This window comes from Callithrix jacchus, chromosome X, assembly GCF_049354715.1.
Source record: "Callithrix jacchus isolate 240 chromosome X, calJac240_pri, whole genome shotgun sequence".
Lineage (NCBI taxonomy): Eukaryota > Metazoa > Chordata > Mammalia > Primates > Cebidae > Callithrix > Callithrix jacchus.
Window position 1 is genome coordinate 125,863,843 of NC_133524.1, and position 108,906 is coordinate 125,972,748.

At 39.3% G+C, this 108,906-nt stretch overlaps 1 protein-coding gene across 6 annotated transcripts; it reads right to left on the reverse strand.

The window, feature by feature from the left end:
- Nucleotides 1-1,982: 1,982 nt before the first annotated feature.
- ZNF280C (zinc finger protein 280C) lies at nt 1,983-65,903 on the reverse strand. Of its 6 annotated transcripts, XR_013531380.1 has the most exons (20): nt 65,791-65,903; nt 55,049-55,095; nt 54,788-54,912; nt 43,970-44,116; nt 41,013-41,078; nt 40,791-40,912; nt 37,022-37,133; nt 33,917-34,087; nt 33,661-33,767; nt 28,713-28,936; nt 27,217-27,374; nt 26,236-26,336; nt 25,310-25,456; nt 19,582-19,713; nt 14,378-14,688; nt 13,767-13,907; nt 8,402-8,453; nt 7,973-8,035; nt 4,177-4,295; nt 1,983-3,889 (listed from the first exon to the last, which is right to left on the reverse strand). XR_013531380.1 is itself a non-coding variant. In XM_078362294.1 (19 exons), the coding sequence occupies exons 3-19, from the start codon at nt 54,870-54,872 to the stop codon at nt 3,879-3,881; spliced, it is 2,217 nt and encodes a 738-aa protein (XP_078218420.1). In that variant the 5' UTR covers nt 54,873-54,912; nt 55,049-55,095; nt 65,791-65,903; the 3' UTR covers nt 1,983-3,878. The 6 variants fall into 6 exon arrangements, 5 of the variants coding, with proteins under 5 accessions (XP_078218420.1, XP_078218421.1, XP_078218422.1 ...); XM_078362294.1 differs by lacking the exon at nt 8,402-8,453; XM_078362295.1 differs by lacking the exons at nt 8,402-8,453; nt 65,791-65,903 and adding an exon at nt 65,683-65,762.
- Between the last annotated feature and the right edge of the window lie 43,003 nt (nt 65,904-108,906).

Sequence of the window (108,906 nt, forward strand, 5' to 3'; positions counted from 1 at the left end):
TAGCTTTTTTTTTTTTTTTTGACAGAGTCTCGCTCTGTCACCCAGGCTGGAGTGCAGTGGTGCAATCTCGGCTCACTGCAACCTCCACCTCCCGGGCTCAAGTGATTCTCCTGCCTCACGCTCCTAGGTAGCTGGGATTACAAGCATCTGCCACCATACTCGGTGAACTGTTGTATTTTTTAGTAGAGACGGGGTTTTGTCACGTTGGCCAGGCTGGTCTCAAACTCCTGGCCTCGTGATCCACCCACCTCAGCCACCCAAACTGCTGGGATTACAGGCGTGAGCTGCCACACCCAGCATGAAAATGATTATTGCCAGCCTCCAGTTACATATTGCACCTTACAAGTGATTCATGAACACCCTCAACAGTCTGTTGTTCCCTTCTGTATGTTCATGAGTCCTCATTTTTAGCTCCCACTAAGTGAGAACATGTGGTAACTGGTTTTCTGTTCCTGCGTGGATAGTTCATATAAATGGAATTATAAAACATATGACCTTTTGTGACTCATTTCTTAACATAATGTTTAAGAGGTCAAAACAAAGAGAACAAAAAGCTGTACCTCTACCTAAAATATTGCCATAACAAGAATGTGGTTTTTCATATATTTGAACTGTGAAAGAGACACAGAAAATACCTATAAATAAAAAGAGGACCAATGCTAAAAATGCAAAGAAGTTGTTATTCCTGGGAAAAAGTTTAAAACTTAAAGAAAAGTTGAGTGTCATTAATGCTGCTGAATTATACACTTGAAAATGATTTAAATAGCAAATGTTATGCTATATTTTACCACAATAAAAAAGTTAAAAAAAAACAGGTAGAAAAATAGTGTTTGATAAAACTTTCTAGAGACAGGTATGGAAAGAAAGAACAGAGTATTACCAAGTCCACGACTATGACATAAGCCACTTTTGGAGATTTTGGAAAAGCATTTACAACAGAAATCTGTTAGAAAAATTAAAATTAAAGGCTGCACTGTGGCTCAAGCCTGTAATCCCAGCACTTTGGGAGGCCGAGGTGGGTGAATCACAATGTCAAGAGATCGAGACCATCCTGGTCAACATGGTGAAACCCCGTCTCTACTAAAAATACCAAAAAAAAAAAAAAAAATTAGCTGGGCATGGTGGTGTGTGCCTGTAATCCCGGCTACTCAGGAGGCTGAGGCAGGAGAACTGCCTGAACCCAGGAGGCTGAGGTTGCGGTAAGCCGAGATCGCGCCATTGCACTCCAGCCTGGTTAACAAGAGCAAAACTTCATCTCGAAAAAAAAAAAAATTAATGGATTCCACTCCTGATTATGAATTGCAAGGAGTATACTACCTAGCAGTGGCCACTGACACTTTGTGTTTCAAAGTACATTAAAATAATTTTGATTTTTATAAAGCTTTTCTTAAAAAAAAAAAAGAGTCTTGCTCTGTGGCTTAGGCTGGAATACAGTGGCACGATCATAGCTTACTGCAGCCTCAAACTCCTGGGTTCAAGTGATCCTCCTCCCTTAGCCTGAGGTAGCCAGGACTACAGGCATATGCCACCACACCCAACTAATTTTTTTTTTTTTTTTGGTGGTTGAGACAGAGTGTTGCTGTGTTGCCCAGGCTGGTCTTAAACTCCTGGCTCCTTCTTCAGCTTTTCAAAGTATTGGGATTACCAACATGAGCCACTGTACCTGGTCCAGTTCTAATTTTAGAGTTAATAAACACCCATATTGAGTCAAACAACTTCAGAACCTGCCCACCTTCCTTCATGATTATTAAGATCACAGAGGGGTATTTTGCTAGTTGCTCAAGGAATTAGTAAAGTATAAATAGTCTGCTTTTAACTGTGCTGGAAGAAAAAGTGCAAGATGTGCTCAGTAGATAAAACTTTCAATGTGTGGGTCAAGCAATCAGGCTCCCTGGAAGTAAGAGCAAAGTAATGTTCCTATAGTTGTATGATACAACCTACAGCTTTTATATGAAGTTATTAGAAAATAATTTCCAAGGCACTTTAACAATACAAATTTTATTAAAAAAATAATAACATCAAAACTGTTCAGCAAATCTATATTCAATGTAACCAAAATAAACAAACACCAAAGTAAAAAATATACACATCTATATATATATGGGCAAGAAACAAGTGCATTTTTTGGTCCCAATATTTTCTGAATATATTATCTTTATCCAGAGAAATTACATTAATGGCTAAGAAGATATTATGTATTAGATGTATGGAAACATAACTTTAAAACTTATTTTAAGGTAAGAAGAATTTCGCCAATTTATTGTCTTTGAAATCACAATCCCTAAGTTAATGTTAATGATAGAGCATGTAATAATGTCTAGTGGTCTGAACAAGTACCAAATTAAGAAGCTACCAGTAAGTAGCTACATGAAATTTACAGACAATTCTAAGAAATGACTTGGAGTTTGTAATAAGAATGAAACAAACACAAAGAGAAGAGTTAAAAAGTAGACATAAAATGGACATCAGTAAATTTCATGAATCTGGGACAAGTAGGTGACAAAAAATAAAACAGTAAAATAAATCTGATTAAGAAAAATATAAAATCAAGCTACCAAAATAAAATAAAATTAAAAAAAATGTTTAAAAATGTGAATATCAGTATTGCTGAAAATTCCTAGAATACTGAATAAAAGTTTAAATGAAAACATGAATAACTGACTTTGGGAACTAAAATTGTAAAAATTTTGTTTTTCCAAGAACAAGAAAGTAACCTGGGTTCCCAATACAATCAGAATTTTTATATTCCTTGGACTGCATGCCTGCTAGAGGGAGATTAAAGAGCAGCAGTCGAAATGGTTAAACATCAACCAGGATATAGAAGCACAGATCTAAGAACAATGTAAAACCAAACTACCAAAACAAAATAAAATTTAAAAAATGCTTGAAAATGTGAATGCTAGTACTGCTGAAAATTCCTAGAATACTGGATAAAACTTCAAACAGGAACAACTATGACTTTGGGAACTGTAATTATAGAAATTTTGTTTTTCCAAGAACAAGAAAGTAACCTTGGTTCCCAATACAACCAGAATTTTTATATTCCTTGTACTGCATGCCTGCTAGAGGAACATTAGAGAACAGCAGCCAAAATGGTTAAACTTCAACCTGCATGTTGAAGCAGTGATCTCATAGACTTTTCTTGGTTGAAACTGACCCATAAGCTTAAGATCAAAAGCCAACGTCCTCAGTGGGAAGTTGTGCTCTATTTGGTGGGTCTTGAGGTCATTTCTGGCCAAATCAGCATCAGTCTTATGGGAGGTCAGTCAGGTAGGAAGGGACCCTCCCCAAGACCTGATTTCTTAAGGCCACAAACTAGAGGAGGTCTCACAGTCAAATAATTCACATTTCTTAGAAAGCAAGAACAGGTATCAGTTGTGTCCATCAAAAGGGGACCCTATCCAGGAGTCCCCTGCACATTTTTTTGAAACTTATGTGTTGCTTCTTCATTTGAAAAATATAAAAAATAGAATAGTAATGAACAAGGAATAAAGAAAAATTGGCTATCTGACCTAAACATGTAAGACTTAAATTAAGAAAGCAGAAAAAACAGACAGAAAAAGATAAACAGTTATATTATCTGGAATGTAATACTCTGAAGGCAAGGCAAAGACAGCAGAGAAAAACAAAAGGTATTTTTGGAGAGAGCCAACTGGAGAAAAAAACATGTTAAGGTCTGTTAACCTTACACAAAGATAAGGTGAAATAAGAGTCTAGTGCCATCTGAAATCTGAAAAGATCTGAATAATGAGAGCTAGTGTTATGAACTTGGCTGTTTAACTGCTGTTGTATGAGAAAACACTTCAGAACTTTGAACTTAGGAAATTCCAACTTGTCTTGCACCAGGTTGCACGAACTCCATAGAGCAGGAATCTATTTCAACGGGCAGCTTAAAAAAAAATTAACATTTTTCATTTCTATTAATGATACACTAAAAAAATGCAACAGTGCTAAAGTCCATCAAAGCAAAACGCATTGAAGGAAAATTAAATTTACTCAGAAGTGGGTTCAGAAGTTGAGGTACTTTTAAAAACTAAAATCAAAAGAGTTTTACATTTAAAATAGAATATATGACAAGTGAGACTATCAATTTAATACATGGGTCCATATGATGTCCGATCAAAAATACTGAAATAAGTATCAGAAACTCAAGGTAACACAATTACATATACGTACCATTCTCTATTATAACTTGGCAAGTGTGAGTTTTACGTTGACTTAAGTGTTTAGCCATACGATCTAAGCCAGAAGAATCAGCCAGGAAATCACATTTAAGGCACACTAGAGTAATGCCACTATGAAAAAAAGAAGACAGTAAAAAAGATTATCATTTACAGAAATCCACATGAGCTCAATAATTATTTTTCCACATACTTGATTTGCATTTTAGTCACCACAACAATCATTTTCCAATTTTGTTTATCATATAAACTTGATATATCTAAAGTGGTTCTTTAGAAAATGGCATCGTTGGCTGGGTGCGGTAGCTCACGCCTGTAATCCCAGCACTTTGGGAGGCCAAGGTGGTTGGATCACCTGAGGTCAGGAGTTCGAGACCAATATGGTGAAACTCCATCTCTACTAAAAATAGAAAAAATTAGTTGGGCATCATGGCATGTGCCTGTGGTCCCAGCTACTCAGGAGGCTGAGACAGAAAAATGCTTGAACCCGGGAGGTGGAGGTTGCAGTGAGCCGAGACTGTGCCACTGTACTCCAGTCTGGGCGACAGAGTGAGACTCCATCTCAAAAAATAAATAAAATAAAATAAAATAAAAAGAAAAGAAAATGGCATATCCAAATCCAAATTATGCTAATATTTAGTGCTTTATAATTGTCACCTCTCAACTTGTTGCTAAAAGCCAGGCATGAAGAGACTCAGCCCAGTCTTCCTTAACAACTTAAATAACGTGTACAAGTTACTACTTGCAAAGGAAGGATGTAATATTCATTCACTCAAATATGTAAATATACATTTGCTGAGAACCTTCTTCACCCACACTGTACTACTAGGTATTATAGATACAATAGTGACTAAATAAGGTACAGTCTGTGGACTCTGCAATCTAGTATCTTAGTCAAATGAGGATAAAATTAGAGAAGAAATCTGAAGCCTTTAAAATCATATAATGTAATTATTATTATCAGTTTATTAACAAAGGACACATATATGCTTGAAGTTCATCAGCTAAATATTTCACCTGTGTAGGAAACCAGTAGCATACCTCAGATTGACTTCTCTAGTTTTAACAACCTGTTGTGTATTTACACCTAGCCAGAACTCCTGCACATCAAAAATTCTCTTCATAAAACTGGAATCATGTGCTCTCCCCATGAAATTCAGGGGGACAGTCTCTCTTATGAGGCCATTTCCCTAATATTGAGGCTCAAATTTGTAGTTATATCTGACTCTCTTCCTACATAAAACATTCAATATTTCAAATGTTTTATGTTATTAACAATTTATTGAGCACTTCCTCTATGCCAGTCTGAGGGTTTTAGACATACTGTCTGATCTACATCTTATGGCAACCCAAAGAGATGGGTGCTATAATTACTTTTTTATAGAGGACAGGATCAGTTTCAGTAATCTACTGAGGCCAGGATCAGGTTGGAAATGGAGTCCTTTGATTCTGAAGCCCATGCTCTTAAACACGATGTGAACTCCACCACCTTACCCCAGGGCATTATTAAACAAATCTTAACCACTACAATAGCCTTAACCAGGCTGTGTGTCTTATAGCTACAAATCATCCTGTATAACCTTCCAAAGTGATCTTCCTTCAGTACCCTTAGTCAAGGGTACTGAATTACCCATGCCTGGCTAATTTTTTTTGTATTTTTAGTAGAGATAGGGTTTTGCCATGGTGGCTAGGCTGGTCTCGAACTACTCACCTCACCTGATCTCAGGTGATCCACTCACCTTGGCCTCCCAAAGTGCTGGGATTACAGATATGAGCCACTGCACCTGGTCAACTTTGATCTTAATACTACGTTATATGCATTTTGTGCTTCGTTCAAATTTTACTCCTAGTTATTTATTGTGATTCAGAAGAATGTGTATGGTTTCTGCTTTTTCCTTTCTGTACTTTTATTCATGTTATTTCTTCCAACTAGAATGCCCTTGTGCCTCTTCTTATAAGTAGAAACCTCTCTCCCTTTTGAAATCAGTATCTCACTGCACTTATTAGAAACCTCTTTGTATTACTGTAGTTATTTATGTTCACACCTTATATCCCTTCAATAAACTGTACATTCCTTGAAGGTTGGCACAAGCCACCTTCTTCATCACTGTCATCTGTATAGGAATTGCTACATTGTGTTACACACAATAGGTGCACTATAAATAGCTAAAGAGTGAACATTTCATTTCAGCAAAATAGTAATTATGAAAAAATTATTTATAGAAATATAAAATACTAAGTCCATACAAATTTTTTTATTTTTTGAGAATGAGTCTCACTCTGTTGCCCAGGCTAGAGTGTAGTCATCTTGGCTCACTGCAACCTCTGCCTTCTGGGTTCAAGTGATTCTAGTGCCTCAGCCTCCTGAGTAAGCTGGGATTACAGGTGTACACCACCACACCTGGTGAAATTTTGTATTTTTAGTAGAGACAGGATTTCACCATATTGGCCAGACTGGTCCCAAACTCTGGTCTCAAGTGATTTACCCGCCCTGGCCTCTCAAAGTGCTGGGATTACAGGTGTGAATCACTGTGCCCGACCCATACACAGAATTTGACCAATTTGATCTACATGTTAGATCCACTCAAGTTTAAAAAAAAAAAGCACCTCAGATCTTCTAAATCACAGTTAAAAATTTAAAAACCAAGCACACAATTGAGCTTGACAATAATGTGGTAAAAATCAAATCAAAGTCTCATATTTAGAACTAATAAATATCTTTTCATTCTTATCAACATTTTAGTAAAGGTAACACCTAATATATTTTACTATTTTCTAATTCCTTATATTCAGTAATGTTTTAAAAATAACATGAATATGTATTTGGTTTTTTGGGGGGGATGGAGTTTTGTTCTTTAGTACAGGCTGGAGTGAAGTGGTATGATCTCAGCTCACTGAAACCTCTGGCCCCCAGGTTCAAGCAATTCTCCTGCCTTAGCTTCCCAAGTAGCTGGAAATTATAGGTGCCTGCCACCACATCCAGCTAATTTTTGTATTTTTAGTAGAGACAGGGTTTTGCTATGTTGGTCACACTGGTCTCCAACTCCTGACCTCAGGTGATGCAACTGCCTTGGCCTCCCAAAGTGCTAGGATTACAGGCGTGAGCTACAGTGCCCAGCCTAACATGAATATGTTTTAAAAATACAATAAAAATTTCCTCTATGAGCTGTTGGTCCAACATTATCCACATAATTAATTTTCAACATATACACTAACTTATTCAACAAACATTTACCAAGTGCCTCCTATGTACCAGGTACTATGTGCCTGGCAAACATCTGTCAACATGAGCAAAATAATTAAAAAAGAAAGATGGAGTCAAAATATATCAAAATAGTGTAAAAAATAGATGTTTACTGGATTTTGAGCTAAGTGTGTGTGGTATAACCAATGTTAATTATCAATGCCTTTAGAAATATTTGTAAGTTTTCCTCTACAGTAAATAAGTTTAATTCTAAAAACATTAAAGATTATGAAGGCTATATATTGACTTCAAGTATTACAGTGTTTTCATAAACTTACTTCTATTCAAATATGGTTGGAGAACCTTATTTTAGTTGTTTTACAATGCAAATGCATGAAAGTTTCATCTTAATGCTTGGCACTACTGAGAGTTTAGTCAGAGATGATAGGCTATCCCTCCAACTTTGGTCTAAGGATACAATAAACAGAACTCTATCATGCTCAGTAGCAATCATTTAGATTTCCAAAGTAGGCACTTCAACATCAGGTTTAAAAGTTACCGCAATATTTCAATGAAAATAATTAAAAAAAAAAAAATCAATGATTACCTGAGAGTTCCTGAATGCTTCTTGAAAATACAAAACTGTTTACCTGGATGGTTGCTATGAGAGCTGGAGAAACACAAGACAAACAAGATTTTATTAATTTTATTATACAATGCCATATTAATTTTATGACATTTCAAGCCAATGCTTGATTTCTTAGTTTTGAATAAAAGATCACGATCTAAATAATAAAATTATGTTGGTTACTTCTATAATTCGAATTTTTGTGTCCCCCAGAATTCATATGTTAAAATCTTAACCCCCCAAGTGATGGTATTAGGAGGTGGGGCCTTTGGGAGGTGATTAGGTCAAGAGAGCAGAGCCCTTATGAGATTAGTGCACTTATAAAAGAGATCCTAGAGAGCCAGTGTGCCCCTTCCACCATGTGAGGACGCAGTGAGAAGGTGCTGTCTATGAGGAATGGGCCCTCACCCAGACACTGAATCTGCCGGCACCTTGATCGTAGATTTTCCAGCCTCCAGAACTGTGAGAAATAAATTTCTGTTGTTTATTAGCTATTCAGTCTATGGTATTTTGTTATAGCAGCCCGAATGGACGAAGACAGTCATCTCTGTTTAATTCAAGAATTTTACCTTACTTTCCACTTAGGAGAAATGACATATGTCCCTGAAAACTTTCTTAGATTATCACTACTTCACCATTACTAAAAAAATGCTTGAGTTAAAAATGCAAAGAGTGTCAAAGTTTTTTAACTATTAAGAGTAAGAACAATTTAAAAGGTATTTAATAATGTATTTTGCTATGATAGAAATTGTTATAATGATACTAATTATTATTTTTTGTTTCAGAGTCTTGCTCTGTCGCCCAGGCTGGAGAATAGTAATTATTTATTACATTTTAATCTTAATATGTTTGGGGAGGGGGGGAATAATATAAATGATCCTGGAAGTAAACACTACTTGAGCTAAATGCCATTGCTTAATTCAATAAAAACGAAGCATTTAAAGGGTCCTTTGCAATTACCAGGAGAACTTTCAAAGAGAGCAAATTAAAAGCAGAGCTCACAAGTTAAAACAATGCTGCTCCTACACACAGATCAGAAAACCACTAACCAAACTTTATAGTCAATAGTAATAGCTTTTATGCTTCCCTTTACATTGATAAGGGAAGCTTTCCTGTGTTAGAAAATCAGGCAAGATTAGCCAGGATTAGCCTAGTGGTCCATGGACCAGCATCATCAGCATCACCTAGGAGCTTTTTAGAAATGCAGTTTCAGTGGCTCATGCCTGTAATCCCAGCACTTTGGGAGGCAGAGGTGGGTGGATCACGAGGTCAAGAGATCGAGACCATCTTGGTCAACATGGTGAAACCCCGTCTCTACTAAAAATACAAAAAATTAGCTGGGCATGGTGGCGCACGCCTGTAATCCCAGCTACTCGAGAGGCTGAGGCAGGAGAATTGCCCGAACCCAGGAGGCGGAGGTTGTAGTGAGCCGAGATCACGCCATTGCACTCCAGCCTGGGTAACAAGAGCGAAACTCCGCCTTAAAAAAAAAAAAAAAAAGAAATACAGTTTCAGGCCTCACTGCAAACATAGTGAACTAATCTCTGACAGTGGGCCCAGAAATCTGTTTTCCCAAGTTTTCCAGCTGATTCTTATGCAAGCTAGTTTGAGAAGCACTAGCCCTATCTTGTACTGACAGACCCAACACAGCAGGTCAACAGTTACCCTGACACAAGGTAACCGTCACCAGCATACTATATATGCATGGGAAAATAAAGATTGTGGCCAGCTATAATTCCAAGAATATATTCTCAGAATAGGAACCATGGTGAATACAAAGAGCTTCTCTCTCAAAGAGGTAACAGAGACACATATGAGGCAGAAGAGGAGAATGTTACAGAACCTAAAGAAAGGAATGATTCCTCTGACTGGCTGTGCTGATCAGATACTTCACAGAGGGTGAAATGAGAGGAAAGGAGAGGGGCATTCCAGAGAATAATCAAGAATAAGAAAAAGCTACTTTAGATACTGAATATGAAGAATCTATACATTGGGGAAGATTGATCAATTCTGGGGGCCTGTCTTCTCACAATAGTTGATATAGGCTAAGAATAAAGGTACTCAACCTCTGAGAAAATGAAGCCTCTGAACATAGAGCTCAAATCTATGATAAAAGTCCACACCAGGTAGGACTGAGGGTGCACCATTCAGAGGGAGGTACCTGAAGCAACAAGGGGAACAATGTGCCGTTGAAATAGGGGAAAAGCAAAGGGACCTACGAGGCCATTAGGGGAGTAGAAGCGGAAGCTTTCAGTTCTCTATGAGGTTATGATGAGTAAGAGCTCAATGTGTGTGATGACAGTGCAGGGCTGGGAATCACCAGAAATTAGGAAAGGGTTAAGAAGGTAACTTTAGGCCAATTGGGAATGTTTGGGTATAGAATGGGGCTGAAGGTTCTACAAGACAGTTGATAAGCCTACAGAAAATGGGAGAGGTGAGGATGGAAGAACACATGGTTTAGGAAATGTCAAAAATATTTTCCAATTTAATCCTCTATAAATTAGGGGCAGAATTAAAGCCTCATTAGAACAGTCAAGTGTTTGGCACAGAATAAGAGAACAACATTACTCATAGCAGTGTATTGGGGGAAGGGCTGGCCAGGATCTGCTTTAGAGAAACTGGGGTATAGGTGCAGAACCACTGTAGTAGTGGAAGAGGCAGATTGGTAAACTGCAGAAGGTGGACCCTCAGGAAGCTAGGATGTATGGTGGCAGATCAAGAGAACTCCAGGGCTTCAGAAACTTGGGATAGTAAATCATTCCTAGCTGGTGCTTCATGTTTATGCAAATGATGCCTGAAACAGACTGAGCTTAAAGAGTACTGAAGTAAAAGTGGTTTGAATCCTAGTTAGAAACTAAGAATTGGGTCTCAGGGAAACTCGGCATTGAAATCGGAGGATTTACAGTTGAAAGGTAAAAGATAAAACTTTAAGAATGGTTATGGTACCAAGAAAGGGATTATAAAGGGGCAAGAACAGTTGAAGGGAGAAAAGATAATTATATAGAGGAGGAGTAGCCAAAAGGAAAGAAGAAAAATGGTGGTAACAGTTTAACAGAAGTTGAGAAGACTTCTACACATAAGTGATCAAAAATGTCAAATACTCTGAAGAAGTCTTAGAGGAGTAAGAATGAAAAATAATGAGTAGATTCAGTGGTTAGGATATGACTGATAACCTTTAAAGGAGCAGCTTTAGCTGTGTGTAGGTGGGAGGGGGCGACATTCAAATCACAAAGGGTCAAAAATGACAAACAGGCTAGTAAAGTATAATCTTTACAAATGTTGATAGTAAAAGGTAGACAAGAAAACATGCAAAGTAAAGGCAGATCTCCCTCATCCTCAAAGCATGCCTGAAAATATCAGCAGACACAATGAATGTGGTAGAAAGAAAGATGAACTGTAGGTCCAAAATAATGAAATAAGGATTTTGAGGAAATGCAAGAGATGAGGAACAGGGTTAACATAAAAAAAACCTTGAGGCAAGAAAAAGTTAATCTTGAGAAAAACAAAAAGGATGACCTCTGAGTAATTATTAGGCAAAGTTAACAACTGAGGGACTAGAATAAAAAATCTGACAGATATGGTAGATAGAAACAAAGTGGTATTTTTTTTTTTTTTTTTTGAGACGGAGTTTCGCTCTTGTTACCCAGGCTGGAGTGCAACGGCGCGATCTCAGCTTACCGCAACCTCCGCCTCCTGGGTTCAGGCAATTCTCCTGCCTCAGCCTCCTGAGTAGCTGGGATTACAGGCATGCGCCACCATGCCCAGCTAATTATTTGTATTTTTAGTAGAGACGGGGTTTCACCATGTTGACCAGGATGGTCTCGATCTCTTGACCTCGTGATCCACCCACCTCGGCCTCCCAAAGTGCTGGGATTACAGGTGTGAGCCACCGCGGTATTTTTAAAAGGGCTGGACCAAATTAAAGACCATGCGTTCAGAGCTGATTGAATCAAGCATGGTGTGGTGGTCTAGAAATGAGCACAGGGATATATTAAAAAGGATAAAAGATGCCCCACTAATAGGGAACGTGTGCTGGGATAAAAAAAAAAAAAAAAAAGGATAAAAGATACAAAGATAGCAAGACTAAGCTAAGCATGCCTGAAGATATAAAGGACTTTCGGACAGAAACAAAGCAGCATTCAAAACAGAAGACCTTGAGGGCGTGGTTGGTTACAAAATTCAATTGGTACTACTGGACTAGAAAAAAAGGTTCAAGACCCTGAAAGTCACGGGGTAATGAGAATTCAAAATAAGTATTGTCTACAATGAGGTAAAGTGGGATGGCGTTAAGAAAGGGGATACAACAAAGCAGAGGGAGATGTGAAGTGCTAGCACTAAAAAAATAAAGGTATCATAAGGTCAGGCTGACCAGCAAAGGGAAAAAAGAACCCTGCAAGCCAGGCTGAAGCCATCAAAAAATGTGTTGGATGAATCCTTCAAAGTGGTAGCTGATTATGAGCAGAAAAATAATATAGATGTCTTGTTATAATCTGCAAGAAAACCACTTTTATTGGTTATACCTATTTCTTTTTTAAAAATAGAGACAAGGTCTTGTTATGTTGCCCAGGCTGGTCTCGAACTCCTAGGCTCAAGCAATCCTCTCTCCTTGACCTCTTAAAATTTTGGGATTACAGGCATGAGCCATTGTGCCTGGCTAGTTATATCTTATTTATAACTAAAAATAAATGGAACTATCTTAATTAAAACAATCAACTTATATTTATATCTGAACACTTTTTGGTTATTTAAAATAAAATCCATTCTGAAGAAATAAAGCAAGCCCCTATGAACAAGGTTCAAATCAAAGTAATGGGGGCTCTGAAGTCTTTCCCTTGTATAGAGTACATCATAGGTGCTCAAATAATATAAGTTGAATGGATGCATGAAAAGGAATTCCAACAGTAGCATCATGATGGGAATATTCCTACAGTCTCATTTCATTGAATGGATGCAAAGATGGATGATCAGAAAGACAAATGGACAGACAGATGGGGGAGACAGAGACAGAATAATGTTCTTAGCATCATTAAAAAGCCTGGAGCCTCTCAAAATGATCGCTTTGAAGAGGATAACACTCATGAAATTACGTATACGGGGTCCTTTTATCCATGGGGGATGGTTCCATGACCTCCTGCAGATACCCAACTCTGCAGACTCAAGTCTCTGATATAAATGGCATAGTATTTGCATATAAACTATATATATATATCCTTCTATATACTTTAATCTCTAGATTATTTGTAAGCCTATGATACTTAATAAAATGTAACGGCTATTACATAGTTTTATACTGTATTGTTTAGAGAATAATGATGGGGGAAAAGGTTTGTACATGTTCAGTAAAGACTTAATTTTTTAAAACACTTTTGATCCACAGTTGTAAACTGTGTAAATCCAGAATTTACAGATGTGGAATGCAAGAGCTGACTGTATTTATTTGATAAATATACTGAAAACACTTAACATTTTATGTTGAAAAATAACCACTTTTTGAAAGACATAGAAAAGGAAAAAAAGTCCCAAAGAAAAAACAAATTTCCCTAACAAACTCATTTTAATTTCATCAGTCTAATTGTTCTCAGAGTTTTTGTCCCAGTAATTTTATGAGTTACTATGCTGGAAAATAGTACAAGAAACATCTTAGAAGTTCCCTATTGCTAGACTCTTTTAGTTCCTTGATGAGACAAACTTGCTTCCAATAGGACAACTCTGTTTTCAAAAAACAAATGACCTGAATGGCAATTCTGATTGGCAGTTTACATGTTTAACTTACCTCATCATATGATTTACAAAGGCTTTGTTACAGTTAGTATTATACTTGCAAAAACTGCAGTGGATGTATATAGAAAAGTGGCTTGCAAAATCTTTTATTTTGGAATGACACTCAATGCACTTGTGAATTCCCCGAAGACACCTTATGGAGATGGAAAAAAAATAAGATAAAAATAGATTATAAAACAAAAATAATAGGGGAAAATCTTAACATTTTATTAACTAAAGCCAAAATGTTTAAATTGATATCTTTAAATAGAAACTCATAATTTCAAAATATGCTCTGAAACAAGCTAGAATAAGTGTAAAAAATTTAACACCAGTTAACATTTCCCTGGAATAAAAAGGATCAAATAAACCAATTAATCTATCATAAGATAAAAGCATAAAATATTAGTATAAAAGATAAAAATTACAGAATAAACACAATGACTCAAGTTCTGCTCAGCAGCTGTAAAAAGTACCTTTTTCTTATTTGCTTGGTCTTTATGACAGACAAGTGATTACCATGTAAATGTGTAAAAGGGTTCTATGATATGATAAATTACAAAAAATAAACTTTCAATACTTAAGATTAAATTTGTATTGTATGTCAGGAGTAAAAGACATTACCTTAAGTTCTTCAAAGCTAAGGTCATTTTATTTTTTCTGTTGCGCTGTCGCTTTTGCTTGTAAGAGGGTTTTGTTTTGCATTTAGCTGTACGTCCCCTTGGCTTACTTGTATTAGCTTTACTTGCAGTGGATGTAGTTGCATGAGGCCTACTTGTCTTAGATTTACTGGCAGCAGATTTTCTAGGATTTTCAGCAGTTGAGTTTTGAGATGTCGGAGGTGTGACCTGAAGAAAAGAAGTGCCTGGAGTATAACCAGAAGGTGTAGTTGGTAATTTTGACTGGTGAGGTCCAAGTGAAGCTCGAATAGTAACCTATAAAAACAAAGGCAGTATATACTTTTAGAAAATAAACCACATTAGTATCAAAAATATCACTGTAAGCCCTCACATTTACAGTAAATTGGTTTTTGACAAGGGTGCCAAAACATTTCCAATGGGGCAAAGAATAGTCCTGATGAATGCTGCTACAAAAACTGATATCCAAGTGCAAAAGAATGAATTTGAATCCCTACCTATTATATACAAAAATTATCTCAAAATGTATCAAAGACTAAATTTTACAATGTAAAACTATAAAACTCTTAGAAGAAAATACAGTAGCAAATCCTTGTGAGCATGAGTTAGGCAATGGTTTCTTATATATGACACCAAAAGCAGAAGCAACCAAAGAGAAAATCGATGAATAGGCATTTCTTCAAAGAAGATATACAAACAGCCAATAAGCACATGAAAGGATGGTCCACATCAATAGTCATAAGGGAAATGCAAATCAAATCCCAAATGAGATGTCCCTTCACACCAACCAGCATGGCTATGATAAACAGACAATAACAAGTATTGGCTAGGATGTAGAGAAATGAGAACCCTCATACATTGCTGGTCAAAATGCACAACAGTGTAGTTAGATTGAAAAATAGTTTAGCAGGCCAGGCGCGATGGCTCACGTCTGTAATCCCTGAACTTTGGGAAGCTGAGATGGGTGGATCACTTGAGGTCAGGAGTTTGAGACCAGCCTGGCCAACATGGTGAAACCCCATTTCTAAAATACAACAAATATTTTAGAATATTAAAATATTAAATATTAAAAATTTAAAATATAAAACCCCATGCTAAAAGTACAACAAATTAGACAGGCATGGTGGCAGGCGCCTGTAATCCTAGCTATTCGGGAGGCTAAGGCAGGAGAATCGCTTGAACCCAGGAAGCGGAGGTTGCAGTGAGCCAAGATCATGTCACTGCACTCCAGCCTGGGCAACAGAGCAAGACTCCATCTCAACAAAACAACAAACAAAAGAAAACAGGAAGTTTCTCAAAATATTAAAGGTAAGAGTTATCATTTGACTCAGCAATCCTACTCACAGGCATATACTCAAGAGAAATGAAAACATACGTCCACACGAAAATCTGTACATGAATTTTTACAGCAACATTACAGCCAAAAAGAGGAAACAACCCATAAGCTCACTAATAGATGAAAGAATAAATAAAATGTAGATTTTCTATGCAATGGAGTATTACTTAGCCACAACAAAAGAATGAAGTACTCATGATATAGTATCGATGAACCTACAAAACATTATGCTAAGTGAAATAAACCAGTCCGTAAAGACGACATATTGTATGATTCCATTTATACAAAATGTCCAGAATAGGAAAACCCATAGAGACTAAAAGCAGATTAAAGTTTGCACAGGACTAGTGGAGGGGAAGCAGAGTGAATGCTAATGCATATGGGTTTCTTTTGAGAATGATAAAAATGTTCTAAAATTTATTGTAGTGATGTTTCCCCAAATCTGAATATGCTAAAAGCCACTGAACGGTGAATACTGTAAATGGGTGAATTGTATGATATGTGAATTATATCTCAATAAAACTGTTATCAAAACATCACTGCAATACAAAAAGTTAAACATCATTATTTTGAAAACGGCAAGTATAAACTACAATCAGATAAGCCTCCCACTTATTCTAAATGGCCATACCAATTAAATGAAATTTATCTTGGTATTTACTTACTACTGTAATATCAGTTTTATCTTGATAGCAGTTTTATGTCAACACAGATAATAATGAGTATTAGGAGTTAGTACATATTAGATGAATATCAAAAGAACACATCCCACAGCTATTTTATGCTTCAATGTGGTAGCTCATGTCTATAATCCCCGCACTTTGGGAGGCCAAGGTGGGTGGACTGCCTGAGTTCAGGAGTTCGAGACCAGCCTGGGCAACACAGCAAAACCTTGTCTCTATCAAAAATGCAAAAACATTAGCTGGGCAGGGTGATGTGCATCTATGGTCCCAAATACTCAGGAGGCTGAGGTGGGAAGATCGCTTGAACCTGGGAGGTGGAGGTTGCAGTGGCCTGAGATGGCACCACTGCACTTCAACCTGGGTGACAGAGTAAGACCCTGTCTCAAAAAAAAAAAAAAAAAACTAAAAAGCTTTCACAAATATAGAGGTCAAAATGTAATACAGAGGCCAGAAATAATAACTCTGCAAAGGCCTGCATTACCCTCTGATAAAATATTTTCAGTAAATGCGACTTCTTCCTGGGGGTCGGGGGCATGATTTCTGCTTCCAAGGTTATGGTGGAGCTTACAGCAATTCATCACACAGCCTGGTGATTACAATAATGCTCAGAATTTCCTTAATAATAACTAATATAAACTTTATCATTTACAATTTAGAGAAAGAAAATGTATCTATTGGTTAATAATAGAAAACAGTAACCCACTAACTTTCTCTTTAATTATTTGACTACACTTCCCCCATGTACTTGAAGAACACCTTCTGTGAAGTCCTATGAAGTACATGTGCTATCACACAAAAGCACTGGAGAAGTCAAAAGACCCGAGTTTAAGCATCTTAGTACTACCTCTTCCTAGCTACATGACCTTGAGTAAGGAATTTAGCCTCTCTGAGCCTCTTCATCTCTAATATGGGGATAATACCTGTCTTGTCTATCTCATCGGATCATCACATAAAAATAAAATGTACAGAAAGGTACACTGAATACTTAATTCTGAAGTGCTATAAGACACACAGCATTATTATCAATATTATTACTATTGGTATTTTATTAATAAGGAAAGATGTGAGAGAGGACTGTACTTCCTAAATTAATATTATGAATGTCTAATACAAATATGGAACAAATGGGTTGCAGGGAAGGATGCCAGATGGTTTATCTTACTCTAGATGTTCAGATAATTATTTTATATTATTTTTGTTAATTTAAATAGCAGACGTACTCGCATTCAAAAGTATATACTTAAAGTGACATACAAGGGTTTGAGGATTATTTCACCTTGGATTATCTAGCTCTTCACTGGAGAAAATATTCAAGAGCTAACTTTGTATAAAGAAGTCAGAGGGCCAGATATGGTGGCTCATGTCTGTAATCCCACACTTTGGGAGGCCGAGGCAGGCAAATCACTTGAGGCCAGAAGGTTGACACCAGCCTGGCCATGTTGGTGAAACCTGGTCTCTATTAAAAATACAGCTAGCTGGGCATCATGTTGCACACCTGTAATCCCAACTACTCAGGAGGCTGAGGCACAAAAACCATTTGAACCCAGGAGAGGCGGAGGTTGCAGTGAGCCAAGATCACACCACTGCATTCCAGCCTGCGGGACAGGGCGAGACTCTGTTTCCAAAAAAAAGAGTCAGAGAAAACATAAATATATAAGGCAAACAAGGAGAAGAAACTCTGTAGTCCAATGTGTGCTTGCTAATAAAAAATACCAATGCTATCCAGGAGCAAAACTTGCTTCTCTGAGAGATTAGTAATACCAACTTCAACAAGCCTATAGCATTCAAGGCACTATGACAGATGCTGGGGACACAAAGATAGATTAAATTCCTTATCTTAAACATCTTATAGTCTAGCAACTGAAACAGACATACACACTGACAACTGGAGTAGTCCGAAAACAGCCTACAGAATATTGAAACAACTTGCCAACTTAGTCTACAATCTCGTTGCACTAGAAATACCCGCCAACAAACCATGTCAATCAACTAAAAAAACAATGATTAGAAGTTTTTCTTTACAAGCATAAGAATGACAAAACCTAAATTAAAGTCTTAATAACAATCAGAGGTCAATTTTAATATTATATTCAATAGATAAAACCAGGCAGTAGTTTCTATTATCATACAAAATGTTAAAAATATAGCATATTTAAAACTCACTTTTGGGGTATACGTGATATTTTAATACAAGCATATAATATGTAATGATCAAATCAGGGTTAATTGGGGTATGCAGCACCTCAAGCATTTATCGTTTATTTGTGTTAGGAACATTCCAATTCCACTCTTTCAGTTATTTTGAAATATACAATAAATTATTGTTAACTATAGTTGCCCTAGTGAGCTACCTAACACTAGACCTTATTCCTTCTATCCATAATAATTAAAAATACACTGCTGGTGGGAGTGTAAATTAGTTCAACCATTGTGGAAGACAGTGTGTTGATTCCTCAAGGACCTAGAAATAGAAATTCCATTTGACCCAGCAATCCCATTACTGGGTATATAACCAAAGGATTAGAAATCATTCTATTATAAAGGCACATGCACATGTATGTTCACTGTGACACCGTCTACAATAGCAAAGACCTGGAACCCAACCCAAATGCCCACTGATGATAGACTGGACAAGGAAAATGTGGTACGTATACACCATGGAATACCATGCAGCCATAAAAAGTGATGAGTTCGTGTCCTTTGTAGGGACATGGATAAATCTGGAAACCTTCATTCTCAGCAACCTGACACAAGAACAGAAAATTAAATATCGCATGTTCTCACTCATAGGCGGGTGTTGAACAATGAGAACACATGGACACAGGGAGGGGAGCATCACACACTGGGGTCTGTTGCGGGGGGTATAGGGGAGGGACAGTGGAGGGTAGGGAGGTTGGGGAGGGATAACAAGGGGAGAAATGCCAGATACACGTGACGAGGGGACGGAAGCAGCAAACCACATAGCTATGTAGGTACCTATGCAACAATCCTGCATGATCTGCACATGCACCCCAGAACCTAAAGTACAATAATATATATATATATATATATATATATATATATATATATATATATATAATATATATATATATATATATATATATATAAATAAAACAAAAATAAAAAACTGATAGAATGTGCAAAAAACCACAAAACCCCCCATGAACTCACTTTTGTTCCAGGAGGCAATCCTTCTAGTTCCTTAGGCTTTACAAATGTACGATGCTGTGCCTGATGTTCAGCTTTCTCCTTACTGGTTAAAAATTGTAGTCTGCATTTTGGGCAACGGTGAACTCCTTTTTTCTGTTTACAGAAAATATTAGATATAATAACTTTTACCACCACAAATCCTAGGACCTGAAATTGCTCTTAATTTTAAAATCTAAATAAATTTACAACCAGAATTTTACCATCTCCCATCACAGAAAATCCAAAATTACCTATTATTTTACTTAAAAGTACTCCTTGCATTAGCTGAGTTTCAAAAGCATTAGTTTATAAACATAAAAAGTATATAATTAGGTTTTAATTAGAAAATGTCTATACTGATAGTAGAGGTAAATAAGAACGGATCCCAATCTGTTGTCTGAGAAACCCCTGACTAAGTCCCCACTCAAACCTAATCCCATTATTTTACCAATGGGAAATATTGGGATTTCCCATTGGTAAAAATAGGACCCAAGAGAAATTTAAGTCACTTGCCCATAGCTGGTTAGTGTTCTTTCTACTATACATTATCAATTGCAATCTTTATGCATATGCTCTTGTTGATTAAAATATATTTCATATTGATTATAAATTTAGAACAACATACAAATACAAAAGAATGCTTTCTTTAAAGATATATCTCCACCAGTTCATTATTTTCATATAAAATACAAACAGTCATTTAGGAAAACCAAATGAGGTAACGTGTATGAAAGTACCTAGTACAGTTACTGATGCACAGAAGACATTTGCTGAATAAAAGTTCTTTACAAAGTTCAAAGTAATATATAAAGATAAGATGTTTGCATTACTATTTCAGTATCATCTTCAGACTATTATAGAAATGTGGTGCACTGGATCATACCACAGGTACAATAAACATAAACAGATTTATTTGTAGGTGCTCAAGAGAGAGGGGGAAAAAAAACCCAGTGAAGTAACAGACAGCAAATTAAGATGATAGATAGAATATTCATTCCCCCAGAGTATAGTTCCCACAATTTTTTTCTCTACTTCTACCTACACCTCATCCAGTTTCATGTCTTTAAATAGCATCCACCCACTGCATACTTGGCACCTCTTGATGTCTAATAGGTATTTCAAATCAACATGGACAAAAAAATTGAACTCTAGATTCCCCCTCATTCATTCTGAGTGGGGAAGAGTGCAAAATTTGTTCCTTCCCTACTCCTCCCAGTCTCAGTATATGGGAAATAAGTTCTTACAGCTGCTCAGGACAGAAAATGCTTGGTCACTCTTAACTCTTCTCTTTCTCTTACATCCCACATTCAACAAATTAGTAAAACCTGTCAGCGATACCTTAAAAAAATTTATAATCTTTCCATTTCTCATCACCTCCAATCACTGATACCATACTTGTCTGAGCCACTTACGAGGACCCTTGCAATAGCCTTCTATCTTCTCCCTATTTCCACCCTTTCTCCCTCTACAGTCTATTCTTCCCATAGCTGTCACAGTGATCTTTTAAACCCTCCATTGGCTTTCCATAGCACTCCAGAATCCTGACTCTGGCTTGCAAGTCCTCATATGATCTGGCTTGCATTCTATTGCTACAACCTCATCTCTTACTACTTTTCCTCTCACTTGTTTATTGTACTCCAGCCACAGTGGCCTCCTTGTTTTGCCTTGAATATCCTAGGTATATGTTCATATCATTACCTACTTAATGTTCCCTCTACCCGGAACATTCTCTCCCAGATAGCCACATGACTTACTCTCTTATTCCCTTTGTAGAAGCCCTCTTTGACCACACCATTTAAAAAAAAAAAACAGAAATCCCTCCTTCACCTGAGCCCTGGAACTCCCTATCGACCTATATTTTCTTCCAATGGTACTTACCATCAGCTGGCATACATATATATTCTGACATCTCTCTCACAGAAACACACACACTCCTTCTCTATCATGATGTACATTTTAGAGAGTACAAACCTTGCTCTGCCTAATCCTGTATCCCCAATACCTAAAACAGTCCTTGGCATATATTAGGCACTCAAATATTCATTAAGAAATAAAATGAGGCAAACAGCAAGAGACTGACAGAGCACAAATGAGCAGCAGGCACAATTTAACTAGTTCAAAGTGTTTGCCATTTCATTCAATGAACATTTATTTGTTCAGAGCCCCAAGATGGGAGGCAATCTATTAGTCCTAAGATGGACTCGAGTCCTACATCTCTCTCTTATGCATGTATGCTTGCATTGTGGTAATAATCACAATGATGATACTTTTTTTTCTTTGAGAGAGAGTTTTGCTTTTGTTGCCCAGGCTGGAGTGCAAAGGCGTGACCTTGGCTCACTGCAACCTCTGCCTCCCAGGTCCAAGCAGTTCTTCTGCCTCAGCCTCCCAAGTAGCTGAGACCACAGGTGCCCACCATACCTGGCTAATTTTGTATTTTTAGTAGAGACAGGGTTTCACCATTTGGCCAGACTGGTCTCAAACTCCTGACCTCAAGTGATCTACCCGCCTTGGCCTCCCAAAATGCTGGAATTACAGGTGTGAGTCATAGTGCTCAGCGGATACATTTTTAAAATAAAAAAACGTTTAACCAAATAAACAGTAACTTGTTCCAAGGGTAGAGAAAAAGTTGTGAGTTGAAATTCTTGATATGCATATTATATGGTATTGGATGATTTGAGGGATTTTTGTTTTTTTTTTGAGACAGTCTTACTCTGTCACCTAGGCTGGAGAGCAGTGGCATGATCTCAGCTCACTGCAACCTCCGTCTCCCGGGTACGAGCGATTCACCTGCCTCAGCCTCCTGAGTAGCTGGGATTATAGGCATGCACCACCACATCCAGCTAATTTTTGTATTTTTAGTACAAACATGGTTTCATCATTCTGGCCAGGCTGATGTCGAACTCCTGACCTATGGTGATCTGCCTGCCTCGGCCTCCCAACGTGCTGGGATTACAGGCATGAGCCACTGCGCCTGGCCAATTGGAGGGATTTTCAAAGGTAACTGTAATTTCTGCTTTTAGACTTAATGTCAGTGTGGAATATGAGTCTGCAGTGAAAGCTTGAGCTATAAACCAATTTTTGGCTCCATCATTTATTAGGGAATGTGACATTGAGCAAATTTCTTACTTTCTATAAAGCTTTGTTTCCCATCTACAAAATGGAAACAATCATATACGTGCCTCATAGGGCGGCTGTAAAGATTAAACAAGATAATGCATGTAAAAGCACCAGTGGCTGTCAAATGGTAAGTGATGAGTATATGTTAACTGCTTATTGTTATTATTAAAGAGCTAATGAAGATATTTAACACATCTGGAGTCTTTCATCCTTTCTTAAAGACTGTATAAACTGCATTGCTAACTCCAAAATCACTCAAGACATAATAATATATTATTTTTAGGAAAAAGCAGCTCAAACAGACTAAGCCCCTGTGGCACCTCGGTGGTTCCAAAGACTACTCCCAGATTTGATGATTCAGCAGAAGGATCGATAGGACTTAGACACTGTTATACTCACAGCTATGTGTTATTATAGTGTAAGGGTACAGAGTAGGATTAATAAAGGAAAAGAGTATATTGGATAGCTTCTAGAGGATTACCAGGCACCAACTTCTAAGAGCTCTATTCTAATGGAGTCACATAGAACACACTTAATCCCTCACAACGTACTGCAGCAACACATATAAAGTGTTGCTTGACAGGAAAGCTCTCAAGTCTAAGAGCTTAGGTTTTTTTATGCGGTAAGTCACCAAATCTTCAGATGACTCCCCACCTACAAGAAAAACAAGTGGTCACCAAAAAACTGTATTGTTTGTGCAAATTTTCTTGACAAACTGGTACAACATGGCTCAAGGTTCCAGGCATGTAAAACACTCTTATCAGTTAATAACACAGAGAACATTCTAGGAGCTGAACATCCAAGATTTAGCCAAGGGCCAGTTATACTAGCAGGCACTTCTGAAATTGTGCAATATTTGAGCAACCCAGACCTGTTGGGTAACTCTTTCCAGTACATACGGCAAGTAAAGGCATACAACTTAGGGTATGAAGAATGACCACAAATCAGATAAACCACTTATGAGAAACAACTCACATAGTGGATTCACCTATGTCTTTCTTACCTTTCTAAGCATGTTATCACTCCCTCCAAATCTACATCAATATCACTATGGAGCTTAGTAAAGCATAGGGGAAATAATTATGTTAAAAGACCCATAATTAGATAGTCAGAGATAATGCTTTATGTTCCCTTCTTCTTTTCAAAATCAAAGGCCAAAAAATGAAATACAAGCATCAAGAACAGTGTTTCCTAAACTCTATAACTCAAGAAATGTTAGTAGGTATTATGCAAATAAAGGGCTCAAAGGTTAAAAATGTTTGAGGACCATCACTGTACTATGTCCCTTGCTTGGAGATTTACTATGTCCCTTGCTTGGAGATCTATTAGCATATTAAAACCTCTGAAAAGTCCTGTTGTTAAAAATAAACAAAAAACACCCCCATGAACTTCGTAAATCCAGTCATTCACTAAATTTCTTCTACCAGGAACAAGTTAAGAGGGGAACACTGTTGGGAATGGGAAAACCCTAGAAAGATATTGCCAAAGGTTTTCAAGGGTGAGGTGGCCTACCAGGATAAAAAAAAGAAAAAAGAGACACTAGTACCATCCAAGTCATAACACAGGTAATCTGAATGTATTTGAAAATTCTATTATTATTATTTTTTTCCCCAATTAACAAGTTGATTTCATGATCATCCAATGACTAGAACCAAGGGCCACGTTAGCGTCAGTACTGTATGAACTTGCTGAGACAATGCAATCAATACTACAAACTGTAATGAGGTGATCAGGAGGCAAAGCTTGATTATATGACCAGATTTAGTAAACCCATTGACTTCTGATTTTGGCAAAGGTATTATGGCTGTTTCAAACACTCAAGAATACGCCCACTGTTTCATCAAAGTTTTCAGCCTACAGGATGCTCTAATTGTTTGAGGAAAAGAATCAGTAAGCATAAAATCAGAATTCAAGGGAAAGATGCAAGTATCAATACCAGTATCCCAGAAATTATACAGCAGAACTGGCAAAAGTCACAAAGGAAATAAGTTACAACCTAAATATAGTTCTCTGGTATAGTTTGCATATCTGGTTTTAAGTGTTCTTGCTGTTTCCTTTTACTGGCTGCTACAAAAGTTAATTCTGGGTCACAGATGACAATGACATGTCTCATAACAAAAAGTGGGCTAGAAGGTGGAACTAAGATTTCTAGAGAAAGAGGAAAACACAAGATTATGAGTCCTTAATCTTATGTTCCTCCATTCAAACTTACTCTTTTTTCTGCTCTTGATAAGCACCTTCAAAATCATTCCCAGTTCCACCACCCTTAAGTCCCGAAATAACTAACCTAAATATTTCACGAATCTTCTGTTTTTTCCCCCCCACTTTGGGGTTCCTATTTCTAGCTATCTTTCAGAACTTTTACCGTTTATGATTCTCAGTGTCACCAGAAAGCGAACAAGGAAATGAAGTTTCACAAGTAATTCAGCATAAATTATAAATTGTGTCCTTCAGAACTTTGCTTTCTGTCCAGAATAAATCTAACCAATGTTCTAAGTTATAGATAGATATAGATGTAGCTACAGATTTATACATACAGATCTTTATCTTTTCACTAAGACAACATGAATAAATAAGAACTGCTTAATCTCACCTGATGCTTCATGTAATGATTCATGTAGGGGGTTGCCATTTTAATAACTTTGAGGCAAAATGGACATAGCAAGTTCTTAGTGTTTTCATGGGCTGCTCTAAAATGAGCTTCTACATCAGAAAATGTTGATGATCTAAACTGGCAAACCTAGAAATATAAAGAAGGCTTAGTTTAACTTAAAATTTTATAACGTCTTGTAATTACATCAAAGTAGCAATAACGGGTCGTTTGTTTGGAAGGACATTATGTACTACTACTAGTCCAGCTCTGCTGCCTATACAACCAAGAATCGTATTACTGCAAATAATAAAGATAACCTTTGAAAGATATCTTTCAAAGTTTAGGCATATATTCCAAAACATAGCAAGACTCTCTTCTTGTTTTCAAATCTACCATCCTCTATCTTGTGAATTTTCAAACTCTGCCAAGTCTTGTTCCAAAAAGCTTTTCCTGCTATATATAAAACAGTATTCTCTTCTTTAGATTTTAAATAGCATCCATGCCATGCCCGTGTCAATTTATCTTTATCTCATTTTCTTATTACCGGAAGCCACTTCAAATTCTGCAACACTGATCTCAAAGCGTTTAATCTGATTTTCTGTAACTAAGAGATTTTCCCATCTCTCTGGCATATCTATAATCTTCCCTATATGATACCCCACATATTTGTCTTTCTCTAGCAGGGCATTTCCTCATTTAGTTCAGGGGTCAGCAAACTACAACCTATAGGCAAAAAAAGCTAGTCCACCCCCTTAAAAATAATGCATAAATTAAACCCAAGAGGGGGTTCCCACTAATGAAAAGGGTCTTCAATTTTAGCATAGTAACTAATTTTATTTAAATGGTTTTAACAAATCAAAAGAACAATACTATTACATGGCACATGAAAATTAAACAAACACTTAACTACACAATAAAATGTGTACCTGGCAAACATATGGCATTTCACCAGGTTTATGAGTGTCCTTCATATGTTGTAAAAGAATATGCTCTGTTTCAAATGATAATTCACAGATTTTGCAAATAGCTGAAAGGGGGGAAAAAACACATTATACCACTTAAGGATGTATATAAAAAAAAGATTCATTTTGTACATCCATAACAACAACAAGTAATAATAACAGTAGAAGTAACAGTGATGTGGTTCTAACAATTCTATAGCTGTTGACTCTGTAATGTTGTTGCAAGGACATGACTTATATTAGCATATTTAATTCTTATAACATCATTGAAGAAGGTACTGTTATTTTTATTCCTATTTTTCAGATGAGGAACCAGAAGCACAGAAAAACTAAGTAACTTGCTTGAGATCTCACAGCTATAGTAAGAGGCAAAGCTGGAATCTGAACCAAATCTATCTGCTTCTCAGGCTCCAAATCTTAACTAACATTGTAGTTACTTTTTGTCTAAAGTGTATATCGAGACCATTGATTTCAAATTTGAAAACCATGGAATTTGGGTGTTCTAATTTAGTCCTCTACATACAATGCATGCATCATGCCAAGGAAATTTCCACTAATGAATTGTTTACAAGAGGGACTTCAATTTTAACTATTTTTTTTTCTTTTTTTAGAGCCAGGGTCTTGGCTATGTTGCCCAGGCTGAAGTGCAGTTGCTGTTCACAGGTGTAATTGATCATAGTATTCTACAGTGCTGAAGTCGTGGGCTCAAGTGATCCTCTTGCCTCAGCCTTCGCAGTAGCTGGGAGTATAGGCATGCACCATCATTGACCCTGGCTTTAGCAACACATTTCATCTAAATTAATAAAAATTGTTAACTTTTTTTTCCAACTTTGCCCTCAAATTACAAACTCTAATTCTTATTATTTTTTCTGTCAAAATTTTTAAGGTTTCCTCACAGTTTGGATGATCAGTAATATTCAGGACTCCAAAGAAACTTTCACTTACTCGAAAACTCATGGGGAGTGTGTGTACTCTCAATGTGGCACTGCAGTTGGAAGGGCGTGGGATATTGCCGGTAACAGCGCTGGCAGGTGGTGTGGTTTTCCCAGCTTTCACTGTTCTGCTTCTCAAGTTCCAAGTGATGTTTCATGTGGTTCATAAACCTATAAACGATTGCCAACAGGAGCAAAAATTCAGACTTATAGCCAAAGAAAAGCCTCACAAAAATAAGTCTCTGAACCTCAATTTTTAAAATGTAATTTTATGACTCAAAATAACACCTCCAAGGCTTGAAAGCCCTCTAGAAAAGTGTGTACTTTAAATAACTTACTTTCATTAAGTGGCTCAGTAAGGTGTTTTTCATCTGTTTTTAAAATAATCCATTAATGTATTAGTATGAAACATCACTAATTTGCTGTAATGTTTTATCATTATTTTAGATTAAAAGGTTTTTTATAGCAAAGAAAAATAGCAGGGTTCTTTTCCATATATGAAATACTCTTTATATTTTAAAATAAAATACTGAAAGGAAGGAAACCCTATCACTAAAAGCAGCTACAGTGAAGAGACAAATCTTTGAAAGCTTTGAAATCAGCTGCTCAAAACACAAACTGCTGGTATATTCTTATTTGTGTTTTGGTTTCTAAATGCATGCAATGGCAATTTCAATGCGTATAATTACGATAACCTTTTGTTTTATCTAATTATATTGGCTTACTGTTAGCACAAACTACTTTTTTTTAGCAGGCTGTGCCCTTTGTAGCACTATTTTTTCAGTTTTACATTCTGCTGTTTTAGCTTCTTTAAATGGCTTCTGAAGAGAAGGAACTATGATGTTCAATGGCAGAGAGTACAATACAAATGGGCATATCTTTTTCAAAGAGCTTACTAAAGCTTTTTGCTGAATTTCAAAGTAAAGTTATTCAATGCAAACAGCACTTTTAAGACTGTGTCAACTATTTACAATTATGAATCACTAAAGAAAATAATCTTGAAGTAATAATGTCATCACCTAGGTAGCAATCATTGTGAAGGTTTGGGCATTTATCTCTTTTTCACACCTCCAAAACTCTCTTTTGTTTTGGTAAATGTCTGCAATGTATTTTAAAATTGAAAAATTTGAGCTTTAAATAAAGTTAGTATGGAGGAGGTCATGCTGCATAGTGGTTCTTCTTATGACATGAAGAAAAGTAAGATTCAAAGTCAGCTAGAAAATCCCAGCTCAGTGATAAGTGTAGGGAAAAAAAGTAATTTCCCCCTAAATTAAAATACATTTTGTCTTTTCTTAAGCTATCTGAAAACAATACAACTAGGTGGATCCTGGAGTCAAACTCTTAAAATACAAGAAGGGACAAAAGCTTTTCAACATGATAATCTGCCTCTGTTCTTAGTAAAAAGTATTAGAATTACTTAACAAAGATGGCACAGCAAAGTAAAGATACTATATTCTTATCTGTTATATCCCAACTTTCAAACAGAAATAAAAATAAGCATTTACATACCTAATATTATTTTTAAGAACTTTCGAGCAACTGAAGCATTTAAAGGTTGTGTAAGTCTTTGGCTCTTTCTCAGTGACTCCTTCATGCCTTCCATAATAAAACTCATTGACTAACATGATCAACTTTCCTGTCTCTGGATCAGTCTCATTTTTGTCTTCAGCACGTGGACGTTCTGATTTAATGATTTCTCCCAAAAATGTAGTTATCATGTTTGGACAACAGTGCTGAAAGAGGAAAAAAACATGAGCCTCGTCTATATCTCTTTTAAGATTAGATACCTAAAAAATGATTGTGTTTACATCTAAGGTCCAATGATATAAAACTATGCTTGGCAAAATATCTGGAAAGATATTCACCAAAATTTTGGCTTCCATCTTTATATATTCTAAAAAATTCAAACAATAAACACCTGCTATCTTAATAAAGAATTAACTTCAAAAACAAATTGAAAACCTTAAGATCAGGGATGTTTATATATCTAATACATTTTCTTGCAATTTTTCTTTTTAGATGTAAATATTTAATAATAATTTGTTTTGTGGCCAAAAATCACCTGTTTCATATCTGTGTCAAGATACAGCTTACATGCTTATACACTGTTGGTACGAATGTAAATTAGTTCAGCCCCTGTGGAAATAGTTTGGCGATTTCTCAAAGAACTAAAAATGGAACTACCATTTGACCCAGCAATCTCATTACTGGGTATCTACCCAAAGGAAAATAAATCATTCTACCAAAAAGACACCTACACTTGTATGTTCATTGCAGCACTATTAATAATAGCAAAGACATGGAATCAACCTAGGTAACCATCAACAGTGGACTGGATAAAAAAAATGTGTACATATACACTATGGAATACTACACAGCCATAAAAAAGAGTGAAATAATGTCCTTTGCAGCAACATGGATGCAGCTGGAGGCTATTATCCCAAATAAATTAACCCAGAAATAGAAAACCAAACATCCTAGGTTCTCACTTACAAGTGGGAGCTAAATATTGGGTATACACATAAAGATGGAATGACAATGAGGTCTCCAAAAGTGGGGAGGAAGTGAGGAGGGCAGGGGCTGAAAAAATTCCTATCGGGTACTATGTTCACTATTTGCGTGACAGGATCAGTAGAAGTCCAAATCTCAGCATCATGCAATCAATATACCCTTGTAACGAACCTGCACAGGTACCCACAAATCTATAATGAAAAAAATACCTTAAAAGGTAGTTTTACATGCTATTATGTATGACCTTGATTATCAAATAACACAGGAATATTTAAGTGAGGCTTGGTTGGAACTAGACTTTGAGCACAGCTAACCTGTCATTCTCCAGACTTAACATGCTAGAAAATGTGTGGGGCACAAAAAAGAAGCATCAGTTACATTTTGAGTATCTCAACATATTCTATCTAGAATGCTTAAATATCTGAAGGGGAAATCTACCTCATGAATGAAATCAAGACATCATATAAACTGATCCTAATGTGGAATACTTTCATACATAAGCCTTTTTTATCCAATGAGATAAAATTTATTTATCGTATATACTTCACAGTTGTAAACTTTCTCTAGAAGAATTCTCCAAGAATAACTGGAGAAAAAAATAGGAGAAAGTATATCTGAGAAAGGGTTAAAATCCAAAATACATGAGAAACTCATACAACTCAATAGCAAAAAACCAAATAAACTAATTTAAAAATGGGCCACAGGACTCGAATAGACAAAAGAAGACACACGAGTAGCCAACAGGGATGTGCAAAGGTGCTCAACATCACTAATCATTAGCGAAATGCAGACCAAAACTACAATCAGCTATCACCTCACAGCTATATCAAAAAGACAAAAGATAAGTGTTGGTGAGAATGTGGGAAAATGGGAACACTTTTACACTGTTGGTGGGAATGTTATTGGTGCAGTCACTATGGAAAACATGGGAGGTTTCTCAAAAAGTTAAAAATAGAACTATCATATGATTCAGTAATCCTACTTCTGTGTATACACCCAAAGGAATTGAAATCTAAATCCCAAGACATCTGTACTCCCATGTTCATTGCAGCATTATTCATAATAGCCAAGACATGAAAGCAATCTAAATGTCTATTAATGTACAAATGGATTAGGAGGATGTGGTGTGCATACACACACACACACACACACACACACACACACACACACAAATGGAATATTACTCAGCCATAAAACAGAAGGAAATCCTATCATTTGTACCAACACGGATGGATTTGGAAAACACACAAGGAAAATACGCCAGTCACAGAAAGACAAATATTACATAATTTGTTATATGAGGAATCTAAAATAGTCAAATTCATAGATGTAGAGAGCAGAATTGTGATTGCCAGTGCTAGAGGGAGGGAAAAATGGGAAGGTATTAGTCAAAAGGTATGCAGGTTCAGTTATTCAAGATAAGTCCTAGAGATCTACTATATAGAATAGTGCATAGAGTTAACAATACTGTATTACACACTTAAACAATTTGCTAGAAAGTGTAGATTTTTCTATTGTGTTCATGTCACAAAAAGGTAATAATAAAGAGGGCAGGAGGAAACTTTTGGAGGTGATGGTTATGTTTATGACACAAACTGTGATGGTTTCATGGATGTATACTTAGCTCCAAGCTCATTGAGTTGTATGCATTAAATAAATACAGATTTTTACAGGTCAATCATACCTCAATAAAGTGTTTTTTTTTAAGACTACATACTAAAACAAGTTAGAGTGGAAAACAAAAGAAAAAACTTTCCTAAAATCACAAAGTGAAAGACTTTAAAAAAAGGACAAAGAAAGCATAACTAAACATTGTGATAAAACCAAGACCAATTAAACCTATCAGACCAATGAAATTTCTCCTACCAATGAATATAAAGTGTTTAACTCAACTTCTAAAAGAAAATAAGCTTTCATATAGGATTACAAAAGAAAAAACAACTCTGATGAAAGAAAGGAAGATGATTTGGGAGGGTTGAAAATAAAAGGATAAGCAAAGAATGTAACAGGCAGATGGAAACAAGAAAGCAAGGGTTGTGAGCCTGGTATCAAACAAAATGCACTAAACAGACAAAAAGGACAGTATAAAAATGCTAAAGGGTGCGCTCACAATGTGAGTGAATACATCTGTGTCTTGAAGAACAATACTATGAAACAGAATTGGAATATCAAGGGAATTAGTGGTAATGTGAGACTTGGGATTCCCCTTTCCCAAACACACTTAAGGAGGTGGAAATGGCGAAGGATCTAATACAGTTTTGCCTCAGAGTAAAGAAATTTGTATTTGGAATTTTAGAACTCCTTTTTAAATCCCACCTTTTTTGTAAAATGCTGAATTTTAATAAAAAATTGTTAATCTTTGAAATAGTGAACAATTCCTTTTCCTAAGTTGCTTCTTTGCTTTGTACTCTTCTCATCACTTCTTTCCCACATATAATCAACACTCACTTTTTTCTTGCCTCCTTTGCCTCTTCCTGTCATTTACAGGGCATGTATTCAGGGCATGCAAGGAGAATACAGACTATCTTTATACATACATAATACTGTAATATCTACTAACATATTTTAACTAGAGTGTTACCTTAATCATATACTCCATTAGTACTGTGAAAATTACCTAAAACCTAATTTCAAGAACGTCCTATGTTAATATAAAGCTAGAACTCACTTATAACAACATAAACTATATTATGAATTGAGTTAAAACCATCATTTTAAACGAAATGCTCCATCACTAAGAGTTTATTTCTGAGTACTGAAAATTAAAATGTAAGGAGTAAGGTTTGCATAGAGTAATGTTACATGCATATATCACCATGGGGAAAAAATAAGGTAAACAAAAGGAGCTTTTACTTTACACAAAAGATTAAGCACCTAATAAAACACCTGCTTTACAAGCAGTATGAAGAATGGTGTAATTTAGACAATAAAATATTCCAATTTATACATTATTTTCATTTAAAATTAAAATGCAGGCTGGCTGCAGTGGCGCACACCTATAATCCCAGCACTCTGGGAGGCTGAGGCCAGTGGATCACTTGAGGCCAGGAGTTCGAGACCAGCCTGGCCAACATGGCAAAACCCCATCTCTACTACAAATACAAAAATGGGCCAGGCATGGTGGCGCCACGTGTAATCCCAGCTACTCGGGAGGCTGAGGCAAGAGAATTGCTTGAACTGGAGAGGAAAAGGTTGTAGGGAGCCAAGATTGTGCCAATGCACTCCAGGCTGGACAACGGAGCAAGAGTCTGTCTCAAATAAATAAATAATTAAATTAAAATGCAATATGCATACACTGTAGTGCATATTAACTTAATTTCGAATTTTAAATTGATACATGTTTATGGGATACATGTGATATTTTCTTAAGTGCACACAATATATAATGATCAAATCAAAGTGTCTGAGGTATCCATCACCTCAAGTATTTATCATGTCTCTGCATTATCAACATTTTAAGTGCTCTCTCCTAGCTATTTTGCACTCTACTCTGTGCCATACATTAGAACTTATTCATTTTATCGAACTGTTTATTTGTACATAATAACCAACCTCTCTTCATGTTCCCCTACCCATCCACACACACCCTTCCCAGCCTCTGGGAACTATCGTTCTACTCTCTACCTCTATGAGATCAACTTTTTAGCTCTCACATATGAGTGACAACATGTGATATTTGTCTTTCTATGCTCGGCTTATTTCATTTAACACAATCGCCTCCAGTTCTATCTATAACAAACTTAATTTAAAAAAATCTCATCATTGGAAAGGATTTCAAAATCTTTTATAAAAATAATCATTGTGAATATCAAGTTACATGGAAATCAGTATGAGAAGGTTTCTTATCTAAATATCTAGATAAACCAGGATTTGCTGTATATCAATTTTTAATATTTTCAAGAATCTATAAACATTTTTAAAAACTTAATTCTGAAAACAGTTTTACCTTCATGTGGTGTTTCAAGGGATCCAAAAGATTGAACTGAACCTTGCACTTTGGACAAGCTCTTAGGTAAAGTGCTTCAGCATCATATGGAGGTGAGGTATTTGTGCCTAAAATAAATTAAGGTCTTTTAAGACTCAAATTCATCTTTTTAAAACCTTAAACGACCACTAATAATGGTTTTAAAATTCGCTACAATTTCTTAAACGCATGTATAAGTAATACAATTTTGTTTTTACATGCCAGATTTCATGCTTACCTTTTGCTAGCCTAAGATGGGAGGGTGTCGCTGGAGGAGAGTCAGTTAAAGGCAATGAAGTGGAGGGATTTATTTCAGGAACATCTTCACTGGTCTTTGGTTTTTTTGGAGTAACACTGTTTACTTTAGAAGTAGAAGGATGTTTTAATACATATGAAGCATTTTTCATACCTACAAAGATTTAAATATTGAGAAAGATATTTGTAAATGTTTCAGTATGGAATATTGCTTATGTAAAACTGCTACTAAAATGGCCTTATATTTAAAATTGAGCAAAAATACTTTGGAACTAAAGGTAATGTAATTTAATTAGCATATCATACAAATGACAAAGAATGATTAAAATTTATATGAGGAAGTAGAAATTACACAACAGCTAACTACTATGAACTACATATCTTTACTTCCCAAAATAATCTTTATATAAAGAAAATTCTAAAAATGCTTTCAACTAAAGAAATCATAAACAGGTATCATGAAAAAAGTTAGAACAAAAAATTCCAAGCAAAATAAAAGAAATAAAAGTTATAGCCCAGAGAATACTCTTAGTTAGGTTTCTACACATCAACTTATATTTAGATGCTTAAATGCATTTGAGTTTGTAAAATATTTAAAAAATTTTTCTAAACATTAAAAGAAACACTTTTAAATGGTTTTTTAAAAAACTTAAGCTGTGTAATGGAAAATTCAAGTTGGTTCTTTTTCTACCTAACAACCTAACAGGTGGTTCAGATTAAATTATCTTGTTTATTCCCTATATACAACTAATCTTGAATGATAATACCTCACTCATTCATGTGAAAAGGTTTAAAGTTAGTATAATTACGTTCAAAGTATGTTCCCCTAAGTCCAGTGGGTCTTAGAAAATATAATGGGCATGTCAGATAAAGACACTCTCCTTTTACATTTTATTAGCTTTCTGCATAAATTTTGTTTGAATAAGAATTTCACTGCTAAAGAGAGTTCTGAGTTTGAGAACCACAATCTTAAAGACCAAAGGATTATGTAATTCACGATATTTCCATAACAAATGGAGTATTTAGGCTATAACCAGACCCAGCACAAGTGATTTTTGAAAATAATACACAGTTGTACTTTGTGATAAGGGTTCTAAAACGGCACATCGTGTTTTAAAAGCTCATAACTGTACAACAGGAGAAGCAGTAGAGTAGATATTTGCCAGGAAAATAAGAGTATTACATTAGTGTGCTCCTCTGTTAAATCTGTGTTTCATTCTTTGAGATATAGAAGTAATTTTTTTCTTTAAACACAAATGATTTTTTCCATCCTCAAAGAACATGATTACTGCCAGCTATACTGAAGGCACCTAACAGTAATTTTTGTGTCATCACTTTAACATTTTTCTGAGATGCTTAGGTTACTTAAACAACCAATGAGTGCGCTAGTACTTTGGACTAGGTAACTGATTATATAACCAGCTGGATAATAAAAATAGACTGTTTTAATATATACTTATTTTAAGCATGATAAATCTAAGTTAAATAAAATCAACCTGAGCTCAATAGTTTTAAATTCTGACCCTTTAGCTTATTTAGTTCTGTTGTGTTTTGCTCGTGCTGTTCCCCACCTCAACTATTCTTATCTGTGCTGATAAAAACCCTATTTTCATTCTTCAAAATCAAGGTCAAATCCAGCTTTCCCTAAGAACTTCCCATGATCATCTTAGACAGAAGTCCATTAATCATGCTTCTGAACATACAGCACATATTACCATTCATGATTATCATTCTAACAACTGTTTATTGTCAAGTCCTTTAAAACTGATAATGCATTTTTCACTTTCCACTTATCTTATTTGGGCCTCAAAAAAGCCCTGAGATAAACAGAGCAAGAATTAAAATTTAATATCCAATGGCTCATTTCAGGTATGGAGAATAAATGCTTTGTGAGTTAAATGAAAGTATCTATTTTAATAATGTGACAAAATTGAGGTATCAAGAAGTTAGATGACTTGATAAAGGCCACAGAAATGTTTAGAATAAAGGCTTAAACCTGTATCTTCCCAATCAACTACAACCCTATTTACTATTCAGGACAAAGTTCCACTCTCTTCTGTATTAATCTTAGCAAGAGAGGAGGAGTCACTGTCTTTACCCTTTAGAGGCTTCAAGAACTCACACTTTTTCTATGAATAAAGATCATGTGCTCTGCAAAACCCAAGTTAAAACAACTATTTTATCTCTGTTTATTTTGGTTCTTGGCTATTTTACTAATTAGATAAGTGACACTTAGGTGAATATCAAACCAAGTAATATCAAAATGGGAAAATATTTTTGGCACTCCTATTACTATAATTCTTTTGTTTTGGTTTGTGTAATGGTTATGTACCAATTTATGAGTAAATAATTATATATTCAAAAAATCATTGTGTGCCTCTTTCCATTTAGTGAAATATATCAAACTAGCTAATACAAAGAACAGTAATTGCTTTGATTATAGGGAATTTTTCAACAATACAAAATTCCTTTATTGGCATACTAACCTATTTTAGGTTAATAAAGAACTTTGTCAAGGTAGACATCAAAGAACTATAACACTTCAAGTAGAAAATTTCCACTATTACTTCAATGTATATTTACTGAACACTTACCATGTAGAAATCACTATTTCTTTATTCTTTCATTTTATAATACTACTCTATAATCATATTTAACTATCATATCTACATCATTTATTTGAATAGAAAGACATTAGGCTATTGAGAATAAACTATAACCATGCACCTTTTCTCATACTAAGTGTCTTCCAAATAATTAATACTTGTTTTCAGAGTATTTAAGGCATCAGGGGTCTTCCTTGACTCACAGAAATTATACTTTTTCAGTCCATGGCTGGTTCCAAGTGAGAAAGAGTGCAAAGAATATGTGCTAGCCAACTTAACAGAAAGAAATAAAATATTCTATTACTAAATACAATTTTATATATCACCCAAGAAAGGCATTCAGGAATGATTAGCTCTATTCCATGTTATAATATATGAAAAACTTAACATGAAGATATAGGCTTTAAAACAGAAATTTAATTCCATATGTATATTCACCAAGTCTCTTTTTACAATTTTTATGAAAGAGTGCTAAACCAAACCTTCTCTAAAAATTGCTGGTATGTCTTGGGATGCTGAAAGTGATTCCTGGGTCGAGTCAAACAGTAACGGTGAAGAATTATTCAATTCAACTTGTGAATGCTCTGTAACATCCTGTAAAAAGTTATAATTATTTTGTTTTATAAACTTATACAGAGGTAAATTTAAAGGTATGTCAATACTATAAAGACCTTTAATAACCCAATTACTAATATGGTATGAAACACAAAGGTAATGACTAGCTTCTGCCAAAATTAGCATCTACTGGGTGAGGGATATATGGGAACTACGCATTATTTTTCTAATTTTTCTATAAATCTAAAATTAGTTTGAAATAAAACACTAAAATTTAAAAATAATATTATTGGCAAAGTAGAGGTTATATTTTGAATCAACTTTTCTGCAAGGAAATTTTAGCAGTATCTATCAAGGGCTTTAAAAAGTTCATATTCTTTGGTCCAATTATTCCAATTACTCTAAGAATCTATGCTAAAGAAATGAAAACGTTTAATGATGATTTATGATAGCAAAAACTGAAAACCTATATGCCTAATAAAGAAATGACTAAATGATACTATCATATAACATTTTTTGAGAAATATCCAATGACAAAGGACAATGTTCCCAGTACAATGTTCTGTGAATAATGAGGAACAGACATGAAATATGTGTTAATATGGTCCTGATTGATATACTCCAATGTCACCCTAACCATCTAAGAAAACAAAAATCAAAATACAGTATGTATTCTTCCCTGTCTCTTTTCTAACCTGCCCCTCCTTACATATTACTTTTATAATGAGGATATAAAGATTTTGCTTGCTCGTTTTGTGCTTACAATTTGAGATGATTAGGTTTTAGACTATGACTTAATTGTAACCAAGCACAATCTTACCACAAAGTAAATACTTTCTCTAAATATTTGCACTTAAAAGTGGAAAATATCCATTTGCAATATCCAAAAATAGTTAACAGAAGTTCCTCTGAATAAAGGTAGCACTTCCTCTGAATAAAGATAGCACTTTCAACTTTTTCTGAGGTGACATCTCAGATAAATTAAGTACCACAATTTCAGAAAGCAGACACATTATTCAACAAATAACCTGTTAAATAATTCTCCAATTGGGAATTTCTTATGTCTCATAAAATAGTTCAGAAAGATAAATCTATAACAGTAAGGTAGACTAGGCAATAGGCTGAGATTCAGAAGACCTGTCCATTTATTTAACTATGTAACCTTGGGCAAGTTACTTCTGAGCTTCAAGTTATTTACCTTTCCAACTGAAGTAACAGCCACCAGTAATTATGTATTTAAAACGTACTTGCCTTCACAGTACGTGTATTATATTAAGTAGTTGTCATAATAGTACTAATAAAGACCTAATATTATCTCACATTTTATACATAGGTAAACTAAAATTTCTTGTAGTTAAGGTTTCCAGTACAACCCAGCCTGTTACTGATGATGAAGCTGGAATCAGAACTAAGGTCTGCCTGATTACAAAGCCTGTGTCCTTAAGCTATATCAAACAGACTTTAAGAGAGATAATACTCTCCTTCCCTGCCTGAAAGAGTTGAGATAGAGAGAATGAAATAGACTTAAGTTTTAAAATAAAATTTCCTTATGTAGGATTCTCAATTCAATCAAGAATATTTGTCCATCATTTTGAACCCTGGTTGCACATTACCATCACCTGGAGAGTTTTACAATGTCAACACAGTGAAAAGTGCAAATGTTTATGACAATCGTTTCAATGTCACAGACCCCTGAAAGAGACTTAGGGAACCTTAAGGGTCTGTGAATTACACCACTGCTCTAAGGCAGTGCTTCCATTTAAAAAGTACATACTTAATGGGGCTGGGTACAGTGGCTCACGTCTGGAATCCCAACACTTTGGGAGGCTGAGGCGGAGCATAGCTTAAGGTCAGGAGTTCAAAATACAGTGAGATCCCCCCCATCTCTAAAAAAATTAAAAGCCAAATTTGCTGGATGTGATGGTGCATGCCTGTAGTCCTAGCTACTTGGGAAGCTGACGTGGAATGATCGCTTGAGCCCAGGAGTTGGAGGCTGCAGTAAGCTATGATCATGCTACTGCATTCCAGACTGGGTGACAGAACAAAAGCCTGTCTCTAAATAAGTAAATAGAAGTATATGCTTAAATGTATAAACGGATGTGTATACGCATATTTTTAAAACTCCGGGTTAACCTGGATTGAAATCCCAGATCCATCATTTACCAGCTGTGTATCCTTGAGTGAGTCATTTATCTTCTCTGAGACTCAGTTTCCTTAACTATACAATGGGAATAATAATAATGCCTACCTCGGCCAGGCACAGTGGCTCACGCCTATAATCCTGCACTTAGGGAGGTCAAGACAGGTGGATCACTTGAAGTCAGGAGTTCGAAACCAGCCTGACCACCATGCCGAAACCCTGTCTCTACTAAAAATACCAAAATTACCTGGGTATGGTGGTACATGCCTGTAATCCCAGCTACTCGGGAGGCTAAGGTAGGAGAATCACCTGAACCCGGGAGGCAGAGGTTGCAGTGAGCTGAGATCGTGCCACTGCACTCCCACCTGGGGAGACAGAGCAAGTAAAACTCTGTCTCAAAAAAACCCCAAAAAACAAAAAAGTGCCTACCTCATAAAGGTGCCATAAGAATTAAACACGATTAACTTATATCTAGCATTTAGCACAAAGATGTGTACATATTAATAGCCCAGTAAATGTTAAGTATTACCATTATCTATTACTTTTACTAGAAGTTTTAAAGCTAACCTATGAAAGTATGTTTTCAGAATAAGCAGTAATAATGACTTCAGAACACTCTTTCCAATTTAAGAACACCTGTTTCAGTTTATTAAACTTAAAAATGTTAATTACTGATCATACTTTTTAAAATTTTTGTATTTTGAGACAGAGTCTCACTCTGTCACTCAGGCTGGAGTGCAGTGGTGCGATCTTGGCTCACTGTAACCTCTGCCTCCCAGGTTCAAGCGATTCTCCTGCCTCAGCATCCCAAGTAGCTGGGACTCCAGGTGTATGCCACCATGCCTGGCTAATTTTTTTTTGTATTTTTAGTAGAGACAGGGTTTTACCATGTTGGCCAGACCAGTCTTGAACTACTGTGATCAAGCAATCCACCTGCCTCAGCCTCCCAAAGTTCTGGGATTACCAGAGTAAGCCACTATGCCCAGTCTGATCATACTTTTTAACTCATATTTACATAGTATAGTTTTCAAAATCATATCTACTTAAGCATATTAGCTGGTTTATTAATACATTAGATAATTCCTACAGTTATTATTTTGGGTTTTGGTTGAGCTATATCATAAAGATGTGGATTACTCTTCTACTGAAATGGTAACTATGATCACAATTTTGGGGTTTGTGCTGGCTTTTGTTTTTTTTCTTAAATCAGGATCTCACCCTGTCACCCAGGCTGGAAAGCAGTGGTACGATCTTGGCTCACTGCAGCCCTGACCTCCCGAGCTCAAGCAATCCTTCCATCTCAGCCTCCTGAGTAGCTGGGACTACAGGTAGTACAACACTATGCCCAGCTTATTTTTGTAGAGATGTGGTCTTGCCATGTTGCCCAGGCTGGTCTCAAACTCCTGGGTTCAATCGATCTACCTGCCCTGGCCTCCAAAAGTGCCAACAATAACAGGCATGAGCCACTGTGCCCGGCTGATAGATCACAATTTTAACTCAGTATTATAACAGCCAATGTGCCCCTGAGTTAATTGTTTAATTTTATAAACACTTACAGATTTATTAGACTCATTCTCAACAGTAACAGAGCTTTGTGAAGACTTAGATTCAGGATGAAATACAGACAAGGCTGCCACTGCATTTGATGGTGGGTCTCTGTAGCGCTGTTCAGGAATACCTGTATTTTAAAATTATACAGTATATTGAATATATTTCTATACAACCAATTATGTCAAAATATTTCAATTTAAAATTGAAATACTATAGTAATACTGTACCTGGACTGACTGGCTCATTCTTTATTCTTTTGGAAGATGAGCTGGAGTGGCTTCTGTTCAAAATATCTATAAAATTATATTTAAAATTTTTTATGTGAATGAAATATATACTAAGATAGTATCTCTTTATATAACCTATAATTGAAGTATATTTCTTTCCATTGATGATGACAGGGTTGTGTACAGATTCGGATCCCCATGATTTGAAATTGAATCCTTCCCCAACCGTGTGCCACATTCACACCTCTAAAAATCTGGAAGTTGCATGATGGGAGGGCTGACTGGATTATCTTTTTGTACCATTACTCTTGAGTTCTGAATAGGAAATTAACAGAGACTACAGACTAAATTGAACTTCGAGTTCCAGAGTAGCTGATTAATGTAAGGGGTTTCAAATCTATTACTACATCAGAAGTCAGCTTGAGCCTCACAAAACCCTCTGCATCAGTTTAAGATTGCACACCCATGGACCCATATGAAACTCCATAACTTCTACGTTACTGAGGAGTCAAATTGCAATTTGGAAGAATAGTGATTTGCCTAAAATTGCTTAACAGGAAAAGGTCCGAAGCATTAACAAACCCATAGAACGTCAACATTTTTCCTTTTTTCTCTCCTAGTAGAAAAGAACCAGATCCCATAAAACATTTCTATCAAGTGAAGGGTCACACAAAAGTAGAGTTGTTTTCTGATTACAGAAATGCAGTAGTCTATGAGTAAACACTACAAAAGTCTTCTAGAAGAAAAATCTCCTCAAACAAATTGATAATGTTTTAATTCAGAAATTTAAGATAAGTATTACTCAATCCACTCACTAAGAGTTATTTATGGCCAGGCACAGTGGCTCAAGCCTGTAATCCCAGCACTTTGGGAGGTCGAGGCGGGTGGATCACGAGGTCAACAGATTGAGACCATCCTGGTCAACATGGTGAAACCCCGTCTCTACTAAAGATACAAAAAGAAAATTAGCTGGGCATGGTAGCGCATGCCTGTAATCCCAGCTGCTCAGGAGGCTGAGGCAGGAGAATTGCCTGAACCCAGGAGGCGGAGATTGTGGTGAGCCAAGATCGCGCCATTGCACTCCAGCCTGGGTAACAAGAGCGAAACTCCACCTCAAAAAAAAAAAGAGTTATTTCTACTTTTTGGTGATTACAGCCTACCAAACACAAGTGTTTTCTCCTCCTCCTCTGCCTTCATGGTAGTTCTACATAAACATTTAGATGATATTCCATATGCTAAAATATCTTATGGCTTACACATAAAACATCAATAAAATCACTTAAGTTCTGAGTTATCAATATAGGAAAATTCTAGTGGGGTCAATACCCTTTTTCATACAATCTCTTAAAACTAATACATGTTGTTTTAGTTGAGTACTGTTAACAGACATCTATAATCAATATAAATCCAACTTGAATCTTAATTGTCATGTTTCAATAAAATGGTTTGAGTAATAATTTTGAAATGTATTATTTTAGCATAAAAATTGTTACAGTGACTAGAAATAAGAGAATAAATATCCTATTCTACTATCAACAATAAATATGCCAAATGTATTTAGTTCATTTAATAATTTAAGTGGCTCTCCCCTTAGAACCTCCCAATTTACCACAGGAAATGATATTGAGAATTCAACTGGCTAAATTATTCTGCCTCTGATAAAACTGAGTAGAAATGCTATTCCAAGTTTAGAGTCAAGAGAAGAACTAGGCTTTCAGAAAATTTAAAACTCATCTCTGAATCACACTATCAGTCACTGCCATGCTAAGTAAGAAAACTGGTATGTTGGCTACATTCCTTGACTTCTCCAGGTCTAAATCAAGTAAACAAAATGAAAAAGGATCTGCTTCCTCTTACTCTCCTGAAATTCAGTTATGCTGGTTTTCCCTTGCCCTTTATACATTTTTGAGGACTTTTTTTTTTTGAGAAATCTTGGTCTGCCACCCAGGCTGGAATGCAGTGGCGTGATCTTGGCTCACTGCAACCTCTGCCTCCAGGTTCAGGCAATTCTCGTGCCTCAGCCTCCTGAGTAGCTGGGACTACAGGCACACACCACCACGCCTGGTTAACTTTTTTATCTTTAGGAGTGTTTCACCATATTGGCCAGGCTGGTCTCAAACTCCTGGCCTCAAGTGATCCACCCACTTTGGCCTCCCAAAGTGCTAGAATTACAAGAAGACATTTTAATAAGCATTACCAATATCTTCACTTTAACAGTATTCTAATGCCAAGTCTAATTAGTCTAACAGAAATCTAACAATCCACAAAGGTACTACTGGACATGTTTTGCTAGAAAACCATAAAGATTGTGTGCTGACTGCCTGCGTTGTCCAAGTATAGTGTTGGAAAACCAGGCCCTCCCTCCCTCATGAATATAAACAGTTGCTGGGAGATGGGTATAGCCAGAGGCTACAGCACATGCTGGTAGACAGACCAGAGACTCTATAATCATGCAGCACCTATTCATTTTATAGTCATATATCAAGATGACAGTTTGATGAGGCAGTTGCTTAGACATTAGAACTCCCATCAGACACTAACACAAACATATTAAGCATATTATGATATTTTCAGAAAAGCATTCCAAACACTTCCTTTTCTGTACTGAGTTTAAGGGAGAAAAAAGTAATAAAGAGAAAGTCTACTTGGCTCCATTAAAAATTATGATTTTCAATCTCAGAAAGCTCACATTGCTGTTCAGGTCATCTTAACCCTCAATTAACTTAGCTATTTCCTTTTGATCACACCTGTTATTTTATCCTCTCACCTACTTAGTCCAGTCTTCAACTACATTCCTGCCTTGATTCTCACAAGTTCTTACTGACCCTTACTCTCCCTCTTACCTCTAATTCCTTACAAAAGAACAACAACATCAAGGATGGATAAGATATCCCATATATCTTCCATTAGAAACAACCATCTTAAGAAATGTTACTTCATGGAAAGTAAATGCTTACTTGAAATGGCTGGTTTTGAACTTGATATCTCTCTAACAAAGATCAGTTCATCATCATCCTCATCCTGAGTTTTTTCTACTTTCTTCTGCCATGGCTCCAGCTCTTCTTCTTCACATTCCATAAAGAGTTCTGTCATTTTTGGAATGTCTAATTTTCAAAAGGAGAGAAGCAAGCTTTATTTTCAAAGGGAAAAATACTTTTTGTGCAATTCACAGTATAAGATGCACTTTAATAATCCTAATAGCAATTACTGACATGATATTTGGTTGTTTTTTCTTTTTTGAAATGGAGTTTTGCTCTTGTCGCCCAGGCTGGAGTAAGTGGTGTGATCTTGGCTTACTGTAACCTCCGTCTCCTGGGTTCAAATGATTCTCCTGCCTCAGCCTCCCGAGTAGCTGGGATTACAGGTGCCCACCACCATGCCTGGTTAATTTTTATATTTTAACCAATTTTTATAAAATTAACCAAGATGGGGTTTCACCATGTTGACCAGGCTAGTCTCAAACTCCTGACCTCAAGTGATCCATCTGCCTTGCCTTCCAAAGTGCTGGGATTACAGAACCAGCCTACTGACTTTTTATTTGTAATCAGTACATGGTAGCAAAAGAAACTCAGAACTAAATCTCTAAGATCTAAACTAGTCAAACTTGGCTAGACAGATAGCTAATGAAGGACAGTAGTCATTTACAGTGGCCAATACATTTTAGGATCAAATCCAAACAAAGTGAGTTTTAGTTATATGACTAGAACGATTATACGTACAAAAAAGATTGTACCTATTATCTGGAAAAAAAAAACTCCACTTGTATTAACAAAAGAGAGATAAACCAAGAATAAGAGACAATAGGTAGGATATATACTAGGAAAACAGAACCAGACTCAGGTATATTAGGCACAGAGCAAAGCAGGGATGAGGTACTAGATTGAAAATGGGGAAATTAGGTGAAACTTAATTCCATTCCAGGAGAGAGTAGACATTTCTCATTTGAAGAAACTAAGTAAAAAACAAACTTTGAATATCACCAGCCTACAATTTCTGACCAAACGCAGATCTCCTGGGAAGCATTTTAGTGCCTCACTCTTAAATATGGTTTAATATTTAAACATGAATGGATAACCAATGAGTACCAGAAAACCTTCAATGTGAAAGCCCAAAGCAATAAAACAGATAAAAGGATTTTAAAGAAAACCAAGAGTTAGGCAGGATGGTGGACTAGATGCAGCCAGGTGGAACAGCTGCCACCCAGGGAATGGGATGATTGACGCAATCCTAACAGATCTTCAAAGGGAAGGCACTGAGTGGGCTGAGAGAAGACACAGAAGCTGGACTGAAGCAGGAGGAAACTGAGAAGCCTGCATGGGGCTACTGTGAACTGGGACTGGTTCCTGGCCCCCAGTGACTCTGGAGGAATGAGTGAGTTAAACTGGCAAGGAGTAACTTGCTCTTGCCAAGGACCTCTGGGAATCCCGGCAAGAGGAGATCCCTCGATTACCACGCACACTTTAGTTGGCAGAGAGAGCTGATTAGAGAAGTGGAAGAGGCAGCACTCTAGCCAGTGTGGAGCCCAGAGGATTTGTTGCCGTAGCATCTGTACTGGAACACAGCCCGGGATGCCCATCCCCCTAGGCTCTGCTTGCTCCCATAGGAGACTCTGGCACTAGAGGGACTGTCAGACCTGAACTCTGTAGGGTGGTCTTGCCCATCAGACAGGGCTGGTCTGACTTGAGCACTCTTTGGTCTGCTGTCCTTCTCTGGGACCCCAGCCTGGCCATTCTTGCTTGCAGTACAGCCTAGGTTGCCCTGATGGCCTGCATCACAGCTCCTGAGTGGGCCAACCAGGCTTGACCAGCGGAGAGCTCCAGCAGAGTTGCCCCTGTGGCCATGCACTGGGCCACCTGCTCATTCTCCCCACTCTAACTTACCCTGGGCCCACGGCCACCCTCCACATCACTTTACTAGTGTGTATATGCACAGGTGGGTCTTGCCTTCCCTGCCTTGGAAGCACACATGTGTATGTGCACCTTGCCCTGCCTGCTGCCAGTGGGAGTGCACTCCGCCCACTGTCCTCTGCCATACTGCCATTGTAGTTGAAGCCCTGTGCCTACCAGCACCAGTACCCCGACCCTGAGCCAGCACAGCCACTAGAATGCAACCAGGCACGGAGAACAGTGGACCCTCCCTTACCCTGAGCAGCCATCTCTGCTTGTATCAACATGTACAAAGGGTGCATATGTCCTGCATCGGCCAGTGCCGATCCCCATGCTAACACAACCACCAGCATGACTATATGCAGAGTTGCCAGCTGGGGCCCCTGCACTCCTGAGCCAAGCTGCCTCCGCTGTTTCTGCGAAAGGCCACGTGGAAGCCGTCAGCACCCTGCAGTAGCTGATGAGCATGCACCCCGCAGTGCTGCCACTGGCATGTGTGAACAAGGACAGACCCTGCTGTCACTGCCCTACGAAGCAGTTTGGCTGGTACCACCAACTGGCACACTAGGACAAGAGGTCCAGAAACACCTCAGTCCCCACAGCATAGTGGGTTCCTAATCTCGAGAAGCCAGAGAAAAAAGTAAAGGATCAGTATCAGTCCTGCAAAATTAAAGCATGCACTCCAGGAGTTGCATGCTGAAACTTGGCCCCCTAAAATCTTCTAGAAATGAAGCCAGTTGACTGAATCTACCTTATACCACAATCAAATCCTTAAGGTCATCAAATAGGACAAAAGAAAAAAAAAATCAAAAGTCAGCAACTTCAAAGACTGAAGGAACATTAGCCCACAAAGATGAGACAGAACCGGTAAAATAACTCTGACAACTCAAAAAGCTAGAATGCTTTCTTTCCTCCAAACAACTGTACTAGCTCTCCAGCAAGGGTTCTGAAGGGGCTGAGATAGCTGAAAGGACAGAAAAAGAATTCAGAATATGAATAGGAATAAAGGTCATCAAGATGCAGGGGTACACTGAAACCCAATCTAAGGAAGCTAAGAATCATAATAAAACAATACAGGAGCTGGCAGACAAAATAGCCAGTACAGAAAAGAATATAACTGACCTGATAGAGCTGAAAAACATACAAGAATTTCATAATGCAATCACAAATATTAATAGCAGAACAGAAAAAGTGGAGGAAAGAATCTCGGAGCTTGAAGACTGGCATTCTGAAATAAGACAGCCAGAAAAATATAGAGAAAAAAGAATGAAAAGTAACAAACAAGACTTCTGAAAAATATGGGATTATGTAAAGAGACCACTAAATACCCACATCAAAAAGACAGGAAGATCTCAATTTAACAACCTAACATAACAAAAAGAATGAGAATTAGAGAACCAAGAGCAAATCAATCCCAAAGCTAAGAGAGAAGAAAAGAAATAACCAAAATCAGAGCTGAACTGAAGGAGACTGAGACATCAAAAGATTAATGAATCTTTTGAAAAAAATTAATAAAATAGACAGGCCACTAGCTAAACTAATACAGAAGAGAGAAGATCCAAATAAACACGAATAACAACCAACAAAGGGGATATTACAACTGAACCCAGAAAAATACAAATAAATATAAGACAATATTATGAACACCTCTATGAACACCAACTAGAAAATCCAGAAAAAAAACGAATAAATTTCTGGACACATTCACTCTCCCCAGACTGAACCAGAAACAAACTGAAACCCTGAACAGAAAAATTATGAGCTCTGAAATTCAATCAGTAATAAAAGGCCTACCAACCAAAAAAAGGTGAGGACCAGATGGATTCACACTTGAATTCTACAAGATATACAAAGAAGAGCTGGTACTATTCCTACTGAAAGCCATTTCTAATTCATTCTATGATAAGGCCAGCATCGTCCTATAACAAAACCTGGAATAGAAACAACAACAAAAAATTTGGCTGGATGAGGTGGCTCACACCTGTAATCCCAAACTTTGGAAGGCTGAGGCGAGTGGTTAACTTGAGGCCAGGAAATAGAGACAAGCCTGGATTAACACGGTGAAACCCCGTCTCTACTAAAATACAAAATTAGCCAGGGTGATGAATGCCTGTAATCCCAGCTACCTATGAGACAGAGTAAGACTGTGACTGTGGCAAAAAAAAAAAAAAAAAAATTAAAAAATAAATAAAAATAAATAAAGAACAGCTTAGCCAGGCATGACGGCACGTACTTATGTCCCAGCTACTCAGAACACTGAGGTGGGAGAATCATCTGAGCCCCGGGAGGTCGGGGATGCAGTGAGCCATGATGGCATCACTGTACTCCAGTCTAGGAAACAGAGTAAGGACCTGTCTCCAAAAAAAAAAAGAAGACGAAGAAGATAAAGACCAGCAATATTATACAACATTTCTCTCTCATTCACCCTTTCTTTCTGAGGAAGAATCCACCAAAATGAGACTTATGAAGAACACAAGATGAAGAAAATCTGACATTTGGCACAAATCAAAAAGAAAAGAAAGTCCCAGGACAATAGCTGTGCAGTAGGCCTACAGAGCAAACAGCCAGAGTAGTGCAGGAGAATACCACTCCCAGGAGACCTGGCAATCCTCCAATATATTAAACATCAAATTGTGAGATAACCTGACAAGTTTCACAGTGTACGAAAAGTGAATTAAGAGGCCATGGGGCCAGGCGCAGCAGTGGTGCACACCTGTAGTTCCAGCTACTTGGGAGGCTGAGGAGCGAGAATCTCTGGAACCTAGGGGGTGGGAGGCGCAATGAGACTGAAACACTGCACTTCCAGCCAGGGACACAGAGCTAGACTTTGTCTCAAAAAAAAAAAAAAAAAAAAAAAAAAAAGAGGCGACAGAAGGAGCCAGGCACAGGGGCTCACGACCTTAATCCCAGCACTTTGGGAGGCCAGGGTGGGTGGATCACTTGACACCACGAGTTCGAGATCAGCCTGGCCAACATGGCAAAACCTCATCTCTACTAAAAATACTGAAATTGGCCGGGTGTGATAGCGCACACCCAGCTACTTGGGAGGCTGAGGCAGGGGAATTGCTTGAACCCGGGAGGAGGTTACAGTGAGCTGTGATCACGCTACTGCACTCCAGCCTCGGCATGAGATGCTGCCTCAGAAAAAAAACAAAAAACGAAAAATGAAAAAGCCAATACCCAAAAAACCAAAAAGCTTTCAGGCCAACATCTTTGACGATTGTGGATAAAATAACCCTCAACAAAATATTGGCAAACCAAATACAGCAGCACATCAAAATGCATATCTACCATTATCCTGTGGGCTTTATCCTGGGATGCAGGATAAAGTTGCATTCAACACATGCAAATCAATAAATTCAATTTATCACGTGAACAGAACTAAGGACAAAAACTACCTTATTATCTCAATAGATGCAGTAAAGGATATCAATAAAATTGAATGCCCCTTTGTGTTAAAAATTCTCAATAAATGGCTGGAAACGGTGACTCACCTCTGTAATCCCAGTACTTTGGGAGGCAGAGGTGGGTGGATCACAAGGTCAAGAGATTGAGATGTCAGTGATCAACAGCTATCTCAAATCCTTAAAAAAAAAAAGAGATCGAGACTATCCTGGTCAGCATGGTGAAACCCTATCTCTACTAAAAATACAAATATTAGCTGGGTGTGGGGGCGCCCACCTGTAGTCCCAGCTACTCAGGAGGCTGAGGCAGGAAAATCACTTGAACATGGGAGGCAGATAGGCTGCAGTGAGCTGAGACTGCACCATTGCACTCAAACCTGGCAACAGAGCAACTCTCTCTCTAAAATAAAAAAAAAAAAAACTCAATAAACTAGGTATTGAAGGAACATACCTCAAAATGATAAGAGCCATCTATGACAAGCCCACAGGCAACATTGCATGGAATGGGCACAAGCTGGAAGCACTCTGCTGGAAAACCGGCACAAGACAAGGATGCCCTCTTACCATTCCTATTCAACACAGTATTGTAAGTCCTGGCCAGAGTGATTAGGCAATAGAAAGAAATAGAAGGCATACAAACAGGAGGAGAGGAAGTCAAACTATCCCTGTTTGCAGACAGCATGAGTCAATATTTAGAAAACCCCATAATCTCAGCCCAAAAGTTCCTTAAGCTGATAAACAACTTCAGCAAAGTCTCAGGATACAAAACTGACATACAAAAATCACTGACATTCCTATACACCAACAATAGTCAAGCCAAGAGCCAAATCAGGAACACAATCCCATTCACAATAGCCACAAAAAGAGTAAATTATCTAGGAATAGAGTTAACCAGGGAAGTTAAAGATCTCTTCAATGAGAATTACAAAACACTGCTGAAAGAAATCAGAGATGACACAAATACATGGAAAAACATTACATTCTATGATCATGAGTAGAAAAAATCAATATCGTTAAAATGGCATACTGCTCAAAGCAATTATACATTCAACGATATGCTTATCAAACTACTAGTGACATTCTTCATAGAACTAAAAAAAGCTATTTTAAAATTCATATGGAACCAAAAAAAGGCCTGGATAGCCAAGGCAAACCTAAGCCCAAAGAACAAAGATGAAGGCATCATGTTACCCGCCTCTAAACTGTACAGGGCTACAATAACCAAAACAGCATGGTTCTAGCACAAAAACACACATATAAACCAATGGAACAGAATAGAGAGCCCAGAAATAAGGCCACACACCTACCACCATCTGATGTTCGACAAAGCTGACAAAACGTGCAATGGGGCGAAGACTCCCTATTCAATAAATGGTGCTGGGTAACTGATTAGCCACATGCAGGAGACTGAAACTGGACCCCTTCCTTATATCACACACAAAAATCATCTCAAGATGGATCAAAGACGTCAGTGTAAAACCAAAAACTGTAAAAACCCTGGAAGACAACCTAGGCAATACCATTGCAGACGTAGGAATGGGCAAAGACTTCATGGCAAAGACGTGAAAGGCAATTGCAACAAAAGCAAAAATTGACAAATGGGCTCTAATTATGTGAAAGCACTTCTGTACAGCAAAAGAAACTATAGACAGAGTAAACAGACAACCTACAGATGGGAGAATAATTTTGCAAACTGGGGAGCTGAAAAAGGGCTAATATCCAGCAACTATAAGGAACTTAAACAAATTTACAAGAAAAAAGCAAACGATCCCATTAAAAAGTGGGCAGTGGATGTGAACAGATGCTTATCAGAAGATGACTACATGCAGCCAACAGGCACAAGAAAAAAAGCACATCACTGATGATTAGAGAAAAGCAAATCAAAACCACACTGAGATATAATCTCTCACCTGTTGGAATGGCTATTACTTAAAAGCAAAAAAAAAAACAGATGTCAGGGAGGTTGCAGAGAAAAAGGAACACTTATACACTGTTGTTGGGAGTGTAAATTAGTTAAACTACTGTGGAAGACAGTGTGGCGATTCCTCAAAGAGCTAAAAACAAAACTATCATTAGACTCAACGATCCTATTACTGGGTATATACCTAAAGGAATGTAAACTGTTCTATCATAAAGACACATGTATATATATGTTCACTGTAGCACTATTCACAGGAGCAAAGACATGGAATCAAACCAAATGCCTATCAACAGTAGACCGGATGAAGCAAATGTGGTACATATACACCATGAAGTACCATGTAGCCATAAAAAAGAGCAATGTCATGTCCTTTGCAGGAACATGGATGGCGCTGGAGGCCATTATCCTTAGGAAACTAACACAGGAACAGAAAACCTAATACCATATGTTCTTACTATGCAGCCATAAAAAAGAACAACGTCATGTCCTTTGCAGGAACATGGATGGCGCTGGAGGCCATTATCCTTAGGAAACTAACACGGGAACAGAAAACCTAATATCACATGTTCTTACTTATAAGCGGGAGCTAAATGATGAGAACATAACAGATACTAAGAGGGGAACAACAGATGCTGGTGTACTTGAGGGTAGAGGGTGTGAGGAGGGAGAGAATCAGGAAAAATAACTCATGCATACTAGGCTTAATACCTGAGTGACGAAATAATCTGTACAACAAACCCCCAAGACCTGAGTTTACCCGTAACAAACCTGCACATGTATCCCCTGAACTTAAAATAAAAGTTAAAAAAAAAAGAAGACAGAGATAATACAGAGAGCAAGAGACAATGAGAGGATACAATTAGCATCTTTAGAGAGATAAGGAAAGAATATTATATAAACACAGCCAAAATTCAGTAAAAACACACACACAAAAAAACCCCACATCAAATGCCAAAGTTGAGTAAATGTGGAACCAAAAGACAAAAATACATACATTAAACACAGAAGACAAGATTGGTGGAAAAATCAATTTTAAAGGTACAAAATGAACCTAACAAAAGCTCCAGGAAAACGTAAGAGAAAAAGGAGAGAAGTAATCAAAGGAAAATACAAGAAAATTTTCTAGTTCTTATGGACATAAATCTCCAGAATGAAAGGGCCCACTAGTAGCCAGCACAATGATCAAGAGTAAAAACTACACTACAGGGACATATTATGGAATTTCAGAATACTGGAAATAAAGAAAATATTTTAAAATTGTGTTGGAGGGGAAAGTGAAAATAATGCTTTAGAAAGTCTTAATAAAAACAATTTTCCATTTAGACTTCTATATTCAGCCAATCTTTTCTTTGAGCATAAGATACACATTCTTTCATCAAGAATAAAGGCCAGGTGGTGGGGTGCAGTGGCCCAGGTCCTAATCCCAGCACTTTGGGAGGCTGAGGCGGGTGGATCACTTGAGGCCAGTAGTTCAAGACCAGCCTGGACAAAATGATGAGATACTGTCCCTACCAAAAATACAAAAATTAGCTGGGTATGGTGGTGCGCAACCTGTAATTTCAGCTGCTTAGGGGGCAGAGGCATGAGAATCGCCTCAACCTGGGAGGCGGTGGTTGCAATGAGCCAAGATAGGGCCCTGCCACTGCACTCCAGCCTAGGTGATGGAGTGAGACTGTCTCAAAACAAACAAACAAGAATAAAGAACAGCTTAGGCAGGCATGGTGGCGTCCACCTCTAGCCCCAGCTACTAGGAAGGCTGAGGTGGGAGAATCATAAAGGTGCCACTGCACACCAGCCTAGGCAACAGGATAAGGACTTATCTCTAATAAATAAATAAATAAGAATAAAGACCAGCAATATTATACAACATCTCCCTCTCATTCATCCTTTCTCAGGAAGAATCCACCAAAATGAGATTTAAGGAGGAAAACATCAAAGGATGCAGAAAATATGACATTCAGCACAATACAAAAACAAAACAAAGTCCCAGAGCAATAGCTGTGCAGCAGGCCTAGAGCAACAAGCCAGAATAGTGCAGGAGAATACCACTTCCAAGGGACCTACCAATCCTCCAAAATATTAAACTTTAAATTGTTAGATAACCTGACAAGTTTCATAGTATAGGAAAAGTGAATTAAGAGGCCATGGGGTCGGGCATGGTGGTGGGATACCCCTGCATTCCCAGCAACACAGGAGGTGGAGGCACAAGAATTGCTGAAACCCGGGAGGGGGAGGTGCGGTGAGCCAAGATCATGCCACTGCACTCTAGCCTGGGCGACAGCTGGAGACACAGTCTCAAGAAAAAAAGGGGATGATGGATATGGCTGGGCACAGTAGCTCACAATCTTAATCCCAGCACTTTGGGAGGCTGAGGCGGGCTTGGGGTCAGGAGTGTGAGACCAGTGTCACCCACGTGGCAAAATCTCATCTCTACTGAAAACAAAAATATAAAAATTTGTGGTGCATGTTGGCTCATGTCTTTAATCCTAACTAGGTGGAAGGCTGAGGCACGAGAATTGCTAGAACCCAGGAGGTGGAGGTGCACTGAGTCAAGATCACACCACTGCACTCCAGCCTGGGTGACAGCATGAGGCTCTGTCTCAGAAAATAAAAAGAAAGATGCTCTGGAAGGGTGTGAGTGGCTATAGGTTTTAATAAACTGCTAATTTATAAAATGAAAAATTTTAATTGAGCAATATATAAAAAAAGGAAGAAAAAAAAGAAAACTTACCCATCATAATATATTAACAAGTACCATGCTCACCTGTGAACATTATTTATTACAGTTATCATAAAATCATCGAACATGGTTCACTCAAAAATTGAGCTATAACTACATTGAGAGATGCTTAAAAGGAGGGAAATTTTTAAGAAAACTAAAATCCTCATCTTCCTTGACAGAAAATCACTAGGTAATGGCAAAACTTGATGATTCAAGAGACAACTGCATATATATATGAGTTTTAAAAATGAAGAAATGTGGAAGGAATTATTAGAAAAACAGCAAAGACCTGGAATCAACCCAAATGCCCATTGATAATAGACTGGATTGGAAAAATGTGGCACATATATACCATGGAATATTATGCAGCAATCAGAAATGATGAGTTTGTGTCGTTTGTAGGGACATGGATGAATATGGAGAACATCATCCTCAGCAAACTGACACAAGAACAGAAAATGAAACACCACATATTCTCACTCATAGGTGGGTGATGAAAAATGAGAACACATGGACACAGAAAGGGGAGTACTAAACACTGGGGTCTATTGGGGGGAAAAGGGGAGGGCCAGTGGGAGGGGGAGGTGGGGAGGGATAGCCTGGGGAGAAATGCCAAATGTGGATGAAGGGGAGAAGGAAAGCAAAGCACACTGCCATGTGTGTAACTACGCAACTGTCTTGCATGCTCTGCTCATGTACCCCAAAACCTAAAATCCAATAAAAAATTAAAAAAAAAAAAAAAAAAGAAAAACAGCTAAACAACTGAAAGTGCACGCTTTCAATTTTTTAGCTTGAAAAAACAGGGAGTATATAGAAACGTGCATGTGCCCACACATACACACCTATTTCTACCTGTCTCTCTCCTTTATTCCCTCCTTTCAAGAGACTTGAACCCAGAAGGCAGAGGTTGCCGTGAGCTGAGATCATGCCACTGTACTCCAGTCTGTGTGACAGAGTGAGAATCTGTCTTAAAAATAAATAGATAAGTAAATATTTGTTTTTAAGAAAATGTGCTCACTTCTGTCTCCAATCTTTTCTTTTGAAGAAAGGTTTACAGTATAAAAAACATGTCTATTGGTATCAACAGCAGCAGAAATACTTACTTTTTGGTTGAAAAGTTTTGCCGTCATCCATCAAGTTGCAAGGTCACCTAAGTACCAACACGACATCAATCAGTGTTATGAGTCACTTGAACACCAAGTTTTGAAACATGAAACCTGAGATCCAAAATCTTTGGGTCTAATTTTGATCTCCAGCACACTCACCATATGACTCCAGACAAGACAGTAAGCTAGGTCTCAGTTTTCCACCCTCTAAAATGAAGATGTCTACTAGTGTGAATTTTGTTAAATTAAATGCATACAAATTTAGTCTTTTTCTCCTACAAAAAACCTACCTTTTGAGTTTGATATGTTTAATACATACAGGTAATTCATTTTCCCTAATTGGTTCATTCCCAAATGAATGCAAATTTACTAAATAAAATGTTAAATGTATTAACTACTTGAAGAAATCTGAGTTATCATATTACAAATAAACTTTAAAAGGCATCTTTGTCCAAAAATGAGTAATTATCCTGTAATATATCTGTTTTAGCAAATCTGAATTCTGAAATGCTAAATGACATTAATCTTTAACTGATGCCTATTCTTCACATTTCAGAAATATTATTACTATAAGAAAACACATACATTTAGATATTTTTAGTTTTTTGAATAAACTTTAAACCAAAAAGTAACAAAGAAATAACTGGATAAATTGCATAATAGATCAATTCATTATAAAGTAACTACTCATTGTCTTTTGTGCTCAGGGTACTGTGCTAGGTTCTAGGGAAAAATACAAAGATGAGTAAGTCATAGTCCTTATTTTCAGAAGTACAATCTGTCTATGGTTCTTTGGGCTTTTCTTTTTTTTTTCTTTTTTTTTTTGAGACGGAGTTTCACTCTTGTTACTCAGGCTGGAGTGCAATGGCGCGATCTCAGCTCACCGCAACCTCCGCCTCCTGGGTTCAGGCAATTCTCCTGCCTCAGCCTCCTGAGTAGCTGGGATTACAGGCACGTGCCACCATGCCCAGCTAATTTTTTGTATTTTTAGTAGAGATGGGGTTTCACCATGTTGACCAGGATGGTCTCGATCTCTTGACCTCGTGATCCACCCGCCTCAGCCTCCCAAAGTGCTGGGATTACAGGCTTGAGCCACCACGCCTGGCCTTGGGCTTTTCAAAAAGCTGTTACATTAAACATTATGAAAAAAATGTTCAATTGCTTTCTGAAACAGGAATTTGTATTCTGAATTCTTATGCACTGCACATACCATATATTTTACACACAGAATAAACATTTTTAAAATATGATTTCAGTTATAAAACAAAAAAGGTAAAAATTAGACATCAGAAATCTAAAGTAGGATACACAGAGCTAATTCAGTCTCCACATTTGTCTTTATCTTCCAGATGGCAAAAGCAAACTTTCCCTAATTCCAAATTATTTGGATTGAATTAGACCAAAGGGGAAAATATTACTTTAACTCCAGAAGAAGTTACTTATATAAATGTTTGGATTTCTACAAGAGTCTCCAGTAAATTCTGTAATTTAGTAAATGTCTCTAGTTCTGAGGTCTGACTATTCACATCTCTTTAAACTCACCTATTTGAATAGCTAGTGCTTGTTCCTAAACTAGAATTAAGGTAATGCATATGTCATGTAGATAAATATAAGACAATTCTTGCTCACCATTAAAAATCTATTGCTACCAAGAGCATATAATTTTTTTTTGACATGCAGTTTATTTTTTACATTGTACTTTAATAGCTCTGGGGTACATGTGCAGAACACGCAGGTTTGTTACATAGGTATACATGAGCACAGCATTTTTTAAAGTCGCAATTGCACAGCCTATGGGACTCATATAACACTAGTTTTTTTTATTTTTTTATTTTTTAGAGACAAGGTCTCTTGCTATGTTGCCCAGGCTGGAGTGCAGTGGCTATTCACAGGCATGACCGATCATCACATACCATATGGCCTTGAACTCTTGGGCTCAAGTGATCCTCCCACCTCAGCCTTCTAAGTAACTGGGACTACAGGTGCACATCACTGTGCCTGGCTTAACACTTCAAATAAATAATCATATAAAATATTTATTGGCATAGCCATCCTAAAATGATTACTAAATGTACAAGCAGTCCATATAAACAAGTCACATCTACTGCCTATGGTTATAGAGATAGCTTGTGAGGCCCAATGCAGCCCCTAACGAGTCTCAATTGGTACGTTCAAAAACACTCTAAAAAGTTGGCTATCTTTGGATGCCGAGTGATAACTTCAGTCCAAAGCTGTGCTGTCCAATGAGGTAACCACTAGCCACATGCAGCTACTTCAACTTTATTAAAAAATAAAAATCCAGGCCAGGCACAGTGGCTCACCTCTGTAATCCCAGCACTTTGGGAGGCTGAGGTGGGTGGATCATGGGGTCAAGAGTTCAAGACCCGCCTGGCCAATATGGTGAAACCCCAACTCTGCTGAAAATAAAACTAGCCGGGTGTGGTGGCGCATGCCTGTAGTCCCAGCTACTCAGGAGGCTAAGGCAGGAGAATCGCTTGAACCCGGGAAGCAGAGGTTGCAGTGAGCCCGGACTGCACCACTGCATTCCAGCCTGGGCAATAGAGGAAGACTGTGTCTCAAAAAAAAAAAAAAAAAAATCCAGCTCCTCAGTCACTCTAGCCACATTTCAAGTGCTCAAAAACCACAAGTGGTTAGTGGCTACTGTAGTGGATGATGCAGCCATGGAATTTCCATGGGACAACACGTCAAAAGAATACTACCATACTTAGTTCCAGTTTAAAAATAAACAAATACATAAAATTTCACGGATTCCTTTGGGGAAGGATTTAAGCCTTCTAAAACTATCATCACAAAAACCCCGAAAGTCACCACATTAGAATTTTGGTGGTAGGGAAGGAATTGTATGGGGGATTAAGTCAGCTGACAGAGAAATGGAATATCCAGCAAAGATATGCAGTGGGAATCTTAGAACTCCTTTAATAGCAACTACTGAGGGTCTCTAGGTTCTGCAACTCAGAGTTGGCATCAAAATAGGCAAAAGAAGAAAGAACACTCCATATTTCAGCTATTGATTCAGGTGGGGATACTATGCCCATGTTAACACTGTTCTTCTGGGGGAAAAATGAATTCTGAAAACTGACTTATGAAACACCTATTGAACACCAACCATTCATTTTTTTGAAGACTGCCTGTATGAATAATTCCTATTATTTTTTCTTTCAGCTTTTATATACCTAAAATTCAACTATGTTTTAAAAGACTTTGCTCTACAAAAAGTTAAAAATAATAGATTAACATAGTTAAAATGGTAAATAGGGCCGGGCATAGTGGCTCATGCCTGTAATCCCAGCACTTTGGGAGGCCAAGGTGGGCAGATCACGAGGTCAGGAGTTTGAGACCAGCCTGACCAACATGGTGAAACCCCGTCTCTACTAAAAATACAAAAATTAGCCAGGCATGGTGGTGTGTGCCTATAATCCCAGCTACTCAACTCAGGAGGCTAAGGCAAGAGATTGCTTGAACCTGGGAGACGAAGGTTTCAGTGAGCCGAGATCTCACACCACTGCATTACAGCCTGGGTGACAGAGCAAGACATCTCAAAAAAAAAAAAAAAAAAAGGTAAATAGTTATATGTATTTTGCCACAACAAAAAACATTTAAATAGTTAATGGATGTCACTTTATACCCACTAGTATGGCTAGAATCAAAAGACAGATAATCACAAGTGTTGACAAGAATGTAAATAAACTGGGACTTTTTTTTTTTTTTTGAGACAGAGTCTTGCTCTGTCACCAGGCTGGAGTGCAGTGGCGCAATCTCGGCTCACTGCAATCTCCACCTCCCGGGTTCAAGCAATTCTCTTGCCTCAGCCTCCCGAGTAGCTGGGACTACAGGCGTGCGCCACCACGCCCGGCTAATGTTTGTATTTTTTAGTAGAGACAGAGTTTCACCATGTTGGCCAGGATGGTCTCGATCTCTTGACCTCGTGATCCGCCCACCTCGGCCTCCCAAAGTGCTGGGATTACAGGCGTGAGCCACCCCGCCTGGCCGAGAAATTGGAACTCTTATACACTGCTGATGGGAACGTGAAATGGTGCAGCCACTATGGAAAACACTTTGGCAGTTCCTCACAACGTTAAACAGTTATCACATGACCCAGCAATTATACTCCTAGAGACAGACAATTGAAAACATATGTCCACACAAAAATTTGCACATAAATGTTCATAGCAGCATTATTCACAATAGCCAAAAAGTGGAAACAACTCAAATACCCATCAGTTCAAGAATGGATAAACAAAATGTGATATGTCCATACAACTGAATACTATTTGGCAATAAAAAGGAATGAAGCACTGATACATGTTATAATATGGATGGGCCTTGAGAACATTATACTAAGTGAAGGAAGACAGTCAAAAGACCGCATATGATTTCATTGATATGAAATGTCCAGAAATGGCAAATCCATAGACAGAAAGTTAGAGTAGTGGCTGCATATGGTTGGGAGGGTTGGTAGGAAATGGGAAGCGACTATTAATGCTTGTGTACAAGGTTTTTTATTGGGGTGACGAAAATATTCTAAAATTAACTGTGGTGCTACTTGCATAACTGTGAAAACACTAAAACCATTGAATTGCACACTTCGAATGAGTAAATTGTATGCTATATGAATTGTATCTCAATAATGCGATCAAGAAAATAATAAGCTGGTAGGATATAAGCTTGGGAGTAATGTGGAGAAAGAGTACCAAAAAAGAACCTAACAAAGAGAGCAAAGCCATAAGATTCTGGAGTAGAGAGAGAAAAGGAGAGTAGGTAAACATTCAAGTCCTGATGATACCATCTAAACACCTGAAGCTAGCCATGCCTGAAGCAAATTATCCTAAAGCTTTTCAGTTAAGAGAGAAAAAAATTACTCATTTTGGTTTAATCTACTTTGAGCTAGGTTTCTGGCAACTGTGTTTAAGACTATTAATAAACTCATCAATGTTACTCCATTTTTCAAACCAGGATCAACAGACTTCTCAGGAAAACAGATAAATTACAGATTGTGCAAGAGAGCTCTATAACAATATAATTCTTTTTGTTTTGCTAATTTTTGCTATCTAAAAAAATTAACATAAGCCTACTCTGGGGATTCCCTGGGTGACCACCTTATATACCTAAATAATGTATTTTCACTAAATGAAGGGCAATGACAATATTGTTAGCTATAGAAATGAAGGTACTGAAAGGGTTCAAATAAAAAACCTTGCTATTATATGTAATAAGTATGAATTATAGGTATGGAAAACTCAATAGAAGTAGGCAGTGACTCTGTTTCAGCAAAATACATATTGACTCAATATATAAAAGTTGATTCGAATGGCAATGGTTTTGTAGTTTCACTTGACTGCTTTGTTTATGGTTAAGAACTCTAAGAATATTTCAAACATTTTAAGTTCAGGGGTGTCTGTGAAATGTTTTTCTTATAACAAGAAGTAATTGGTATAGTACTTAAATCCAAGAAACACTGGATTATACCTCGGTTCCTTAGACAATTTCACTGGCATCTTAATAATTCACACTTCCAAAGTAGGTTTTGGGAACAAATTACATACAATTCAGAAAGAAAACAGAGGCTCTCCATCTTTTCTTTGTCCAAGTTTTTATATTGTGCAAATTATCTTTTTTTTCTGAAAGCCTGAACACAGGAAGTCCGGGTATATTTTAAGAAGACATTTTATAACTTTATTATTTTCATCCTAATATATTCATTTTCAACTTTTGTCTCTGTTAATTTTCATACTTCATCTATTTGTAGAAAATAGTTTACACTAAGATTTGAAACTCATTAGTATAATACTTTGCAGTTTGCCAATATTTTAAAACATTTACTTTTATGACAGTTTTTGGATAGGGCACTATAATAAAATATACTTTCTACAAAAAATTTTACATTATATACAGGGTAAAGACTTTATAGGCATAGGTTTTTACTATCTTTCATATGTAAAAGATAGCTGAGCACAGTGGCTCACACCTGTAATCCCAGAACTTTGGGAGGTCCAGGCAGGTGGATCATGAGGTCAGGAGCTTGAGATCAGCCTGGCCAATATGGTGAAACCCCATCTTTACTAAAAATACAAAACTTAGCCGGGCATGGTGGCGCACCTCTCTAGTCCCAGCTACTTGGAAGGCTGAGGCAGGAGAATCACTTGAATCCAGGAGGCAGAGATTGCTGTGAACCAAGATCGTACCACTGCATTCCAGCCTGGGCAACAGAGCGAGACTCCATCTCAAAAAATAAAAAAATAAAAAAGATATAACATGGGGAAAACACTAACATACAATTACTGGCCTTTTGAAGCCAATCTTTATAGTAAATATTTTATATAAGTTTCATAAGATATTCTATAATCACTAATTCCTAAAGTAATCTCAAGAAGTATGTATTATTAATTTGCTTTTTATAGGAGCAAAACTTATCCACCAGGGAAAATATCAAATAAGTGTAATGATGGGAACACTGGACACAGGGACTGAAAACCTGAGTGGGAATTTCTGGTCTACCACTTCCTGGTTGCCAAATCTATAGGAAGTTTACGTAACCTCTGCAAGCCTTAGTTTTTCTATCTGTAAAACGAAAACAGTAATACCTTCCTCGCAGCACTACTGTGAACATTAAATAAAGCACATGAAATATTCTTTAACAGTACTTTGCACTATTTTTCTCAACTTCTCCTTCTTTACCCAAAGTCATACCATAAGTTGATGAGTACGAGTACCTAAAAAAAAAAAAAAACAAACAAATCTAGTTCACATAAAGAGCTCAATTAAAATGGTATCATAAACTGCATCACATCAGTTCTCAAACTCTTTTGTCCCAGGATTTCTTTTCACTTAAAACTTATTGAGAATGCCAGTGAGCTTTGTATTTATATGGGTAATACGCGTTGGTATTTTCCATATTAGAAATTATTTTAATGCTTTAATTTAAAATATTTACAAGCCCATTACAAGTTAATAAAAATACTTTTAATGAGAATAATTTTAAAAAATAAATCTAATGAGAAAAGTAATATTGATTTACATTTTTGCAAATGTTTTTAGTATTTATCTTAATAAAAGGCAGCTGGATTCTCTTATCAGTCTCTGGGGAAAAATACTGTATGATCTCACTTACATGTGGAATCTAAAAAACTTTATCTCATAGAGACAGAGGGTAGAAAGATATTTACCAGAGGCTTGGGTGTTCCGGGGTGAAACAGATGGGGAAAAGGAAGATGTTGATCCCAGGGTACAAAGTTTAATTAGACTGGAGGAATAAGTTTTAGTTATCTATTGCACTACAATGTGACCACAGCTAATACTAATAATGTATTGTATATTTCAAAATTGCTAAAATAGAGTTTTAACATTCTCATAATAAAATGATAAATTGGTAAAGTGATGGCTACGTGAGTTAGCCTGATTCTTTCAATACTGCATACATATATCAAAACATCACATTGTACCCCATAAACATACAATTATCATTTGCCAATAAAAAATTAAAAAGTAAACAAAAAAAAAGAAAAAAGAAATACTGCTTAAAAAAACTACTTTGCAGTGAATGAATAAAGTCTAGACAAACATTATACTGTCAGGGGTAATTTCTACAGTTCATTCCTAGTGATGTTTCTCTGAACATGCAGAGCACTGGGAAAAAAATTCTAGACATATATTTTTGATTCAAATTACGGAGGAAGGTGGCGCATGGTGGCTCATGCCTGTAATCCCAGTACTTTGGGAGGTCAAGGCAGGTGGATCACCTGAGGTTAGGAGTTTGAAACCAGACTGGCCAACATGGTGAAACCCCGTCTCTACTAAAAATACAAAAATTAGCGGGCATGGTGGCGCACACCTGTAGTCCCAGATACTTAGGCGGCTGAGGCAGGAAAATCGCTTGAATCCAGGAGGCAGAGGCTGTAGTGAGCCGAGATAGTATCACTGCACTCCAGCCTAGGTGACAGAGCAAGACGGACATCGTCTCAAAAAAAAAAAAAAAAAAAACCAACCAACCAACCAACCAACCAACCAAACAAACAAAAAAAAACGGAGGAAATAAAATATTTTTGAATCATTACTTAAGACAAACTGACTGAAAACCAAGTTTTATTTATTTATTTATTTTTGAGACGTAGTCTCGCTCTGTCACCTAGGCTGGAGTGCAGTGGCACAATCTTGGCTTGCTGCAGCCTCTGCCTCCTGGCTTCAAGCAATTCTCCTGCCTCAGCCTCCCAAGTAGCTGGGATTACAGGTGCCCACCACCATGCCCAGGGAATTTTTGTATTTTTAGTAGAGACAGGGTTTCACTACGTTGGCCAGGCTGGTCTCGAACTCCTGACCTCATGTAATCTGTCTGCCTCGGCCTCCTGAAGTACTAGGATTACAGGTATGAGCCACCACCCTGGGCCAAAACCAAGTATTTTTTAAGTTTCTCTCTGAAGCAGGAAGACACAGAAAAAATATTTAGGGTTACATATCTAATAAGTGAACATAAGTGATAAATATTTATGATCTTGGAAAAAGTTACTTTTGCATAATAAAATGTTTTCTACATAAATTTCCAATATCCTGTCACTTAAAACTATAGATTACTTCGTATTTTCAAATATTGCCATTCTGTTTAAGTATTTCACCTGCCTAGTTAGGAGAACAGCAACAAAAATTTATTGGTATGGTTCTAAACATCCTCTTGAATAAAGGAAAGAAAACAAATGGGAGAGGAGGACACAGGATTATATATCCCCTTCCCCTTGTTCTCCTCTCCCCTACTAAAAAAAGACAAGGCTGAGTAGTAAAACACTGGACTGCAAAAGCCAGACTAAACTAGAAAATGTAACTAGGGAAAATAGGTTGAACAGGAAAAGCTGAGATTTGAAGTTTTTCAACCTAAGAACTTTTCCAATAGGCTATTCTTGAACTTTTCAACATGCTTGGAAATAACATTAAAGTATTAAAAAGTTGAAAAACGGCTGGGTGCAGTGGATCACGCCTGTAATCCTAGCACTTTGGGAAGCTGAAGCGGGCGGATCACTTGAGCTCAGGAGTTCGAGACTAGCCTGACCAATATGGCGAAACCCCGTCTCTACTAAAAAACAAAAAAATTAGCCGGGCGTGGTGGTGGGCACCTGTAATCTCAACTACGGGAGGCTGAGGTAGGAGAATCACTTGAACCTGAAAGGCGGCGGTTGCAGTGAGCCAAGATGGCGCCACTGCACTCCAGAATGAGCAACAGGGTGAGACTCAGTCTCCCAAAAAAAAAAAAAAAAAAAGCCTTAATAAAAATACAAAGGAAAAGGGAATTGATTAAAACTTTTTAAATTTTTTAAGTGAGCCTCCTTGCTTATTCTCTGTGATGGCCTCACTCTCACACAAAGTGAGACATAATACAGCAAATTGAACACTGGATGAGGGTCAGAAAGCCTAGGTTTAAGAATTGGTTCCATCACTTCCCAGGCACACAACCTCAGTAAAGTTCTGTCCTTGAGGCTGTTTCCTCATCTTCAAACAGTTCTATCAACACCCTCCAGCCCATCTCAAAAGGGGTGCTACCAATGAAATATACAAACGCAAAATACTATTATAATGGAATTTACAGTGCTGTAGAAACATCAAAGGTAAACAGCCCTAATTTTATAAGCAAATCACTGACTTTGTAGGCTCAGTAAAGTTTCTGCTTAAGGGGACTGAGTTTCCACAGTAACCCCCAAACCAGGACACCTCACAAATATTAAGAGCAGACTTTTGTAGTTTAAAACTCTACTTCTAGGTTTCTATTTTATGTTCAGTGGCGCTAAAAGACATTACAACTCATAGTCCAAACCTGAAAACAATAGAAAAAAAATTTAAGTTCGCAGATTTAAAGAACTCCACCAAACAAATCTTTTCAAACAAAGAGAATCCCTTGGAAGGTCTCCCGTGCTTGCAGAAGCTGGTTCACTTTACATTTTCCTCTCGAATTTCTCCTTAAAAAACGTGAAAACCTGAGAGAAGTTGAGAGGAACTCCCTCCACCTCTAGAGCAGGATTCTACTCAGCATAATTTGTTCCATCCCTTTAAGTAAAATCTGCAAACTTCCCTGTTAGAAAAATAGTGGATTTAACTCCACGTTTCTCCTCAGGGCTCTTATCCTCTAGACAATAACGGAATGGAGCACAATTTCTGTGACAGAGAAGGGAAGTCCCTTTGGCCAGAACAAGGTTGTGGGCATGGAACGACCGGTCCCCTGTGTGGAGGGAACCTGGGCAGAAAGAAGGGGTCGCAGGATCTCTGATGCCGGAAAGTTCGGAAGCCCCTCAAGGCTCTTTTCGTTTGACTGAAGAGACTTGAGGGTGGGCGGGTCTCCGTCAAACAGCGGTATCGACCGTACGAAAGACCAAGGGGAGTTGCCGCCAGAAAGAAAAGCCAAAACCAGGTGGGAAACAGACCGGCAAGACTCCGCAGGTGAGAAGGCGGCCGTAGCCGCCGCGGCCCGCGAAGCTACGGCCCGCGAAGCTACAGCCCGCCGCGGCCCGCCAGGCTGTACCTCCAGAAAACCCTCCCCCTTCAGGGCCCGGCGCAAGATGGTGGCCCACGAGCTACCGCGCCGCCAAGCCTGTCCCCTCCCCCGCACCCCCGTCGACCCGCGCCGGCTTACAGACCCTCAGCCCGCCGCCCTCAGAACCGTCCTCTGGGGAAGGCTGCCTCGGCCGTGCGGGAGAACCACTGTCTGCTTCCGCGCAGCACAGGCGGGGGCGGAGAACGCTTACCGACAGCAGAGCAGATCGGCCTGACTGGGGTGAGGAGAAGGAGGAGGAGCGCGAAAACGCCGGTGAAGCGCCTCAGCAACAGCGACTCCCGCGGAGACTTCCAGCGCGGAACTGGCACCTCAGTCCCGGGGAGGGGTATATAACTGCGCGCGCTGCCTCATGGGTAGACGCTGACTCCACCCGCTGAATGTCCGGCGCCTTTCCTAACCGACACGGACAGCGGGTACTACTTGTGCAGCTACTTTACTTACCATCGAAGGTCACGTGAGCAAGGGCAATTACACCTCTTGTAACCAAACCTTCCATTTAACCTGTGGTTATCTTCCTCCCAAATACGCTATATCTAACCACATAGAAACATGAATTCTGGGTCTTCCTTGTGTGTGAGAGTTAAAGACACTCGTTATATATATACGGTTTTTTTTAAAAAATACTGTACTTTAAACTCGTCTCAAAATACTATTTTTTTTTTGATATGGGGTCTTGCTCTGTCACCAGGCTGGAGTGCCGTGGCGCAATCTCAGCTCACTGCAACCTCCGCCTCCCGGGTTCAAGTATTTCTCCTGCCTCAGCCTCCCAAGTAGCTGGGACTACAGGCATGTGCCACCACGCCCGGCTAATTTTTTGTATTTTAGTAGAGATGGAATTTCACTATGTTGGCCAGAATGGTCTCGATTTGCTGACCTTATGAACTGCCTGCCTAGGCCTCCCAAAGTTCTGGGATTACAGGCATGAGTCACCACACCTGGCCACCACATTTTGTTTTAAGCATATGGTTTTGTCTTTCTTACTTCTAATTGCTATATGGATGCCTATAGTAGTTATGAAAGTGCTAAGAAAAAATTTATTTATGGCTGGGCATGGTAGGTCAGGCCTGCAATCCCAGCATTTGGGAGGCCAAAGTGGATGGATCACCTGAGGTCAGGAGTTCAAGACCAGTGTGACCAACATAGTGAAACCCCGTCTCTACTAAAAATAAAAAATTAGTTGGGTGTGGTGGCACATGCCTGTAATCCTAGCTACTCGGGAGGCTGAGGCAGGAGAATCACGTGAACCCAGGAGGCAGATGTTGCAGTGAGCCGAGATGGTGCCATTGCACTCCAGCCTGGGCAAAAAGAGTGAAACTCATCTCAAAAAAAGAAACATACATTTACAGGAAAAACACTTGCCAAAATGCTGCTTACAGAAACGTTTTCTAAAAATTGTGCTTTGAACTGTAAAAGTTCCCTCTCCCAATTTTCTCTGCAAGGTTTATGGCAGTACTGGTTCATCTCTGGCTCTCATTTTTTTTTTTTTTGAAATGGAGTTTTGCTCTTGTTGCCGAGGCTGGAGTGCAATGGCAGGATCTCAGCTCACCTCAGATTCAAGCGATTCTCCTGCCTCAGCCTCCCTAGTAGCTGGGATTACAGGCATGCACCACCACACCCAGCTAATTAAGTATTTTTAATAGACATAAGGTTTCCCCATGTTGGCTGGGCTGGTCTCAAACTCCTGACCTCAGGTGATCTGCCCACCTTGGCCTCCCAAAGTGCTGGGATTATAGGCATTAGCCACCGTGCCTGACCCGGTTCATCTCTTAAGAGTTGCCCAGACTGAACATACTGTGTGACTCACATAACACATACATAAACACAGTCACTGAATCCTACTAATTTTTTTTATTTGAGCTAGTTTCTTCTTTCTTATCTATACAGCTATTTGTCTCTGACCCTGAAAATAATCTTTACAGCAAAAGACAGAGAATAATCAAAATAAACAGAAAAGTGAAAAGTCCCCAAATCTTGGAGCATGCATAGTTGGTCCCTGCTTCTGGTCAGGGTGATGAAGTCCATGCACCTTCTCCTTTGGTGCCAGCAGGAAATGTAAAATTAGCACATCTACAGCCTGCATGACTCTGCTTTTGGCCCTAGTGCGAAATTTAAAACTTGTAATTCTCTCCAGCCTGTCTCCTTCTTTGGCATTGGTGGGAAATTTAAAACTGGCAACAAAAATTGGTGCAGTTGAGAAATTTAAAACTTGCAAATCTATAGCCTGTGCAGCATTTTCCCCAGCCTGGCTTCCTAGACTAGACATTGTAAAGGCCCATCCAACTTCCTCTGCCTCTCTCAAGCCAGCCCAGACCTGTTTGCAGCACCTACTCCCCCACTTTCCTACCCCCACTAGTTCCCTGGGTAATAAAATTTCTCTCAAATACTCTTGGCATATCTAGGGTCATGAATGTTTACGTCAAACCTAAAATTAGGAGGAGGGAGGGTCAGTCTGCCTCAGCAGCATGACCAGAAAACACTCACACACCCTATTTTCAATCTAACTTATTCTTTTTTTCCTGAAAAATATTGCCAAGAAGACCAGCAGGCTCTAGTCAGTTGACTTTTTGCACACTCTGGTCAGCAATTTTCTATCAAAATGAAAATTTGAGAAGCTAAATAATAATAATTAAAAGAATGTCTGGTGAGAATGGAATTAACACATGGGAAATTGTTTGGGTGAGTTTTGACTATTCTTAAAACTCTTCCCTGGGCTTGTAGAAAACCACCCTATATTGGTTCTCTTGACTAACTGGCTGTATGTTCTTTTTTATTTTTCAGCACTTCCAATAAATGAGGGCTTACTCCTGTATAGCTTTTTCTGACAATTTTAAAAATTGAGACAAATTCACATGAAAAAAAGCTACCGTTTTAAAGTGTACAATAGAGTGATTTCTTATATATATATTTACAGTATTGTGCAACCATCACCACTAATTCCGGAACATTTTCATTACCTCCCACCAGAAAACCCACAAACCTATTAGTAGCCACTCCTAATTTCCTCCTATTTGTATCCCCTCACCAATCCTTAATTAACTTTTCTTATCTATGGATTTGCCTATTCTAGATATCACATATAAATGCAATCATGTAGTTTTTCATGTCTAGCTCTTTTCATTTACTATAATGTTTCTGTAAGGCCAGTTGCCTCTCCAGGTGGCCGGACACACCCATCCCTGCACTCAGCCCCTGACTACATCTGGCACCCAGCATAGCCACGTAGCCCTCCTAACTCCCAGAACATGCCCCTTTGCACTCAACACCTAGCTTTGAGCCCGGCACCAAAGCGTACCCGAAACTCATGCCTTTATTCAGAACTCATGCCTCATCTACCTACCAATGGCAGCCTGTCCCATCTGCGTCCTGCTCCCCATGGCCAATCAGAACATCCTGCTCCTCCTCACTTGCTATAACGATAAAAACCCGGCATCTCGGGAAGCCAGCGTGACTTCTCTGGCCCCTTTCCCTGGGACCATGGAACCTCGCCCGGGAGCTGAATAAATTGGCATTTAATTTTCTCATACTGGCCTCAGTTTCCTCATTTTAAGCTTGGCAATGACCCTTACAGTTTCTAAAGTAGGTTCATCCATGTTGTAGCATGTATCACTTCCTTCCTTCCTTCCTTCCTTCCTTCCTTCCTTCCTTCCTTCCTTCCTTCCTTCCTTATTTCCTTCTTCCTTCCTTCCTCCTTTCTTTCTTTTTGATGGACTCTCACTCTGTCTCTCAGGCTGGAGTGCAGTGGCATGATTTCCACTCACTGCAACCTCCGCCTCCCAGATTCAAGTGATTCTCCTGCCTCAGCCTCCTGAGGAGCTAGGATTACAGGGTCCCACAACCACACCAAGCTAATTTTTATATTTTTAGTAGAGATGGGGCTTCACCATATTGACCAGGCTGGTCTTGAACTCCTGACCTCAAGTGATCCACCTGCCTCAGCCTCCCAAAATGCTGGGATTACAGACGTGAGCCACTGCACCAGGGCCACTTCATTTCTTTCTATATTGCATGATATTTCATTGTACAAACATGTCACTTTCTGTTTATCCATTCTTCAGTTGGTAGACATTTGGGTTGTTTCTGCTTTTGGGCTATTATAAATAATGTAGCCATGAATATCAGTGTACTAGTCTGTTTCACACTGCTATTAAGATATTATTTGAGACTGGGTGATTTATAAACAAAGGAGGGTTAATTGGCTCACAGTTCTGCAGGGTTGGGAAAACCTTATGAGACTTAAAACCATGGAGGAAGAGGAAGCAGGCACCTTCTTTTTTTCATTTTTAGTTGTACTATAGGTTCTGGGGTACATGTGCAGCTCATGCAGGATTGTTGCATAGGTACATACATGGCAAGGTGGTTTGCTGCCTTCCTCCTCTGTCACCTATATCTGGTATTTCTCCCCACGTTATCCCTCCCCACCCTCCCCATCCCCACAATCCCTCCCCTAGTCTCCCCCAACTGACCACAGTGTGTGATGCCCCCTCCCTGTGTCCATGTGTTCTAATTGTTCAACACCCACCTATGACTGATACCATCCAGTGTTTGATTTTCTGTTCTTGTGTCAGTTTGCTGAGAATAATGGTTTCCAGATTCATCCATGTCCCTATGAAGGACACTAATTTATCGTTTTTTTATGGCTGCATAGTATTCCATGGTGTATATGTGCCACATTTTCTTTATCCAGTCTATTGTTAATGGACATTTGGGTTGGTTCTAGGTCTTTGCTATTGTAAACAGTAGCAGGCACCTTCTTTACAAGGTGGCAGGAAAGAGAGTTTGTGTAGGAGGAAATGTCAAACACTTATAAAACCATCAGATCTTGCGAGAACTCACTCACTATCATGAGAACAGCATGGGAGAAACTGTCCCTATGATCTAATCACCTCCCACCAGGTCTCTCCCTCAAAACCTGGAGATTACAATTCAAGATGAGATTTGGGTGGGGACACAAAGCCTAGCCATATCAATTGGTGTACAAGATTTTTAAAAAAGCTTTATGAAGGCCGGGTGCAGTGGCTCACATCTGTAATCCCAGTACTTTGGGAGGCTGAGGTAGGTGTATCATCTGAGGTCGGGAGTTCAAGACCAGCCTAGCCAACATGGAGAAACACTGTCTCTACTAAAAATACAAAATTCGTCAGGTATTGTGGCACATGCCTGTAATCCTAGCTACTCGGGAGGCTGAGGCAGGAGAATCGTTTGAACCCGGGAAGTGGAGGTTGCTGTGAGCCAAGATATCATGCCATTGCACTCCAGCCTGGGCAACAAGAGCAAAACTCCATCTCAAAAAAAAAAAAAGCTTTATGAAGATAAAGTTCACATAAGATACAGTTTATGCACTTAAAGTGTACAATTCAATGGTTTTTGGTATATTCACAGGTATATGCAACTATTACCACAGTCAGTTTTAGAACACTTTCATCACCCTAAAAAGAAATTCTGTGCACATTAGTCACCATATCCTTACTCACCCCACCCTTCCTACTAGATACTCTCCTGCCCTACACAACTATTAGTCTACTTTTTGTCTGTGCAGATTTGCCTGTTCTTTTCATTTCATATAAATGGAATTGTATAATATACTGACTTTTGTGACTGGCTTTTTTCCCTTAGCATAATGCATGTGCTTCTTTCCTTTTTGTGGCTGAATAATATTCCATTCTGTGGCTATAGCATATTTTATTTATTCATTTGTCAGTTGATGAACATTTGTGTTGTTTCCACTTTTGGACTATTATAAATAGTCATGTGCAAATATTTGGGTGAAAATACATTTTCAATTCTCTTTGTTATACAACTAGGAGTATAAATACTGGGTCATATAACTATAATTAACTTTTGATGGACTGTTAAACTTTTCCACAGTGGCTGCACCATTTTTTCATTCCCACTAGGATTTATTATGATTCCAATTTCTCCACAACCTCACCAACACTTGCTGTTTTCCATTTTTGCGTTTGTTGTTTTGGTTCTAGCCATTCTAGTGAGTGTAAAGTAGTACCTTTGTGTCTGCTGGCTTTTGATTTCAGAATTTCTGCCACTTCCTACGGTCAGTCTACTGGTCCTGGGTTTCACCCTTTGATCTGCTGTGGTGGGCCCACTTGTTCTCCATTCAACATCCATGTTACACAGTAACTGGGAACAGGTCAGGGAAACTAAACCTCAGATCTGCCATCTGCCTGAGCCTGAGGCATTTTCATTTTTATTTTGATATCACTGTGCTTTCGGTTGGTACACAGAAGCCCAATAAACAGCCTCATTCTAGAGCAAGATGGCATGGGTGAGGAGTTGGAGGCAGTAAAGGAAGAGAGGAATGAGGGGAGAGGATGAAGGAAAGGATGGGAGATGAGGATGAGAAGGGATAGAAGGAAGGAGAAGAGATAAGAAAGGATGGAGAGGAAGGGAAAATTACTCATGACCTGAAAAAGTTGAATCCTTTCCTCTAGTTCCATTTCCAGTTTCTTTCTTGGCTTGAATTTGGGCTGAGCCCAATGCCCAAGGTAGGTGTTCTGTGTACATCTATCAGCTATAATGTTCCCAAGCACAGAGAAGTTTGAAGCAAGTCACAAAGGAATAATTATTGGGCTGTCCAGGCAACATCAAGAAGTGGGCTGACAGATTATCTGTGCTTTCAATTTACTCTACTTATTATTACAAAAACATCGTAAGATTGTTGTTTCATTTTCTATTTTCTCAGTAGGAGTATGGATCTTCAGTGGCTTTTGGTAAGCTCATTCTCCTTCTGAAATATGGAGACAGTTTGGAAGTAAATACATAAAGTGCTGAATCCCTAGTCATATACCCTCAAAAGTAACATTGGCAAAATGTTAAAACTAACTCTTGTTATCTTTCTTTTAAATATCTTGGCTGGGCATGGTGGTTCATGCCTGTAATCCCAACACTTTGGAAAGCCAAGGCAGGAGGACCCTGAGGTCAGGAGTTTTGAGATCAGCCTGGCCAACATTGCAAAACCTGTCTCTTTTAAACATATAAAAATTAGCTGCTAAGTCTTATAATGAGGAAAAAAAAAAAGAAACAAAATTGGCTGGGCATGGTGGTGGGTGCCTATAATCCCAGCTACTTGAGAGGCTGAGGCAGGAGAATCACTGGAACTGGGAGGCAGAGGTTGCAGTGAGCCAAGATGGCACCACCTCTGCTTTCCTGCCTGGGTGGCAGAGCGAGACTCTATCTCAAATAAATGAATAAATATCCCTTCCCATCTGGCATTCAAGAGCACACATCACTTCCCTACATTCTGCCTATCCACGCAAACTCTAAGTCCCCTCAACTTTCCTTGGCCGGAATCTTAAAGTCTAAAAATGCTGGAGTTGGCCCCTACTCACTTTAGAAGAGCTGATTGTAGATATCTCTTCTTTACTTGTTCAGATATGTCACGTTGGTAGGTTGAAATTTGCCATGATGGGAGTATTAACACCACAGAAAATCAACAAACACTGCTAATGAGAGCTGGATTACCAGCATAAACCACTGGTTGAATTATATGGCTTCAGTCTCTATGGTCTAATGCTTAAGTAAATATGCTTCAGAAAGCTCCTTATATTCTCTTCAGCCAAAGCAGCAACTCCATGTTTACATTTTGAGCTCCTCCTAATATTTTTTGAAGAAAAGTTTCCCCTGATATGAAATAAATGATAAACATTTGAAAGCTATTGTTCTAGGCCAAGCCACCAATTTTAAAGATATGTTCATGGAAACCTAGAAAGGTTAAAACAGTTATTCAACATCACACAAGGGATGAGAGAAAAAAGGCAGGGCAAGTACTAGAACCTAGGTTTCCTTAATCCCAGCCTGATGCTCTTCCCATCTATACTTAATAATACTGTGTTAAATGTTTCTTGTTCTTTTTCTCATCCCATCAAAAATGAATATGTCAAGTAGTCTGTCTAATAAAATAATAAAAATTCCCAGGAACATATGTTTATTGTGAGTGGGGCCTTCTAGAGAATATGCCCCCTCAGAACACTTCAGTGAATGGAAGGTATTCACTTTAACGAACAGAAGGAAAAAAAAGAGGGGTAGGAGTAGAGATACTGGATATATACAAATGACAAAAATTGTGGATAAAAATTATACTGCACTTGCTGCACACAAAGCACTGTTCTCTGTACTTTATAAATATGAATTATTTCATACAACAACTCTATCAGTAAAGTACTGTTACTACCATCCCATTTTACAAATGGCACAGAAATGTCTAAAAAATTGTTTGTCACAAAACTTGAAAGGGGTAAAACCAGGATTTGAACCCAGGTATTCTGGTTCTAGCATCTGGCATCTTAGCCATTATACTATTCTGTCTCTTTAGGTGATCAATAAATATAGGTTGAGTGAATGAATGAATAAGTGTATAAATAGCATGAGACACCAAGATTGGAGGTTTTGGAGTATGTCTTAAATAACAGAGGGAGGCTGGGCATGGTGGCTCACACCTGTAATCCCAGCACTTTGGGAGGCTGAGGTGGGTGGATTGCTTGAAGTCAGAAGTTCAAGACCAGCCTGACCACCATGGTGAAACCCTGTCTCTACTAAAAATACAAAACATTAGCTGGGCGTGGAGGTGGGCACCTGTAATCCCAGCTACTTGGGAGGCTGAGGCAGTAAAATCACTTGAACCCAGGAGGTGGAGGTTGCAGTGAACTGAGATCATGCCATTGCACTCCAGACTGGGTGACAGTGCAAGACTCCACCTAAAAAAATAAAAATAAATAAATAGATAAATAACAGAGGGAATATCACACCATGCTGTCTTCATGTAGAAGCAAATATAAGTGAAATAGAATAAGTAGTCAGTAGAATGTATCTCCCGGGAAGAAAATTCCCTCCTGTCAAAGGTCTTGGAGGAAGAGATATGCTTAATCATCTGCGTCTCTCAGATTTGAATTAAGACCTTTCTATGCCTCTCACATTTCTGATTAAGCCACTTAGTGGTAGAGGACTCTTGAGCTAGTTACAAGGATGATCAGGCCACTTATATAATTTCTAGGAAAAGAGAATTTTCACAGTCCTCTGATAACTGTATACATAGATTGACTTAGCCTTTCAAAGTGAAAGGTTTAAGTGTGTGTAATCAGTACTTTGCATTATGCTATATGTTAGAAGAAAGGCACAAATAAGTATACAATATCGACGCTTCTCTTATGGCATTAACAACTATTGGCAAGTTAGGCCCAACACTCCAGAAATGATTAGTGAGCAATGCAAGAACATGTACAATCAAGTATTAACTCTGTGTGGTCAAGTACAGAAAAAAATTCAGAGAAATGGAAAATTATAACAGATGGAAGTAGACATGGAAGGTTTGTTCTTAAGCTTGAATTTAGACTAAGTAGGATCTTGAAAGTTGAATACAATTTAATAAGGCAAAGAAGAGGTATTTCAGGTAAGCGTAGTGACAGGACAAAAGGTAAGGAGACATAATTGAAAAGAATGCTTCTGTGAGACAATCATGGGACCAGTCTGATTAGAGGAAATGTTGTGTATGAGCCAGGCAGGAGAATAGGGTCTGGAGGCAGGGAACCTAAGGCCATTTCCTGATAACTTCCTAGAACTAAATTGAAAGGAAAACCCTAACTTTCCACGCCTAAGTAACAAAAGGACCAGAGGCTACTCCCTTTGTAAACCCTCACCTTTTCTGCGCAGCAGATGGAAAATTGAAAGTGCCTCTGATTGGTTGCTTTCTGCAACCAATGGAAAACCTCTAGGGGGTATTTGGACTTAAGAAGATTCTGTAGCTGGAGCCCTTGAGCCACTGCTCAGGCCCGCTGCCACACTGTGTGTACTTTCATTTTCAATAAATCTCTGGTTTCATTCTTTTGTTGTTTCATTCTTTCCTTGCTTTGCTGTGCATTTTGTCCAATTCTTTTTTTTTTTTTTTTTTTTGAGACGGAGTTTCGCTTTTGTTACCCAGGCTGGAGTGCAATGGCGCGATCTCGGCTCACTGCAACCTCCGCCTCCTGGGTTCAGGCAATTCTCCTGCCTCAGCCTCCTGAGTAGCTGGGATTACAGGCACACGCCACCATGCCCAGCTAATTTTTTGTATCTTTAGTAGAGACGGGGTTTCACCATGTTGACCAGGATGGTCTTGATCTCTTGACCTCATGATCCACCTGCCTCGGCCTCCCAAAGTGCTGGGATTACAGGCTTGAGCCACCGCGCCCGGCCCATTTTGTCCAATTCTTTAAAAACGTTGGCCAGGCGCGGTGGCTCACGCCTGTAATCCCAGCACTTTGGGAGGCTGAGGCGGGCGGATCAGGAGGTCAAAAGATCGAGACCATCCTGGCCAACATGGTGAAACCCCGTCTCTACTAAAAATAGAAAAAAATTATCTGGGTGTGGTGGTGCATGCCTGTAGTCCTAGCTACTTGGGAATCTGAGGCAGGAGAATTGCTTGAACCCAGGAGGCGGAGGTTGCAGTGAGCTGAGGTCCCACCACTGTACTTCAGCATGGTGCCTGGTGAAGGAGTGAGACTCTGTCTCAAAAAAAAAAAAAACAAAAACAAAAACAAACAACAAAAAAAGTCAAGACCCCTGGACAATTTGCAGTCAAGACCCTCTACCAGTAACATATTTCGGCAAGCCAGCCAGGAGAAAGCTGGCCCAAAGTTTCGGATTTATTTTTCTCCTTTCCCCTTTTACATACAGGGAACTCTTTCTCTCAGTCTCTTTTCCTTTCCAACTCAAGGGCCTCAGTGGACAGCACCTAAGCACGCCAACAACTGCAACTTTCTGGCCAGGGCTACTCTCTGGTGAAACTGAAAGTCTTCTATGTGGAAGTGCCTGACTGCCACCATCTGGTTTGGGTAAGGGATCTGAGTCCTTTCTTTGTTCTTGTTTTTCTGAGTCCTATTCCTTTTTTTCTTTTCCATGAGTTCTTTTCCTTTTTTCATTTTTCAGTCTTTCAGCTGCTGTTCCCTAGTAGCTCCTTGGTAGCTGAGGGGAACTGGCGGGGGCCACTTTGTTGTCTGAAGGCTAGGGAGTGAGCAGGGATTGCTGTCCTGTCCAGAAGGGGGAAAAGACTCTTTTCTATCATTTTCCATTTTAGTCCCTGATCCCTATGTGTGAAGGGATTGGCAGTGGCAGTTCATCCAGGGCGAACTAACACATTTCAGGTGACTTAGACCTCCTTTTCTTATGCTAAAATTTTCCCTTCCCCCCACTCAACTGGCTAAGGATAGAAAACCCACCTAGGTATGCCAAAAAAAAAAAGGTTATACAAGTCAGAGGGTCTGGGCATGTCCTAGGTGGCCTGTGGGGGGTGGAAACGGGAATTCATGAAAGGGAATTTATTATTGCCTCAATTGAGAGTGTCAAAGGGTTGCTTTAAGTGAGATAGAAAAACCTTAAGGAAAGTTCATAGTAGGTCCTCAGTGGTGGAGGGAACCATTCCAAAGCAGTGCCACCACACATCTAAGGTCAGATGTCTGACAGACTAAGTTGAGTCCTTAAGGGGGGATGCTCTCAGGGAACCTAGTCTGGGCCCAGAATTTTTCTCTGGGGACACCCGGGTAAAATTTGGGTCGCCTAATAAGCCCTCCACTTTTCAAAGTCCTCTTCTCTTTTCCAGATCACTATGGGCAAATCTATTCCACCTGTTTCCACTGTGGGCAGCTCCCCACCTATTCCACCTGGTTCCCTGCTTGGCTACATCATCCACTGTTGGAATCAATTTGACCCTGACAATCTAAAGAGAACAGGTATAATTTTTTTCTGCATACTGTCTAGCCCCATTATGAGCTGTCCAGCCCAGACCAATGGGCAGTCAATGGTAGCTTAATTATGACATCACCCTGCAATTAGAACTATTTTGCAAGAGGCAGGGCAAATGGTCAGAAATCCCATATGTATAGGCTTTCACCATCCTATAACAAAACCTAACAATATGTGAAACTCACAGAACCCACCCCCCAAAAGGAAAGTTCTAAGGCAGAACTAGATATTATAGATGACCCCCTTTTTACAAGGGCCACCTGTCTCTCAGGATGAACAGTGACCACCTCCATGTATCCCCTTGCCAAGTGTTCCTGAGGCGAAAACCCAGGAGCAAACACCAGGGACCCTACTAAGTCCCCCTCACACTCAGAAGGGAACACCTTATTCAACTCTCAGTCCTGTTACCTCTTAGGGAATTAGCAGGAGCCAAGGGGTCAGTCATAGTGCAGGCCCCCTTCTCTGTAACTGATATACTACAATGTAAGGAAAAGCTAGGAAGCTATTCTGAGAATCCTAGGAAATTTGTAAATGGATTCCAGACTTTGACCTTAGCCTTTGCTTTCTCATGGAGAGTTGCTGAATTCATTCTAGCAACCTATTGCACCCCCTCAGAAAAGGAGCAAGTCCTTGAGGCCACCCACCAGGAAGCGGCCGAATTATTCACCAAAAACCCTCAGGGCAATCACCCAGGCGCAGGCACAGTTTCCACTACCGATTCTAATTGGGACTGTAACACTCCTGTGGGAATGAACAACCAGGCTAAATTTCTTGAGGCTCTCCTTGGAGGAATGAGAAAGGGAATAACTAAAGCAGTAAATTATGGTAAAGTAAGGTAGATTATAGAAGGCAGGGAGGAAAACCCAGCCATGTTTTATGGTAGGCTGGAGGAAGCCTTTAAAAGATCTGGACCCTTCCTTTCCCAAAGGCAAAATATTAATGGCACAGCATTTCATTAGCCAGTCTGCCCCAGACATTAGATGTTTCTGAAAGCTACAAATGTGGCCACAAACTAATCAAAATCAGCTTCCTGATACTACCTTTATGGTGTATAACAACTGCGACTTGGAGGAAGGAAGAAAGGGAACAGAGTAAATAAAAACAGCAAACCAAAATTATGGCAGCCATCATTGGCAATGCTCTGAATGCTCAAAGAGCATCTAAGGGAAACCCAAAGGCCCATAAGGATAATGCCAGCAAAGGCTCTTGCTTCAAATGCAAGAAAAATGGGCATTGGGCAAAGAAATGTACTAAGCGCTGGCCAGGCCCCTGCTGCCAATACAAAGGCACCAGTAATGCCCCTGGCACTGGAGAATTAACTGTCCCTTCTCTCACCAAAGGGCTCAGTCAGGCAAAACTCTAGCAGTGCAAAAGGAGGAATTAGATGAAGACCGAAGGGGCTGAGATTCTTTTAAACCACCCTTGTCCAGGAACATTTTACTGGGACATCACAGGCAGCCCCTGTGTACTGAGGAGCCCCAGGTAACTCTGGTCATCACAGGCACCCAAATTCAGTTTCTTTTCAATACAGAGGCAAATTACTCTTTTCTTATTGTTTATGTAGGAAAACTTTCCTCCCAGTCCATAAGTGTTGTGGGAATGGAAGGAAAGCCACAGACAAGATTTTTTACTCCTCCTTTGATTTTTCAATTTGAGACAAATCTTTCAGCGGGAATTTCTAGTAGTACCAAGCTGTCCAATACCCCTGTTGGGAAGAGATATTGTGGATAAAATAGGGACGCTACAATAATGTAATCATCACCCAGTGAAATTGCTAATAGTCAAAAATACAGACAATGTCCCAGACCACATTAAAAAACAGGTTAACCTGCTGGCATGGTATACTAGAAAACTGGGCAAGGCTAAAATGGCAGTGCCAGTCAAAATACAGCTTAAAAACCCCAGCTAGGGCCAGGTGTGGTGGCTCACACCTGTAATCCCAGCACTTTGGCAGGCCGAGGTGGGTGAATCACAAGGTCAGGAGTTTGAGACCAGCCTGGCCAGCCAATATGGTGAAACTCCGTCTCTACTAAAAATACAAAAATTAGCTGAGTGTGATGGTGGGTGCCTGTAATCCCAGCTACTCAGGAGTCTGAGGCAGGAGAATTGTTTGAACCCTGGAAGTGGAGGTTGCAGTGAGCCGAGATCATACCACTCCAGCCTGGGTAACAGAGCAAGACTCTATCTAAAAAAAAAAAAAAAAGCAATAGTTAAGGTGTATTACTTACTCATGGGCTCTGTAATTCTTGCTGCAATACTCCCATCTTACCCATTCTAAAACCTTCAGGGGAATACCGGTTAGTACAGGACCTCAGAATAATAAATGAAGCTGTTATCCCTGTCCACCCATTGGTGGCATATCCATATACCCTCCTGGCTTAGGTGCCAGGAGATGCAAAATGGTTCTCAGTCCTAGACCTAAAAGATGCTTTCTTCTCCATTCCCTTGGCCCCGGAGTCCCAATATCTTTTTCCCTTCAAATGGGAAAATCCTAACACCAGGGAAAAGCAACAATACACTAAGACGGTGCTCCCACAGGGCTTTTGGAATAGCCCCCATTTCTTTGTCCAGGCCTTAGAGAGGGGTCTGAGGGATCTGCAATTGGAGAACGGGAATATACTTCAGCATGAGAATGAACTTCTTGTGTGTAGCCCAACCCAGGAGGTTTCTCATCAAAATACTATAAAAACTTTGATTTTCCTGGAAGACAGGAGATATCAAGTGTCCAAAAAGAAGGCACAGATTACCCTTTAATGAGTGCAATATTTAAGGTATGTCTTTACACCCGGAGCCCAACAAATATTCCCAGAACAAGTACAAGCCATATGTGGTTTGGGAGCCCCCCACGCTAGGCAGCTGCTCGTTCTTTTGGGGAATGGCCAGGTTTTGCAGAACATGGGTACCAAATTTAGGACTCAGGGCAAAGCCCCTATATGAAACAACAAGAGGTCCTGAAAATCAGCTAATGGAATGGACCCTGGAAATGAGAGGAGGCTTTGCTAAGTTAAAACAGGCTCTTGCCCAGGCTCCCACTCTTGGCATCCCAGACCTAACTAAGCCCTTCTCTTTGTATGTAGTAGGGAAGAGGGGCATGGCTATGGGAGTGCTAGCCCAGAAATTTGGATCAGAACTCAGACCAACCGCCTACTTTTCAAAGAAGTTGGACAGAATGGCCTTGGGTGGCCAAGTTGCCTGCAGGCAATAGCAGCCACTGCTATGTTAGTGGAGGAAGCCAATAAAATCCCCATGGGCTAACCAGTGGAAGTTCTAGCCCCTTATCAGGTAGAGTTAGTCTTAGAGATAAAGTGACACATCTGGATGGTGGGGGAAAGGATAACCAAATACCAGGCCATCCTCTTAGACAATCCAGATGTAATCCTTAAAATCTTTAACACTCTGAATCCAGCTTCATTGCTGCCCACAGGCCCAATAACTGATCGTTCCTATGAGCAGGCCATTGCACATATGTTAGCCGGCCTGCTTTAAAAGATCAGCCTCTCCCAGATTCTGAGGATGACTGATTCACGGATGGCAGTAGTTTTGCGTCAAATGGGGAGTGCCAAGCTGGATATGCAGTAGCGAATAATAACACAATTATCGAAGCCCAGCCACTGCCCCCTTGCACATCAGCACAAAAGGCTGAAATCATTGCTCTTACTCGAGCATTAATGTTGGGACAAGGGAAAAACTTAGCATCTATACAGATTTTAAATAGACATTCCTTGTGGTTCACGTTCATGTTACAATCAGGAAAGAAAGGGGACTACTAACTAGCAAACATTCCCCCACAAAACATGGGCCTGAAATTCTTTAGCTGTTGGAAGCAATACACCAAGGCTGTAGCTATAATCCATTATAGGGGGCATCAAATGGACTTAACCCCTGATAGAGAATCCAAAGCCACAGCCCTCAGGGTGCAATCCCAACAGATCCTAGCACTACTGCCTTTCTACGATTCCCCAGTAGAACCCAAGTACACACTACAGGAAGAACAGTTAAAGGAACAAGGGGGACAAAAACAAGGATCCTGGTGGCATATGGGGTCAAAGATGTATTTCCTTCAGACAGCCCAGTGGAAAGTTATAAAAGCCCTGCATATATCCTTCCATGTGGGGAGGGATACAACTCTGGCCCTGGTAAATAGGCTCTTTACTGGGTCTAACTTGTCTTCAGTGGCTAAGTGGGTCTGCCAAGCCTGCTCACAGTGTGCACTTAACAACTCAGGAAACAAAATGTCTCCTCTAAAAGAACCAGTCCAGAGGAGAGGAACCTATTGAGGGGAAGACTGGCAATTAGACTTCACCCATATGCCAGCTTGCAGAGGATACAAGTTTTTGTTAATGCTAATGGATATCTTTATTGGTTGGGTCAAAGCTTATCCTACCAGAACAGAAAAGGCTAATGAGGCTATAAAGGTTCTCCTAAAATAAATAATCCAGGGCTGGGCGCAGTGGCTCATGCCTGTTATCTCAGCACTTTGGGAGCCTGAGGTGGGTGCACCTCAGATCAGGAGTTCAAGACCAGCCTGGCCAACATCGTGAAACCCTGTCACTACTAAAAATAACAATTATCTGGGTGTGGTGGCGCACACCTGTAATCCCAGCTACTCAGGAGGCTGAGGCAGGAGAATTGCTTGAACCCAAGAGGCGGAGGTTGCAGTGAGCTGAACTAGTGCCACTGCACTCCAGCCTGGACAACAACAGCAAAATTATGTCTCAAAAAAAAAAAAAAAAAAAAAAGAATCCCTTGGTTTGGGTTACCTCAGAGCCTCCAAACTGATAATGGCTCATCCTTTATCTCCCAAATAACTCAAGGGGTTGCTAAGGCTATTGGGATCAAATACTATTTACATTCAGCATGGAGGCCTCAATCCGCTGGGAAAGTAGGGAGGGCTAAGCAAACTCTAAAATGAGTGTTAGCTAAGCTATGTCAGGAAACATCAGAAGCTTGGGTCAGCTTACTGCCCATAGCCCTCTTAAGGGTCCATAATACCCCTACAGCAAAAATTAATGTAAGCCCATATAAAATGTTATACAGAAGGCCATTCTTAACTAATGATTTAATTACTGATCCAGAAACAGCCGGTTTAGTAAAATACCTAGTCACCTAGGACAATTTCAGCAGGCTTTGCAAAAAAAAGTTTGGAATTCAAAGGCTCTCTCTACACTGGGAACTAATCAGCAACCTCAAATCAGACCAGGAGATAAAATACTTGTTAAAACATGGAAGGAAGATCACCTGATCAAGAATTACAACCCAAAATGGAAGGGATCATTTTCAATAATACTGGCCATGCCTTCTGTGTTAAAAGTACTAGGATTAGATAGTTAGATATATCTTTCAAGGGTCAAACCAGCAAAACCCAGAAACCCTGGGGGAACCTGAAGTTCCCATCAGCCACTACACCTGTGAACCTGTAGAAGCCCTGAAATACCTGTTTAGAAGACAGTCAAAATGCCTACCAACTTTCCTTGGTGTCTTTGTTGCATAGTAGTTACTGTAGGCTGGATAATAGTAGACATTTTTAAAGAAATGTTTGCAGTGTAATTGCCTTCTTCCAAATGGATGGAATCACTACCTTTGTAGTAATTAAGCAGAATGTTTTAATACATTTCTATAACAAACATTCTTGACAGCATAGGTATCCACCCCCATAGTTCTCATTAAATCTTTTAGCTGAATTCATTTCCTCTTGCATAGAGACCATCGAGCTTCAGATGCTCGTGAAACAAGGTTTCCAGCCAGTTCCAGGTGAAGACACCACCCCCAGCCATCAGGAAGCCACCTGGTCTCCACTAGACAGAGTAGGACAAAAGTTCCATGATCTCCAACAGGTAAGGACTATGCCCCAAGTCAGCATGACGCCGTTACAGAAGAAAGACTGTCAGTCCCTCTGCCTCCTATAAAGATTTATGGGGATCACATCTTTTGAGGGCGAGATGAGGCAGGAGAATAGGTTCTGGAGGCAGGGAACCCAAGGCAGTTTCTCATTGACTTTCTAGTAATACATTGAAAGGTAAACCCTAACTTTCCTGACTAAGTGACAAAAGGACCAGAAGTTACTCCCTTTGCAATCCCCTACCTTTTCTGCATAGTAGATGGAAAATTGAAGACACCTCTGATTGGTTGCTTTCTGCTTTTTGCAACCAATCAGACTGATTTCAGGCCAAGTCTTTGCACAGGAGTGTGACCTTTGTAATTTCACTTTAGCCTCTGATTGCGGGCCACCACTTGATTTAGGAGGTGAACACAAAGTGGCCAATGGAAAACCTCTAGGGGGGTATTTGGACCTGAGAAGATTCTGTATTTGGAGCTCTTGAGCCAATGCTCAGCCCGCTCCCACACTGTGGAGTGTACTTTCATTTTCAATAAATCTCTGCTTTCATTCTTTCATTGCTTCATTCTTTCCTTCCTTTTCTGTGCATTTTGTCCAATTCTTTGTTCAAAACGCCAAGAACCTGGACAACTTGCAGTCAAGACCCTCTACTGATAACACGAGTGGTATGGGAAATGAGTTTAAATACTTACTCATTTATTCATGTACATAATCATTCATGCAGCAAATGTTTATTGAGCACCATGTCACATGTTGGGAACACTGAGATAAATGGGATATAGTCTCTGCCTTCAAATTGTTTACATTCAAGTGGTGAAAAAGGGTTCACAAACATGAGTACTATGATAGAAGTAAGCTCCATGTGGCCTCCTGCCTCAGTCTGGACTGAGACATATTTCATTTAAATGCTTTGGTTTCACCTCTGTTACATCTACCTTCTTGGACTCATATTTCAGGACCTACATTGTGAATTGATTTCTTTCAGGATAAATTAGATATGAGAGGTCCATGATACCATCTGAAGAAGAAGCTTGATTGGTAGAAAATACAAAAGCAGTTTTTTTTGTTTTTTTTTTTTTTTTAAATGGAGTCTCACTCTGTTGCCCGTGCTGGATTGCAGTGGTGCCATTTTGGCTCACTGCAACTTCTGCCTCCTGGGTTCAAGTGATTCTCCTGCCTCAGCCTCCCAAGTAGCTGGGATTACAGGTGCCTGCCACCATGCCGAGCTAATTTTTGTATTTTTAGTAGAGATGGGTTTCGCCATGTTAGCCCATCAAAAGGCTGGTCTTGAAATTTTGACCTCAGGCAATCCACCCACCTTGGCCTCCCAAAGTGCTAGGATTACAGGCGTGAGCCACTGCACCTGGTCAGCATTGTTGTTAAGTTTGTTTCCATTCTGGTCCCTGTGAGAGAGCCATAAATTTCAAGCCATGTCTTGTGGGAGAGACAAAGTTACCCCAACAGAATGCAAGTTCCATGAAGGCAGGGAACCATGGCTCATTCACCAATATCTACCAAAGATGTAGCGCTTGGAATAGAGTTTAATATTTGTTGAATGAATGGATAAATAAATGGGAGTATACAAAAGAAATGGAACAAGTTTCAGATTCAAGCCAACTCATTTTTAGTTTCTCCAGGATGGTATACAGAAAATTAAGGTGGAATCCAATCTCCAAGGGATTGGGACTGTTAGGGAGTAGGGGAGAAGAGATGGAAACAGACTCCAGACAAGTGGCTAAGGATACCACATGGTACTTTTACATCCCAGAGTGTGACAGAAAATCCTTGTGTACAGAATCCTGGTAGTAAACAATAAAGCATGCTTCTGGTCCTTGCCTTCCCACTCCTACTCCTGCCTCACCTAATAGGATTAGAAAGGTTCTTGGATCTTTAAATCTGGATTCTCCCAGAAAAAAGGAAAAGAGCATTAGATCTCCTCTGATTCTCACTAATGGAGTGACAAGTAGAACAGGATGCAGGTGTGGTTCAGGGACCAGTGTGAGGGGCTAGGAAAAGAACAGGGTCAAGGATCTATCAGGTAGAGAGATAGAGAGCTAGGTCTTGAAATGGAAGGGGGATTACCTCTCCTTTTAAAATACTGAAGAATCTGGGTGAAGATAGACCAATGGAAAGGTGATGAAGAGGGATAGGTACAGAAACATTTCGCAGTAGGGGGCCTATGTACAAATATGTTTTAACAGGAGGAGAGAGAGGGTGAATAAATTTGATTCTAAGGTTCTAAGCCACAGCCATATTTCCGTATTTCTTTCTGGCAAAATTTGGTGTTTGGAGTCTACCCTACTACATGCTCTGGGAAAGTGATGAGGTGTGGATTTGAATGTGTGACGGTTTTGCCTAATGGGACCCAAGGATAATTCTGCTAGAGGTCTCTGGAAAGGGCTTCCCTTCCTTTGTTGAGAGATAGAGATAGAGATAGAGAGAGATATGTGAGAAAGAGAGATAAGGAGAGAGAGAGAGAGAGAGAAAATGAATCATAGGTATAGAAGGTAGTTTCCCTTTTCTTTTCTAGGAGCTCCCATTTGTATCTGACACCAAGTAATGCTGAAACCATGTTACAGCGATGACAGGAAGTAAGAGGAATATTACCACTGCAGGTGGCAAAGCAGAAAAATAAAATTCACTTGGGTCCTGATGACATCCTTGGCTTACTCGATTGACCTGTCTTGGAACCATCTTTCCCCAAACTTATTTTATAACGGATACTAATGTCCTGCCACTCATCCTTGCAGACAAAGGTGCTGAGGCCCTGGACTTCCTGGTGTGCTGGACCACTGTCCCTTCTCAGGGCTATGGGTGCCACCCAGAGCCTGGGGTCAGAGAGAGGCAGGCAGGCTGGACCCTAGCTCCTCTCTTAGGGCCAGGTAGGTGTATTTCACTCCTCTAGGAAAATAGTTTTCTACTACTATGTATGATGCTTTTTTATTATGAAACTAATGTTAGTTGTAGGTTTTTGTAGATATTCTTTATCTCAAGTTGGGTAAGTTCCCCTCTATTCCTAGTTTACTGAGCTCTTTTATCATGAATGGAGGGTTAAATTTTGCCAAATGCTTTTTCAGTATAAATTTATATGATCCTTTGATTTTTCTTTTTTAACCTGTTGATATAGTTGGAAATGTTGGATGATCTTTAAATGCTGACCCAGACTTTCATATGTGACATAAATCCCATTTGGTCATGCTACATAATTCTTTTTATACATTGTTAGATTCAGTTTGTTAGTATTTTGTTCAGAATTTTGCATCTAAGTTCCTATTAGGTACTAGTCTGTAATCTGTAGTTTTCCTTCTTTTTTTTTTTTTGTACTGTCTGTCTGGTTTTGCCATCAGGGTAATAATGACCTCAAAAATAAGTTGGGAAGTGTTATCTCCTATTTCGTGTTCTAGAGGAGATTGTGAGAATTGGTGTTATTTCTGTTTAGATATTTGGTAGAAACAAATAAAACCATCTGAGCCTGCAGTTTTCTTTTGAGGTTTTAAATTATGAATTCATGTTTTTTAATGGTTATAAGAGTATTCAGATGATCTATTTTGTCTTTGGTGCATTTTGTGAGTTTGTGATTTTCAAACAATTGGTCAACTTCATCTAGATTTTAAAATATATTTGTGTAGAATTGTTCGTATTATTCTCTTCCTGACCTTTTGGTGTCTTCAGCATCTGCAGTGATATTCCCTGTTTCATTTTTGATATTGGTAATTTGTGTCATTCTTTCTTTGTCACACTTGCTAGAGGTTTGTCAATTTTATTGATCCTTTCAAAGATCTAGCTCTTTGTTTTATTGATTTTCTTTATTTTCTGTTTTAAATTTCATTGATTTCTGCTCTTAGACACAGGCCTTTTGGGAACTCACCATCTAGCAGCAAAAACTTGTGTAACAAATAATTGTAATTGTATGATCTTACTTACTTGAAATAGCTGGAAAAAAAATCTATAAACACAGAAAGTAGATTAGTGCTTACCTGGCATTGGATATGGGCCTTACATGTAAATGAGGCCTGAGGGATTTTATTAAGGAGATGAAAATGTTCTAAAACTTGATTATGGTGATGGTTATACAACTTGGTAAATTTACTAAGAGTGATTGAATTGTACACTTGAAATGGGTGAATTTTATGATGTGTAGTTTGTACATCAATGAAACTAGAGAAAGCAAATAATAAGAATATAATTTGAATAAATGCAACAGTAAAACCACGTAGTTGTCTTTGCCTCCTCTAACAGCCAAGGAAACAGGACTAGTTATGTTAGGGTTAGCATATGAATTTAGTCCTATTGTGCCAAAATCAGTCATCAGCTGAGGCAATAATAAGAGACATAGACGTATATAGAAGGAAATAGATACCCTTCCCACAAGTGAAGGTTATCCCTCTTTCAAAATGGTCCTCACCCAGATATGCAGAGATTACCCCAAGTAGCGATCCCACACACATACTGCCAGTTGTACAAGCCAGCTAGCCTCTGGCAGATGCTTTGGCTTGATCAGTGTTCTTAGTTTCAAGCAACAAATATCAATTCTGAGTGATTGAGGTGTGAAAAAAATTGGAAAGCTCACAGAATCTTGTGAAGGTGGAGAAACAAACTGAAAGCTCTGTATCTAGGAGTGATGCCCCAAACCATGCTGTAGATTCAGTCCAGTGAGAAGACTGCTTTAACTAAGTCTACTGAGTGTCCTGGACTCTGCCCTTTCCTCTACCAACACTACTGCTCTGGCAGATCAATTTGCCCGCAACTATGGCTGTTGAAAGAGAGAGAACTCACTGCTATCCTAGCTTTTATGTGATTAGCTCATAACTCAAATTCCTATGGAGGTTTTTTGATTGGTAGCGTGTAGGCCATATAACTAAATCCAGGCTGTATGGGAAGCTGGTAAAGTGAGTATTTGACACCTTCTATCAGCTTCTATAGTGGGAACCATGCTGAACTTTCCTCAAGATTCATATGTTGGTCAAATCTCTAGATGCAGAAAGTGAGTGCAGCCTTGCTCAAACTGTAGTAGTCCACGGACCAACAGGTTTGGCATCAACTGGAAGCTTGTTAGAAATGCAGAAACTCTGGTCCTGCTCTAGATTTTCAGGATCAGAATATGCGTTTCCTTTTTTTTTTTTTTTTTGAAATGGAGTTTCGCTCTGTCACCCAGGCTGGAGTGCAGTGGCGTGATCTCAGCTCACTGCAAGCAACCTCTGCCTCCTAGATTCCAGCGATTCTCCTGCCTCAGCCTCCCAAGTAGCTGGGACTACAGGTGCATGCCACCATGCCTGACTAATTTTTTGTATTTTTAGTAGAGATGGGATTTCACTGTGTTAGCCAGGATTGTCAATCTCCTGACCTTGTGATTTACACTCCCCTAGGCCTCCCAAAGTGCTAGGATTACAGGCATGAGCCACTGTGCCCAACCCAGAATATGCTTTTTAACATGCGCTTTAGATAATTTGCATGCACATTAAAGTTTAGAAGTGCCACTCTACTTTATACAATATGTAGCCCTTTTTAATTTTCAAAGATCAGTCACCACTACTCTCTACTCATCCATAGGATTGCTAGATTTACAACACAGCCTCCTGCCGCCTGGGACCCTCCAGACTTTGGGCACCAATGAGCACAGGAGGGAGGCCAAGATGGGGCTGGGGGCAGCTCAGCACTGGCCTGCAGGAGCCCCTTGATTCTAGTGATCCGGGTGCCATAGGTAGAGGCAGGAGGCAGATAGGCTACTGGGCAGGAAGGGATGGGTCGCAGGTAAGACCTCATCTTCAGGCCAGGCAGAGCCTGAAGGCTGGGGGCCAGACTGCCAGACCTGCTGACCAGAGTGGGGTCTTGTGGTGCCTCCTACAGGCCACCCATGGCCACCCATGGCCACCCATGGACCAATCAGAATGAACTCCCTCCCTCTGAGTTCCATAAAAGCCCCAGGCTTAGCCAGAGCAGGGCAGAGAAAGGAGAGGGCAGAGGACAGAGAGATGATGGGATGACCAGCAGTAGAGAGGAGCTACCCTTTCTGTGGAGAGCTTCAGAGACCTGCAGAGACCTCTGAACGACCTGCAAGCAGAGAGGAGCCAGCCTCCCAAAGGCCTCTTCTCTGTTGAGAGCTGAACACTCCACAGGATGACCTGCCCACAGAGAGGAGCTACCCACTGCGGGTCTCCTCTGAGTTGTTCTAACACTAAATAAAGCTCTTCTTCATCTTATTCACCCTTCACTTGTCTGCATACCTTATTCTTCCTGAACACAGGTCAAGAATTCAGGCAAAGGTGCCACCAACCACAGAGGTTTCTGGGAAGAAAATTAATACTCTAACGATCTGGTAACAATTTTATCCATAAACATTTCATATACATATCTAAAAGATAAGGACACTTCTAAAAATATATATATCAATAATACCATTATTATACCTATAATTTTTAATAACATCAACAGTCAGTGTTCAGATTGCCACCAACTATATCATGAATGATTTTGTTACAGTTGATGTGTTCAAATTGAGATCCAAGGAAGTACCATACACTATATTGGTTTGATAATGTCTTAAGCATCTTTGAATCTAGAATGCCTCCCTCCTTCTCTTTCAATTTATATGCTGAGGCAATACTAGAATGTCTGTCCCATAGAGTTTTCCATAATCTAGGTTTAAAAGAATTATCATTTAATGTGTTATTTATCCTCTGTATTTTCTGAAATTATTATATATATTTAGAGGCTTGATCAGAGTTTAGTTTGAATTTTTGCAAGAATGCTTCATATGTGGTGTTGTATATATGTCGCCAGGGCAATAATACCTGCTTGTCAGTTTTTGTGAAGTTAACCACCATTGCAGATTTTTTCCATCCACACTGTTTCATTGGGAATAATAATATCTATCATTTCTTCTTCATGTATTAGTTGGAATACCTCTGTGAAGAGAAATGTCCTTTTATTAACTATGATTAATCTGAGGTACATCATGCATATGAAAGGCAAAGTAATTGCTTGTTTCATTCTCTTTTGTTTTATAGTCTTCAAAATAAGTTGATTCCCTAGCACTGTTTTAGAATATCAATCTGAACGAATGCATTGAAATAGATTTGATATGTTCCAATCCATTATAGTTATTATACTAATTGATGTTCAAGTTGTCTTGTAATATCTTACTTCAATTCTATTTAATGTTTGAGGAAAACCTGGTCAGTTGGTGGCATGCACCTGTAGTCCCAGCTACTTGGGAGGCTGAGCCAGGAGAATCACTTGAACCCAAGAGGCAGAGGTTGCAGTGAGCTGAGATCATGCCACTGCACTCTAGCCTGGTGACAGGGTAAGACCCTGTCTCAAAAAAAAAAAAAAAAAAAAAGCAGAATATCCTTAGATATTCTGTATCAGTAGTGAGTATCAGAGACTGAATGTACACCTATCTTCCCTCACCACAAAAAAGTTTTATTTCATGTCTGTTACCACCTTTTAGTTCATTGTTTGCAAGCCCCATTCTAAAGAGAGATGTCTCTAATAGGCAAATGATGTACCTTAGTTTATTTTATGTGCCAGACCATAAATGAGCCAATTGACCAGGCTTTCCTTAAACATTAAATAGAATTGAAGTAAGATATTACAAGATGATCCTGGAACATCTTGTCATACCAGAAATTAAGTACCATAAACCACTGAATCATGTCAAAAAAGGACTCAGGGGTCAACTTGAAGATTCAAAGAGAGGACAACGTGAACATCAATTAGGTCTCTGCAGGTCTCTGAAGCTCTCCGCAGAAAGGGTAGCTCCTCTCTACTGCTGGTCATCCCATCATCTCTCTGTCCTCTGCCCTCTCCTTCCTCTGCCTTGCTCTGGCTGAGCCTGGGGCTTTTATGGAACTCAGAGGGGAGGGAGTTCATTCTGATTGGTCCATGGGTGGCCTGTAAGAGGCACCACAAGACCCCACTCTGGTCAGCAGGTCTCGCAGTCTGGCCCCCAGCCTTCAGGCTCTCCCTGGCATGAAGGTGAGGTCTTACCCGGGACTCATTCTTTCCCACCCAGTAGCCTGTCTGCCTCCTGCCTCTGCCTATGGCACCCAGATTGCTAGAGCCAAGGGGCACCTGCAGGCCAGTGCTGAGCTGCCACCAGTCTCATCTTGGCCTCCCTCCTGTGCTCATTGGTGCCCAAAGTCTGGGGGTCCCAGGTGGCAGGGGGCTATATGTCAACACTGCTCTGAATCTGTGCACACCCAGCCAGGGCGTGACAGCACTGGACCTCAGCCCCAACCCTGCTTCAAGATCACAGGGAGTGCGGGGAGTAGAGAGATGCCAGGCAGCAGCAGAAAATGCCCACGAGCCTGCAGGGACACAGGGGGCTAGGGCCTTCCAGGCCCTGGAGGGTGCAGGCAACAGAAACACCAGGGTCCTGCACTGGAAGGGTGGCCACAGCTGCATCCCAGGAGCTCCAGTCCAGCCAATTCAGAAGGGGCAGGGCTCCTGCTTTTCCCCAGCTACTGTCTGTGGAGTTAAGGAAGAGGCCTGGGTCTACAGCTGCAGGTCAGGTGGCTGCAGCTGCATTTGGGAGGGCAGAGATCCTGCCTGCTCCTGGCACCCACCAAGAGCACAGGGAGGCTCAGATCTATAGCCACAGTTTGGGCAGCTGCAGCCCCACTCAGGAGGATGGGGCTCCTGCCTGCTCCATAGAGTGTGCAGCCCCAGCCATGCCTGCTGCAGCTGATACCATTGAAATGAATTGATATCTGGGATTTGCTTCAAATTAATCAAGAAGTAATGAGAAGGCAAAATTGGCTGTGAGTTGAAAATTTGTTGATCTAAATGGTAGGTACATGTGGATTAATTATACTGTTGTATCCACATGATAAGGGTATAAATTTTTTCATAGAATGTAATTAGGTTATAAACTTGTACTTAAGATCTCACTTTCAGTTTTGAAATATATACTATACACACACACACACACACACACACACACACACACACAGATTAGAAGGAAAAGAATATATACTAAAAAGTCCTTACTAGCTATCTGTTTGGTGGGATTAGAAATAAAATGTAAGTTTTTATTGCTTTCTATATTTTTCATTATGGAAAACAATTTTATTTGAGATGTAAAATTCACATACCATAAAAGTAATCATTTTCAAGTATACAGTCCATTTTTAGTATATTCAAAATATTGTGCAACTGTCATCTATTGCCAGAACATTTTAACAACCCTGAAAAATAAACCTATATGCATTAAGTAGTCAATTACTAACCTCATTTTCTCCCCCAGCTACAAGCAACCTCCATTCTACTTGATATTTCTGTAGATTTGCCTATTCTGTACATTTTTTATGAATGGAATCATACAATATATAGTCTTTTGTCACTGGCTTATTTATTTATTTATTTTTTGAGATGGAGTTTCGCTCTTGTTACCCAGGCTGGAGTGCAATGGAGCAGTCTCGGCTCACCGCAACCTCCGCCTCCTGGGTTCAGGCAATTCTCCTGCCTCAGCCTCCTGAGTAGCTGGGATTACAGGCACACACCACCATGCCCAGCTAATTTTTTGTATTTTTAGTAGAGAAGGGGTTTCACCATGTTGACCAGGATGGTCTCGATCTCTTGACCTTGTGATCCACCTGCCTTGGCCTCCCAAAGTGCTGGGATTACAGGCGTGAGCCACTGCGCCTGGTCACTGGCTTATTTTACACAGCATAATATCTTCAAGATTCATCTATGCAGTAGCACGTAGCAGTATTTCGTCCCTTTTATGGCTGAAAAAGATCTCATTGTATTAGTGTACCTATTTTTGCTTACCCATTCTTTGGTTTATGAACACTTGGGTTATCTCCACTTTGGGGCTGCTGCCACAAACACTTGTGTACAAGTTATTGTGTGAATATGTTTTTCATACTCTAGCGTATATATCTTAGAGTGGAATGGCTGGGTTATCACAGTGTTTGCAACAGTGACTGGACCATATTAAATTCCCACTATCAATGCATAAAGGTTCCAGTTACTCCATATCCTAGCTGACACTTTTTCCCTAAAAAAATTTATAGCAATCCTGGTGGGCCTGAAGTGGTAGCCCACTGTCGTTGTGGTGATGTACATTTCCCTAATGATTAATGATGTTGGGCATCTATTCACATGTTTATTGACCTTTTGTATATCTTCTTTGGGGAAATCCTTTAATTCCTTTATCCATTTTTAAACAGGGCTGTTTTTCTTTTTACACTTGGGTTCAGAGTGTTCTCTATATATTCTGGATATTAATTCCTTATGAAATTTGTGATTTACAAATATTTTCTCCCATTCTGTGGTTTGTCTCATCACTTACTTGATAGTATCTTTTGAGGCACAGAAATATTTAATTTTGTTGAAATCCAGCTCATTTACTTTTCTTACATGTCCTTTTGCTATCATAATTAAGCATGTGCTGCCTAATCTGAGGTCACAATGATTTACACCTATGTTTTCTTATAAGAGTTTATAGTTTTAGCTCTTACAATTTGGCATTTTTATCTATTTTGAGTTAATTTTTGTATATGGTATGAGGCAAGGGCCAAATTTACTCTTTTGTGTTTGTTTGTTTGTTTGTTTTTTCAGACGGAGTCTCACTCACCCTGTTGCCCAGGCTGGAGTGCAATGGCACGATCTCAGCTCTCTGCAACTTTTGCTTCCTGGGTTCAAGTGATCCTCCTGCCTCAGCCTCCTGAGGAGCTGGGATTACAGGCAGGCACCACCATACCTGCCGTTTTTATTTTTAATTTTCAGTAGAGATGAAGTTTCACCATGTTGGCCAGGTTGGTCTTGAACTCCTGACCTGAAGCCATTTTCCTGCCTTGGCCTCCCAAAGCCTGGGATTACAGGTGTGAGCCACTGCTCCCAGCCCCAAATTCTCTCTTTTGCATGTTTGTATCCATTTGTCCTAGAAGTATCCGTTGAAGACGCTATTTTTTCTTATCGTATGGGTTTTACTTCTAGACAGACTCTCATTGTATTTCTCAGCTATAATATTTATTCTTTTGGCATGACCACAATGTTGATTACTGCAGGTTTTTCCTAAGTTTTGAAATTGGGAATGTGAGTGTTTTTCTACATTGTTGCTCTTTTCCAAGACTGTTTTGGCTATTCCATTGCAATTCCATATCAATTTTAGAATTGATTTGCCCATTTCTGCAAAAAAGGGGGGGCATTGGCATTTTAAATCTTGTGTGTATTGGCATCTTAACAATATTGTCTTCTAATTCATGGAACCAGGTATCTTTGCACTTACTTAATCTTGTTTCTTTTCTGTAATATTTTGTAGTTTTCAGTGTATTAATCTTCTACTTCCTTGGTTATATTTATTCTTAAGTACCTTATCCTTTATGAGACAAGTTTTAATGCAATTGTTTCCTTAACTTCGGTTTTGGGTTATTCAATGGCAATATATAAAAAAGCAACCATTTTTATATATGTATGCATTTTATTAAGATACAATTCATGTACCATAGAATTTACACACACAGTCTATAATCCTATGTTTTTTGTATAGTCACAGACACGTGCAAACATCACCACAGCCGATTATAGCACATTTTGTCACCTTAAATAGAAACTGTGCACTTTATGTGTGATTCAGTGTCTCTCCATCATCCCAAAATGTAATCTACCACTAATTGACTTGCTGGCTCCCTAGATTTGCTTACTCTGTACATTTCATATAAATAGAATTAAAGAATGTGCAAGTTTTGCCTCTAGCTCTTTTTACCAAGCATAATGTTTTCAAGGTTTTTCTTTCTCATGTGGTAGCATGTAGTCATACTTCACCACTTTTCATGGCTGCATACTATTTCATTTTGTGGTTATACCTCATTTTGTTCATCCATTTATCAGATGATCACTTAGGTTGTTTTTACTTTTTGTGTATTAAGAATAATACTGCTTAGCAAAGACATATAATCAACTCAAATACCCATCAGTGATAGACTGGATTAAAAAAAATGGGATACATATACACCATGGAATACCATGCAGCCATAAAAAAAATGAGATAATGTCCTTTGCAGGGGCATGAATGGAGCTGGAGGCCATTATTCTTTGCAAGCTAATGCAGGAACAGAAAACCAAATACCACATGTTTTCACATATAAGTGGGAAGTAAATGATGCAAACACATGGACACATAGAGGGGAACAACATACAACAGGGCCTTTTGGAGGGTGGAAGGTAGGAGGAAGGAGAGGATCAGGAAAATAATTAATGGATACTAGGCTTAATATCAGGGTGATGAAATAATCCGTACAACAAACTCCCATGACACATGCAATAAAGCTGCATATCCTGTACGTGTACCCATGAACTTAAAATAAAAACTAAAAACTAAGGCTGGGCGTGGTGGCTCACACCTGTAATCCCAGAACTTTGGGAACCCAAGGCCGGTGGATGATGAGATCAAGAGATCAAGATCATCCTGGCCAACATGGTGAAACACTGTCTCTACTAAAATTACAAAAAAATAGCTGGGTGTGGTGGTGTGCGCCTATAGTCCCAGCCACTTGGGAGGCTGAGGTGGAAGAATCACTTGAACCCAGGAAGTGGAGGTTGAAGCAGGAGAAATGCTTGAACCCGGAAGGTGGATGTTGCAGTGAGCCGAAATCTCGCCACTGCACTCCATCCTGGCGACAGAGCGACACTCCATCTCCAAAAAAAAAAAAAAAAAAAAAAAAAAAAAATAACCTAAAAAATAATAATGCTGCTATGAACATTTGTGGAAGCATTATTGTTTACAAAAGTATGCTTTTAATTCTCTTGGGTGTATACCTAGGAGGCGAATTGAGTCACATGGTAACTCTACGTATGCTAAACTTGTAAAACACTGTAAAAAAGTGTTTTCCACATCAGCTGTACTACAGAATGGCCTCACTGCCCTCATATCAGGGCTCTAATATTCCACATCCTTGCCAATACTTGTGTTAAAAATTTTTAATAATAACTACCCTAGAAGATATTAAGTGGTATCTCATTATGGTTTTGATGTGTATATCCCTAATGACTATTGATGTTGGGGATCCCTTCATGTGCTTATTGGCCATTGGTTTATCTTTTTTGAACAGTGAGAGTGCATGGACTCAGGGAGGAGAACATCACTCAGGATGGGGGGCAAGGAGGGGAAGAGCATTAGGACAAATACCTAATGCATTCAGGACTTAAAACCTAGATGATGGGTTGATAGGTGCAGCAAACCACCATGGCACATATATACTTATGTAACTAATCTGCACGTTCTGCACATGTATCCCAGAACTTAAAGTAAAATAAAAAATAATAAATAAATGAATAAAATAAGTAAAGGACTCTGAACTTGAAAAAAAATCAATTGACAATAGATGTGTTGGTTTATATCTGGACGGTTATTGTATTCCACTTCTCTATGTTTGTATCCTATATTTTGATTACTTCAGCTTTGTAATAAGTTTTTTTTTTTAGTTGGAGTCTCACTCTCACCCAGGCTGGAGTATAGTGGTGCAATCTCCGCTCACTGCAACCTCTGCCTCCTGGGTTCAAGGGATTCTCATGCCTCAGCCTCCCGAGTAGCTGGGCCCGGCTAATTTTTTGTATCTTTAGTAGAGACGGGGTTTCTCTATGTTGGTCTGGCTGATCTCGAACTCCCGACCTCAGGCGATCTGCCTGCCTCAGCCTCCCAAAGTGCTAGGATTACAGGCGTGAACCACTGCGCCTGGCCACCCAAAGAGAACTTTAATATGGGTAGTTGGACACTGCGATGGGGCGGCAGGCAATTGCGGGCTGCGGGGCGAAGGGAGAGAGCCGGACTAGTTGTCTGCGATTCTGCTTTTCTTTCCTTTCTTTTCTTCCTTCCTCTTTTTTCTTTCTTTTCCTTTCCTTTCTTTCACCCCCCCTTTTTTTTTTTAAATTTTTTATTGGATTTTAGGTTTTGGGGTACATGAGCAGAGCATGCAAGACAGTTGCGTAGGAACACACATGGCAGTGTGCTTTTCTTTCCTTCTCCCCTTCACCCACATTTGGCATTTCTCCCCAGGCTATCCCTCCCCACCTCCCCCTCCCACTGGCCCTCCCCTTTTCCCCCCAATAGACCCCAGTGTTTAGTACTCCCCTTTCTGTGTCCATGTGTTCTCATTTTTCATCACCCGCCTATGAGTGAGAATATGCGATGTTTCATTTTCTGTTCTTGTGTCAGTTTGCTGAGGATGACGTTCTCCAGATTCATCCATGTCCCTACAAACGACACAAACTCATCATTTCTGATTGCTGCATAATATTCCATGGTGTATATGTGCCACATTTTTCCAATCCAGTCTATTATCAATGGGCATTTGGGTTGATTCCAGGTCTTTGCTATTGTAAACAGCGCTGCAATGAACATTCGTGTACATGTGTCCTTGTAGTAGAACGATTTATAGTCTTTTGGATATATACCCAGTAATGGGATTGCTGGGTCAAATGGAATTTCTATTTCTAAGGCCTTGAGGAATCGCCACACCGTCTTCCACAATGGTTGAACTAATTTACACTCCCACCAACAGTGTAAAAGTGTTCCTTTTTCTCCACATCCTCTCCAGCATCTGTTGTCTCCAGATTTTTTAATGATCGCCATTCTAACTGGCGTGAGATGGTATCTCAATGTGGTTTTGATTTGCATCTCTCTGATGACCAGTGACGATGAGCATTTTTTCATATGATTGTTGGCCTCATATATGTCTTCTTTCGTAAAGTGTCTGTTCATATCCTTTGCCCACTTTTGAATGGGCTTGTTTGTTTTTTTCCTGTAAATCCGTTTGAGTTCTTTGTAAATTCTGGATATCAGCCCTTTGTCAGATGTCACCCCCTTTTTTGATGGAGTTTCACCCTTTTTGCTTAGGCTGGAGTGCAATGGTGTGATCTCGGCTCACTGCAACCTCCGCCTCCTGGGTTGAAGTGATTCTCCTGCCTCAGCCTCCCGAGTAGCTGGGATTACAGGAGTGCACCACCACATCTGACTAATTTTGAATGTTTAGTAGAGACGGGGTTTCACCATGTTGGCCAGGCTGGTCTCGAACTCCTGATCTCAAATGATTCGCCACCTTGGCCTCCCAAAGTGCTGGGTTTATAGGCATGAGCCACCGCACCCGGCCTGTTTTCTTTTTAATAACACGTCCTGAACGTCCAGAAGGGAGCTTTCCGACCCCTGAGGGGACATCGAGGCTGCAGCGGCTTCAAACAAGGCACCAGACAGAGGTAAGATCCCTGAAACTTGTTAATTCTAACGTTGCTGAGCCCCGGATCACTTCAAATCTCCGCTGGCCGCTGCAGTTCTTCTAGGCGGAAGCCAAATGGACACGTCACCTGACCCAGGCCCCCACGCCTGGGAGCTCCATCGCCACGGGGTAGGGGGCTCCGGGAGGTGCGGTCGGGACATTTGCGAGAGAGGCAGCGAGTTCGGGGACTGCAGTGTGGTTCCCAGCAGAGCGGAGGAATGCTTGGGTGAATCCACCCAGAGCAGGCACTAGGCTCTCTAGTTTCCTGCCTGCTCTGCTTTGAGAACGGCTGGGGGCTATTGGAAGTCAGCTTAGTGTCCTTTATCTTTTTCCTCTTCTCCAATGCCCTCCCCCAGCTCTCCACTCTCCACTTTGGGCTTGGATGGTGTCTCATTGAACCCCTTTCTTCTGCCTTAGGGCCTGCTAGAAGTGGCCAAGGGTGAATTCCCAGCAACAGGGCCTGGCCTCTAAAGGGACTTACTAGGAGCTGAGCGACCTGCTTGGCTTTAGTGCAGTGTGAGAACGTGCAGCAGCATCTTGGAATTCTGGTTAGGGTTACAAAAAATTTAAAAAGAAAAAAAAGGGGGCAAAAAAAGTTGATGTGGAGATTTAGGCAGCATAAATTCCATCTGCTTTGAGCAGTAGTTCTCATGGGCTTAGGGTCCAGTTTCTCCGAATTGGACATCTGAACTTTGATATAATATCTTGACTTGCAGATTTAAAACGTTAACGCTGGAGAGGTCATTTGATTTAAGCACTTAAAAGAAAAAGAGTGTCATTTATCATTTCCTTATGTTGAGGACATTTATTCCAAATCTTCTTTAGACGTTTTGAAATATACAATAAATTATTGGTAACTATAGTCACTCTACTGTGCTATTGAACATTTGAACTTGTTCCTTCTAACTGCGTTTTTGTATTCACTAACCAACCTCTCTTCATCCCCCTTTCCCTCTCCCATTATCAGACTCTCATAATCACCATACTACCTTCTACCATCATGAGATTAATTTATTTAACTCCCACATATGCATGAGAACATGCATTATTTGACTTTCTGTACCTGGCTTATTTCAATTAACATAATGACCTCCAGATTTATCCATGTTGCTGCAAATGACAGGATTTTATTCTTTTTTTTTTAATGGTTGAGTAACATTCCATTGTGTATATAATATATACCACATTTTCATTATCTGTTCATCTGTCGATGGACACTTAGATTGATTACATATCTTGGCTATTGAGAATAATGCTGCAATCAACATGGGAGTGCAGATATCTTTTCAATATACTGATTTCCTTTCTTTTGGATATATACGCAGCAGTGGAATTGCTGGTACGTATGGTAGTTCTATTTTTAGTTTTTGAGGAGCCTCCATTCTGTTTTTTCATAATTGCTGTACTAATTTATACTCCCACTGACAGCGTATGGGAGTTCCTCCTCTTCTGTACTCTCACCATCATCGGTTATTTCTTATTTTTTGATAATAGTCATTTTAATCTCAGTGAGATAACCTCATTGTGGTTTTGATTTGCATTTTCCTGATGATTAATGATGTGGAGCATGTTTTTATATAACTATTAGCCATTCTATAGGTTCTCTCTTCAGTCTGTTGTTTCCTTTGTTGTGCAGAAACTTTTTAGCTTGATGTAATTCCATCTGTTTATTTTTGTTTTTATTGCTCGTGCTTCTGTAGTCTTAACCCAAATCTTTGCTCAGACCAGTGTCCTGAAGCATTTCCCCAATGTTCTCTTAAAGTAGTTTCAGCCGGGCGCCGTGGCTCAAGCCTGTAATCCCAGCACTTTGGGAGGCCGAGGTGGGAGGATCACGAGGTCGAGAGATAGAGACCATCCTGGTCAACATGGTGAAACCCCACCTCTACTAAAAATACAAAAAATTAGCTGGGCATGGTGGCGCGTGCCTGTAGTCCCAGCTACTCAGGAGGCTGAGGCAGGAGAATTGCCTGAACCCAGGAGGCGGAGGTTGCGGTGAGCCGAGATCGCGCCATTGCACTCCAGCCTGGGTAACAAGAGCGAAACTCCGTCGCAAAAAAAAAAAAAAAGTAGTTTCAGTTTCAGGTCTAACACTTACGTCTTTAATTTTGAGTTACTTTTGAGTTATTTTTGCATATGGTGAGAGATAGGGGTCTAGTTCCATTGTTTTGCAGATTAATATCCAGTTTTCCCCAGCATCACTTACTGAAGAGACTGTCCTTTTCCCAACGTATGTTCTTGGCACCTTTGTTGAAAATGTAAAACCTCAAAATGTTTAGTAAACATACCAGAAGCAAGGTCCATTTTATCTCATAAGGAAGATGTGAGAATTAAATGGAGGACACTTTAGAAAGTGTTTAGCATAATATCTGTATAATTTTTAAGTACTCTATACATGTTGGTGCTCTTTTTACTTCTGGTTATGTAGCAGTAAAATAGCAGAAGAACTAACATAATTAACTCCAATTTTGTTTAAGGGGCCTTTATCCATTCCTGTATGTAGCTAGGATAGTTTTAGAGCACTGAGGTAAAATGCAAAAATGGCAATTACAGTTTTTGAAACTAACTCTGGCATTAAAGGGGAAGTATATAAACAACAAACTATATTTGTTAAAGATTTATAAGAGTATTGTGACCTGACCAAGGGAAAAACAGCTCCCAACCTCCTTGGACCCTCATTGGTGCTCAGATATCTGCAGTCATTCATTGCTCGATTCTTGATTACAACCCCTTCCTCTTCCTCCTACTCTTAACATAAAAAGAGACTGAAATTTGTACTGACTTAAGATGGTTCTTAAATTATTAAGAACGGTAGCCTAGGCCAGATGTGGTGGCTCACGCCTGTAATCCCAGCACTTTGGGAGGCTGAGGCGGGTGGATGACTTGAGGTTAGGAGTTCAAGACAAGCCAGCCAATATGGTGAAACCCCATTTCTACTAAAAATACAAAAATCAGCCAGGCATGATGGTGCATGCCTCTAATCCCCACTACTCAGGAGGCTGAGGCAGGAGAATGGCTTGAACCCAGGAGGTAGAGGTTGCAGTGAGCTGAGATCACGCCACCTCTGTGCTCCAGCCTGGGCAACAGAGTGAGACTCTGTCTCAAAAAAAAAAAAAAAAAAAAAAAAAAGAACAGAAAAAGAACATTAGTCTGCCATTTTCTCCTCTTCTCTGTTTGCCGGGTCTTCAAAATAAAGTCACTGTTCTTGCTCTAACTTCTTGTCTCTGGGAGCATGACCTGTTGTGTGGTGAACAAAATGAATTTGGACTCAGTTACGGTTCTGTGAAAAGTTACAAATCAATTTTGATTCAAAACCATGCTGGGAACTCTTACAAGTCTTAGATTCCCCCTTGGAGAGGCACCTGTTTTGAATTACTATGTCCTTCCTGAACAAGATGAAGGACTTGTTGTCATTTTTTTTTTGAGACAGAGTCTCACACTGTCACCCAGACTGTAGTGCAGTGGTGCGATGTTGGCTCACTGCAGTCTCCGCCTCCTGGGTTCAAGCAATTCTCCTGCCTCAGCCTCTGGAGTAGCTGGGACTACAGGCATGTGCCACCACATCCAGCTAAATTTTTTTTTGTATTTTTAGTAGAGACAGGGTTTCACCATTTTGGCCAGGATGGTCTCTATCTCCTGTCCTCAAGTGATCCACCTGCCTCAGCCTCCCAAAGTGCTGGGATTACAGGCGTGAGCCACTGTGCCCAGCCCTTATTGTCATTTTTTTAAAGAGATGAGGTCTTGCTCTGTTGCCCAGAATGAAGGGCAGTGTCACAATCATAACTCATTGTAGCCTTGAACTCCTGGGTTCATGCAATCCCTGTTATTGCCTCAACCTCCCTGTTATCATTTTAAATGTTCAACAAGGGGTTCTGTATGTCAGGAAAATTAAGCTCTATTTGTAAAATTGGAGTCATTGGAAAATTCACTGCATTGAAAATCTTGAGATTTGGAAATTTTTAGGGGAAAATTGGGGCAACCTAAATTCTTGTGACTGAATGCAGATTGTTAGAGAGGGTGCTTCATTTCCTGAAATCTTTTTAAAAGGTGGGAGGTTGAGGAGAAATCTACCTGGGAGATTATGAAACCTAAGTAAGGACAGTTATGAGAGCTAAATAAGTCAAGAGTTTACTGTGCTGTATAATTGTTAGCTTCTTCTTGGACTTGAACCTACTATAGAAAAAACAAATAAATTTTTAAAAGTTAGCATCTTTTGTAATGTACTTTTGTTTTCATATATTCTAACGTTTTTAAGCAAGCTTGAAATTATTTCTCTCAACACATTGAACAGATACTTAAGCCTATATATATCCAGTGCTATCTAACTGCAATAATGATTTTAAAGTGGTTACTATGCAATAGTGTGCATTTTTCTGCACAAAACAGCATATTCTTGGTGTGTAGCATAGGCAATTATTTAGTGATTATGCAATTATATACCAGTTGTCTTGAACCAAAAATCTTTCTGCACTGATGATAATGCTACATCTCATCATGTTTATTTTCCTGTTTCCTTGTTGTGAGTATATTATTTTTAATTTCCCACCAACTCTGACTTCCTCCCTTAGATAATGTTTCCTCTCTTCCTAATTTGGAGTCTTGTACTCTAACTTTCGGATGTTTGTACTCTTATTCTTGGGCTATGGTATTAGTTCGTTCTCATGTTGCTAATAATGGGCTCACGCTCCTAATAAAGACATGCCTGAGACTGGGTGAATTATAAAGGAAAGAGGTTTAATTGACTCATAGTTCAGCATGGCTGGGGAGGCTTCAGGAAACTTACAATCCTGACAGAAGGGGAAAGAAACACATTTTTCTTCAAATGGTGGCAGCAAAGAGAAGTGCTGAGCAAAAAGGGGAAAAGCCCTTCATAAATCCATCAGATCTTGTGAGAATTCACTCACTATTATGAGAACAGCAGCATAGGAGTAACTGCCCCATGAGTCAATTACCTCCCACCAGGTCCCTCCCACAACACATGGGAATATGAGAACTACAATTCAAGATGAGATTTGGGTGGGGACACAGTCAAACCATATCAGCTGTTCACATGGAAATCTCCCCACCCTTATATTTTATTCATGAAACATTTGTTGAAATTCTACTATATTCTAGTCACTGGCACTAATTGGGCAAAAGAAAAATGATCCATTCTCATTCCCTGGGCAGAGGAGTGCTCAGTCTCATGAGGAAGACAGATCATTGTACTATAGGATGATTAGTGCTATAATAGTGATGGCCCAGGAGGCCATAGAAGCACAGAATTAGAAGCAACACCCGCTTATGAAACCTTCAAGGCATATTCCACACCACTGAAAATGAGTCTGTTATGTAATACAAAAAGCAGAGGATTTATGGTTGGAGACATCTGCCATTTCTTTCAAGTGAATTACTCTCTCTAGGCATTAGATTTCTCACATTTAGAGCAAAAGTCTTGAACAAGATCATGGGTTTCAAAGTTGTGTTTTATAGACTATTACTAATATGCAAATAAAGAGCTCCATGGACAAATATATTTGTATATTACTGGGTTGAACAAAATTAATTTGCTGTTGGATTTCTGAGTTTTAATAGGTTATTGGAAATTATAAACATTTACAAAAGGAAAATACTTCTTCACATATTTTTTACACCATGGAATTCTTCTATATCAGTTAGGAATTTAGTTTGCTACATTACAGTCTCAAGAAATAGTTTTTAAACTCTTACCTTTAGGCCTATGATTTATTGAGCTTTTATTTTTTATATGGCATAAAAATATGGGTCTAACTTTTGTGTTTTTTTGCATGAGATTATTCAAAATTTATATATATATATTTTTTAGAGATAAAGGTCTCTCTATCTTGCCCAGGCTGGCCTCAAATTCCTGAGAAATCCTCCCACCCCAGCCTCCCAAGTAGCTGGAACTACAAGTGTATGTCAATGTGCCTAACAAGGTTATTGAATTTTGACAGCATTATTTGTTGAAAATATTCATTCCCTTATTGAATTGCCTTGTCATCTCAGTTGAAAACGAGTTGACTATATTTGTGGGTCAATTTCTGGACCCTATATTCTACTCCATTGAGCTATGTATTTCTCCTTCTGTCAATGCTGCTCTGTCTTGATACCTTTATAATAAATCTTAATCAAGTAGTGTAATTCTTTTAACTTTGTTATTCCTTTTCAAAATTGCTTTGTGTATTTCAGATCCTTTGCACATCAATTAAGAATTTTAGAATCAGCTTATCAGTTTCATAAGAAAGTTTCCTGGGATTTTGGTTGATAATGTGTTGATCTATTGATCAGTTTGAGGAGAATTAACATTTTCATACTATTGAGTCTTCCAAATCATGAGTATAGTATATCTTCCTATTTAAGTTCTAATTTCTCTTAGTAATTTTTTACAGTTTTCAATGTGCAGATCTTGCACATTTCTATCACATTTATCCCTATTTTGTGTATCTGATGTTGTTTTAAATGTTTTTAAAATTTAAAATGTCCAGTTATTCACAGCTAATATATAAAAGTACGATTGATTCCTGTGTATTGACTTTATATTCTGTGACCTTACTAAACCCACTTATTAGTTGTAGCTTATTTGTACAGCATTCTAGAAGATTTTCTATTTGGACAACATGTTATCCATGAATAATGAGAGTTTATTGTTTTTCCTTTTCAATCTGAATGCCTTTCTTTCTTGCCTTATTTCATTGACTAGAATTTCTTCTATTCAATATAGAAGTCGTATGAATGGATAGCCTTGCCTTATTACTGATGTTAGGAGAAAAGCATTCAATCTCTTAGTAAGTGTGAAGTGATGTTAGCTATAGGTCTGTGTAGTCACCCTTCTTTAGGGTATTCTCTTCTTAGGAGGATCCATGGTGATATCTCCTCTCTTATTTCTGATATTGGTAATTTGCATCTTCTTTCTTTCTTCTGATTAGTCTGGATACAGATTTGTACATTTTATTGGTCTTCTCAAAGAACCAACTTTTGATTTAATTGATTTTCTCTGTTTTTTCCTATTTCTTATTTTATTAATTTTCCCCCCTTACCATTGTTATTTCCTTTTTTCTGCTTAGAGTTAAATTTGTTCTTGATTTTTTAGCTTCTTTTTTTTTTTTTTTGAGACGGAGTTTCACTCTTGTTACCCAGGCTAGAGTGCAATGGCGCGATCTCGGCTCACCGCAACCTCCGCCTCCTGGGTTCAGGCAATTCTCCTGCCTCAGCCTCCTGAGTAGCTGGAATTACAGGCACGCACCACCATGCCCAGCTAATTTTTTGTATTTTTAGTAGAGGTGGGGTTTCACCATGTTGACCAGGATGGTCTCGATCTCTTGACCTCGTGATTCACCCGCCTCGGCCTCCCAAAGTGCTGGGATTACAGGGATTTTTTAGCTTCTTAAGGCCAAAGCTGGGGTCATTGATTTGAAGTCTTTCAGCTTTTCTAATATAGGGATTTAGTGATTTGAATACTCTTCTGAGTACTGCTTGAGCTGTATCCCATAGCTTTAATTATGTTGTGCTTTCATTTTTCTTTTAGTTTAAAATACTTTTTAGTTTCCCTTCCAATTTCTTGTAGCAGTGAACTCCAGGGACATGTGTGGAATATCGGTGCCCAGTGAAGGTTGTTTCAAGTCTCAACGTCTGAGGCTCTGATGGAAGAGTTAGTCGTATATGCACATCCTGCTAGCACCTGGCCATGGCAATTGAAACTCAGGAGGCTGGGTGCGGTGGCTCATGCCTGTAATCCCAGCACTTTGGGCGGCAGATCACTTGAGGTCAGGGGTTCAAGACCAGCCTGGCCAACATGGTGAAACCCTGCCTCTGCTAAAATACAAAAATCAGCCATGTGTGTTGGTATGTGCCAGTAATCCCAGCTAATCAGGAGGCTGAGGCAGGAGACAGAGGTTGCAGTGAGTCGAGATCATGTCACTGCACTCCAGCCTCGGTGACAGAGGGAGACTCCATCTTAAAAAAAGAAAAAAAGAAAAGAAAAGAAAGAAACTCAGGACCCCAACAACGAAACCAGCTTCACATACATCAATCTTGATGTTTAGGCAAAGCAACCCTAACAAGGTGCCATGGCATGACATATAACTCCAGGTGTACACAACAAAATAGTCAATCCATCAGTGACCTAAAGAACACGCTGAAGACTACATTCTCAAGGGGTGGCTTGGAGACATGCAAGGAGTAAGCCACCAAACCTGCCTTGTTAACTCTTTCTTCACAACACCCAAACAGAAGATTTCTCTATTGCTAACCACTGCCACTCTGAGGTACAGGTTACGTGTGGAAATAAAGGATGTTTAGGGGATTGGGCACCATCTGGTCTACAATTACACAAAACTATGAGTCACTTGTTTTAATGGAAATTACTCTTTTTTCCATTTAAAAATATAAAGAAAAGATACCTCTGCTTTGTGTGGGCTTGCTTTCCCCTGATCATGTCAACCTTTCCAGCTCTTGGAACAGAATCCAAAGTCCTTAGCATGATACACAGAGCCCCACCTGATCTCCCCACCCCCAGGGCCTCCCTGTCCTCATCTCCCACTGCCCTCCCCCTTCATGGCTCCGCTCCAGCGATGCTGGCAACCTTGAAGTTCGTCACACACACCACGCCCACCTGCTTCAGGTCTTTGCATGGAGTGTTCTTAGAAATCCTCATCACTGGCCAGGCGTGGTGGCTCATGCCTGTAATACCAGCACTTTGGGAGGAGGTCAGGAGATCGAGACCATCCTGGCTAAAAAGGTGAATCTCCATCTCTACTAAAAATAAAAAATGTTAGCCAGGCATGGTGGCACGTGCCTGTAGTCCCAACTACTCAGAAAGCTGAGGCAGGAGAATTGCTTGAACCCAGGAGGCAGAGGTTGCAGTGAGCCGAGATTGTGCCACTGCACTTCTGCCTGAGTGACAGAGCAAGGCTCCATCTCAAAAAAACAAAAACAAAAACAAAATCCTCATCACTGTCCCCTCAATCTCTTGCATGTCTCTCCACAAAAATCACCCCACTGGAGGCCTTTTGGCCACTGTATCTAAAACAGCAGCCCCTGCCATTCTCTGCACCCTTTCCTCACCCCTGACAGTATATTGTTAACCTGAATAGTTAATTATTTTTTACCTGCTCCTCCTCCAACTCCCAATGAGAATGTCTGCACCATGGGGGCAGGGACTGTTTCTGTTTCACTGGGAGGTCTTGAGGCCTAGCACCATGCCTGGCACAAAATTGGGGCTCAGTAAGTGCCTATTAAATGAATGAATTGGATATAGATAGACAGTGGGCAGAGGGGGAGAAGGAGGATATTTGGAACACAGTAAGATATTTTATTTTCAGCTCTAGGCTGTAGAGAAATACTCAACTAAATTCTTAACTTTTCTCTCAGGACTTAAGTTTCAAATATTATATTTAATACCATAAAATGTATTTTATAAAGATGATTTGGTTTCCTCTTAGAGGCTAACCTTGTCTAACAAGTTTTTTCTTTCTTTTTCTCTGATGACAAATCACACACATTTATAGAAGAAAATTTAAATGATGCGGAAAGGAATAAGTAGAAAGTGAAAAGTCTACTGGACTGGAGGTTAGGGACAGCTGTGTCAGCAGGGCGTACAAAAATGTCCCTGTGGATAAATTGGCCACATCAAACGGTTCTGCTCTGCTGTTTATGTTCTTTGCCTATTTTTAGAGGAAAATACCTTTGAGTGTTTGTACACTTAAAACAAAATCCAAAGTCCTTAGCATGATACACAGAGCCCCACCTGATCTCCCCACCTCTGGTGCCTCCCTGACCTCATCCCTCACTGTCCTCCCCTTCTCTTTAATGTTCAAAGAAACTTGTAGAGCTCACTATATATTAAAGACAATAGGCTTGTCCATCAAATATGTTATCACTTTTTTTTGTTTTTTTTTGAGACAGAGTAGTCACTCTGTTGCCCAGGCTGGAGTGCAGTGGCGTGATCTCAGCTCACTGCAACCTCCACCTCCTGGGTTCAAGTGATTCTCCTGCCTCAGCCTCCCCAGTAGCTGGGATTACAGGCACACACCACCACACAAGCTAATATTTGTATTTTTAGTAGAGACAAGGTTTTGCCACGTTGGCCAGGCTGGTCTCGAACTTCCAACCTCAGGTTATCCACCTGCCTCAGCCTCCCAAAATGTTGGGATTACAGGTATGAGCCACTGCATCCTGCCTTTTTTCCCCCCTCCAATTTATTGCTTTTCTTCTAACTTCATGGTGTTTTCTGCCATTCAGAAGTGATTTTCATTGAGTGGTCAGTTTTATTAATCCTTAGCTTTTATTGCCTCTACCTTTGGTAGTGTACTGAGAAAGGTCTTCCTCACCCCAGGGTTATAATACTGTTCACCTACAACTTCTTCTGGTACTGTCATGGTTTGATTTTATTCTGTCATGTTTAAATTTTAAGGCATGACCCCTTTTGGTGATAATAGACATGTATTGAGTGCTTATGATGTGTCAGGCTCTGTTCCAAGTACCTTATATGAATCAGCTCATTTGAATGTTCAGTAAGTCCAGAGATAGG

Bases quoted from the DNA above. Each gene is read 5' to 3' on its own strand.
- ZNF280C (XM_078362294.1), bottom strand. From the start codon at position 54,872: ATGATCTCAGCTCACGGCAACCTCTGCCTTCTGGGTTCAAGTCTCTTG. The intron at 13,908-14,377 runs GTAATGTCTTTT...CATCTCCATAAG, and splicing joins TTAGCTTTGAAGAACTTAAG to GTGTCTTCGGGGAATTCACA. The intron at 8,036-13,766 runs GTAAGTTAAACA...GTGTTTCTCCAG, and splicing joins TTTGTAAATCATATGATGAG to CTCTCATAGCAACCATCCAG.